Raw genomic sequence first — 142281 nt, 5'->3', positions numbered from 1 at the left:
AGAGGGGCTGCTTTGCTGGACTGTGCCCTGCCCTGCACCAGTGAGTCACACAGGACTGGGAGAGGCAGGGATGAGCCTTCTGGGATGCTGGGATGGCTCTTCTGGACTCAGGACAAGCCTTCCTAACAGCCTCAGGGCTCACTTTCTTAATCTGCTGTCATATGATTGCAAACTCTAATTTCACTCTCTGCCTGCTTTCCTTCCTAGGTGAAGTCCATTCATTATTTTTAACTGTATCCATAACTCCTCCTTATCTCTGAACCCTGCTGCTCCTCCTGCAAAGCCTGATGACATGACTGCATGTGTTCTCCTCTCCTGGCAGCTTGTCTGAGCACAAACCCTCTTGCTGCTCCCTTTCCCTGTTTCCATCTGCAGCAGCCAGGTGTTCTGAGGAGGCATTTCTGCCCTGGTATTTTGTTCCCCAAGCTGCAGAGGAGTCAGCAGCCTGCCCTACTAACACCCAGACCAAAACATCCTGCTTCCTACAGCAGCATGTGAGACTTGGCCATCTCTCACCTGAATTTCTCCTGCTCTTCCTTGGGAATCCCTTGGCAACTGCAGCCCACAAACAATGGACACCACACCCCAGCCTCCTCTTCAAGCTGTTGCTCCCAGATTCAGCTTCATCTTTACTGGATTTGAAGCCTAAATTCTCATGTGTCAAAGCCAAATTCTGTCTCCAAGTTGCCCAAGCTCCTTGTCAGCTATTTTCTTGAAAGCAGTGATGTTCAGGCAATGGGAGTGCTGCTGCAGATAAATCCTGCTCAAAGGGTTTGGAATGCTCTGCTTGACCCACAGTGTAAAAACCTACTTGAGCAATGCCTCCAAGCAGAAAACTTGTCAGAAAAATCAATCAATTGCCTCCCTATGTGTAATAATCCCTCTGCTGTTAGCAATGCCTTGGGATAGCAGGGATGGAGGGTGGATAATGGGAGACTTCACTGAGCACTCTGAGGCCATCAGCACGTTCTCAGCTTTCCCTGCTGCTCAATTTTCCTAGACTGGAAATGAAGCATGGGTGGCAAAAGAACTGGGAGATCCTTTTAAGTGTTCTTCTGGCCTGCACAAAAGGCTCTGTAATGTGGATGTTGCTGTGTATTGTTCCTCAATAAGCCCCTCAATTAGTTCTGCTGAGCACAACACAGTGGGAGAACTGGTTTTATCTCCCTGCCTCCAGCCTTGGTTTTGGCTCAGCCTAAGAGGGCTGTCCAGTGCTGCTCCAGCACAGGGCTTGGGGAAACACTGCTCCAGAGAGAGCTCCCAGATGAGCAGGGCTGCAGGAGGGGAGGATGGAGCAGATGAGCATGGTCTCAGCTGGCAAACACAGCCCTGTCTCCTCTCACTGGCACTGCAGCTCGCCAGGCTGGAGGAAGCATGCTGGGCTCCTTCCAGAAGAGATGCCACCAGCAGGATCAACAGACTTTGCGCAGGACTTTGTGATGCTTGGGCTAAATCCCAGCCTTGTAGACGCCAGCACAATCCCTTTGCTGTGGCTGTGACTCAGGAGATGCCAGGGCAGGAGCTTGGGGTGCCGCAGGGCAGCACGGCCCCGGGTGGCTGCTGGAAGGTGCTGAGGTTCAGTTTGGTGAGAGCAGAACATGCAGAAAAGCCTCTGCAGGCTGGGCTCTGACACCTGCACACTGAGGTCTGGGGCACAGCTGGAGCATTCTTTGGTGAGGGGGACAAAAGGGTGCTCTGAGGAGAGCTGGGATTGTCCTTGTCTGCCCTCCCACAACCTGTGCTCCCCCTGCCCATCCAGAAAAGTGTTTCTACAAATATCTCTTTGATGGTCTGGACTCCAGGCTGGACTTGAATTTTCTTTTTCAGACCATCTGATTGTCTTTTTCAGACCATCTCACCAACCCTCAGCTGTTTTGGAGAGCAAGCACCCTGTCCATGCATCTTAGCATGTGCCTCTCTGCTTTGTTGTTCTCTGAATTACACACACAAACTAATAATAAAGGCATCTCTTCATCCACTATTGTCTTCCTTTATGAAAAAAAGAGACAAATTCACGGAAAATAAATGGACATATATGAGCAAGGAACAGCTTTAATGAGATTAATATTCAATAATGCACTAATGGCTTCACACTGAGAAGTAGAAAGTATTGTAGGTGTTGGAAAATTATATGACATCAGCGAAGAATGGAAGGAACCAGCTAAACTTAGATCAGTCTGACAAGTGAATATTTGAGCTGGTTTTGGCTAAGTTTTGCAATCAAGGAATTACATTTGCTGATCCCAGTGGGAGATCCATGCAAAAGTGAAGTCAAAAGCAAACAAAAAAGTGCTACCCAGGGGTAGATTTTTACCCCTACTGGGGTAGACTTGTATAAAAGGCTGATGTGCATTCACCCATCACCCAGCTGGCCTCAGAGGAGGATTGCAGGGTGGCAGGCCCTGGCACAGGTGCCCAGAGCAGCTGGGGCTGCCCCTGGATCCCTGGCAGTGCCCAAGGCCAGGCTGGACACTGGGGCTGGGAGCACCTGGGAGGACTGGGGACAGTGGGAGGTGTCCCCCCATGACAGGGGGGGAACTGGGTGGTCTTTAAGGTCCCTTCCCAACCATTCAGTGATTCTGTGAAGACAAAACAGAGGGAGCCAAGGGCAGGTAAGATGGAGAGACAGAGAGTGTCTGATCTGAGACAAGCTTCGAGGTTGTCACGGCATTATGTAGAGACACAAACCCTGAGGGACAGCAGACAGACATCAGAACATGCTGAGGTTCCCTCTTCACTCTTTGTTATCTTCATTCAAGTGCTAGGACACGTGCAGTGGGTTAGACCCTGTGAAAGTGGAGGAGAACCTGGATGATGCAAATGCAGCAATCCCATGGATTCTGAGCACGCTGTACATTCATGTGCAGAAGAAATCTCCAGCCACAAAGCTTCAGAGGATGAATTTAAGGCTTGGAGGCATTATCCAACACTCATTTTCAAGTGCAAAGCAGGCACTTGGGGAATTTGTTCGATTTGATTTGTTTGATTTTCCCCTGGAAGCTTTCTATCATGTGCAAAGCCACCAGTGCAGCACTTTCTGCTGTGGGCAGGGTCCAGAGCTGAGCCCCCAAGGAGCCCTCAGTAGATCATAAAGCTGACAAGCACTTGGAAAAGCTGATGGAACAATATGCCTGTGATTTAGGGGTGAGGGACAGTGAAATTGGGGGATTTGGGATACAGCTTAAACTCAGAGGAGCACAGGGCGTGTGGCTGTGCACGAAGTCACTCTGGGTGGAATTTGTTTGCCATTACTGGTGGCACTCAGTGGCTTTGCTGCCCATCCCCAGGAGAGGCAGGACACCCATCTTCTGGTGCTGTTACTAGAAGCTGGATTATCCTTGGAATATTTTGAAGCTGTGGCTGTTTTCATGGTTTGGCAGGTCAGGAGGAACATCGCTTGTCTTGACAACTCTGACTTCATCTTTTATTAGTTGTTCTACTAAGTTTTCCTTAGGAAACTTATACTTGCAAAGAGCCCCTGATTAACCCAGAATCCCAGTGCTGGAGCCCACAACTCAGATTAATCAGAGTCAGCAGTGGGTTCTTGGGTTCCTTCACCCAGAACCCAGAACAATTCAGGTTAATCAGAGTCAGCAGTGGGTTCTTGGGTTCCTTCACCCAGAACAATTCAGGTTAATCAGAGTCAGCAGTGGGTTCCTGGGTTCCTTCACCCAGAACCAGGGTATGGGTGTGTTTGCTCTCCTGGCATTGCACTCACCCCGGGGGATGGCTTGTCCAGTCTCCATTGTCCCACCCAGATGTCCTGAGGTTTGTTCTCCCAGGAAGAGGTGGAATCCCTGGGCTCTGAGGTGTTGGAGCCTGGAAGCTTTCTATCATGTGCAAAGCCACCAGTGCAGCACTTTCTGCTGTGGGCAGGGTCCAGAGCTGAGCCCCCAAGGAGCCCTCAGTAGATCATAAAGCTGACAAGCACTTGGAAAAGCTGATGTAACAATATGCCTGTGATTTAGGGGTGAGGGACAGTGAAATTGGGGGATTTGGGATACAGCTTAAACTCAGGAACACGGGGCGTGTGGCTGTGCACAAAGTCACTCTGGGTGGAATTTGTTTGCCATTACTGGTGGCACTCAGTGGCTTTGCTGCCCATCCCCAGGAGAGGCAGGACACCCATCTTCTGGTGCTGTTACTAGAAGCTGGATTATCCTTGGAATATTTTGAAGCTGTGGCTGTTTTCATGGTTTGGCAGGTCAGGAGGAACATCGCTTGTCTTGACAACTCTGACTTCATCCTTTATTAGTTGTTCTACTAAGTTTTCCTTAGGAAACTTCTACTTGCAAAGAGCCCTGGGGTCCCTGATTTACCCAGAATCCCAGTGTTGGAGCCCACAATTCAGATTAATCAGAGTCAGCAGTGGGTTCCTGGGTTCCTTCACCCAGAACCCAGAACAATTCAGATTAATCAGAGTCAGCAGTGGGTTCTTGGGTTCCTTCACCCAGAACAATTCAGGTTAATCAGAGTCAGCAGTGGGTTCTTGGGTTCCTTCACCCAGAACCAGGGTATGGGTGTGTTTGCTCTCCTGGCATTGCACTCACCCGAGGGGATGCCTTGTCCAGTCTCCATTGTCCCACCCAGATGTCCTGAGGTTTGTTCTCCCAGGAAGAGGTGGAATCCCTGGGCTCTGAGGTGTTGGAGCCTGACCAGAGCCCAGGAGAATGTCTGTGCTGGGTACAGCTCCAGCCCTGTCTCTTCAGGGCACTCTTGACACTTTCAGTCCACGGCCAGAGCAGAGCATGAAGGTAAACACAACACCCTAGCAGCAAGGGAGAATCCAACTCCAAATCAGCAGAGAAGGAGGGCATCCATCCTGCCACACGAGAGGTGGCTCCACAGAGTACAGGAGGTCCTGCCAAGAGCTTTTCTTGGCTCTTCAGTCAAAACTTCCCTTTGCCTAAATTTCCATTGCTCCTGGGCACAGTGTGTGCCTTCTTGGAGCACCCCAAATAACCCTCGCTCGCTACCATCAAGTTATTGTTTCATTTAAATGATATTGGGAGCTCCTCCAGCCCCAGCCAGGGAGAAAGGCTTTCCCTCCTTGCCAGGGGACTATGTAATACCAGTTTTGTGCCAGAACTGCTCCATGGGGGCCAGGAGAGAAGCAGGAGGGACATAATGTGCTTTCCATGAGGGAAGCCCATTCTACCAAGGTCTGCTGGGGCTTGTTCTGCTGCTGGCATGGTTGCCTCTCACAACTCGTGCAGGACTTGATAAAGTCAGACAGCTGGATGAAAGAGCATAAATACCCTAAACTTAAACATGCTATTGAGGAGCTGAAGGCAGGACATAAATAACTGCACTCTCGCTTTCATGTTTATCATACAATTGCAACAGGACCATATTTGGAATAAGTATCCCAATATTTGAATGCAACATGTGATTGGAGTTTATCTGTTGTCATGTTTTGAATAAATATTCAGAAAACTCATTATTTCGGATATCCCCCTCTTCTCACTTTTTCCCAAATGAGCTGGAGCTAGGCAGTTTGGACCCTGCTTGAGCTGTCTTTCATATTTCCAAAAGCTCTAAGCCCTGGAAGTGAGCACAGCTCACTCCTGAGCCATCCAGGAGTCTGAGCCATCCAGAGCATCCCTGGTCACTCTGCCCAGCTCCTCCTCTCTGGAGGCCCTCGCTGGGTGGGTGACAACAGAGAGGCTTTCCTGTGACAGTGACAAGGGACCACGCTGCATCCCAAAGGAGAGGGAGGCAGAGCATCTGTGCTGCACAGACAAACCTCCTCTGCACAGGGTCAATGCCAGTCCTGCGAGCTCTCAGGGACAAGGGGAAGCACTGCCATCATTTTACACTTTGGATTTTAATAACGTCAAGTGCAAGAGGCCCCCAGCACCACCAGCCATGATCAGGTGAAGCATAAAAACTTGTCAAAAAACCTTTGAGAAGGACGTAACAAAACCAGAGGATCAAGTCAACTGCAAAGATCTCTTTGCACCCCGAGCAGTGTTGTTAACTGATTATATTCATTTGTAAGAAACTTGGTCCTGTCACTGTGTGGAGGATGCACAGGCAGGTCTGCACCAGCACTGTGGATGATGTTATCAAGGCAAAAAGCTGCTTAAAGACAGTCTCTGGGTCACAGAGCTTGCACACCCTGCCAAGAGCCAGGTCATGTGTTGATGTAAATCTTTACTGGTGCTGCAGCCAGTGAAGTGGTCCAGGGCTCTGCAAAGCACCTGAGTCAGTGATAGTGCTGCTCCAGGGGTGCTTTACCCAGGTCTGCTGCTGAGGGTTGCTCCAGCCTTACAAACAGCTGATCAGTGCAGTGGCACCTCGTTAGGACAATGTGGATTTGATCAGAGCTTGCACCCAAGGTTATCTTTGCTGGGAAATGCAGTGTTGCAAAGTAGTGTTTCCAGTAACATTCCCTTTATTTTCCCTTTCACTCTCACTCTTACTAGATCAGATTTTGGCAGAGAACGTTTTGCTTAATTCCATTTACTTCTAAAAAACATGAGTTCTGCAATTAATTTCATCTTTCTATTGTCTCAGAATTGTTGGTCAACAGGGAGAATAATTCTGGGCTGGATTTCTGGTGTGCATCAGGGTACAACCCCAAACAGTGCTGCCAGGCACGGGATGCATTAGGGAGGAAATGAAATCTCAGGGCATGGTGTGTGGAAAGGCAGGATGGCTTCGTTTGCACAACGAGCAGCACACATGTGCAGCACTCAGTGCTTTCAGGCAAACATTCACCCCTTCCAGCACGGCTGCAGGGGACAGGGGTGTGCTCAGGGAGCCCCTGGCTCGCTCCCTGTCACAGTCATATTTTCTGAAAAAATCCCTTCGCCCAGGGTTTTTCTCCTGGGAAGCTGCGAAGCCTCAGAGAAAAAGGAAAACAATAATTATCTCATTTGCTTCTCCTGTGTTTTGCTGCTTCGGAATGTGGTTGGAGATTTTGGCCAATCTGTGCCAAGCTGTGTCAGGACTCTGGAGACAGTCACGAGCTTTCATTATTATCTTTTTAGCCTTCTGTGAGTATCCTTTCTGTATTCTTTAGCATAGTATAATTCAGTATTCCTTAATATAGTATCATAAAATAATAAATTAGCCTTCTGAGAACATGGAGTCAGCTTCATCATTCCTTCCTTCATCTGGGAACCCTGCAAATACAATAACACCCAGCTCACACCAGCCCAGCCCCACTACCATGTGCCACTGCTGAGTTTCTTCCTTAATGTTTTGTGTCCCAGGGTGCTCTGAGTCCCTGGGGCTGATGGCAGTGCCGTGTCCCCAGAGCCTGAGCTGTAAATCTTTGTGGAGCCCGCTGCATGCTGAGCTGTAGGAAGCACAAGCTGTGGATGAATAAACTGTTCAGCACCTTCTGTCATGCAGGGAGCCTGCAGGGAGGATGAGGGGCACAGCACAAGGGGGAATGGCAGATTTAGCTTAGGTATTAGGGAAAAAGCTCTGATTGTGAGGCTGGTGAGGCCCTGGCACAGGCTGCCCAGAGGAGCTGTGGCTGCCCCACCCCTGGAAGTGTCCAAGGCCAGGCTGGACAGGCTTGGAGCAGCCTTTTCTAGAGGGAGATGGAAGTGAGTGATCTTTAAAGTCCCTTTCAAACCAGACCTGTCTGTGATGCTGTGGTTCCATGATTTGCCATCCTCCTTTCTGCTGGCTGCATGGCTACACCTCCATTTGCTTTGTGACTGAGAACTGCAGAAATCTGTCACCCCCTTCTCCCAGGTGCCACTGTCCTTTTGCCAGATTCCCTCTTTCCCCCCCTGCAGAGGACACAGCACACAGGACACAGGCCCCCACTTGCCAGAGACACTCAGGCCTGGGCACAGGCTGTGCTTGGTCTCTTGGTTGCTCTGTGTTCAGGCTGGGGGGCATAAGAAGCATTCATCCTCAGGGGTTATAGACCCATTCAAATGCTCCATTTACACAAGTTATTCATATTCATATTCATATTCATATTCATTTAGCTGCCCTTTTCTGCAACTGCACAGAAGGAGCACTGTGAACAGGGAAGCAGCCAGGGTGGACAGAAAGGATTGTGTCCCTGGTCTGTTTCTTTGCAATCTCCACTGGAAAGGTGCTCTGGAACATCTCCTTCGTTTGTGAGGTCCTGCACTGTGACTCAGCCCCTGCAGGTTCCTAAACACGGTGCTCATTTACTCGGAGCAGCTAACGCAGAACAGAGGGTTGAATTTGTTGACACATCTCAGAGAGATCTCACTGATTAATGTGCTGAATCTCAAACACAGGCTAAGACCATGAAATCCCTAACAGGGGTTTAGATCAGAGATAACGTAATAATACACAGAACTCTTGGAAACATTTTCAAACCATGTAATGTCTATATTCTTAGTGTTCCTGACAGTGCTAATGGAACCAGAAAGTTGACAAGATCTCCTCTGTATTCAATTCCCTGATTGCTTTCAAACCCCTTGTCGTGTAGACATGGTTCTTCCAGCGTCACCTAAATCTTCCAGGCCTACAGGATCTGGGATCTCACACCAGGGTCACTTCTCCACTCTCTGTGTCCAGGGATGAGAGGCTGCAAAGGCTGCCCAGAAAGAGATGCCCTTGCTCAGGGCAGAGAGGGATCAGCTTTACTGGTGGAAGGGAAGAAGAAACAGGCCAAGAGGAGGATGTCAGCTTCATTTCTCATCTTTGGTGTCTCCATCCTGCTTGTCTGCAGCGTGGGGAGGGGAATGATGGAACGCTGTTTGAGTGTTCAAGGCAGCTCAGGGAATGCTTATCACGGTGCCTCATCCCACAGGGAAAGGCATATGAGAGCAGGCCATGCAGTGATTCATTAAAAAGCTCTGCTTCCCCCTGTCAGAGCCTTACATGGTGTATAGCTTGCTCCTGCTGCCTTAATCCTTTGAAGATGCTGGGTCAGTTTTTCCTGTTCATCTGGCTTTAGCTGCACGTGCTCTCGGCACACAGAGCGCCAAATTTCCCTGGGCTCTCCAAAGGGGCAAAAGCAAGGCTTTAATTTATCTGTGTTTTGTTCTTTGTTTGGAAAGGGAGCCACAAAAGTGGAAAAGGAGTCCCATCCAGCCCCACACGTGCCCACGCACTCGCGTTTACTCTCTTGAGGATTCCCAGCAGGCAGCTCTGGGATTTCGTGCTGCAGCAGTCAGGAATATTTTCCCTGGGTTTTGAGGCAGTGAGGGGGAAGGTTCCCGAGTCCCCCTCCGAGTTCTGGCACTGGAGCAATTGAATGAGCTGCACAAGGGCCCTCCCCACAGGGGCTGTGCTGTGCTCACACTGGCATGTGCTCTCAGGAAGGGAGAATTCCCTGTCCAAACCCCACACGCAGCTGGCTCCAGCCCTGCTTCACCTCCACCTGAATCACTGCCGGGTCTCCTCTCTCGCTGATTTTATCTGCCTTGCTCCGCTCGCTTCCTGCCCTCGGGCGATGATCGCTTTGCTGATAGGGGAGCTGGGAGCGGGAGGGCTCCGGGAGCGCGGAGGATCGGCAGAACCTCCAGCGGGGGATGATGCCAGCCTGGCTCTGGCAGAGCCTCCAGAGGGGGATGATGCCAGCCTGGCTCCGGTATGAGCCTCCAGAGGGGGATGATGCCAGCCTGGTTGTGGTAGGAGCCTCCAGAGGGGGATGATGCCAGCCTGGCTCTGGCAGGAGCCCCCAGAGGGGGATGATGCCAGCCTGGCTGTGGGAGGAGCCTCCAGAGGGGGATGATGCCAGTCTGGTTGTGGTAGGACCCTCCAGAGGGGGATGATGCCAGCCTGGCTCCGGCAGGAGCCTCCAGAGGGGGATGATGCCAGCCTGGCTCTGTCAGGAGCAGCCTCCCTGAGCAGAGCTCAGTTCCTCTGCTGTGCTGTGGCTTGCTGTGGCATCACGGAGCACAGCGAAGGCATCCAGCAGCATCACATCCAGAGCTGCCCAGGAGGGAGGGGGTGCCAGGATGGAGCCAGCAGCTCCCTGGGCACCCAGCAGCTCCTCAGGGCACCCAGCAGCAGGGGCAGCCACCAGCTCCCCGCACAGCCCTGTGGCACTGAGGGAGGGAATTGTATTTGCAGGGTTCCCAGATGAAGGAAGGAATGATGAATCTGACTCCATGTTCTAGAAGGCTAATTTATTATTTTATGATACTATATTATATTAAAGAATACTATACTAAACTATACTAAAGAGGACAGCAAGGACACTTACAGAAGGCTAGAAAGATAATAATGAAAACTCGTGACTCTCTCCAGAGTCCTGACACAGCTTGGCACAGATTGGCCAAAGAGTCAAAAAATTCACATGAAACCAATGAAACAATCACCTGTGGGTAAACAATCTCCAAACACATTCCAAAGCAGCAAAACTCAGGAGAAGCAAATGAGATAATTATTGTTTTCCTTTTTCTCTGAGGCTTCTCAGCTTCCCAGGAGAAGAAGCCTGGGCAAAGGGTTTTTTTCAGAAAATATGACTGTGACAGGAGGGCACTGCCCCATCCCGGGCTGCAGCAGCACATGCTGCACCTTCCAGAGCCTGCAGGGTCCTGGCAGTGAACTTCCTGGCTTTATTTGGAATAACTTTGGTTTTAAAGGTCCTTTTTCTTCAGGAGCTGCAGACTGAAATGTGCTTGAAATACAAATACAGTGGCATCTGTGCAGTGACAGTGACATAACCAGTGGTGAAACAGGAAAAGGGATCCCAAATTCACCTGGACAGGCTCGAGAAATGCCAGTGGGAATCTCATGTGCTTGCACAAGGCCAAGTGCAAGGGGCTGCAGGCAGACTGAGGCAGCCCAGGTTTGGAATGAGTGCAGCACAGTGGGGCTGGTCTCTCTCAGTGGTGCTGGCTCAGGGAGGCTCTGGCACTGACTTCACCTGTGCTTGCCTTGCTCACCTTGCCAGCCTCAGCCCAGCCTCCCTCCAGCCCCATGGCACTGGTTTTACCTACCTGTGCTTGCCTTGCTCACCTTGCCAGCCTCCCTCCATCCCCACGGGGCCCTGCAGGCTCTCAGGGAGGAGATTGGGAACCTGCTGCCCTTTCCAGGGAGCACCTGGCCCTGCCAGCAGCACTCTCTGTGTCCTGTCCCATCCCGTGCCCAGCAGGTCCAGTCCCCCAGCCTGCCCCAGGACAAGCTCAGCCCTATGCCCCTGAGAGCCTCAGCACCTCATCTCCACCCCAGGAGCACCCAGGGGAAAGGGGAAGGAACAAAACAGAGCAGGAGGTGTGTTCAGGATTCTCAGGGATACCTTAGGAGCAGTCTGCATCTACCTGAAGCAGATAAATAACAGAGTTCTTCTGGGGAAAAAGGAAGAAAACCACTTCTCAAGCTCTGAGGCTGCACTACCTGTAGCCCTCCAGGAGCAGCAATTGGCCTTTCCTGGCTCCCTTTCCCTGCCTGGTTTTCCCACAAGTTCTCTGTCACTTTCTGTGCTAAAGCCTCTGGTTTATGCCAAACCTCATGTGTGCTGCAGTGCATTTGACAGCCAGTGATTGGGGGTTGGACCCCTCAGGTGGTGAGTTCTCTGCATTATTGTCAGAGAACATTGTGGTTTCAATTTTTTTCCAGTCTTGGGAAATTTTGGGGCCTGCAGAGAATGGAAACTAAATTTGCTAGACCAAAAAAATCTGGGTTTTTTTCCCTAGCAGTATAAGGACCATATAAAATACACCAGTGACAGTCTCCCAGCTATGCACTGCATGGGTTCAGCAGCACATCACATTGGGGAGCAGCCTCAGAGCAAGATTTGGACCTCAGCTTCTCCCTGGAGCTCTGAGTACCCTGTAAGACATTACCCCGTGCAGTCAACACAGCAATAATAAACACAATTTACAAAACATGGGGTCCTGGGAGCATTGCTGTGCTGCTGTGGTGATGGTGCTGGCCATGACAGGAGAGACCTTGGCAGAAATAACACGGCTGATTGGATCAATGGGTGGGATCTTAGTTTGAGCTGATCTTGGAGTGCTGGGAATTGGCTGTGACACCCCATGGATCATGCAGCCATGCCCTTGGGAAGGGGGCTTCTGCTCCAGGCTGGGAGTTCAGCAGCTGGGAACCAGGGCAGGACTGGAGAGCATGAGTTTATCACGAGTCTAACCCACTGCAGTCGCAGTGAAAGGAGCAAATGCAATGCCAGGGTGTCCCAGGATGGCTCCTGCATGAATGGCAGGGAGGAAGTGATGGCAGGAGAGACCATGCCTGGAAAAGTGCATGCAGATCCTGCTGCCTGCTTCAAGGGAGACACATTCACTGCTCTCTGGACACAAATCTGGGGTAAATTCCAGGGATTAAGAAGATCTGTTCTCGAATTTTTAAGCTAAAGGTCTTTGCTGGCAGAAGAACAAATGGGTATAAATTGGTTGTTATGAATTCAACCTGAAAATTAGGAAACACAGTCTGAAGGTCAGGAGTGAGATTCAGGAACAGCCTTCCCTGCAGAGAGAGGAGGCCAATCCAATCCCCTCACAGTGGAGACCACGGCCTGGAGAATGAGAGCACCCTGCTGTGTGCAGGGCAGCTCCAGCTCCCTGATCCCTTCTTTGCAGCAGCAGCCCCGTGTCTGGCTCATCTGGGCACAGGGGATTACCAGGAGCTGAGGACAGCTGAAGCAAAGGCTCTGGTTATCAGCCCTTCCTCTGAAATGCTGTGTTTGTTTTGCTCAGTCTCCCAGCACACACTGAAGTGCAGTTTTTTCCAGACCAGGGGTTGCTGGGTGCTGAGGAGAGGCAGCGTGCAGCCAGAGGGACAGACTTTGCTCAGTACTGACATTCTAGCTCATTGACTGTCTCTCACAGTTAATATCTGTAATTTTGCACAATGATCCTTGTCAGGGCACACAGAGTCTGTGTGCCACATGCAGCTCCTGCAGCTGGGCATCCTGGGCATGCCCTGGGCTGTGCACAGCCCAGAGAACCTGAGCTTCACCTCCAGGGTGTGCAGAGGGCTCAGGACAGGCTCAGTAATGGATAGAGGGAGAGACAGGCACATGAGAGCTCAGCAAATCCTCCTTATCACACATCTGGAGCAGAGAAGAGGCAGGAGCCTGCCGAGATGTGAGCAGAGGGAAAGAAGGATGTGCTTGTGACACATCCGTGCAGGGTAGTGACAGCTTCTCTCACGCTGAGGAGCTTTTAACCCCCCTCTCCTGGTGGGACCCAGCAAGTCTCCTCACACAAGCACTTGGCAAGGGGGAGCTCAGAGACCCCAGAGCCAGGAATCAAGCTGCTCCCCCAGAGCTCTGCCAATGTGCCCTCATTCACGAGCAGAGAGCTGCAAGCGCTCTGCCTGCGCTTGGCTGTCTGCTGGCGTTCACATCGTGTGACTGACAGCTCAAACCATTGTTTCTGCTCCCTGACTGGATGGCTTTTAAACAGGACGCCCAAAAATACACTCTGGTTAGGCTTTTTCAGACGAATATTCCACTTGGGGTTGAGTTTGCGTGTTTGTGCCTTGCAAACACTTGTCCCAGCCAGGAGCAGCCGTGCTCGTGCTCGCCAGGAAGCCCAGCACTCCCAGCAATCCCAGCTAGCTGGACACCAACCACGCTGAGCACACATCTTGGCAAAGCTCCTCTCTCCCCCCAGCTCCGGGGGGTGCTGAGCAACTGCTCCGAGCACCGGGGGGTGAAGCAGTCTCCAAAACCTGCCCTGGTTTGTTTATGAGCTTGGTGATCCCTGCTGCACATCTCCCCACGGCGGGAGCATTGCTGTGAGCTTGGGGCTGGAGCTGCTGCCGTGGCAGCTCGTGTCACTGCAGTGTCACCTGTGAGAAACAGCTGCTCACTTGTCATCGTTCTGGAAGGTTTATTAAACCTTATCAAAAATACAATGGAAGATTGAATAAAGAAAAAATGTTACGGCACTAGGAGCAGAAGATTTTCCCTGTCATGTGCTCAGCCACACAATGGAGGTTTTTTTCTTTTTTAACCGTTTAACCCCTGCCAAAGTTCTGTCCATCAACCCCTTCTTCACTGTCCAGTGGTGATCTCTTCTCAAACCCTGACTGGAGGTCAGATGTCACCACAGTGACAGGCTGGCCCTGCCAGGTGTCCCAACCCCAGCTGTCCTTTGATAACCACGTGAGGAGGTACAACACAACTACGAATCTATAAAACTTTTCTTGACCTATATACAGGATATTTGTCCATTAATTGTGAGAGTCAATCATCGCATTACTCATCCATCACACACCCACTGCCCAAGTCCCCTGGCACTGCCTCTACCCCTCTTTCCTCTGGGCTGCCAAGCAGAGGTGGAAATCACGGATTTAGCAAAGCATTCACAGCCATGCCTGTCAGATTTCTGCACGCCCAGAGTGCACAGCACACAGCAGGAACACAACCCACTGGCTGCTGCAGCACCTGCAGAGAGCAGAGTGCCCCACACCATCCCTCTCACTGGCTGGAGGGAGCCAAAAGGGCCTAGAAGGTGAAGCCATGGGGCAGTGACACAGCAAAGTGTGTGCCAGGAGCCCTGCTCCTCTCACCACACAGCATCTTCATTTGGAAATGTTCCAGTCTGTCCCTCCTGAGGCCTTCAGGGAGCAGGAGCTGGTCCCTGCTGCGGCCTCTGGGTCCTGGCAGGGAGAACAGGGAGCCAGACAGCTTTGCATGAGCTCCAGCTGGTGATCAGTCCTGCTTGCCTGCAGTGCTGTGCTGATGCTCCAGGTGTGGCACAGAGCTCCTCTCCAGGCATGGCAAGGGAGCAGAGCACTGCTGACCTTCCAAGGAAGTGCTGTGTGAGTTCCTGGGAATTGCTGTGGAACATCCTCAGGACAGGCTCTGCCCAGAGGCTGCCAGGGAGTGCAGAGACAGGACAGACAGGGGCTGGCTAGGGGACCACAAACACCTCCAACAGCACACCTAGGGACAGGAAACCCATCCCAGCATCTTCCTAGAGCGGGCTGGAGTGCCTGGCCAGCAGTTTCCACTGGTGGATGTCTCCTAATTCAGAATTTGACCTTGAGATGGGTCTGAGCCAGCAAGGTTTTGGGTGAGAAGCGGCGAGTGAGGAGGGAAGGTAGGCACAGAGCCCTTGGCTGCCTGGGCACACCGTGGGTGCAGCTGTGAGGGTCACTGCCCCTGGCAGCTGCTTGTGCATCACTCCTGGTGGCCTGGCAGCAGCAGGTGAAGAATCGTGTTCCCTGGGCTGGGGGGTCCACTCTGGCTAGCTACAGACCCTGGCCCACACGATACTTCATAGATAATGGTAAAAGATTAAAAAGCGCTCTCCTCCACGTGGGAAACGTTGTCCTTTATTCCAGGACACACATCAGGTGGACAAACCCATGGGAGAAAAAAGAGGGCAATCCCTGGCAGTGGGGAGATTTTATACCCCCGGGATGGGGACAGAGGGAGAGTCCACAGCCAGTGGGACACCAGTGAGGAGTGTGAGGGGAGGGGTAACCCAGGGCAGAGACCACCAGGGGGTACCGGGACAGGTGAGGGAAAGACCCTGTGATGGGGAAAGGGGTAACAAAGCTCGTGGTATAACATAAGCTGTACAGCGTAATACAAAACTCTTCTGTGCAAATTCCCACTCACCCAGTGCAGGAGAACAACTGAACTGGTGCACCACAACAGCAGGCACTCACATCTGGGGATCAGCACTGAGGGCTGACTCAGCTGCTGGGGCTCATCCCTGCCCAGCCTGCGTGCCCGTGAAGCTGCCTGCACTCAGGGCACAGCATGTGCAAACCCTGAACCTCCCGGGGCTGCAGGGAGAGAGGAAAGCTGCCCTTCAGCAGGAGCTACAGGAGCAGGTGGGTCTGGGCTGCCTCTGCCAGCCTGGGATGTCCCAGGCAGCTGCTGCACAGAGAGGCTGAAGGAGGGGCTGTGAGTCCCCACTTGAGTCATCGTGTCACCTCCCTTGGCAGCCTGGGCTGGCAGGGCTCCCTCTGCCCATTCCCAGGTGCTCAGGGGATCAGCACCTTGCCAACCCTGCCTGCGTTTGAAATGTGCTGAGGCAGGTTTCACTCGCCAGAAGATTCAGGGCAGATTAGTGCCCTGGGTAATGTCATGAGGAGGTGTTCAGGGAGGTGATTCTGTGCCCCTGACACATCCTCCCTGATCCTGGAGACTCGAGGGCACAGTTTGTAGCAGAGCAGTGCCAGGTCACAGTGGTTGGGTTTTTACTGGAGACGAGGAAAGACCCAGTTCTGGTGTCAAATCACCTCTGAAGGGAATTCAGTCATCCCTTTCCTGAAAGTGTCTCGCTCCCCCTGGTGAGAGGGAAGCTCTCGAGGACTTTTGATGCTCCACAATCAGGGCTGACCCATCCCAGAGCAGGAGAGGGCTCACAGCCAGGAGCCTGGAGCAGGGCTGACTTTGAGGGACAGGGACAAGACCCCATCCCTTGCCACAGCCTTTCCTGCTGCTGATGAGTGCCAGTGAGGAGGATGAGGTTCAGATGGATGGGCTAAAGATGAGTTTTACATCATGGGACTCCCAATCTGGTGCAAATCCTCCAAGAGCTTCTGCTTCTCCACCTAGTGACCTCCCTGACATGGCATCATGAGCAGATGGCAGCTGAGAATGTGACAAGAGTCTCAGAAAATCAGGGCAACGCAAATATTTGTGGTATTAGAAATAGCTGCAAAAATACAGAGCAAAAGAAGACACGGTTAGAATTTTAATAAGAAATGCATTCCAGAGCTGCCACGGTGCCTTAGCTTGCTTGGGAAGTTGGCATCTTGGCCTCTTTCAGAGAAAAAGGAGGGACAGAGTGAAACATCTGAGGAACTGTGCCCATCTCCATCTGAACATCCCTTCCTGATTTCTTCTCCCTTGTAAAGGGCTCCCTTTGAAGAGAAAACCTGAGGCAGAGACCTCCCAGCAGGTCTCAGTGGGCCAAGGGCATCTTGTTTGCAAAGTCTGCTGATTTCCACTTGTCTCACATTGAACTTCCTGGCTTTAATTGAAATAATTTGGGTTTTAAAGGTCCTTTTTCTTCATGGGATGCTCATGAAGAAAAGGGAAGCTTGGTACCTCTGTTTCAAAGCTCTGGAACCCTCCTGGCCCCATCACAGGGCTGCAGACTGAAATGTGCTTGAAATACAAATACAGTGGCATCTGTGCAGTGACAGTGACATAACCAGTGGTGAAACAGGAAAAGGGATCCCAAATTCACCTGGACAGGCTCGAGAAATGCCAGTGGGAATCTCATGTGCTTGCACAAGGCCAAGTGCAAGGGGCTGCAGGCAGATTGAGGCAGCCCAGGTTTGGGATGAGCAGATGGAGCAGCCCTGGGAGAAGGGCCTGGGGGTGCTGTGGGTGACACCTGGGACCCAGAAGCTCCCCCTGCCCTGCCCTGAGCCCCAGCGTGGGCAGCGGGGAGGGGAGGGGGATTCTGCCCCTGTGCTCAGGTGAGACCCCACCTGCAGAGCTGCCCCAGCACAGGGAGGAGCTGGAGCTGCTGCAGAGAGCCCAGAGGAGGCTCCAGGATGAGCAGAGGCATGGAGCAGCTCTGCTGGGAGGAAAGGCTGGGAAAAAAAGAAGTTTCAGGATGAAATTGTGGCTTTACAGTGTCTGAAGGGATCTACAAGAGAGATGGAGACAGACTTTTTACAAGGCTTGGAGTGACAGGACATGGGGGGAATGGCTTTAAGTTGAAAGAAATGAGATTTAGATTGGATATCAGGAAGAAATTCCTCCCTGGGAGGGTGGGCAGGCTCTGGCACAGGGTACCCAGAGCAGCTGGGGCTGCCCCTGGATCCCTGGCTGTGCCCAAGGCCAGGCTGGACAGGGCTGGGAGCAGCCTGGGACAGTGGGAGGTGTCCCTGCCATGGCAGGGGGTGGAATGAGACCATCTTTGAGATGATCTTTGAGGTCCCTTCCAACCCAAACCTTTCCATGAGTGTGTGACATTCACCCCTTCAGGCTGCCACCACACCTGTTCCTGTGGCCTGGGCAGGTGTGCTCCAGCTGTCTGAGTGGGTTGTCACTTTGTCCCTGCTGCTGGCACCAGGAGTTGCTCACAGCACTGTTGGGAACTGACCTGCAGGTGTGCAGTGCTCTGCAAACACATCCCCAACCTTCTCACAGCAGCACAAGGACCATGGGAACAGCTACAAGAACCTTTAACACTAGCTAGATTTTAGCAGAAATTTCATGTCTATGGTTTCTCCTTGGACTTCTAAACATTGTTCCATGTGTCTCTCATTTCTGAACTATTTGCACTGCATTATTCTGTATTTAATTGCTCCGTGTACAATCTGCCATCAAAACACTTTGAATCAATTGTTTTGGGAGGGGAGAGCTCCTTGAATTCCTCTGCACTCCAGCTCATGTCAAGATGCAGACACTGTCACAATCCTACAAAACCAAATCTCTCTCTTTTCTCCCAGGCTTTAGCCCTGATGTTTTTTCTTGGCCATTTGGTGTGCAGCCAAGAAGGGAAGGGAACTGTCCACCACGGCAAGCCAGGGTGGTCATGCACTTCTGTGCTTGCATTCACCAGCAGGCTGAGAATCAAACAGAGTTTGGGGCATTGTCAGGTGGTTTAAAGAGCTTTTCATCAGACCTCGCTGCTGCCTTCCAGTGCCACGGCACTGCCTGCTGCTGGGCACCACCTGCCTGCACAGGCTCTGCAGCGCTCCAGCCTGGCACGCAGGATGGGACCTGCAGGTACCCAGAGCTGGAATTGTGGGGATGGACCAGGATCTGGAGGCAGGAAAGCCAAAGGGATTGGCTGTGCAGGACACGGAGGTGGGACTGAGGCAGCAGCCGGGGAGGGGAGGGGTGGTGGGACATGCCTGACATCTTGTGTTCCTGGAGTTTGCTGCTGCCAGGAGAGCGCGGGCGGCCGCTCCCAGCACGGCTGGTGGCTGTCCCCATGGCCAGCGTGGCGTGGGGAAACACCCAGGAAACCTGCTGACTGTCCCCTGTGCTGAGTGACACCAGCTGACTGTCCCCACTGCTGACTGTCCCCTGTGCTGACTGTCCCCACTGCTGACTGTCCCCTGTGCTGAGTGAGCCCTGTGCTGAGTGACCCCTGTGCTGACTGTCCCCTGTGCTGAGTGACACCTGTTCTGAGTGACACCACTGCTGACTGTCCCCTGTGCTGACTGACCCCACTGCTGACTGACACCAGCTCTGGCTGTCCCCACTGCTGACCAACCCCATCTCTGACCAACCCCACCTTTGACTGACCCCACTGCTGACTGACCCCATTGCTCACTGTCCCCATTTCTGACTGACCCCGCTGCTGACTGTCCCCAACTCTGTCCCCATTGCTCACTGTCCCCATTTCTTATGATCTTTGAGGTTGACTGACCCCACCTTTGACTGACCCCACTCTGTCCCCACTGCTCACTGTCCCCATTTCTGACTGACAGCTCTCTTTCCAAGCTGGAATTCCTTGTCCCCCCGGGCTGTCCATGCTCCCAGCTCAGCTCAGTCACTTCAGGGACCTTAGTGGCTCTAACTGAGGGTCCCTCTCAGCCTGTGGTTTCCCCTGCACCAAACCAGTTCCTTGCTGGGAGCGAGCCCACCGTGCTGCAGAGAGGTGAGGCCAGGCTGAACGTGCCAGCCGAGGCTCCCCTGTGAGCACAGCTCTGTCTGGCACAGAACACCCAGCACTGGCACCCTGCCAGCCCCACTGCCCCTTCTCCTTGCCCCACACACCATCCAGGAGGAGCATGTTTGCTTCTGTCGAGTTTTTCAGCATCCTGTCTCATTTTTCCTCCTCATCATTCTCCCTAGGGACTCACTTAGCACGTTCTTTAAGTGGCATTTTTGTCACTTTCTTGCACCTTTGAGCACACACACACACATACACACACACAAACACACCCTCAAATCAGAGTTAGTAATAAATAAAACTATTCCTTTCAAAACAGAAACTCATTCTTGTCAAGATTCCCATCTATAAATACCTCTGCAAAGGACAAGAAAGTTTAGCTTGGCATGAAAATGTGGGTACCATGAGGAATGCCATTTTTCAGTGCTACCAGAAGGGGCCCTGCAATAGCTGCATGCCATGGACACAAATCTCCTGCCTGGAATACGTGCCTCTCTTGTGCCTGGCTGTGCTCTCTGACCTATACATTGGGCATGCCTGGGAAGAAAAAGTCTGCAGAAAGCTGCAGGGAGCTCCAGGCAGTTTGACTGGACAGGCAACAGTTCACAAATTCCAGAAAAAATGCCTTCTACAATGAGGTAACAAGAATAGGAGTCAGACCATGACAAGGGACACCCCCATGCAGAGGAATTTACTCTCTCAGGAGGAATTTACCATCTCAGGAGATGGAGAGGAAGCAGGCCAAGAAGTGACTTGCTGGGGAGGGACTTCCCTGAGCTGGCGGGTGACAAAGGCAGGTTCCCTGAGCCTCTGTGCCAGCCTCTGCTCTTTCTCCTAAAGCATTCTCCAGAACCCGGTGGCCCTACCCATCTGCAGTGCCACGTGTTGCTCTTGGCTGGTTTTTGTTCTGCCCTCCAGCAGCCCTTGCCTTCTCCACGGGACCTTGCACCTTGGCTGGAATTTCCTGCTCTCCACGCAGGGATTCATCCCTCCCCACAGCACATCCCACCTCTCAGAGCCCTCCCCAGCCCTGCTCCCAAACCCTGCAGGACCAGGCTGGAGGGCTCAACAATGCAGTGCGAATAGTTCGGAAGTGACAGAGATGTGGAACAATGTTTAGAAGTCCAAGGAAAAACCGTAGACGTGAAATTTTAGCTCAAATGGACACGGCTGGCTGCTGTGGCTGTGTTTGTGAAGGGCCAGTGCCTGTCTGGCTGGCTGACACAGCTTCCACAGGCATCCCCAAGCCATGTGTGAACAGCAGGATTTCACCCAGCTTTGCTTCTCCAAAGGACTCACCCTTCCCCAGGTGCCTGCCCTGGTGCCCGTGTGTCTCTGGCACACCTCAGGGGCAGAAAGCAGACACCAAACTGGGGTCTGTGGTAGCAGAACACCCCCTCCTCCCTCTTATCACCTCTAGGGAAAAACCCCATCCGTGGGGGAAGCTGATAGTGAGGTCCTTAGGTCAGGCCATTTCTGAATAAAGCCCCCTATCTCAGCTCAAAATCCTTTCCCATTCTGGGCTCTGAAGCCATGTCTGGAGAGTCTGAGCACTCTGGGCAGGAGACACATTTGGCTAATCTCTGGCTGTGGCTGGCTGCTCAGAGCACAGCTGACACCTGTCAAAGTGATAGCAGAGGTGGCTTCCCAAAGAGGCCTGTCCTCCAAACCCTCCCAGGCTCACGGCAAGTAGGAGCCAGCAGCCCTTAGCCCTTATCTCCCAGCTCTGCTGAGAGGAACCTGAGGTGTGTGAAGGCAGCTTTATCTCCCAAAGTGACAAAATGGCTCCAATAAATAAGCTACCGGGCTGGGGAAGGTCCCAGATGTGTTTCTGGGACGTGTTTTGAGGCAGCACAGCTCAGTGCTGAGCTGGGAGGAGCTGATGGAGGAGAGCAGTGCGCTGCCAGTGCAACCCTTCCTCACTGCCCACAGAGCACCAGGGCACAGAGCCAAAGCAGCCCCTTGGAGGGCAGGGTGGCACAGGCTCATCCAGAGGATGTTGGTCAGGAAGATGAGCCTGGAAGGGTCACCCAGACAACTCTCCCCAATTTTCTTTTTGGTCAATCCCCGTCAAACCCACTGATGCTTGCAGAATCCTCCTGTCCTGAGCATGAGGACCAGCCAGGTGTCCCATCAGAGGGAAAGGCTCCACCACACACCTCTGGACAGGGATGTGGGCTTGCTGAGCTGCTCTCCAGGCCCTGCACTGGGAGGGTGATGAACAGCCCGCAGAGGAATCCAACCACAGAGGACGGGCAGTACCCTACCAGAGCCGTCATCTCCCTCTTTTAGCTCTTCCCAGCTGCTTCCCTCCTTCTCCTGTACGAGGGAAACTGGTGACCAGAGCCCCAGGGTCAGGGCCGTGCTCAGAGGAGCAGGCAGTCCTGCCATGTCCTGATTATGTCATTGGAAGCCAGAAAGAAAACCAGGTTTTTCGCATTTTTTCCCCAAATGTCATTTCCATTAGGTCGTCTGTTTCAGCCAATTTAAGCTCTCAGCAGAATTCCCACCAAATTTTATATCGACTATTTTAGGGTAGGGCTTAAAAAAGTGAAAGAGTTTGACTAATTTTAAACCCAGTGTTCCCGAGGGACACTTAACAAAACACACAATGTCTAAAAACCTTTGGAGTTTCAAGGAGTTCAAAATAACATTCCAGAAGGGATCTTTAGAAAAATGTTCCTGCACCGGTCCTGTTCCCGCCGCTGGGCTGGGCCCACTCCCTTTAATATCCCACATTTGTTTTCCATTTAGCTATCAAACCTACATTAAAATAAAATCTCAGAGTAAATGAAATCGAGCTAACCTGCCTCCTTTCATTTCCAGAATATTTAAGGCATATTAAAGGAGCAGAGCCTGTCTGTTTTCATTGCCAGGGGGGTCAGGTAGCTCACGAGCTGCCCCTCTGAGCCCGTGGGATGGGGCCAGGGCTGAGCACACCTTTGCTTTCCCTCATCCCAAACCCTCATGCTCTGCACCAGCAGCCCTGAAACCACTCCAGGACAGAAGTTCTGGGGCTGTGAGATAGAGGCAGCCCAGCTGCCACTCACAGGGAATCCATAAATCTCATTTTACACTAACCCAAGGACTCTGAGAAGCTCCCTCCGTGCCTTTTGTCTGGAGGAACTGGATGTGTTTAGAGATAGTTTTATTAAAAGAGGCTTGGAAGGAGTTATTTAAATCACCCTGCTTGGCATCCTGACAAAATTACCTGTGCTGAGCCCAAAATAAAAGCACACTGATGCTTGCAGAATCCCATACCTTATATAAATATCAAAAAGCTTCCCTCACTTGACAAAAAAATACGTGTTTCTTTATTACTGCTCCCCTCCCTCACTATTGCCCCTTCCTCACCCCTTTGCCCGGGTCACCCCGTGGCAGGGCTGGTCCCCAGCTCGGTGGCAGGTGGATTGTTTGGGAGTTCACACCTGAAATTCCATGTGGGAATGAGCCTCATCTTTGTACAACATCACCAGCACCCCTCTGGTGGTGGCAGCCCTTTGAAAGTTGTTTTACTTTGTCTGGATCTGTGTGGTGGGGAGTGATAGTGACAATGTGAGATCTTTGGGAAGGAAGGTTTATTTGAGTTTATTCCTAGTTTTATTTTATTTTTCCTACATTTATTTGAGTTTATTCCTAGTTTTATTTTATTTTTCCTAAATTTATTTTAGTTTATTCCTAGTTTTATTTTATTATTCCTGCATTTGTTTTAGTTTATTCCTAGTGTTCATAGTATGGATACCCTTTGACTCAAACATTTAATTTTAACTGCTTTTTTATATATATATAAAAGAAATAAAAATTAAGAATTTGTATGAGTCAACATCTGCCCAGGGAGCATTTGCTAAAATATTAACTGTACAAGTAGCTCAATACAAAGATTTCCCTCTTTCCATGAACAGCAGACAACATTTCTTTTTGTCAGCAAAGATATTGCAGATTTATTGAAGCATAGTAGGATAGTCTGTGTCCCAAACATACAAACAAAACTATAAATAGTTCAGGAAGATAAGAAAAGTGTCTTACGTAAATACTCAGCCTAAAATGAATCCACAATCCAGGAATCCTTCCTTGCTCCCCACTATATTTAACATTTCCAGATGTGTCTGGATGACCAGTTTGGGATTAGGGGCCCACTCCTCAGAGACAATAAATTGGAATAAATGTCTTACATATAAATAAATAAATAAATAAATAAATAAATCTGCTTTTCTGCAGTTGTCCCTGTCCTGAACAAGCATTTGCTATTTCACAACAGAGATGTTTTCAGTGGATTTTGCCTGTCCTGTAGATCATTGCCAGGCAGTTTCCTTTTCTTATTGTGGCTTCCAACTCTTTTATTCTTTGGACCACCTGGTCCTGTGGTCCTCACCCTGAACAGACTCATGTTGCAGTGGACCAAGGGCCTCAGTGATCTTCATATTTTCAGTGATTTTGGTCAGGAAAAAATGTCACACTGTGCAGTCTGTGACACGAGATGACAGCTCAACCCCACGTCTGATTTTTAATCTAATTTTTAGCCCAGTCAGGAAGGATGAATGCAGCTCTCACAGAGCTTACAGCAGAGCAGGGGATAAGAGCATCCCCTGCTTGTTCCACGACTGTCACTCCCACCTGCACGGGGAGGAACCACATCCCACAGCCAGCATGGATTCTGTGCACTCCTCAGAGTCTCTTCCTTCCCAGCCAGAGATGCGAGGCTCTGAAAAATCCCTCAGTACTTTCAAGGAAAATAAAAGGGGGAAAAAATAGCTAATTTCTAAAAAATAAGTTTGTAAGAAACGAGAGATCATAAAACAGGCACATTTGGCTCGTTTTCCCTCAGAACTGCAAGGCTTTTTAGAGCAACATGCAGAATGGTTTTATTTCCAGGAGTTTCCCCTTCATCTGCTTTAGAGTGGCAGGTCTGTGTTTACACAGCACCTCAGAGACCTGCCCAAAGAGCTTCCCTGGTTGTTCCCAAGCCAGCAGCAGGCAGCTCCTGTCCCCAGTGCTGTGATATTTTCTGGTTGCAGAGCTCAACTCACAGCCCGTGTTTGTACTGCTCGGGCTCTAGCAGCACCTCTATTTCTCATCAGTCAGAAAAAAAAAACCCCAAATATAAACATTACAAGGTTATATACAGCACTGATTTCTATTTTTGTCATCTTTAAAATAGTAGGTAAGTCCCGTAGTTCTATCCAAGTTGGCCCAATTCCTCTTTTTGTTTGTTTGGGGTTTAATTATCTTGGAAGAAATGTGCTGGTGATTTTGGGTCTCTGCTGCAGTGCTGTGACCAAGTCTGTGCTCGGGTTATTCATCTCCAAGTCTGTGTTTCGCAAAGTTTGGCACCTCCATGCCCCTCCCCACCAGGGAGAATTTCAAAATCTCTGCTTTTTCTCCTCCTGGAGTAGCACAGCCCGAGGGGAGCTTGGGCAGGCTGCTGGAAGTGGGGCAAAGCATCCGCTCTTCACAGCAGCACTGCTCCTGAGCAGACACTGACTGGTGGAGGGAGACAGTGAAAAAAAAAAGGCTTGTGAGGGGAATTTTGGCAGCAAAAGGCCAGTGCCCTGTGGAGAACTGCAGGGGGGAATGGGTCCTGGGGAAGCTGGCAGCTCCCGGGCTGGAAAGGCAGATGCTGAACAGAGCCCTGTGTGAGCGGAGCATGCAGCGAGCCAAGGTGCAGGACAGTAGCAGCCTGGAACTTGATAAATAAACAGCCCATGCAGATGGCAACAAGCAGATTCCTGTTCCTGCCCCAGGTCTGCGTGGCTGTGCAGGATGAGATGATTCCCCAAGGCTGCTGTGTGCTGTAAGCTCTGCTGGGTGCCCTCACCACAGCTCGCCGTGCTCCTGAGCAGGCAGAGCCCTGCAGAAGTGCAGATTCTCTCTTTTTCAGCATTCTGTGATGTCAGGGGTTTGGGCTGGAGCAGGTCTGTGTGTGACAGGGAGTGGCTCCTGTTCTGCCCCAAAGCACCATGGCCATGCTCGTGTATTCTGCCAGAGCTGGGCTGAGGGGACACTGAGGAACAGCAGTGAAAGGGTCAGATATAAGGGCTAAACAGGGGAAGGGCAGGGCACTTAAAGATCAGTGATAGGACCAACATCTCCATGAGAACAGGGCCCAGGGTGACCAGAAGAAAGCCCTGTCCTGAGAGCAGCAGGTGGGATCTGTGCATCCCCGTGCCTGAGGCACTCAGCTGAGTCCAGAGGTCACCTGGCTGGGGAGGGCTGGCAGTGCTGCATGCACAGCCCTCCAGGAATCTGACAGTTTGAGTGAAATTTGGGATCCATCTGCACCCTCTTCCATGGCCAAGGCAGGCAAGCAATGGCACAAGATTCAGCGAAATAATGCATCTAATCCGCCTGAGTAATGCTAATGCAAGCCTCTTGATTAGTGTTTAGAAACCAGGCAAACAATTGATTTAAAATAATTGGTAAATTATGATTAAATAAAAACATTTATACAAAAGAGTTTGTCATTGATATGGTTAAATAAATATTTGTAGAAGTAACTTATACTTGGCCCTGTGCCTGGGCGATGAGCTCTCTTGGGCTGGCTGTGGTTTCATTTTAATAAAGACCAGAAGGCATTCCAGGAATACATAATGCTCCCAGCCCATCCGATGTATATCTGGGGCTTTAGCTCTGCTCGCCACTAACCCAGGCCCAGCTTTGCTTTGTATCCCTCAGCAGTGCTTGTCCCTCCCCAAAACACTCTCCTTGTTTGGGGCTGAGCCACCAAAGCTGTGGCTGTGCCCAGGTGGGGATGCAGGTGGGAACATCAGCGTGCTGGGAGCAGAGGTGGGGCTGTGCAGGCTGCTCTGTGGGCAAGCCTGGAGATCTGGAGCTGCTGCAGGGCTCAGAGCAACACAGCTCTTATCAGGCCCTGCTCTGTGGGAGATTTCCAAGGGCTTTACAGAGGGGTTAGCCTCATTATGGCCAGATGGAGATAAGGAGGACGAAGAGAGACGTGACTCGCCCAAAGTCCTGCTGGGGAGGGAACAGAAGCCAGGTCAGCCCTGGCTGGGCCCTGTGGAGCCTCCTTGGCTCTTGGGGTGCTGCAGACTCGTCCCACTCAGCTCCACAGCCTGGCAGTGTCTGCACTGCCCGGCATCCAGCTGCTCCATGGACCAAAGGGATCTGTGCAGCACTGCTCTGCCAGGGAGCTCTGGAAACACTCACAGAGTGAAGGGTGAGGGGGCACAGGTCAGAAAAATGGGTTTTCTGGGGCCTGGGGGTGGCACTGGCACTGCCACGGCTTCTTTCCCTCATTTCCAGGCAGCCACGGAGTCACCAGTGCTTGGAGGAGCCAGGCCAGGCACAAAACCCTTCCTGCCTGCACTGGCCACCCAGAAAGCAGCCAAGGGCTCATCACTGCTACAAAACACACCAGGCTCGGCCTCACGCGCTCCTCATTGCCCTCAGCACTGGTCATGCAGCTGCTCTCACCAGTCCAGCTGGCTGGGGAGTCCTGCTCCAAGGGACATCACCCCTGCCCCAGCCTCACCCTCCTTGTGCTCTGGCAGAGGCTCCTGAGCCTGGGGATGGGGCACATTTGGCTGGCAGTAAAGGCAGGAGAGCCACTGGACAGCACTCAGAGGCATCCAGCAGCACAGCCTGGGGGTGGGAAGGCGTACTTGGACCTTTGCTGGGGTGAGCAGCAGGGCTGGCTACAAGAGGAAGGACACAGGCAGCTCTAGGTTTGGTTTGCACCGTGCACGAGGCTCTGGTGAGGTGGAGGGAGGAAGATCCTGCTTTGCTGGGCTGCAGCATTTGAGGCTTGCCCCAGGCACCCCTGGAAGGGGAGCTCAGCACCTGGGAGCATCCTGCTGGTGGTCCAAGACATCAGAACAGCCGTGGGTGTGAGAAGTCCCTTGAAGGGAGTAAGTCACCAGCTCTGTTGGGAAACCATCATCTCCAGTGGATTAAAATAGAAATTTGCCTGCCCCAGCTGTGAGACACAGAAATTCACAGTCCCACTCACTGTACACCCCCCTCAGTTGAGCCCACAGGGAATTCACAGAGTCTTTACCCTGTTCTCCTCCCCACAGGGACAGGGACCAGACTGCACTGCCTGTGAGCCCACACCAGGGCCACGCTCAGGGCACGCAGTGCTGCTGTGCTGGACCTCCCAGCGAGGCCAGAGCCCTGACCTTGCTGTCCCACCAGAGTCATGAGTCAGGAGGCAGCTACTGGGATCTCCCACCCCACATGCCATGCCTCTGGACAGCACGGGCTGTGTCTGGCCCTTCCCTCTGCTCTGCATGGGACAGAGGAGGTCCCTGAGTGCCTTGAGCTCCTGCCAGCACAGCCCACTTGACCTGAGCACTGTGCTGCAGCCCCACGGAGAGCATCACCCCTCCCTCTGACCTCCCTCAAACCAGCCTCAGAGCCTGAGCCTTTAACTCTTCCTTCACCTGCTCTGATCCCCTCTGCCCTCTGTCCTGAGGCTCCTGGAGCTGATGGAGCGGCTGCGGCCACGGCAGCTGAAGGAGTGGCAGGAGGGACAATCTGCCCAGAGCCAGGCAGTCAGGGACAAATGCCAGTGCAGGCAGGGTCCCTGCAGCCTGGAGCACACGGGGAGGAGCAGGCAGGGCCGTGGGACACAGGACATGGGACATGGGACATGGGATGTGGGCAGCCTCCAGCGCTGTGCCCGGCTGCGGCAGCTCTGCACACTCACTGCACATCCCTGCTCAGTAAACACAACAGCCAGAGTTTCACAATCAAATATTTATGCTAGTAAAAAACATTTTACATAATCTTTAAACAGCTATGTCATCTCCCTATATTCATTCTCTGATCTTTCTGTTTTCAGTCGGGATTGGAGAATTTAGTGTATTTACAAAGAAATAAATATTATGGTGAAAACATCAGGCAGCTTAATAGTAGCTTTAGCAAAGTGCAGAAGTATTTTTGTGTTCATGTTGTCAATTGCATAATATCTTCTGGACCTTCATAACTTGAGGAACCTTGCTTGGATGCTTGCAGCACTGTGATAAATAGTTCACAGCTCCAATTCAAGCAAGGCTGGCTGCTGTCAGAACGGGAAGGGCTCATGACATCTCTGCCATAAACTCCAGCCCTGAAGCTCTGTGGGGAGATAGGGAGGGGACAGACCACTTAAAAGCCTGGCAGACAGTGGCAAATTCAGGATATTTCAGGATATTTCAGGGTATTTCAGGATATTCAGCATTCAGTGGATTGCTGCTGTGATGGTGCTTAGCAGGTGGGACTGGACCATCCCTGCTCCCAGCTCCCTGACCATGCTCTGGGCATGTCCTGGGCTAGGACACAGCCAGGATCTTTCTGAGCTAGTCCCTAGAGGCCAGCTCTGCTTTTCTGAGACACTGCTGCCTCACCAGCTCCAGCTCAGAAAGCCTCTGTTTGTCCCAGGTCATGGAGAGGAATATCCTGACTGTTTGCCATGTGAAAGCCCCAGCTCTTTTCTGCGCAATTCACCCCCAGGTGAGACCCCCCCAGGTCTCAGGCATGCAAAAAGAAGATAATTTCTCTCCAGGTTCCTGAAGGCCATGAGGAGCTGGAGCTTTGCTGGTGCAGTCTCAGAGCAGGGGGTTCATATCTGCCCTGAACTCAGACCCACTAATGGCCAGTTCAGTGAAAATTCTTTCTCAGGGAAAGATTTCTTCTTCCATTACCACAATGATGACATCCTGGCTGCAGGCCTCTTCAGAGGATTGAGTTCCTTGTGAGCCTTGGCTACTGGTTTCCCTGTGCCCTTGGCTACTGCTCCATACTCTGTACTGGGTATGAATGGAGGAATGCACTCCTCCTCAGCAACATATTTGTAAAATCAACTCTTTTTCCAGCCTTCCCACCCCTTCGGGGTTCAGAGTTATGCCAGCCTGGGGACATTCAGCACGGAGATGTGTGCCAGTACAGCTGCCCATCCCCAGGGGACCTTGGACACCAACAGTTGCACAAGCACACAGCAAATTATCACTGCTCTGCACAGGGGATGGGGGAGTCAGGGCTGGGGGTTCAGACCATCAGATCTGTCTTTCCAAAACATGCTGGGAAGATTCAAGAAATAAGGCCATGGCAGGAGGGGTCTTTTCCCAGTGGAGCTGCCAGGTGCTAGAGAAAAGAAATCAAAGACAAAGCAGACTCATTCCCACAGGAGAGGACAATCTGAGCAGACATGGCTGGCAGAACACCAGCTTTGGGGAAACTCCCCTTCTTTGGCACTGACATGTCACACACTGACCCCTCCAAGTCCCCACAGGGCTTTCACTGGAACTTCAGCTCAATTTGTTCTTTTTCCCATAGTGGCAAATCTACACACAAACAAATAATCTGCTTTAAAATAAATCAGTCCCATAAACAATAGGGTGTGTTGGAAGATTAGAAGGGATGGCTTCCTGGGATCTGGTGAGCAGCTCAGAGCTGATATCCTTATGACTCTGGGGTGTGACTTCTCAGTTCAAAGGAATTCCCTGCCCTGACTAATTTATTCTGGCATTTAAGGCTCACTTCCACTCAGTGCAGTCAAGATGACCTCGTTTTCAATGGAACAGGGAATGGGAAGCAGCTGAGGTCTCTGCAGGGACCTGTGTGCCTGTGTCACCTTCCAGAGAAAGGTGGTGGTGCAGCTGGTGCTGAGCCCTTTTCAGAGCTGAACAGTAGTGCAGACACAGCCAAGACACCAGGGCTGGGCAATGTCAGCTCTGGAAACTCATGAGTGTGTGGGAGGATAAATATTTCTGGGCTACCTAAAGCAGGCAGCAGCCAGGCAAATGGCTCAGTGTCTGTGGTGACACCTCAGTCCTGTCCTGGCCTCTGAGGTTTATGAGAGACAGCTTTCCTGCTTCCTGAGGACACCAAGAGAGTGGCAGGGCTGATTCTCACATAAGGACCACCACGGGGAAACACAGGCTCAGGACTGTGAGTTCAGCAGCTGAGCAATTCTCTGAGATGAGTCAACAAATTAGAGCTGGTTAGAGGTTGTGTCACCTCCTAAGAAAGATGTATCTGCATACCCCACTGGCATCCCAAGGAAAGGAAAAGGAAAATAAGGAAAAGGAAAAGGAAAAGGAAAAGGGAGCAGGGATACCTGAGTGGAGCTTTGGCCAGCAAGGAGCAGTAAATCAAACAGGAGTTTGCAAAGCAAAAAGGCACAAATCCCTGCAGTTTGAGACAAAGGCTGTCAGTGAGCCCTGCCTTGTCCTTGAGCTGTTCATGGCATGGTTCTGCTGAGAGCTGGAGTTTGTTTGTTGTTGTGATTGTGATGTTAACTTCATTAGAATTACATTTCAAGTACAGTGGATTAAACATTGGGAAAAATTAGTAAGGAACATGACTCTGGCCACCTTGCTAGACAATACAGTAGAACTCTGTTTACCAGCTCAGCTCAATGCTTGGAGAGCAATTTATTTAAATAATTTCTCCCTTGCCAGTGATTAAGGAAAATCCGTTCCATCAGCTGTAGCTTGAGCAGGAAATCACATCCAGCCCATGGAAAGCAGGGAGCTCAGCTCAGGACAGCCTCATAACCTCAGCTGCCAGGTAACAAGCAGTAGGCCAAGAGGAAATGGTCTGGAATTGTGCCAGGATTTAGGAAAAATTTCTTCCATGGAAGGGTGTTCAGGCATTGGAACAGGCCATCCAGTAGTGGTGGAATGACCATCCCTGGAAATGTTCAATAAATGTGTGGGTTAGCTGCTGAGAGACATGGGCAGTGCTGGGTTGGCAGCTGGACTTGGTGATCTTAGAGGGCTTTTCCAACCTAAATGATTCTGTGCTTCTATCCCATGGACTACATGAGGGTGAGACACCCCAGGATTTCTGCTGTGTTGGGATTCTGATGAATCAGAGCCTCTGGGGAGGGGCTTTTCCAACCTAAATGATTCTGTGCTTCTATCCCATGGACTACATGAGGGTGAGACACCCCAGGATTTCTCTGCTGTGTTGGGACTCTGATGAATCAGAGCCTCTGGGGAAATGAGTGTAGAAGCCCTGAAATTCCTATCCCCAACCCAAACTGTTCAGAGTACTTCCCAGAAACCATGGGATTAAAATAAATTAAAACTAAATAAAAGAAACAACAACCAAAAAAACAATCCCAACAAAACTTCAAACCTGAAGTATTTTTATGACCTAGAGGGAATTTAGGCAGCTTCCTAGGTGAGACCCACAGGTCAGGGAAGCTGAGATCTGTCCTTGACTTAGCTTGTGCTACTTGCATTACACAGTAAAAGGTGCCAGCAGATCACCCACCCAAGTGAACCAGATGTGGGCTCGGGGAAGGGGAGCCTCAAAGTGTCTGTGTCTCTTTATTTTGCGTGTTTGCAGTCAGCTCCTCTCCTCTGAGAGCGTGTTTGCCAGGTGGGGAGGGATCCTCCACCACAACATCATCCTCAGCCTCCTTGGGACCGCTGGCACAGGGAACCTGGAGCCAAGGCTCAGCCCTGCCTTGCATGTCCCTGTGTCCATGTGCCACAGCTCTGCCCTGCCTCACAGATCCTGCATCCCTGTGCCCAGGCTCAGCTTTGTCTGACAAATCCCGTGTCCCTGTGCCCAGGCTCAGCCCTGTCTCACAAATCCTGTATCCCTGTGCCACGGCTCAGCCCTGCCTCACAAATCCCGTGTCCCTGTGCCCAGGCTCAGCCCTGCCTCACAAATACTGTCTCTGTGTGCTCTGTGTGCCCATGTCCCGTGTCCCTGTGCCAAGGCTCAGCCCTGCCTCACAAATCCCGTGTCCCTGTGCCCAGGCTCAGCCCTTTCTCACAAATCCCGTGTCCCTGTGCCCAGGCTCAGCCCTTTCTCACAAATGCCATGTCTGTGTGCCCAGGCTCAGCCCAGTCTCACAAATCCCGTATCCCTGTGCCACAGCTCAGCCCTGCCTCGCAAATCCTGTATCCCTATGCCCAGGCTCAGCCCTGCCTCGCCTATCCCGTGTCCCTGTGCCCAGGCTCAGCCCTGTCTCACAAATCCCGTATCCCTGTGCCACAGCTCAGCCCTGCCTCGCCTATCCCCTGTCCCTCTGCCCAGGCTCAGCCCTTTCTCACAAATCCCATGCCTGTGTGCCCAGGCTCAGCCCTGTCTCACAAATCCTGTATCCCTGTGCCCAGGCTCAGCCCTGCCTCACAAATCCCGTGTCCCTGTGCCCAGGCTCAGCCCTGCCTTACCTATCTCGTATCCCTATGCCCAGGCTCAGCCCTGCCTCGCCTATCCCGTATCCCTGTGCCACAGCACGGAGGGCACCACCCGGGTGCCTGCAGCACATGGGAGCATCTCAGGTGGGTAATCCCTCGGGAAAGGAGCTCCCAGAGCAGCACGGCTCTGGGCACACCTGTGCGGCAGCAGGGACACCCAGGTGACACCTGAGCAGCCCCGTGCCCACCCCTGACCCGAGCGGACAGTCCTGTGCGCCCTGGCCGGGAGCGCATCCAAGGCAGCGCTCAGGTGGGACGACCTTCCCAAAGCCATCCTCTGGCCCCAGCCCCTCCCTCACCTTTGGGAACTGAGCCCCCCAGCCCCAGAGAGGTGCGGGACCCGTGTCCCACCACGCTGCAAAGAGTTAAGCCCTGGCTCTGTTGATATTTCCAGCGGCTCCCAAAGTCGGCGGAGACGGGGAGCGCCCGGATTGGCTGCGTACGGCCGGTAGTAATTAGGATCAGATATCAAACTTCTGTCTTTGCTAAGACCCTTTCCGATAGTCGCTGCTCCCCGCTAGACGATGACATCAGCCAGGACACCCAGCTGCTGGTAGTAAACTCCGGGCGGGAGGAGGCTCCCGCTGGCTCCACGTTAATTAGTTCAACACAGCACAGGGGGAGCAGTCGGTGTCTGTGCAGGGTCACTGCTGGATGGGACCAAATCTTACAAAGCCACTTGCTGCTCCTTGCCAGCCGGCTGTAAAAGCACCCCGAGAGTCCAGGAGAGCTGGATGAATCCTGAGCACCAGGCACGGTTTGGTCGGCTTTTCCCTGTGGAGGAAGTTAATGGTTTAAGTGAGGGGCGTCTGGATCTGGTCCCCGAGTCACCATGACTCTCCTGGGGTCTGAGCACTCCTTGCTGATTCGGAGCAAGTTCAGATCAGGTAGGGAAAACCTTGAGATTTCTCTTAAAACTTCTCTCTCTGTCAAGACGTAGGCACAGACTGTTTTGCATTAAATGTTCGGAAGCAGCGTGTGAGCAAAAGACTCGAGGGGTTGTGGAGCTGTCATGGCTTTGCTCTTACAGAGGCTGTTCCACAATTGGAGAGACTCATCTTCCTTCTTCTCTCTTGCTTCTTTTCCTCCTGGTTTTTCACTGTCTTTGATTTATGTCTGTGGTTGATTTCGGTAAAACTGCAGCTCCCGCTTCTCCTGCCCTGGCCCTGCTGCGAAGGATTTGGGCAGGAAGCCAAAAGGGCATCTGGGATAAACAAGGTGCCTAATGCTGTCTGTATATTCCAGGTGCTCTTGTGGGTCTGGGTGGGATAAGCACGGAGAGGATGGGCCTGACACCCTCTCTGACAGGCAGGCAGCCGAGCCTGTTCCGTTAACTTGTGACTAATTGGAGAAAAATGAATTTGAAGAAATGCGTCATTTTTAGAAGTAAAAATAACAAATGGAACATGAAAAGTATTTAAAGTGACATCATCAGAGAAATAAAACCAGAGGCGCACAATTGATTGCCGCTCGCGGAGGGCTCGCAGTAAAACATGCCTCCAGCTCGTGAGGCAGGGGAAGCACCAGGCAGGGGCTTCTCCAGGGACAGTCACTGAGTGAAGGTGAGTGAAGGTGAACTATGGGACAGTCGCTTCTAGAGCAGCCCCTCTGCTGGATGTTCATGCCTTTAGTCACTGGCTGCATCTATAGTAAGTATGCTCTCCTTGGGACCGGGTGTCTTGCCTTGTTGTTTGTACATTTCAACAGTAACGCCAAAAAAAAAAAAATTGTTCTCAAGGTGCTTTCTCTGACCTTCCCGGAGGTGAAGTTCTGCCTGGGAATATTATCTGTGAGGATGTGCAGATAAATCAGCTGCATGTGCTGTACGGGATGCTTTAAATGCAGGCAGGGCAGTCACGTTGGAGCATGCACCCGCTCTGGCATGTCACCCACGCCGTGTGTGTTTTTGCCTCCTTACTCATTGTAGATAATGAAATGGGAGATTTATGGTACTGATGGGAGACATGAGTGCTGTTATCAGGATCTCTTAGATAGCTGGGTGGTCAACTTAAACTTTGTTTTCTCAGCAAATACGAAGTTGGCAATTGGTTGAAAACCCCAGAGTGTGTGTGCAAACACAAGTGTCCTAGTCTGGCTGAATTATACAAAGCCTTGGTCCAGGTCTTTGGTGTGGTTTCCATATCGCTCTGATCTTACATTTCATTAGATTAAGTCATTCCTTAAATTTTGTTGGTATATTATGGTGCACTGCTGTTCATTTGAAAAAAATCTCAGTCTGTAACAATTCCTCCAGCATGTACAAAGCAACACTGCCACCTCCCTGAGGAGCGGAGGACGGGCTGTGCATTGTCCCTGCATTCTTTTCAAATGAACCAGGATTGTTTTTAAGGCTCATTTCTGGTTTATTTGTAAGCTGGCTTTATTATGGAACCAACAGCGGGCTCTCTAAACATATTTTTCAAATGATTCTCCAGGAAAAGTAAACTTTGTGGGTCTTTGCATCCATAAATTCTCGTGCCTTTCAGCATTTCTAGGACAGTTAATTTGTGGGGCATTCTTTGGTTCATGATTTATTCCCACAACTGCTATCCCTTGCTATGGCCTGCTGAAAGGCAGCCTTCCCATTTGACAAGATTTCTCTGCCTGTTGATTTTGTTGGAGCTGGGCTCACCAGCATCCCAAATGAGTGTCTGCACCTCGCTGCCCCCAAGGCTGTGACCGCTGGTATCGTGGGACATGGCCACAGCACAGCCCTGGTTGTCACAGTGTGAGGAGGGAGGAGATCAGGATGCTGAGAAACCCAAACAAGTCAATAAAGCAGCTTTCAGTCTGCGCTGGATTTTTAATAACACGAGGAACAGAGAAGAAAAAGCTAGTATTTAATGGAATATCTTTTATTTGCAAAGCCTCTGTGGCAGTTTCCCGTGGTGTCCCTGCTCTGTGTGCAGGCTTTGTCAGCTGTGAAGCCCCACAGGGATGGCAGGAGGTGCAGAGCTCTGATTTACCATCCTCCACTCGCTTGGAAGAGGGCTCAACGCCTCAAACAGCCCATGGGCTGTGCCCCGCACTGTCTTGCATGGCTCAAGGGCTGTGACAGAGGACAGCAGCAGTTCCAGAGCTGTGTAGCCTGCACAGAGGCAGGAGGGATCAGCCCCAAAAATGCCAAGCCCCAAAGAGCCCCGCTGAGCCGTGCTCCATCGCTTTGGGGACGCTCCTTGGCCAGCAGGTGTGAGGCTCTGTTTGCTCCCCAGGTTTGGGAAGGATTAGCTGTGCTCCATGACTCATGAGGAGTCTGAATCCCTTTTGAAGGATTCCAGGCCAATATTAAAGAAGGCTGAAGTAAATCTTAATAACTAAACTTTTGCTGTCTCTCGCTGGCCTGCGCACGCTGAGCAGCTGAAGGAGTTATGTGTGTTTAGAGGAGCTGGAGATACATCACTTGTTGTTTCCTCCTCCCAGAATCCCTTTGATCTCTGTGTTATGCAGAAAGTGGAGCAAGGAGGTGGCAGCTAGAAGATGGTGGCAGTGGTGTGGCTCCAGGGTCAGCTTCCTGTCCCTCACTTCTATCCGATAGCATCAGCAGCAAGCAGAAGTGTGTTTATGCAGGAAAGGCTGCTGTGGTGGTGGCTGTGGCTTTTCTCAGCATCCCTTGAGTGCCACAGTGTTTTCTGCTGTTCTTGTCTCCCCAGTGGTCCCAGTGAAGGACCAGCACAGCTGTGCCATGAGGAGGGACAGTGGCTATCCCAGTGCCAGGCATTGAACTGCCCCAGAGGAGAGAGAAAATCACCACCACGCTGCAGTCCTGCAGGGTCCTGCTTCCCTTCCTCAAGGAGCTGTGTGCCTCTTTATTTTGTCTATTTGGCCAAAGATAAATATTCTGATCCGAGGTCATCCTGACAAATTTTGCAGGAATTTGCAGGATGATTCTTCAAGTCTGCCATGCTGTCCCATACGATCCAACTATCAATGGGATTGCACTAAATCAACAGGACATGGAAGTGCTGTTCCAGAAACACATTTAACTCTTCCCAGAGATGATCATTTATGGGATCTCTTGCTCTCAGTACAAACCAGTTGTCCTCCAGCAGTGGAGAAGCTTTGGCATCAGACAAAGCAAACAAAGCTGACAAATGCAGATCCAACCTTAGTCCTGACCTTTTTTTTTGTAGCTACATGGAAAGAGCTTACAAGGCCAATATCTGCCTAACTTCAGTGGTAATTCAGATAATTGGTGAGAAGTGAAAGTTTAACATTATAAATAAGGCTCTGCATGGCTTGGCATGGGGTACCAAGACCTAATTGTGTACACATGGGTGTGGGTTTGCAGAGAAGACTTGCCTGGCTCCATGGAGGTAAGAATTCCAGCTTACACATAGGGCCTGAATGAAACTGAGATGGGAGAGGAATTTATTCTGTCTGCCTCCGGTGGCCAGAGCGATTTGGACCAAAATCAGCAGGTCAATAAAGGCAGAAGAGAATAGGTCTTGGTAGGGTGTTTGGCCAGGCGTTTTGGCAGAGCCTTTATTTTGATTTTCCTGGTGTCCAAAGATAAAGCATGCGCCTGTTTCCTCTCAGATCATGAACTCATACAGGTCACAGTCAGTGTGTGTGTGTGTGTGTTCAAATCATGGCCTTGCTGCAGCTGGTGAGACAGTTTTGTGAAGTTTTTGTAAAACACTGACTTGATGTAGATCAGTGTGTGCTTGGTTTCATTTTTCTGGCATCTTATCCCTCAGTGTTTTAATGGGCAGTCAGGTTTCTTTGTCAGTCAACCATGTTGTAGCACAGATCAAAGGAAAAGGATGGCAAAGGATGACCAGGGCTCTCCTGGCTGAGCAGTGCCATTTCCAGCTTCATCTCTGCTCACACAGATCCTACAGAGGTTATGTTAAGGATAGCACGGGCCTGGAGACACGATGTTACAGAGAAATCTCCTTGTGGCTCATGGCTATGGGCAGAGCAGACGGGCTGAGATCCATGGAGGGGCTCAAGACAAAGTCTGGTCAAGGTGGTTTTGCAAAACAGCAGCTCCAGAAAAGTCCTGTGAGACCCTGCTGTGGCAGCACCAAGGGGGCTGGCTGGCTTGTCACCCACTCAGAACCACTCCAGGCTGGAGTTTGATGCCAGTCTGCTGCTGGGCTGGGAAGGAGCCCTTGCTCAGGTCCTGCTTTGAGAGCTGACTCCTGCTCCTGGTGCAGAGGAGCAGGCACAGCCCTGAAGGACCATTGATTGAACCTGCCAGAGTGCCAGCCCTAATCCTGCCCTGCTGGACCTTGGGACACTGAAAGGACCCCATGGGGCAGCTGCTTTTCCCCAGCAGGCTCACACAATAGCTCAGACTTTAAATTGAAAGCCAATTTCACAGCCAGCAGCAGTCCTGCCTTTCAGAGGTGGCTGGATCCAAAACAAAGCCAGGAGTTGGACTTGATGATCCCTTCCAGCTCTGGATATTCTCTGATTCCAGGGCCTCTTTCTGCCAGTCAGTGTGTGAGCAGGGGCAGGTCACCAGGTTCCTCTGGTGCACACCATGGTCACCAGGTTCCTCTGGTACACACCATGGTCACCAGGTTCCTCTGGACACACCATGGTCACCATGTTCCTCTGGTACACCCATGGTCACCAGGTTCCTCTGGACACCCCATGGTCACCATGTGTGTGTGGTACACCCATGGTCACCATGTTCCTCTGGACACACCATGGTCACCAGGTTCCTCTGGACACACCATGGTCACCATGTTCCTCTGGTACACCCATGGTCACCATGTTCCTCTGGACACACCATGGTCACCAGGTTCCTCTGGACACACCATCGTCACCAGGTTCCTCTGGTGCACACCATGGCCATGGACAGGCCTGTGTTTCACCTTGCTCAGCTGCTGCCTGGTGGACAACAAAACTGCTGCTGTTGCCAACAGCAGTTCCCCCTCCCCACTCCCGGTTTGTTGCCACCCCAGCAGAGCTGTCCCCATCCTGTGCACCACTGAGGTGCTCACACTCCCCAAACCCCAGCTCTGAGCCACCAGGGCAGGAAGGAGCTGCTGGTGGCAGAAGTGACAGTGACTTGCTGCTGCTTTTTCAGTGGTCTCCTCCTTGGAGACAGAGCAGCCCCAACACGAGGTCAGGTCAGTCGTGGTTTTGCCTGCCTGTCCTAGTCCTGAACACCATGAGGAGGGCACTTCCCCCACCCCATGAGACACATGCCTCGTGCTGCTCAGGCCCCTGGGCTGCTCAGCCAATTCCCCAAGGACAGGATGGTGCTGGAGTGCTCTGGCAATGCCCCAGTGCAGGGATGCTCTGATGGAGGTGATAAAATCCCATCCCATCCTGATTGCCTGCTGAGACTCAAAGTGTCCTCACAGGCTGAAGGAGATGCCAGGTCTGCCTGTTCCTGGGGTGGAGAGAAGTTCTGAACGTGTCTTTTCTGTGCATCACCAGGCCAGGCAAGGCCCAAGCTGTCCTCTGAGCTTCCCACAGCTCTGAGGTCAGCTCCTGGAGAGGAGGATGACTCAGGACTGCAAATCACAGTGCTCAAAGCTTGGGCCACCAGAGGCAGCTGTGACTGATGCCAGGAGGTCTTGTTTGCACCACTGCCGCAGCCCTACTGCGCAGGGCATTTCTGGAAAGCAGTGTCAGTGAATGGAACTTGGTGCTAGCATCGAAGTGAGCAGTATTTCTAACAGAAAAAGTTCAGGAGCAAATTCACTGGGATCGGTCTGCCGTGTCGCTCATCATCCCAGGAGGGTTTCTCATCGTGGGGTAGCCCAGGAGGGAGCAGGATTGCTGGAAGAAAGGTGTCTCTCAGCTGGTGGTGGCACAGGATGAGCAGTGTGCACAGCTGATCCCTGGCTGGCACTTCTCACCATCCAAACTGCTGCAGGCAGGCAACAAGGATGAGGTGAGGGACCAAAATTGTCTCTTCAGTTCTCCAGCCACCACTTTTCATATGATAAGTGTTCCTCTGAAGTGTTAGAAGAGCAGTTCCCTTGAAAAATAAGAATGTTCAAGAAAATTTGATTCCCATACAGCACTCAGAGCTCAGGCCTCCAGAGATGCAGCAAAGGAAGAGGAAAGGAATGAAGCTGGTGTCAGACACAGCTCTGAGGAAAGAAGCAGCTAAATGGGGTTTGGACGGTGCCAGGGGCTCCTCCAGCCCTGGTTTTAGGCACTTTAAGGGAAAGGTGCAAGCCCTAAGCTGGCATCTGCCAAGCTGCAGCACTGCCTCAGAGGCTGCTTCCCTCTTGTGCAGGGATGTTCAGCATTTTTGTCTGACACTGTCCACTACATTTCTTCACATGGTTTGCAACAGGTATTGGAAGTCCACAGAAATATTTGAGAGTCAAGTCATGCATCCTACTGCATGAGGAGATCCAGACTGAGATGAATATTTGGTGGCTGAAGTAACTCTTTCAACTGTTGAGTGTGTGCTGCTCCTGGAAGTGGCTGGTACTTGCATTGGCTTGTCCTTACATTATTTGACAGCATAAAATTTTCCTGCTTGCCCTGTAGCTTAAGGATGGGCCAGACTTGAGGAGATTTGTAAGCTCAGCATGGCCCATGATGAAGTCCCTGGCCAGGGGAGTGACCTGCTCAGCTCTCAGCTCAGCTCTCGCACCAGAGCACTGCGTGCTGACATTGCAGGGTCACAGCCTTCCTACCCCTCAGCACAGAAACCAAACTGGAGACTTTTCTCCTCCTTTATGGAGGGGCTTGACAGCTGGCCTGCAAGCAAAAGTGAGTTAACAGAAGAATAACAATTGATGATTTTCGAGTGTATCCATAGCAAGGAAGAAGACAAGGCCGTCAGCATGGAAACAGATTAGAAAAGATACATGAACATTTTTGTAAGCTAGGCTACGTGCATAAGTAGATGTGTATTCATGCCTTACTAAAAACTTTTGCCAATTATACTGACGCTAATTGCTTTGCACCAATGAATATAATGTTGTGATGTAGTTAATGACTTAAAATCATGCTTTGTTAAGAGTATATAAGCTGGAGAACACACACAATAAAAACTTTTTTCTTCTTAGACCCTAATCATGTGCGTGTATGTCACGTCCAACCTAACAGTAACACTCCTCACACAAAATTATCATTCCATAGTCGCAGACCCCTCTGTGGCAGTGTCTCACCAGGGCAGGAGGAAGAGGATGGGCTGTGATGTGGAGAATGGACCAGCTGCAGTGGGGGGACACCCCAGCCTGTGCCCTGCTCCCTGGCAGGCAGTGAGATCTGGGATTCTGGAGGATCTGGGTGCCCAAGTGCTGCTCCTGCAGTGGGAGATATGGCAGCGAGACCCACAGGTTTTCATCACTCCTTGCAGCAGGGCAGATGATGAATCCTACACCCACCGCACGGGAAATCATCATCGCCTTCCCAGCTATGCTCCAAGGGGATTTGTACCCTCTCCTTTTTCTCCTCACCAGCCTGGCTGGCAGCTGGCTGCTCCAGGGGGCTGCTGAATTGTTTGTTTGCTAGGAAGGGCTGTGAAACAAGCAGGAGCAGCAGGGAATGTGGGCCCTGAATGCACAGACTGTTGGAATCCCCTTGCCTGTGTGGATGTGGCACAGCACTCGGCCTGGCTGTGTCGGAAGTTGGAGTGAAATGGTGCAAATAATTTGGCACCCGTGGGAGCTGTGAAGGGAAGTGATGGAGGATCCTCACTTGGGATATTTTACAGCCTGCTGGGGCACTGCTTTGTCCTTGGCAGGGTGGTGTGTGTGACTGGAGAAGGCTTTGCTGTCTCTGGTTCCTGTTCATAATTGCTGTTTTGTGTAAATTGCCTCAGCTGAAGGCAGGTTGCTCTAATGCCTGGGACACTGGAGCAGGACTAGGAGAGTAGAGAACCATTCTTGGGTGAGTGGCAAATTGCTTTTGTTCTTGGACAGTTTCTGACCTCCCTTAGCTCACCTATTCCATAAAGATCCATCTCCCTCAGGGAAAGTGCCAAGCTCTGCACAGTACTGTGAGCAGTGACAGAGAAGGTACTGTGCAGAGAAACTGGGGTACAGCTCACCCTGGGTGAGACCCCAGCCAGAAGCTGGTCACCTTTAACCTGCCTGCACGGCCCAGAAGGAAACACAGACATTCCCAGAGCAGGGACTGTCCCATTTGGTTTTGAGGGTCCCTCAGGGGATGACTTCTGCAGATAATTGGGTGCAGTGTAGGTACCTGAGAGTGAGGGTCTAAATCCATGTCCACAGGCAGAACCAGCACCTACTGAGGGTGGTGCCATGGGGCAGAGGAGGGTTACAAACCCCCCTGGCAGCAAGGTTTGCCAGTGACTTCAGCCACCAGCTTCAGCCTGGGTTCAGAAGAGCAGCACACACACAGACTTTACCACATACTGAAGGCTACATTTTTCCCTCACAGCAAGAATCTATCTTTGGTGTCCAAAGAAGTGCTGGAATTTGGCAGGAGATCATTGTCCCATAGGAAGCCTTCACTAAACATTTGCTCTGAATGTGAAACATGGCTTGTACAGAGGACATGGAAAAGTCACAAGCAATGGCATCTCAGGGAGCCCCATGCTTTGGGGACTGCTCTGGGAGGGATTATTTTTCAGCTCCATCCCACATCCCAGGAAAGCTGTGTTGTAGACATGAGCTGTTGGCAGAGCAGGTTGCTCCCAAGGACAAAAATGCTGTTCTTGCCTTTCTTTTCCTTCCAACCCCAGCTCATTCCGGGCAGCTGAGGAGAAGCAGCCTCGGCTGTGCTTGTGGGCAGGGAAGTGTGTGCTTATGTTGTGACTGAGGTGTCTGTCGTCGTGGCAAGCTGTACTGAGCTTCCAGCAGGAAAGCAGGGAACTGAGCTTTGTGTTTTACCTTGTGATACAGGTGTCCTCTCAAAGACAAATTTGCAAAACCAAAGGTGTAGAATATGACCCTAACTCAAGGGCATGGTTCCCAGGGCGATGGGATGAGCTGAATTGTTCACAAGGCTGGTCCAGCAGCAGCAGGGATCAGTGCCAGACCTGTGTGCCACACACAAACCCTGCACATTTGTCCCTGTACAATCCTGCCCCTGTCCCTGACACTCTCTCTCTCTCTCACAGTTTTACAGCTCCGGCTCCAGCAGAGAAGGACCCGTGAGCAGCTGGCAGACCAAGGCATCATGCCACGTGAGTATCTTTTCTGCCTTCTTCATCCTGGTTCAGAGGGCTGTGCTCATCCTGGGCACTGCTGGGGCACTGTGTGGCACCAGCTGCCTGCTCAGACCCCACAGCTCAGAGCTTCCAGGGGCACTGCAGAAATGTGATGGTCCCTGGTGCTGCACGGTGCATTTATCACACAGACTGTAATGGCCCTGCTCAAACTGAAGTCAGGAGAGATGCTTACCATCCAAAATTTCAGCTGCAGAGCTCCCCGTCCCAGAGGTGTAACAGGACAAGCACATCCAGCTCCAGCAGAGGACTCACAAAGCTGTTCACAAGGCAAGCACAGAAAATCTCCTGTCCTGTAAAGGCCAGGAACCTCTGTGACAGGACAAGGAGGAGGATGAGGGGGCTCATTCCAGGAGGCTGGGGAGGAAGGCAGCTCTGGGAACTGCCCAGGCAACCCCTGGAGGACTGGGACATACCCAGATCTGTGCCAGGCAGGGCCCCACAGGGCAGAGCTGTCAGTGCCCACCTGAGGCCATGGGGGCTGCTTGCTGCAGAGTGACAGATGTGCTCCCCTCTGACCCCACCCTCCCCTGCTCACCTGGCATTCCAGCTGAAGGACAAACCCCAGGACAGCGTTCTCATGAAATCATTCTGCACCAGAAAGTCAGTTGCTAGAGCCCAAAGAGCCAGTGAATGAAAACCATCCCCTTCTGCACCTGCAGGTGCATCATGAAAGCTGTAGCAGCACTGGAGAAAGGATGTTGGGAGCTCAGCCCTGCTCAGTGGAATACTCCATCCTGACCTAGCTCAGGCTCCATGTGCAAATCTGGGCTTACCTGGGACCCAGGTAGAGGATTATCCTTTCTGTCTCATCAAGGACCCCTTGGGTTCACTGCTGAGATCACAATTTTCCAGAGGCTGTGTCACTTCTGTCTCTTCTGGTTGCCCTTGCAGACTGTGATGGAGCTCCTGCCTGAGCAGCAGAACGTCACCTCTCTAAGAGCATGGCTCTGGCACTGCTTGCTGCACCCTGTCCCTCCCCTGTCCCTCCTGGAGGACTGTGCTGAACAACAGACTCCTTCTCAGGACATTCTTGTCAGCACCAAGAACCAGGAAAACTTGAGCAGGATGACAAAAATCATGTCAATGATTTTAAGACTGATAAACGCATACTTTCATTTCTTCACCTGCTTCTTTCTTTAAGCATCCAGATTTTATGCTGCCTGCCACGAAAGGGCAGGCCCTTTGATCACAAGACTCCAGGAGCTGAAGCTTTAGACAAAATGCTGTGATATTTGTTAGAATAATGCAAAAGCATGGGGCAGCAGTGCCCCCTGAGAGGTTTGTACACCTGGGGCTGCTCTGCAAGGCTGCACTGTCACACGTGGCACCCGACACCTCCAACCTTACACATTGCAAAGTGTTCAGCCAAATATATTTGATGGCAACTGAAGGGTATTTTCCTCTTACTTACAGCTTCTTTGCACTCCCAACTTCTAGGCTGACATTTTGCAGTCTGGTTTCTGTCCAAGAAGACCATTTTGGGAAACTTGAGCACGGTTCACTCACTGAAAGTAATAGAAGAAAAGGCACTTATGCCATTATAAAAACAAACACGCAGAATTTAACTGCTGAATTTGACATCAAGAGGAAGTGTCAGATGTTAGCATTTAATACATGGGAGCCCCAGCCAGTTTCCCCACGGCTTGGGCATGTGCAGACATTCCTTAGGAAAAACAAGTCTTTATTAACCGTATCTTCCCATGCCATGTTGGTTCTGAGGACCAGCAGGTGAGTCCCCCTGGCTGTGATGGACTGCAAAAATAGCTGTGCTTGAAGGCCCTCCTGCTGTACACAGCCACCACCTCATCCTCACTGAAGCCTTGAAACAGCTGTCCCCAGGTGATCAACACCACACACAGCACCCCTGCCCCGTGCCCCCAGCCCCTCACCCATTTCATGCTGAAATCTCATCCCCTGACAAGTTCTCTGAACTGCTATTGCTAGCAATGTCTTTATTTGTTCTGCAGACTGGCACAAGCTGCAGCACCCCCAATAATGCCTCCAAAAATCTTGGTAAATTACTAAACTCTGCAGCACTTGGTCAGTGCCTGTAGCACACTGCCAACACCAGTACCTCACGTCAGCAGGGCTGGGAAAGTCATCTCTCTTGCTAACTCCATTTTCTCATGTGCACTGTTTCATTTTGCTTCTGATTAAAGCAGCTGTCACCAATGCTGGTGGCTGCTCACTGGAGCGTGGCACAGCAACACCAGCTTGTCTGTCTGTCTGTCTGTCTGTCTGCTTTCCAACTGGCAGGAGTAGGAATGTGCCTTCTGTGGTTTGCTGTCATTCACTGGGTGTTCCAGGGGCTGCCTGGGTGTTGACTATCAAAAGTCAATTCAGAGGGCCCCTAAAGCTTTCCTGTTTCTCCCCAGTCTTCTTTTCATCCTCCCCTAGACTGATGGAGGATAACAAGGCCTGCATGAAAATAATTTCTGTCTTTATTGGATCCCATTCAGAAGATGGAAAGAGAATTTCTGTTGCCAGACAGAGTTGCAGCAGATTATTTCTGTGGGTCAGGACACCTTCCCCTTCCTTGTCCCAATGGGAACAGTTAGTTTTGTCTGCTTACACAGACAGAAAATAATTTTTGTAGGATGTGAGCAGTATTAACCCCTTAACCATGCAAATTCTGCCTCAGTTTCTACTGCACCAGAGTAAAAAGGGAAATGTGCAAGATTCTCCATGACTGCAGTACAGGCTGCTCCATGGGACTGGTGTTCACTGGTCCCAGAGCTACCAGGGATTATTTGCCTATTTTTGGGAGCACCACTGGGCTAATCCTCCTTGAAATCAGAAGATGCTGAGGACATGGAGGTCCCATGTGACACAGCTGCTTCTGAGCAGGGGACAGGACAAATGTCAGTCATGGTCAGTGACAGGAGAGGGACAAAGGGCCACCTGGCAGTGCCTCACTGGAGGCTGCACCAGACCCAAGAGCTGAGGCACGTATTAATTCTCCTGCTGACCTCAAGCCTCAGTCACCTGCAGGTTTTACTTTCAGCCGAGGTCCCTCACAGGTGTTTGCTCCTCCCAGATCTGTCTTCTGGAGCTCTGGTGCCTTCCACCACCTGCAGGGAACATGACAGGGAAAAGATTTCTCTGCTCTCTGACGTGTCCCACAGAGCACTGTGTTTCAAAGCCTGCACCCCTCCCTGCCCACGTGCCTCCTGCTCTCCCCATGCTCTCCATCCCCCTTGCTCTCCTGCCATGGACTGGCTGAGAGCATGGGATTTCCCAGAGCTTTCCTGAGTTATTTTTAGTCATCACAATAAAGAGAACAGCTAGTTTGTGTTGCTATTTTTATGGCACTCATTAAAATGCTGTTGCTGAATATCCTGGTAGCTGCTTGCTTCCGCTCCTGTGCTGACTGCTCCTCTTTCTTTCCTGTTGCAGCACTGAAAAGCCCATCTGCATTCCATGAACAGCGAAAAAGTCTGGAGAGAGCCAAGGTAACTCCTGCAGCCGTCCCAAAGAGGAACACATGGGCTTGCTTTGCATGAGGCACGGGGTTTGGAAGCACCTTCCACCACTGTCCCCTCCTCTGGCACCCTCCACGCTGGCCCAGTGGCCAAGGATGAGGGGCAGGGCACCTCCTCTGCTTCCAGAAATGCTGCCAGGCTCACCAATGCTCTGGAGCACCCTTCTCTGAGCAGGGATGGTTTTAAAAAAGGGCAAATGGGGCATCTGTGCGCTGAGCTGTGGGGTTTTACAGCAGGCTGTGGGCAGGGCAGGGTTCAGCATGGCTTTGTCAGTCCTTGGAGCTGCTGCTTCCCCCCCGGGTCACATCCACAGCCTGCTCCTCCTGTGCTGGCTGCTCTGCACCCCTGGCAGCGAGGTGAGAGCAGGGAACAGGTCAGACAGTGTGCAGGGGGAATGCAGAGGCCACCTGCAGCCAGTCCCCAGGGAGCTCACACTTGTCACCAGGCAGGAGCTGTGGCTTTCGGCTCTGCAGTGCAGCTTGGCCATTAGGACACAACATCCAAGGGGGAAAAGGGGCAGGCTCCCACCCACCCCAGGCTTCCCTAAACACTGCCAAAGGCAGCAGCCAATTCCAGAACACTTTGAAATTCTGTGATCTGATCACTTTTTGGGAAATCACATTGGTTTTCCAATCACCAACAATGCAGCCGTGATCACGCTGGAGGGATGATCCCAGAAAGGGAAGCAATTCATCATGCAGGTTTTGCTTGAACACAAGAATTTGTTCCATTAATCTGCAAAATGTGCTTGCAGTCACATAGGAAAGGGCTTTGCAAGGAAGAATGATTGTGAAATACAGGGAAGTGCTCTTCTGAACTTAAACACACTCCAAATCACTTGCCCCAAGTCTCCCGTGGTAATAAATGGCGAGCCTAAGAAATACAGTATGACTCTGAAAGATTAGTATGCTTAAAAAATTTCAAGCAATCCAAAGTATCCTTGAAGTGTCATATATTTTACAGTTAAAGTATACATTTGTGTCTCTTTGTCTTTCTCTTCAAAAGCTTTCACTGGCTAGTTGCCTGGAGAAAGGGGAAGGATGGTCTAGTCTATCCCAAACCACAGGCATGTTTAGAAAGTGCTAATGAAGACACTGAGCACAGCCCATAATAAACATTATTCCCTTGCAAAGCTGCCCTGCTTACACCTGGGAAGGGGAAGATCAGCAGCTGTTTCCAGACAGTTACTCCAAGACATTTGTTGTTTAGCTGATATTCCCCCAAGCTGATGTTGTGCAAACAGAAAGCAGATAACTGTTCATGTGTTGTGAAAGCTCCTCTGCTTCAGCTGATGTTAAAAAAGCTCACATCTGAAGGGTTCATCATTTGCACCCCAGAGGCACAAATGCAGCTTATTAACAGCCAGGGTCCAAAGGAACTGCAGTCACAGCAGGAACACAGCTGTGGGACAGCAGCTGGAGCTGAGCCCAAGTCAGGACCTGATCTAAGGATTAGCTGGAAATGCATTATGTGAGTTTAAATGCACTCAGGTGCAGACACCAGCTTGCTCTGACCTGGCACAGGGACCAGGCAAACCCACACATGGTCCAAGCACGGGATTGTGTTGGTGGAAATAAGCTGTGAAAAATATGGGGGAAGGGTAAGGCGTTGTAAAGACTTTAGTAAATAAAATGTCTATTATTTGTTTAAACATGTCACTGGCTATGTTAGAGGCTGGCAGCAGGCCAGCACAGCAGACTTTGATGTCCTATAATAGATTCCTGGGGTGGAGGACAGAGAGCAGGCTGGCTTTCCTGGGGCTGTCTGGCTCAGCACACAGGGGCTGCAGGGTGGCTGTCGTGGCTCTGCCCCAGAGCAGAACAGCCCCACTGGGCAGGTCACAGAATTCACAGGATCACAGAATTCACAGGGTCACAGAATCACTGGGTTGGAAGAGACCTTCAAGATCATCGAATCCAACCCAGCCCCAACAGCTCAACTAAACCCTGGCCCCCAGTGCCACATCCAGGCTTTGTTAAACACCCCCAGGGATGGTGACTGCACCCCCTCCCCGGGCAGCCATTCCAGAACTTTACCACCCTTTCTGTAAATAACTTTTTCCTAATATCCAACCTATATTTTCCTTGGTGCAGCTTGAGACTGTGTCCTCTGGTTCTGTCAGTGCTGCCTGGAGAAAGAGCACCTGAGCACAGGCACCTTTCAGGGAGCTGTAGAGAGTGACAAGGTCCTGGCTAATGAGCACTGACAGACACCCAGTGCCAGTGACCTGCTCTGGTGCTCTCTGAGGTGTGCAGTGAGCTCTTGGCCCCTGATTCCCAGCCCCAGCTGTTCTGCTGAGGTTCGAGCACAGTACTGTGTGTATATTCAGAGCTGTGTCTCTTTTTTCGTGCAGCACTTTTAAAAGCTGTTTTGCATGCTGTGCCCCAATAGCCATCTCACCTCTGGGCTGACCCACCTCCCCTCCCCTCAGCCCCCTCACTGGTCTCATCTCTGACTCAGGGGTGATGTCTGCAGCTGCTGCTCAGGCCCTTCCATGGGCCCTTTCGCTGCAGGGCACAGAACAGGGCTGAGCTGACAGCCTGTGCTGTCTCCCCTGCTGGTTTGGGGTTGTGGGTCAGCTGCTGACCACTGCATTCTCCAGAGCCTTTTATACTTTTCCAATGCATGGAGTAAATAATTTCTGCTTAAGGCCCTGTCCAGTGACCACTGCAGGAGCATTTCTGGGGCGTTAAGTTTTTATCCACTGCAGTGCTTAATCTGCTGGTTTAGCTGCAGCTGTGACCTGACCACAGCCCTTCCCAAATGTCCTTCTTGAAACTGTAGCACGTGTATTTCAGATCACCAGTTGTGCCAAACCATGGTGCACTGTAATCAGTTAGCCTTGAATGATTCAGAACGAGGGAGTGTGTCTTCTATCATTCAAGGCATTAACTAATATATTGACTAGCAGGGAAAATTGCTTTGTAACAGGATTTGATTTATTCTTCTGTTTAGACTCTGAGCCATTTCCAATTCCTCTGGTGATCCAAAGCTATGTTCCTTTTTTATATTAGTCTTATCCAGACCAAATTTCTCTGGCTTGCATGTGAGAAAGCCATGGGAGATAATGTCAAAACATGCTTTGAATCAAGCTGCATGATATTCATTGTTTGTTGCTGTACCAGAAAACTGTCATTTCTCCATAGAAGGAATTTTGGTTGGTGTGATGTGATTTGTTCTTGATAAATCCATCCTGGCTGTTGCTCACCTCCATGCTATCTTCAAAATTCATTTATATAGATTGCTTGATTACTGGGTCCAATATCTTGCTGTCTGCTTTACAGTTCCCTGATTTCTTCTTCCCATCTCCTTTAAAGCTAGCAATCACTCTCCTTTGCCCAGTTTCCCAGAGAACCATAGATAGCTGCTATTAATCCAGCCTTGTGTGTCTCAAAATTGTTTGGGAACATTTAACTCCTCTGAGTACCCTCTAACCTGTTCTCCAACCTGACAACTGGGGTTTCTTCTCTTTTCTTGCTGAAGGCTCTTGGCTGAGCCACCTGTTTGATAAAGAGCCATTTGTCTTTTTAGTGAGGATGGTTTTTAAAAGGCATTAAATCCTGTAGCCATCTCAGCAGTATGCTGAGAATTATTTCTCCTGTTTATGGAACACAGACAGCACTTTCCATTGCCTGATCCTGGCTGCAGAAGTCCTTATAAGATCTTTTTCTTATGATCCTGTACATTTTGTACTATGGATTTCCAATTTTGCTCCAGCTGCTTGTGTTATTCTTTTATATTTATCCTTAATATTTTAGTCTCTTTGAACTATGTACAATTTCTGTGCTATTTCTTCTTGCAGCTCAGCTTTGCTAAGAGCTTGTCTAAGTTGAGCTCTAGCTTTTCTTCACCAGGGGATAAGCTTATATTTATATTTGTATTTATATTTGTATTCTTGAGGTCATCTGCCCTCAAGGCTGACTTTCTTGGCCCTTATGGATGGTGTTCCTGTAGCTCTGTGTGCCTCTCTGTTCCTAAAGCCATGAGGGAGTTGGCACAAGGCTCCAGGACCTTGTGTCCATCACAAGCCCAGCTGCAGTGACTGCAAAGCAGATTTTCCCAACCCCATATCACAGCTTGGGTGGGGAACCACAGAGCACAGGGGCTCAAGGCTGCAGGAAGGTTAAGCCTCGTGGCTGAGCAGGGTTCAGAGTCTGAGTGACTTCATGACTTGTTCTGCCTGATATCTCGCTCCGGAGTGCTGGGTTTCCCAAAAAACCACTGCTGCCAGGGCATTCTGGAGCATCTCTCAGAGGTGACGTGGTGGGCAGGCCCACCACTCCCAGGGAATAGGTGTCACCCATCCTATGAGCCCTCAACATTTCAGGCATCAGAAGCCCAGTAGTGATGACAAAGGGCACAGAGTGGGTGCAGTGAACAGCCAGCAGCCACGTGCACGTTGTTCCCTTTCCAAGGAGCTTCTGCCCAAGAACAAGCCAGCATTTCAGTGATGAAAAATGTCATTTAGGAGCTCACTCAGCTTGTAATAAATCCAAAAGAATCATGGGATGGCACAGGGGCAGGTGCTCTCAGTACCTTAGTGCTGCTGCAGGCAGGTAACTTTGCGTTTGTGTTCTGCAGACTGAAGATTATCTCAAGCACAAGATCAGAAGCAGGCCTGAGAGGTCAGACCTGGTCAATATGCACATTCTGCAAGGTAAGAGCTTCTCCCACATACTCCTTGTGTCTCCTGCCCTGGGACTTGTGCTCCTCCTACCCTTCTTGTGTTCCTGCAGGAATCTCATCACTCTTACTTTGTTCCAGCTGCTCATGGAGGGCAGAATCAAATGGGACAAGTCTTATGGAATTGTGTCCATGCTCCTCCTACCCTTCTTGTGTTCCTGCAGGAATCTCATCACCCTTACTTTTTTCCAGCTGCTCAAATGGGACAAGTCGTATGGAATTGTGTCCAGTGCTGGTGTTAGGAAGCAGGACACACTTTTATTCCCTGACAGACACAGTCCCAAGGCCATCCAGTCTTTCTCCCATCCCTGGCAGTGTAAGATGCTCTAGGGAACAGCTGTGAGAGAGAACTCTGTTGCACACTGGTGCCAATATCTGATCATGAAGAGCAAACCCAGGGAATTTGTTGTCCAGGGCACTGAAATTCCTAGAGCAGGTCATTGTAACACCTTCCCAAGGCTGGGCATCTTTTGTGCTGCTGTAATTCTGGATATTCTGTGTGACAGCCCATGCAATCAATGACCCAAGCAGAGCTGTATGAAAAGCCCTGCTATCAGTCTGAGCCACAGCAGCTCTCTCCTCTCCCATCCTGGTGTTCCCTCTCAGGCAGAGAGCTGGCAGGGCTGGATCCCATCACAGACAGCAGAACACCACAGTGTCCCTCGTTATCTCCAGAGATAACAAGATCCTTAGAGACAGAGAGGATGTGCAGCCTCCCTCCCTCCTTGAGTCCTGTCACTTGCCTGGAAGAAGCAGATCACTCCCTGGCAGCTGTGAATGCTGCCCTCTGCTCTCTCAGCATGGATGCAATCTGTATTTCTTTCTTCCTCTGGCAGGCAGGAGGTCCAGTGCTGGATCAGTGTTGCTGCCTTGCTTTTCCCCTGGGTTTCCATCCCAAAAACAAGCTAGCACCATTGCTTGTTGAAGAGATGGAGATGGTAGAGAAAGGCTCGTGTTTGGGAATGGAAAAGCTGGGCCTGAGAAGGACCCATGTCCCAAATCACAGCAGCCCCACCCTGTCTGGCAGAGCAGATCTGCTATGCTGAGCCACACTCAGGTGTTGGCCACAGCCCCCAGAGGCTGTGCTGAAGGACACCACATTGTCACCGAGTGCTGTGCCCACAGGAGCCCCTGGTCCTGATGCTTCTGTTTGGCCTTTCAGACTCAGCTGCAGAGGGGTCCATTCAGTCCACCCAAATGAAGCTGAAAAGAGCCCGACTGGCAGATGACCTCAACGAGAAGATCGCGCTCAGGCCGGGGCCTTTGGAGCTGGTGGAGAAGAATATTATTCCTGTGGACTCAGCTGTGAAAGAGGCCATAAAAGGTAGTGACAGTGAATATGAGTGTGTGTGTGTGTGCATGGAGTGAGGCAGGGGCTGCCACAGTGACTGCAGGAAGTGACCCACCTGGATGTAAGAGCTGCTTTTATTGCTTAAATTTAATTATTTTCACAGTAACCATCCCAGTCCAGCACAGCCTGTGAGCACAGAGCTCTCATCTTAGAGCAGTGACACAAACACGCACCAGTGCTCAGCCACATTCCCCCAGAAAGAACCTCCCTTCTTACACCCCTTCCCTCCCCTAGGCTTTGAGCACAGAAGTGATGCTGTTGGAGAGAGAACACTCCTTCCTTCAGCATGGGAGAGAGCCTGAGTGCACAGGGGTTGGTGGTGAGACCAGCCCAGACTCTCCTACTCGTGCTGTACCAAGCTCCCACATCCCAATAAATGGGGGTGGAGTAGCCCCAGTTCAGGAAGGTTGAGGGTTCTCTTTTATTTTTTACCACTGGTGCTGGTGGCATGCAGGACCCAGCAGAGCAGGATGCTGCATCCCTGGGGTGTGGAGCATCCTTGGGGTGCTAAATTGCTGGAGAATATGAGCAGGGATCTGCAGCCCCAAACAGGGCACACTCCTACCAACCAGACCCAGCACTTGTCTCATACTTCAGCTTGGTTTTCCTCCATCACCTCCTCCCACCAGTGGAGGGAGGAAGAATCATCCACAATTACTTCTCCCACGCTGCTGCAGGGAAGCTGGTGTGGGAGCCAACACAGAGCAGCAAGGTGACTCAAATTTCACCAGGGCTCTGTGCCAGGACAGGGAGATCCAAAAGCAGAGAAAGGAGCAGGAAAGCCAGCAGGGTCCTGCAGTGACAGGGCAGCAACCTGTATTTTTGAAGTCTGGGGCAGTGTTCACATGTCCAAACGGGCACTCAGGTCTCCAGTGAGGCACTGAGAGCTGCTCAGTTCTGTTGCTCTTGTTCTGTTGCTCACAGTTCCTCAATTAATGGGATCATTTCCCATAATTAATGGATCATTGCCAGTTCCTCAATTAATGGGATCATTTCCATTGGCATAATCCCATTTGAAGGGTCTGTTCTGGAGCTCAGAGAGGCTGGGGACAATGGCAGGGTTTTGTGGAAGAAAGGGTCTTGAAGTGACAGGAGAGATGCCAAAAAAAGAGAGTTGAAACAGGAAGCTTTGATTTTTATTTCATCTCAGAAACCATCTTAAATGACATGAAATATTCCAGGCTCAGACACTGCTCTGTTCTGCCCCACAACTATTCCTGCTCTTGGTTTGGGGGCTGTGAAGTGCAGGCTGTGTATGTGCAGCAGTTTCTCCAGCCTGGCCCCGGAGCTGCTCCATTCCCAGTGTGTTGCAGCTCTCCTCTTTGAAGGTGAAATGTTCCAGGACTCTGCCTGAAGAGGAATTTTTAAGGAGAGTTCAAGTAAAATCTCCCCAGCCACTTACTAAAGGAGAGAACAGTGGAAAAAAAAAAAAAGGTTCAAAAAGTCCCCCCCTTTATAAACATTTGAGGCAGTGTGAGCATGACTTTATCCCCTGGAGCTGAGGTTTGGAGACTGAGCAAATGAGTTGAGTCTTGAATAGAGCATCTCTCCAGCTGCCTTGTCAGGACCTGGTGGTAAACAGAGATTTACGGGACCAAACTGTTAAAAACAAAAAGTTTGGCTTAAAAATTATTTGTTCACTTTTAAATTTCTCCCTTTTACAATGCTTTTCTATCACATTGCTGGGGAAAACGTGTCCTTGTAAGCCAGTTTCATCCCATTTAGGGTCAAACACGCAGGACATTAGGGTCCAACATGAAGTTGCTTGGTACCACAGGGTGCCATGAAAAGAAGGTGGTGCAGCTGCACCAAGAACACCATCCCAGCCCTCAGGTTTCTGCAGAAGAAAGCCCCAAGCTGAAGGATCCTCAAGCTCATTTTTGGAGTCAGAGGCACCTTGTGGTACTCGCAGTTTGGGGCAAAGGGCCGAACACAGCGCGGAGATGAGTACTGGCACTTCTGAACGTTAAGCCTTTTGTTTTTGCAATACCAGAAAGATGACAGGGTTTAAAATCATTTTACTTTAACCTTGGAATCTCAACTGTTTATACAGTGGAAAGTTCAGCTGACGTGTTCCTCTAATCACCTCCGGCAGGGTGAGCAGAAATTGCCAGACCCCAACCGAAAGCCCAAACGTCCCAGTGACAGGAGGCCGCCAGTGCCCTGCATAGCTGAGCAGTGATACAAGGAACTTTTTTTACCAGGTCCTTGTCATCACTTTGTCCAATTCGCTCAAGAGGACAATACCCAGTGCATTAGAAACAGCCCGGAGCAAACACCATCCTGCCTGAGATTACAGCAGGGACACGGGACTGAGAAACAATACGCTCAGGCAGGGCTGGGTGAGAGCAGGACAGATAAGGGAAGCATTCCCCATTGGCACAGCCCTGCGGTATCAAGCAGCAGGATGCAGCACATTCCTGTCGTGCTCTGGGCTGTCACTGTGTCCTGAAGGTCCCTTGTGCTCCCAGCTTTGGCACCACTTCCCAACACACGCTCGCCTGCCAGCGCAGCAGGAGCCCTGCAGATCCACAAGTGTCCCTTGCTTGGAGTCATTTTTTCCAAGAGAGGATGTCCACACTGGCCTGCAGGCATGGGCAGCAGCTCCTGTGCAGCCCAGGTGGCCCATGCAATGCTGCAGCTCCTCAGGGACCTGTTTGGGTGCTGCCTCTGATGGAGAGGATGGAGATGACACAGACCCTCTTTCCAGGGACAGCAAGTTGAACAGAGCTGATCTCATTTCCCCAGCCCATGTCTGGGCAGCAGCTCAGGCAGGGAGCCAGGGCTCTGTCCTCGCCCACCCTGGCACCAGCAGCCACAGGGAGTGGAGATAACCTTTATCTCTCAGATAGGGGCAGGGGTCAGAGCAGGAGGTGCGTGTCGCTGAGAAGGTGCACATTGCTAGGCCAGCAGCAGGGACAGGTGGAAGCTTGTCCCCAGGCCCTTCCTATTTCCCCATTTGTCACCTCACTATCAGCGTGCCAAGCTGCCTGACAAATGCCAGACATGAGCACGAGGAGATTACGAGTGTGGCCACGCTGCTCCTTCCTCTACCCCCACCTGCAGCTCTCCCGAGGCTCACATGAGACCCTTTTTTTCTCAGCACTATATTTATCATCAAACCTCGGGGTCAAGAGCCCTTGCCCATCTGACTAGCAGATAACAGTGCAGGAGCTGTGCAGGCAGGGCAGCCTGGGGCTGTTGGGCAGGCAGCAGAAGTGGTTTGAACCGTGTCCTGTGGGTGAAACCTGTGCACAGAGACAGGATGGAGAGCCTCTGTGCACCTGCAGCCACATCCTCTCTTGTTGGCTCTTGTGCTGTGAGCAGATGGATCACATTCCGAGCTGATTTCAACCTCACTCCTTCTGCTGAGAACAGAGTCCATGCGTGGGATGGGTGCTCAGCTCAGGGAGGGCGATTCGTGCCCCTCTTCCATCCCAGCCCAGCAGAGGAGCAGGATGGCAGAGCCCCTCCTGCACTGTCCCACCTGTCTGCACCGGCCCTGCTGTGCTGGAGGGATGGGCTCCTGCATCCCCTCCTCTCTCTCTCTCAAGGAACAAGGGTCATGGTCCCAGCTCCTCCATCTCCTCCTCTCTCCCTCTCCCAAGGATCAAGGGCCATGATCCCATCTCCTTCATCTCCTCCTCTCCCCCAGTCTCAAGGAACAAGGACCATGGTCCCAGCTTCGCCATCCCCTCCTCTCTCCCTGTCCCAAGGACAAGGGCCATGGTCCTGGCTCCTCAGATCCCCGTTCTCTCCCACAGGACACAATCCATGGTCCTGGTTCCTCAGATCCCTCCTCTCTCTTGGTCCTGAGGAACAAGGGCCATGGTCCTGGTTCCTCCAACCCCTCCTCTCTCCCTGTCCCAAGCCCCCGTGTCCATGGCTGGGCCCCCCTGCTCTCCCTCAGCCGCGGTGCACCCCCGGAGGTGCCCGAGCCCCCCGGGCACCCGTGTGCCCCTCACGCAGGGCCGGGAGGGGCGGCGGGCGCGGCCTAGCCCCCCACGAGGCTCACCCCGTGCCCCGCCGCTCCCCGCAGGCTCTGACCGTGGTCCCTTTTCCCCCCGCAGGCACCCAGGGCGGCTTTCCCCGGCAGAGCGACGCCTTCGCCTTCGAGGAGGACAGCAGCAACGACGGGCTGTCCCCGGAGCGGCCCCGCAGCCGCGGCTCCCCGGGCCCCGCCGAGCCGCCCCCCGGCTCCAAGGCGCCGGAGCCGCCCCCCGCCGGCCCTGCAGGGGCTCCTCAGGTAGGGAGAGCCGTCCTGGGACCGGGGACATGCGGGGCGACAGAGCCGTGCGGCGCTGGGGATGGCACAGGGGAGGGAGCACACGAGGGACACACGGGATGCCGGGCCGGGGAGGTGATTCCTGCCCCGTACTCGGCGCTCATATCCCGTGCGGTGTCCAGTTCTGGGACAATTTAGGAAGGATGTGGAGATGCTGGAGCGTGTCCAGAGGAGGCAGCAAGGCTGGTGAGGGGTCTGGAGCACAAGTCCTGTGAGGAGCGGCTGAGGGAGCTGTAGGGGCTCACACTGCAGAAGAGAAGTCTCAGGAGTGTGGGACCTCATCACTCCCTACAGCTGCCTGTAGGAGGGTGAAGCCAGGGGTGATCAGGCTCTTTTCCCAGGGAACAGTGACAGGAGAAGAGGACACGGCCTTAAGCTGCACGAGGGGAGGTTCAGGTTGGATATTAGGAAGAAATTTGTCACTGAAAGAGTGGCTGGGCATTGGAATGGGCTGACCAGGGAGGTGGTGGAGTCACCATCCCTGGAGGTGTTCAAGAAGAGCCTGGATGTGGCACTCAGTGCCATGGTTTAGTTGACAGGGAGGTGCTAGGTGACAGAGTGGACTCGATGATCTCAAGGGTCTTTTTCAGCCGTATTAATTCTGTGATTCTGTGTCATTCTGTGATTCTGGGACATTCTGTCATTCTCGGACCGCGGGGGGACCGCGCTGCGCAGGCCCGGCGCGCCCACTGCCGGCCAGCGCGGGCACTGCAGCCCCGGGGAGCGCCGGGCCGGGGTGGAGAGAGGGACTGGGGGGACTGGGGGATACTGGGGGGAAAGTGGGGGAATGTAGAGGATGGGAGAACGGGGGACTGGGGGAAAATTGGGGAATGTGGAGGCTGGGGTAACGGGGAAACTGGGGGGGAATTGGGGAAATGTAGAGGATGGGGCGACTGAGGGGAAACTGGGGGAATGTGGAAGCTAGGGGGTCTGGGGGGAATGGGGGAGCTGGAGTGGACTGGGGGGGCTGAGATGGATGGGGAGAAAAGGAGGAACTGGGGCAGACTGGGATGGGGGAGGACCAGAAGGATTGTGGCCATCCATGGGTCAGCTGGGAACATTGGGCTGGTCTGGAGGATAATATTGATGAGCCAGCTGTGAGCAGGGATGCGGGGCTCAGATAAAATTGGGAGGGCTGGAAAACCAAGGAGGAGTGTGGAGGCAGAGGACTGGGAAAGGACTGGGATAGCCTGAGGCTGTGGCTGGGATAGACATGAGGGGACTGGGATGCACTGAAGCATCTGTGGGGATTGGGAACAACATGGGGTGAGGAAACGGGGTACCAGGAGCCCCTAGGTCCGGCCCCACAGCCCCTCTCACCTCTCCCTTGCAGGATCGTCCCCCCAGTGCGGATGGGCACGCCCCGGACACTGCCCCGGGGCAGGGCAGCCAGTGCGACAGCCCCAAGCAGCCAGCGGGACAGGAGAGCCCGACGCTGCCGGTGCCCTCTGCCGTGAAGGTAATGCCGGTGCCTCCGGGTGCCCAGGACAGGAACCAGCCCAGAGCATCCAAGCCTGGAGTGCCCATGTGCTCTGCCCCAAATGTGTGGGAGCTCTGGGTGTCTGGTCTTAAAGGCTTTGAATAATTCAGGCAGACAGCCTTGTGTCAAAAACTAATTTAATTGTAATGGTATAAAATAAAACATTACACCTTGCTAGAGGCAGCTGCTTGAGTCCTGCACTGAAAACATCCCTGGGGCTGGGAGCTGGAGGAAATACCAGGACACACTGGAGCACCTTCCAGGCAGGGAGGGTCATTCTCCATCTCATGTGCTCTCCAGCCCAGCTGAGATGGGACACAGTGCCAAGGGAGCACCCCACATCCAGGCTCAGCAGGTCTTGGAGCTGGAGTGTCACAGTGCCAGCAGGAGCTGCCGTTGTTCTGTCCCAGGCCTCTGGGGTCCCATGGGGATGACAGGAGCTCTTCTCACACCTAATTCCTTTCCTTCCTTCCAACAGTCCAAATCAGCCAGTGACAGCAAGAACCGTCACAAAAAGCCCAAGGACACCAAGCCCAAAGTGAAGAAGCTCAAGTACCACCAGTACATCCCTCCAGACCAGAAAGCAGAGAAGTCCCCTCCACCCATGGATTCTGCATATGCCAGACTGCTCCAGCAGCAGCAGCTCTTCCTGCAACTCCAGATCCTGAGCCAGCAGCAGCAGCAGCAGCAGCAGCAGCACTTCAGCTATCCTGGGATGCACCAAGGACAGCTAAAGTGAGTGGCAGCAGCAGGACTTAGTCCTGTTTTTCTCCAGGCTTTCCCCTCTGTATCCATTTGTGCCAAAGCAAGGGGATAGAGGCACACCAATGAAACAGAAAAGCTTGGGAACAGCACAGACTCCTTCCAAACCATTCTGGCTTTGCGTACTGGTGGGGACACCTGTGACCTGCTGGTGGGACACCAGCCATCCCCTACAGCCCAGCCTGGTTTTCCTTGGCCATCCTGAAGTCTCACATAGGAGACAGCAGACCCAAGGGAGCAGAGGGATGGGATGCTGGGCACAAAGACCTTGGGGGAACAGACAAGTTACCCCAAATCTCCTTTGTTATTTCAGGCAATCAAATGAGCAAATGGTAAAAAGCTCAAATCCTTCGTCAACTTCTGGCAACAACACCCCTCTTTCTCCAGTGAAAACCACCTTTTCAGGCCAGACTTGTGTCTCATCTATCAAGCCAGGCCCTCTGCCCTCCAACCTGGATGATCTCAAAGTGAGTGCAAACTTTGTCACTGCAGGAGCAGAATGTCACAGCCTGAATGTGCTGTGCTGCCTCTGAGTGTGTCAGGGGAGTGCCACAGGCTGGGAGGGGCTGTGTTACAGATCAGCACACCTGAAACCCTGTGCTCAGAGCCACCCAGGAGTGCAGCACAGCACCCTGGGGCAGGGCTTGGTCACTGGGGAGGTTCTGAACACGAGGGCTTGCTGCTCTGCAGGTGGAGAGGGGTCAGAGCTTTAAAGCTGGAAGCTGTGATTTGAGACTCCTTGTTAGAAGCACTGGGTTTCTTAAGAGCCAATCTGCCACTGAGACTTGATGGGTTTTCTCTTCGAGCCAGGTCTTATGAGCTGTCAGAGGAACCCATCGCACCTGAGACAGCTCAGCTACCCCAAATGACATAAAATTAGCAGGATGGCTTCTGAGGTAGTGTTGGAAACAGGGAAAGTTTTAATACAAGGAAAAATAACAAAGGTCTTCCTGAGAAAAACCGAGCCAGGGGCAAGAGGTTCTTGCTCCTGCTAAAACACTTCACAAAAGCAATTATTTCCTTTGTTCTCTTCTTTTTCTTGAGAATTCCCTAGGTGGGACCTTTTGGCCTCTGTCCACTTGCGTAGCCCTAGGTGAAGTCCCAAAGGTCCTATGAGGTGTCTTTTTACCAAATTGACGAGAGAAACTTCTGGGCTTTTTTTTCCTTTTTAAGGATACAAAGGATAATTTGGTCACTCTGTCAACAAGGGGGCACATTCCTACAGAGGCTGACCACGAGTGAATTTTCCTTCCAGGTGTCAGAGCTGAGGCAGCAGCTCCGAATCCGAGGCCTGCCCGTGTCGGGCACCAAGACGGCGCTGATGGAGCGGCTGCGGCCCTTCCAGGAGTGCAGCAGCAGCACGGTGCCCAGCTTCAGTGAGATCACCACCGTCACCTTCCCGGTCACTCCAACGAGCACCCTGTCCAGCTACCAGTCACAGTCCTCCACCAGCCTGTTATCAAACGGCTTCTACCACTTTGGCAGCACCAGCTCCACCCCTCCCATCTCGCCCGCCTCCTCTGACCTCTCTGTGAGCGGCTCTCTGCCCGACACCTTCAACGACGGGCCCATGGCTTCTCCACAGTTTGCTCTCCAGCCATCACCAGTTCATGGCAGCGCTGAGGAAAGCCTCATGAGCAGCATGAACGGTGGGAGCATCCAGCTGGAACTGGAAGGAATAGACACAGAGAAAGACAAGATGCTGGTGGAGAAGCAGAAGGTCATCAATGAACTGACGTGGAAGCTGCAGCAGGAGCAGAGGCAGGTGGAAGAGCTGCGGATGCAGCTCCAGAAGCGGAAGAGAAGCAACGGCCTTGAGGAGAAGCAGCAACCTGCTCAGCATTTCTTTGGTGTCCCCATCAAGCAGGAGAACACCGTGTCCAGCTGTCCATTTGCATCCAAACAAATGGCCCTGAAGGGCCAGGCCGGCAGCTCGGACAAGCTGAGTAACTGTGGAGTACCGCAGGTGCCCCACATTGTGAACAGCCACTGCTTGGAGCCCGCAGGGCAGAGCACCATCACCTCCTCGACATTCCTGAGCCCGCAGTGCTCCCCGCAGCACTCTCCCCTGGGGGCTGCAAAGAGCCCCCAGCACATCAGCCTGCCACCGTCCCCCAACAGCCACTACCTGCTCCCGGTGTCCCCCGAGGGCCGCAGCGGGTCCCCCCCGGGCAGCAGCTGCCTCCGCACAGCGCCGGTGAGTGCCAGCCCGGACCCCCACGGGTCACGCCACACGGGGGAGGCCTTGCCTCTGGGCCCGGGGCTGCCTGGAAGGGCAGGAAATTGGGCAACGGGATGGAAGCTGATAGCACTGCAGGGTCCTTTGCAGGGTTTCTTCTGGGGAGCTCTGCCACCGCAGCCAGTTGCCCTGGAGGGGCCACAGCACATCTCTTGTGCCCCATGGAGCCCTGGCACAGCTCCCCTCCTCTCCAGGAGACCCCAGCACTGCTTTTTCTGCCCCTTGGTGAGCACTGGCAAAGCTGTCCATGTCTTGGGAGTGTTCTGGCAGAGCATCCTCTGCCTATGGAGCCCTGGCACAGTTCCCCCTGCCCTGGGGAGCTCTGGCACAGCTCTCTCTGCCCCTGGAAGAGTCCTGGCAAGCTCCCACTTCCCTGGGGGAGCACTGGCACAGCTGCTTCTACCCTAAAAGAGCTCAAACCCAGCTGCCTCTCCCCTCAGGGGGAGTCCTGGCACAGCTTGCTGTGCCCTTGGGGGAGTCCTGGCACAGCTGTGCCCCATGGAGGCCTGGCACAGCTCTGTACACAGCAGGGAGGCACCAGCGTGGATCCCTCAGCTCCTGGGAGAGCCCTGGCACAGTTCCTACACCCCTGGGAGACCCCACTGCAGGGCTGCAGGGCTTCCCAGCATCTTGCCAAGCCATTGTGGCTCCCAGCAGTGTGTGAGGGATTTTCACCACTGAGCTGGAGAAGAGCAGTTGCCCCAGGGAAGCCTTTTCTCAGGAAGCTGGAGCAGGGCTGGCACTTGAGGTCTGCAGTCAGACAGAGCTTGTGCCTCCCCACCAGGCCAGCAGCCCAGCACAGAGCTGTCCTCAGCAGCCACCACTGCTCACTGAGCCCCCTGGACAGGCACAAACACTTGGGGAGTGTTTGTGCCTGTCCAGGCACAAACACTCCCCAAGTGGGGAGGGGGACACACTGCACAAAACAACACAAGCTTCTGATCACAGCCCCAGCACCCTTCCAGGGCTGCCCAGGCAGCAGCAGCAGCACCTTGCAGTGGCCTGTGCCATGTACAGGGGTGCCAGGTGTGCTCACAAGGGTGTGGCAGGGCAGGCTGGGTGTGGGGGACAGCCCACCCACAGTTGCCCCGAGCAGGCATTGGGGGTCAGCCCTGCACAGTGGCACAAAGTGGGGCTCAGGAGGATAGCAAGGTAGGTGCCATGGGCAGCTGGCAAACAGCACAGCCAGTGGGGTGGGAAAGGGCAGCAGTTCAGGGTGAGGAGGGGCAGAGACAGAGCTGCCAGTGCAATGGGCATGGAGGGCAATGGGGGCTGCTGCAGGGGTGGGGAGGGTGATGGCAACACTGGTTTGGGTGAGTGGGGAGCAGAGCAGGGGATGCAGGGGGTGACCCTGGCACTGGGGCTGTGCAGGTGAACTGGGCACTGCAGCAGAGCCCTGGGGACAGTGGGACACAGTGCTGTGAGCTGGCATCCAAGAGACAGCAGGGCTGCTCTGGGCACATGGACAGTGAGGCTCAGGAGGCAGCAGTGACACCACAGGGACATCTCCAGCTGCTCCCTCACTGCCCAAGGGCAGAGGGATGGTCCCATTGTGTCCTGTAGCTCATCCCATCTTCAGCACCACCATCCTGGAAATCCCTCTGCTGCCTGCAAGGGACTGCTGGGGGTGAGGGTTCTTCTTCAGCAAGAACTCTTCCTTTGTGCCCAGCACTGCAGTGCTGTTTCCCATGAGCCAAGGGTGGTGTTCCTTCCAGCTCCCCTCCACAGAAAGGTGGCCAAGATGTGCATGGCCAGAGTGACCCCACTGCTGCCCTGGATTCAACCCACCTGGAGGGACAATCCCCTGGTGCTGGTTTTTGGGGGACAAGGCCATGGCCAGGCAGTGGGGGAGGACACACAAGGGTCTGGAGGTGATGGGGACAGCAGCTGACAGGCACTGTGGTCCAAATGCCATCCATCCTGGAAGGGAAACCTGGCCAAAAGCTGGCAAAGACATGCAGGTGTTTGGCACAGGCAGAGATTTCTAAGTGACCTTCCCTGGCCTGAGCTCTGTGAGATGCCCCCCAGTCAGGTGGTGATGGGAGGGGGCTGGGGAGGTGCCTCATCACTGGCCAAGCACAGCTGACCCCCAGCAGCATCTCTGCCTTCCCTTTGTCCTGCATGTCCCCAGGACACCAGGGTGTCCTGTGCCACCGTGTCTGTGCCGTGACAAGGGGCCAGCCTGGCCCTGGCTCTCAGAGCTAGGTCAGGGAGCTGGTTTACCTGCCTCTATCCTGCTCAGAGCCAGGCATTTTGAGTTGGTTTGACCCACAAAATTGTCATTTTCCCCGGCATCACACCAACCTCAGCAGGGAGGAGAGAGCTGTGCATTGACTCCATTTCCCTGTATCTCCCCATGCAGATGGCTGCGCAGTCAGGCCAAAAGTTTTCTATTTCATCCCCAAGTTTTTGTAAGTCAAGCCCAGCCCTGTCAGAGGTAAAGCAGCCTCCACCCTATGAGGATGCAGTGAAGCAGGTAACTGCATGGTTTTTGTTTTCTCCAGGGCTAGGGCTGCCCGTGCCATCTCTTTGCACTCAGTGGGACTCAGGTGCAGGAGTTCCAGCCCGTTCTGGGTCTCTGGGCAGGACAGACCTGTTTCCATGAGGAATGGGCTTTTCTGAAGGGTGGCTAGCTGCCACAAAGGAGTCAGACACCCTGCTGGGCTGGGTAGTGTCCCCTGTGCACCCAGGGGTCCTGACACCCCCCACGTCCCCTGGGGTGCCAGGGTACTCTCTTTGGGTGCTCAGTGCTGTGTCAGAGACAGACCTTTGAGCATTCCCAGGTCACCAGGAAAGCTCATCCTGCTCATCCATCTGCCCCCTGAGCTGTACCCAGTGTCATAGGTTGATAAGGAAGTGATGTTTTTGGGAGGTTGTGGTCAAACCAACCAGTGCTCAGATTTGAATATGTAGGAGCGCTGTTCCTGCAGGGAGGACTGGCCATCACCCAGGAACACCTTCCTTCCCATCAGTCTGGGAGCAGCCTGAGTGCTGCTGGTGCCTTTGGGAAAGTGGAGTGATGCTGTTGGCAGGGTGAAAATGGGTTTATGCCAGCGTGCAGGCGATCTTCCAGGTTCTGGTCAGGGAGAGGAGGGAGCCTGGGCAGTGCAGGGAGCAGGGAGGGCAGGCAGGCACGTGCCAGTGTGAGGTGCTGGGGCTAAAATGTTGTGTCCTGAGGGCCCTGGGACAGGGCAGGCTGTGGTGGCCACAGAGCAGAGGGTTGGCAGCAGGGAAGGGTGCTTTGCTCCCTGGATCCACCGTGACTGTGCCACGTCCCTGCAGTGCCCTGAACACTGCTGCCAGCCCCGTGTTGGTATGGTCTCTCTTCTCTGTGGGAGGAAGCCATTTGTGGTGTCTAGAGCTATCCTTTTTGGGGTCTAGAGCCATCTTTTGGGGGTCTAAAGCCATCTACCTGGCTTGTGGCTGGAGGGACTGTCCTCCTAATGGCCTCTACTCTCCTCTTTGTCGTTTGCTGCAGCAGATGACGCGAAGTCAGCAGATGGACGAGCTCCTGGACGTGCTGATTGAGAGTGGAGGTATGCTCTGCTTCCCTCTTCCCCTCTGGGGCTTCCCCTGCAGCCAGCCTCGGTGTGTGGGGCTCAGTGCACCCCAGCAGAGCTGCCTGAGTGGAGTACAGCTTTCCCCTGCCCTTCCTGTGCCAGCAGCCCCTGAGATTGAACCCAAAAGCACATTGGTCCTCTTGGAGCCTGCTCCTGTGTGTGCCAATCTCATGGGGTGGTCTGGGCTCGGCTGTCACCTGTGCAGAGAGAAGGGACAGCAGGGCAGGAGCCCTGTGCACAGCACTGCCAGCCCCCTGCCCACACAGAGCCCCCAGTGTCCCCCCCATTCCCAGGGCTGCCAGTGCCATCTCCCACACAGAGCACTTCTGCTGCCCTCCCCTGTGCAAAGTGCTGCCTGTGCCCTTCCCCAGCCCCTTGGGGACAGCTGCCAGTGCTTGTGCCTTAAGGACTGTATCCAAACCTGGGGGATCACGGTCAGAAAGCAGGAATGTGTGAGGCTTCCCCCAGAGAGGGTGGGCAAGCAGTGCCAGTGGGATTGAGCAGGTCTCCAAAGGGATGCCCCAGAGGTCAGCTGGAGGGCTGTGATGGTGGGCACTGCCAAGGCACCTCAGATCCCTCTCCTTTGTTGACAGAAATTCCAGCCAATGCCAAGGAAGATCGGTCCTGCCTGCAGAAAGTCCCTCAGATAATGGTGTCACCGGGCAGCTCGGGTGGCCCTGTCCCCAAGGGCTCTGCCCCGTTCGAGCCGGTGTCCTCGGCCCCGCTGCCCTTCGAGCACTGCCCGGGCAGCAGCGACGCTCACCTGGAGGTGCTGCTCAACGCCCACAGCCCCCTGGGCAGGGTCAGCGAGATGGCCCTGCTGAAGCTGGGGGGAGAGGAGCCCCACTTCGAGGGGATGATGGAGGGCTTCTCCGGCAAAGCCGCGGATGAACTGCTCAACTCCCAGGAGATTTTACAGACTCCCCTGTCGCCCATGGACACCCAGCTGTCCCCTTCCCCTGCTGAAAGCTCTGCTTTACAAATGAGTTTCACCGAGTCTCCGTGGGAAACAATGGAGTGGCTGGACCTCACCCCCCCCAGCTCGGCCACCGGCTTCAGCTCGCTCACCCCCGCGGGCCCCAGCATCTTCAACATCGATTTCCTGGATGTTGCTGACCTCAACCTGAACACCAGCATGGACCTGCACCTGCAGCAGTGGTGAGGGGACGTGCTGGGGCAGGGTGCTGTGAGCCTGCAGCAGGCAGCACGGTGCTCCTGTCGTGTAGCAGAACATGCAGGGCTAACGTGCCTCATCCAGGGGAAACTGGAGTCATTTTCCCAGCATATAGACTTGTTTGAATTTCCAGTCACTGAAAATTGACAGCACAACTCTGGTACTTTGGTTTTCCTCCATTGACACAACCTCACAGAGGACACCAGTGCCTGAAACAACACTCCCTTTGATTGACAAGAACTTCCATTTTCTTTCTTTAATCTTTCCCCCCCAGTTTTAGCAGTCACTCTTGTGAGAACTGGAGCAGCTCATGACAAGACTGTGTGGTGAGGTGACCTCACCTGGGTGGCAACAGGAAATCATGGAGAGGGAAACCCACTGTTACCCTCTCCTCTCCTCTCCTCTCCTCTCCTCTCCTCTCCTCTCCTCTCCTCTCCCAGTCCTTCAGGCAGACCTGTTGGGCTCATCTTGGCCGTGCCCATGCCAGGGTGAAGAGCAGGGGGCTGTGCCCAGCCAGGTGCCAAGCACCCTTCTGTGGACAGCCGGGCTCTTGCTTCCCCCCTGCCCAAAGCTGCAGTGCCCCATCCCCGCAGAGCTCTGCTCCAGGTGGGTGAGAGATGGAGATCACCTAGTTCACGGTGGCACCTTGGCATGTCCTGAGGGGCTGAAAGCCCAGGAGCTGTCCTGGCTGCATTCTGAGCTGAATCAGGCTGCAGCCCGTGACCTTGGAGCAGGGAGCTCTGGACATTGGAGGCAGATGTTGAGGATGCAGGCGCAGGAATGAGGGGATGTGGCACCCCAGTGGAGCAGCCGTGTCCCCGGCGCACACAAAGAGATGAGTGATGTGTTTTGGCCAAGGTAGGAGCAAGTGGTGTGAAAGGACCAGCCAGGCTTTGGAGGGGCTGTTCTGTGCACAGCCAGGTCAGGGTGATCTCCAGCCCTTGATGATCCGGGAGCAGGGGGAGCCGGGCAGGGACACTCCGTGATCGCTCCTGGGGCAGAGCCCTCGTGTGGCCGAGGCTTTGTGTGAGTGCCTGCTCCTGCCATCCTCCCCTCCATCCTTCTGCCCGTCCCTCCTCCATCCCCAGCAGTCTTCCCCTCCTCCCTGAGTTTATCCAGCGTCACTGCTCCCTCAGCCCAGAGCAAGGCTACCGGAGAACAGCTGTGAATCACCGAGCCTGGAGGAGCCCGTTCTCCCGCAGCCGGCAGAGAAGGAAGCTCTCCCGCAGTGATGCTCCCGTTTGGAATCACCAGCATTTCTCCTAAGAGTCTCTGTGCAATATTCTTCCTCAGGCTCTAGCAAGAAGGAGCCTTTGCTTCACTTCTTGGCTTCCACCAAAGAACTTGCTGCAGACTTCGTGATGGACGCGTCCGTTCATCGCAACTCTGGTTTTGCCAAAGTAAATATTGTTGCTGACAAAGATTGTTAAACTATTTACAGACTGAGTGTATTTAATATTTGTGTTACTGGAAGGACAGCACACGGAGATGAAGCTGCTGGGAGGAGGTCCAGCCTGGCTCCCGTGGCGCTTCCCCAGGGATGCTGGAGCTGTGGGAGGCAGCTCTGCAGCCCGGGCAGTGTCCCCAGTCCCTGGCCTTGTTGTTGCATGCTGTATAAAGCACGTGGCAGTAGCTTTCAAGTCACTATTTAAAGCACCATTTTTCTATTGTACAAATGTCACAGGGCACTGCTAGGGTAGACAATCACAGGTTGCATTTTTTTAAAAGAATTTCTTTTTCTAAGTGAGAGATTTTTTTGAAGCCAGTCTGTGGAGAATATTCAGAGCACTTGAAGCAGAGTAGTGTTAGCTGCTCCACTGAGGCCTTGTACAGAGTTTTCCAGGTAACTTTCTCCTCTCAGCAATTGTATTTCCTTATTTAAAGGGATGCTGTCAGCTTCAAACCTGTAAGCAAGCACATTTCCTTACCTATGTTACCAGCAACACCTTCATTATTAAAACCCTTGTCTTGCCACTCTGTCTGCCCATGGTTTGCTGTTTGACTTCACCACTGGGACAGCCACAGCTGCCACCCCCTGGTACCAGCTCCATGCCCTGGGACAGCTACAGTTCTTCAAGGCCAGATGAATTTCATTCATGGCAGCAGTTTCTCCTGGAAGATTTCTGCAGTCACCAGCTAGAGCCTCCTGTCTTTTTCTTCTGTTGGCTCTGGCTTTGCTCTGTTTTCCTGCAGACCCCACTCCTTGTGTCCCCTTTAAAGGCAGAGCTGACCCCCTGCCCAGGCCCCTGGGTGTTTTTTTCAGCACAGGGCTGGTGGCGGCAGGGAGCTGGGTACAGGCAGAGCTCTGCCAGAGCCAAACCTCCCACTGCCCACAGGCACAGCAGGCTGGGACCCTGGGGGACCTTGGATCCTTCTCCACAGCAGCCCTGAGTGTCTGTTTACAGATTTGTCCCATCTTTCATTTGATAAGAAAGTTTCCCAGGTATTTGCCCACCTGTGTGCAAAGAGGGACTGCCCAGGTGGGCTAAAGGTGAAATGGTCCCGAGACATGGCTCAAGTGCATCTGAAAAGATGTAGATGAGCAAATAAATGAACATCTTTTCATGTCTAAGCCACTCCCTGCAGCCAGGTGTGCTGTGATGAACAGCCTGGGCTGAGCCAGGTCGTGGTTACTCAGAGAATGAGGAGACAAGCCTCAGCCTAGGATTATTTCAGGAATAACCGTGGAGTGGAGCATTTCCCTGCTGAGAGGAGCCTGCCCGTGCTGCTCCCCCTGCAGCAGAGCACCCGGGGGGGCTGAGTCCAGCCCAGGGTCCTGCTGCTGGCAGAGAAAGGGATCAGAGGGGAAGGGGATCCTGAGTCTCCTCCCGGGCCCCAAAGGACGCCCACAGCAGATTTTCTGCTGCATGGAGAAGTCAGCCCAGCTCTGCCTGGGCCCGTGGTCCTCCAGCCCAACCGGAGCAGCCTCCTGGGAAAGCAGAGGGAGTGCCACTGGGATGGGACCCCTCCCCTCCACTGCCTTGAGTCAGTCCTCACTCAGTCTTCCATGTGTAGGTGATCTTCCCACACAGCCTGTCCCAAGGAGTTTGGGGTTCTGGGATTTTCCTTTCTCTCAACACCAAGCTGAAGGATCCCAGTGATGTCCCACTCAGAGGTGATACAAAACAAACAAACAAACAATGTTCTGAGTCAAATTAACATTTTTTTCACCATGCAGTGCTTCCCCCACCCACGGAGGGAGAAAAGGAAGGAAGGAAGGAAGGAAGGAAGGAAGGAAGGAAGGAAGGAAGGAAGGAAGGAAGGAAGGAAGGAAGGGCACACCTGCACCCAGCTCTTCTCAGGAGTTTCCTGCTTGGCCACAACACATTGTCCTGATGGGAGCCATGGGATTTATGCCAAGACAAAGGTTTTCTGGCAGATGTCCCCCGGAACAGCCCACAGACTGCCCTGCTGTTCCATTTCCAGCAGAAAGTGCCGTGTGTCTCCAGGAGAGGGAGTTTGTGCTTCATCTGGCTCTCCAAGCACTTGCACAGCTGTTAACATAAAGGCAAAATACAGCTTTTTCCTTTCCTCGTTCCTCAGAGCAGTCACTCCATCTTTCCCTGGGCCCCTTACCATGCTCAAAGCAATGGCCCCGTGTGATTAGTGTCAGGAGTTGAAGGAAAATGGGGTTGTTTTAAAAAGCAGCACCTATGCGTTAACAGAATCATGGAGTCACTGAGGTTGGAAAAGCCCTCCCAGACCACTGAGTCCACCCTGATCCCCACCCTGTCCCCAGCCCAGAGCACTCAGTGCCACCTCCAGGAATTCCCTGGGCACCTCCAGGGATGGGCACTCCAACCCTCCCTGGGCAGTTCCAAGGCCTGAGCCCCCTTTCCATGGGGAAATTCCTGCTGTGCCCACCCTGATCCCCCCTGGCCCAGCCTGAGGCCGTTCCCTCTGCTCCTGTCCCTGTTCCCTGGAGCACAGCCCGACCCCCCGGCTGTCCCCTCCTGGCAGGAGCTGTGCAGAGCCAGAATTTCCCCCTGAGCCTCCTTTTCTCCAGGCTGAGCCCCTTCCCAGCTCCCTCAGCTGCTCCAGCCCCTTCCCAGCTCTGTTCCCTTCCCTGGACACGCTCCAGCCCCTCAGTGTCCTTCCTGTCCTGAGTGTCCCAGAGCTGTCCCCAGCACTGGAGGTGCCCCAGCAGTGCCAGCGCAGGGGGAACCCCCAGCTCACAACCCTGAGCCCTTCATTTATACTCACCTGGCCCCAAAGGAGAGACAGGGCTGGGATGAAGGCCAGGGGAAATCATGCCAGAGCATTCATGGAAACACTCAACTCAACGTGCTCCTGACAGAGCAGGTGATGATGCACATCTGCATTCTACCTGCTTGGGTCCAGGCGGGGATGGGTCTGAGCTCATCCAAACATCAAAGCTGCTCTTGGAGCTCCCCAGACACAAAATAACCACAACAGAGCACAGTGGGATTTTCTGATGCTGCCTGATGCTTGAAGATGCAAGAAGCACCAGTGGGTACAAAGGTGAGAGGCACTGGTGTGAGGTGCCAGTCTGGACCACTGAGCACAGACAGTGGCCAGGGGCTCTGGGTCTTCTGGGAGGCTGGTCCAGACATTGGCTCCTGAGCCTTGGCACTGAGCACAGACACCAGGGCAGCCCCAGAGCTGGCACAGAGGCAGAGCCACAGCTGAGCTGTGCAGACCTGGCCGTGATGCCCAAAGGAAAATTCCCAGCCTGGAGAAAGCCACCACACTCCAAGGAGTGTTGGAATTGTCCAAGGGCTGTCAGGAGCAGTAGCAGAGGCCCTGTGCAGGAATGGATCCTGTTGGAGACACCAGCATCATCTGGGACCAGGGTGGATTTTTTCTGTGCTGCCTCATGAGTGACAGAGGGATCCTTGGTGAGGGCAGTGAAGTGCAGGCAGGAGAGAGTCCAGAGGGAGAATGGAGCATGAGTTCAACAAGGAGCACTTGAGAGGGACTGAAATGTCTATAAATACATTCCCTCCCAAGGAAAGAAGGACTGTCCCTGGTGTGTGCTCAGATTTTGTCTTCTTCCTTCTCCAAATGAGGGATCTTGGATTCTGACTGAAGAGTGAGGATAGCAGGTGACCCAAAAATCTCCAAAGTATTGTGCTGGCAGTAAAAAGCTCCAGAAAAAGCCTTGGTGTGGTGGGAACACAGAATTCAGGCAAACTGACAAGACTTGAGCTACGTGAACCTTTCACACTGTGCATCTCTGCACAGCAAGACCTTCAGCTCTGTTTCTCTTCCTGCCTTCCCTTCTCTGGGCACAACTGTCACCCTCCAAGTGTGAGACCCTGCAAGAGCTGGTGTCAGATGATCCACCCATTCCCAACTATTCCTGCTCCTGGTTAATCCTGCCCTGCAGGGTGCTCTGCTCTCCCCGGTCTGGGCTGGGCACTCCTGGATTGTCCCATCCAGCCCAGTGGAGCAGGACAGGCACTGGTGACCAGGCCCTCTCCCCAGCACTCCTCCTTCCCAGTGGGGCTGCTGGGGTCCAGTTGTGCCTACTTGACTGGGCAGATTCCAAGCCCTCCACAGCTTCCAGGCAGAAGAGACCTCCCGAGAGCAGGACTTACCCAGGACTCTGAGACCATCTGGGTTCTGCAGACTTTGCAACCATCGGAGCTGGGAGCTCCAGCTGCCCTTTCCCTGGAGGGTGGGCACAGCCACCTGCCCTCCTGACAGGGACAAGGTGTCCTGAGCCACCAGGACCTCCCTGTGCTGCAGACTGCTCACCTGAGAGGTGCCCAAACACAGAGTCTTCCAGAAAATACATCCAGAGCTCCCTTCACCTCTTTCACTTGGCACAAGCAGATCTGAAGGTTGCTTTCCTCTTCCACCTGGAGGCCAGGCCTGGAAGGTATTCCAGAGCTCTGAGTGAACCTTCCCCTTCACGTCTGACCTTACAAAATGAAAATAACAAGCTCACAGTCGCATCTTAGTTTTATTACAACTGACCTGCAGGCAAAAGGATAGAACTATTACATAAACACTCTGATCCATGTATAACAGCTTAAATAGAGGAGGAAGTCAAACCAGGAGACCGGATAAAATATTCCGAAGCTCTTTGAAGCAGTTATGTTCCTGAGCTTCATTTTACAGACAATAAGGCAACATCCCTGCACATCAGCTTTTTGATATTTTTATACATTTTTTTCCTATGGTACAAGAAAAAAAAATAATAACCAGAATTCACAATGTACAGTTCTTACACTATTTTCACAGCTTCTGAACACTATACACCTTTTTTTTCTTTTTTTTTTTTCTTTAATAGATACATTGCAATAAATGGTGCACCCATAGTAATTTATAATAATCTATGTTGAATAGGCTAAACCTGTCCTGTACAGCCACCCAGGCAGCAGCCCCTCACTCCTGTCACTGGCAGCTCAAAGCTTTTCATTTCCATTCCCAGCAAACTGGTCCTGGGCTGGAGATGGGATGGCACCAGAGCACAGACCCAGCCATCCCAACAGGGCAGAGCAAGGTGGTCCCATGTGTTTTGGGAGGTTCCATCTCAGTGCTGGCCCTCTGAGAGGTTTTGGGTTCCCTGTAGCTGGGAGGAGTGAGTCAGACACCAAAGGGAGGGTGAAGCCCCACCTGTGGCTGCCCTTCCTGGGTCTGGTCTCTCCAGCCCCCACAGCCTGCAGCCCTCGGGACCTGGAGCAGCTGCAATCCCACTCCAGGGGCTGAAGGCTGGAGAGAGGAACCACAGCTCCACAGGGATTTGCCTGGGAAAGGCTCTGGGGGTGGGGGCAGAATGGCTGCTTCAGACACGCGTGGTCTGACTGATCTTTACACAGGAGGCACCAGAGCTGTCCGGGAGGAGCAGAAACCTCTGCCCTGCCTGAGGAGCAGCCCAAGAGGAACACAATGCAGGAAGGCAGGACCAAGGAGCCAGCAGGAGCCCCTGGACATGTCACCTCCGTGGCAGACAGACACAGCTGTGTCCAGGCACGGCCTCAGCTCTCCTTCCCAGCTGGGATGTGCTGCTTGGTCTTCGTCAGCGCTCTGCCCCGGGCTGCTGTGCACACGTTGGTGTTGGGTGGACGTGGGGAGCCCTTCCTTGGGGATCCTGCCAGCACCACGGTGTTTTCATTCCCTGTGTCCAGGCTTGCTGCTGAGCTCTGATGGGAGGCTGCTCTAACACTGATGAAGTCCTACCAAGCACCTCAATCAGCTCAGAACGGAAAGCAGAGACCCTGCAGCCTCCATTTTATCCCTGGTGTGCTACTAAACACCTGAAAACTGCAATATTTGAGGGGAGAAAAAAAAAAGGTTTTGGGAAAAAAAAATCAATCTTTGAAAAATATGTCAATTAAACAAAGAGAAAAGCCTGATGTGCTGTTTTGCTTAGGAATGGACCAGAAGACAACAGCTTGCCTGGCCTTGCTGGGCCAGCTGAGAGGAGTTGGATGCTCCTTCACCTCCACCTCATCTCCTTCTGCATCCCCCAATCTCAGAGAGGTTTGCTCGGGGTGCAGCACCAGGAGCTGTGGAGTCACGGAGGAGGCTCAGTCTCCAGGTGCTGCTGAAGTGTCTGCAGCAAGCTCAGCAGGGTGTGGTGGGCACAGGGCCCCCCCTCCATCCTGCCTGCAGCAGGAGAAGGAAGAGCTCCGGTTTGGAGTGGGACTCAGGAGCTCAGGACACGGGGCTGGGCCGTGCCACAGGAGCAAGCAGCAGGGCTGGGACAGCAGGAACAGGAGAAACACTGGCCAGGACTCACAGCCATCAGCTGGTGGCCCACTCAAGCAGCTGCAGCCTCTGTGGATGGCACTGGGTGAAGGCAAAGCAAAGCCAGTGGGTGGTGAGCACTGTGCACTATAAACCAGGTCAACAAGCAGGTTAAATTCAATCAAGTAGTTTAATAATTCTTCAGGTCAAAGGTCTTATCTTACCAGGTAACAATTTACAGGACACCTAGTTAAGAGTGAAGAGTGGCTGGCTTGGTAAAAGGAGGAAGAATACATTATGTCCCATCTCAATAGTTTAATGTTAGCCTCTTTCAACGCAACATATTTTTGGTAAAGACATATTCACTATATTTAACATGATCTCTCTTTAACAGGAAGTTCAGCTGAGCACACTGTCCCCAGAAAGTACACTGCGACTGTAAAGCAACAGAATTTCATAGCAGTAAATCTATTGCACTTTGTGAAGAATAAAATTCTCCTTTGCCTTTCCAGCTCCAGAAGGCAAAGCATCTCGTTGGTTAAGCAAGTTCTTCTCCCTCCAGGCAAAGTCTCTTAATGTTCAGACAGACAACGCCTAACTTTTGTTTGTTTGCTTTTTATTATTACTTGAAACAACAATCGGAAGAGTTTGAGAGAAAAATCTTTCCAGTAGCTGCTGAGGAGTCTCCAAGTTTTGAGTCTAGAAATGAATTTTAGGTGCTATCCAATCACAGTCAACAAATATATGTACTTATTTCCACATTTCATGAATATGTCCACAAAAGAGCAAGATGAGGTCTCTCTGTGACCAACACTAACACTGTGTGATCAGGTATTACAGGGATGCACTTTATATGTGACAACAGTATACAGACAGGATGGAAATAACACCAATATTATTGCACATGGTGTCTGGGCGAGCATTAAAAACACTGCAATATGTGATGAAAATTCTTTACAGCTTGTTTTCTCTCAGCCCTTTTTCTAGAGTTTGATGTAGCAGCAGTATCAATCCACGTACATTGGAGAGCTGGGAGTTGCTGGCATTTGATCCAGGATTTTACAAACATAGCATGCAACATCCACTGTGCGTTCCTCATACATCAGGATGAAGGGATGTTTCTGGAAGCAGATAAAAAAAAATAAAAAGTTATGGTCACCCTCCTGGCATGTGCCCCTCAGATAAAAACTGAGCAGAGGAATTTGTCTGGTGCAAGAAAATGCTTTGTGCTGGCTGTAGGGCACCAGGACACAGCCTGGTCCATGGCTTTTCCATATTGGGAATCCATGTCTTTAATGTGGGAGGTTACTGAGGCAGGACAGGACTCCAGAGTGTCAGGAGCTGCCAGGCAGCAGGCAGGGAGGGTGCAGGATCAGCAGCTCCTCTGCAGCACTGACATTTCCTGAAATCCTTTCAGGAGAGGTTTCATCAGCATTGTCACAGTGGGGAGAGTGACAGGGAGTGCCTTGCACAGGTCAAACCCAAGCTCTGCTCTGCCCAGCAGGCAGCACTGGCCAGAGCCAGGTCAGAGCAGCTGGGACACAACATCAGGGAGGTTCTGGGCCAGGACCTCAGGCAAACCCCTTTGACATCAGCTGATGTGAAACCCCAGGGCTGACTGTGGAACCACAGCCTCTAAGAGGTGCCCTCCAGGTGCCCAGAGCTTCTTAAAGTTGCCTCATGTCACTGATCCAAGCCAAAAGCATTGCTGCTCTCTCTCCTTTAGCACCCCCACCACACACAGGCTGCTGCCCAGCTCCAGGGCTCTACTGCTTCAGATCTCACTTCTGCCTGAGCCCAGCCCCCTGTGAGCTGTGTGTTGGAAGCATTGAAAGAGGCAGCACTGAGAACTCACCAGAAGCTCTTTGTACTTTGGCCTTTTGGACTCGTCCTTTGTAAGGCTAAAGAAAACATAAAGATAATGAGGAGAATGTGGGATCAAGCAAAATGTTACAGACATCAAATACAAGCTTTTACAGGACATGATGCTGTCACAGCGGACACACCACCTTTGGTTTTCTGGAAAACCCAGCCTTGCACTGTGAGTGACCACAGGAGTAACCCCCATCCCTCCCTTGCAGCCATCCCAGCTGTGCAGGCAGGGGCTGGGGCTGTGTCTGACACAAACTTCCTGCCATGGAAACTTCCCTCCTTACCACATCTCCTCTCTCTAGCACAGCCTCTCTGAGGTGTTCTCCTAATTCTTTTCCAGAAGAGCAGTTTCCAGGCTCTGCCCTTCAGTCCCAACCCACACAAATCCCCCATCACCTCCAAACCACTAAAATGTGAGAGGTCCTCCCTTGTGCTGGTGCAGGAATGTGAAAAGAAGCCAGGAAGGGCTGGACACATAACCCTTGCCAAATAGCAGCCAACAAAAGGAGCCAACCCCCAGTGCTTTCAGCAGCACACACTTACCACAAGTTGACGAAGTTGATGAAACTTGGGGAAAACTCCCTTTCCTCTGAGTTACTCAGCTGTGGTGGGTCTCCTTTCACTACTTGTGTCAACTGGTCAAACACACTGTTCCACTTGGGGTAGGGGAATCGCCCCGTGGCCAGCTCGTACTGCAGGGAGACAGCAACAGCACCAGGCAGGTTTACAGCAGGGAAAAAAAATGCCTGCAACAAACTTGGACCCTCCCAGAAGGAAGACTGAGATGAGATTCTTCATCCTATTCCCTGTATGATTCTAAGCAGAGGGAAGGTTTTAGCCAGCAGTAAGTTCTGCTGCCTGTGTGAGGGGCATGGCCAGATTTACCCTGACCAGGCTTCTGTGCTGGCCATGTCTGCTCCTCCACTGACTATAAACCAAACCAGTGTGGGAGAGTAAAATCCTCCAGTCCCTCCCCAAGCATCCTAGATATGTTGGGCACCACATTGGGCTCCAAAATATTAGAATATACCAATATTGCTGAAGGGGACATGCCCTGGCTTGTCTGGCCCCTGCTGCTGAACCAAATAGCAGTGACTGTGATGTTTCACCCCAGAGACACCTTTGGCTAGCTGTGGGTCACAGCTGGGCACGCTGGAGCAAGCCCAGGCATGCCGGAGCTCCAGTGAAGTTGGGATGAGCTTCCTTTTGTAGAGGGTTGCTCCCCAGGCTTCCCTGTGCTGGAGAAGCTTTAAGATGATGGTGAAGGAAGGAGTCAGTTCTGATGGAGGGTTTTAACCCAGGATTTTATTCTGGCCCACAGGCACCTGAATCTAGCAACAGCTCCAAGAGAACTCCCAACGCGTGGTCTGCTCGCCCTTTTACCCGGGGGAGAAGGGGGCAGGGAGTGAATACAGGGACCACCAACCAGGTATGGGGGAGGAGGTCTCCAGGGAAAAGGACACATAGATGATCCAAAGCCTCCACAAGGGTGGGGGGCATCTTGTGAATCTGCCCAATCACTCAACGCTCTCCCGGAATTCCAGGGTTGATAGACAGTACTCGCAGAGGTCAGGGTGGGGGAAAGGAGAGGTGATTGACACACCTGGGGAAGGAATCTTCAGGGAGAAACCCGGGGTAAGTGAGGCAAACCACGAGATCACACGGCAACAACTCACCAATGTGATGCCCAAGCTCCAGACGTCGGAGCGCACGTCGTAGCCTTGCCGCGAGGCGCTGGGATCTATCCGCTCCGGCTGAAACGGCAACAAGGAGCAGTCAGGCTCTGTGCCAGGCAGGAAGCATCTGCAAAGCTGGAGAGAACCCTCAGCCTGGCACAGCGCCAGGCAAAACCTGTGGCCAGGGCAGCCATCCAACCCCAGCAGAGAAACATGTCAAGGAATCGCTTGAAACACTGATTTTATGGAGGTGTCGTGTAAAAGGTGATCAGAAATGGCAACTTATCCCAGTCCAATGCTTCGGGGTTTTTTTCCTTTTGCACAAACACCTTGAATAATTGTGACTGTCTTATTTAGTTAGTTTTGTTCAACTTTGGGATGTCTTTAGCACAAAGTCTCACTTTCTCTGTTTGACACCCAAGGGATCATAAGAACTGGAGTCAACATCTCACCCCCACCCTGGGGACTGAGGCTTAGCAGCCTCTACCAGAACTCTTCTCCACAACCAGCTAGTAAGTCACTATTAAAAACAATGTGCTTTAGGAAAAGCTCCTCTGAACAAGGTTGCAGTCATCCCTTGAAGGCAACTATGATGTTACAAGGCTTTAAGAGATCCAAAATGTCCTTCACAGAAAGCAATATTGAGCCAGACATAGGTGATTCACACCTAAGAGTAGGTTATCCAGAGAGCTGAGCCAGCAAAAAATGTCTTTATGCCTTGCATGTCATCTTTATAAGAAACCCCAGTCTGTCTTCTTTAGTTAAAAATATAATAATTAACATGTCAAAAGAAACAGGTTCTCATTCAGTTTTGACTACAACAATAATAAAGATACCTGCATAGCAATAAATTTTAAATTACGGGGTATAGGAAATACTCTGAAAGCCTTGGTTGCTTTGTAGGCTACATTTGAATACAATTTCATAGCAAACACAGCTGAGAAGTGCAGCAGCAGGTGGCCCAGCCCTGAACCCTACTGGGGACACACCACGATGTCTGGAAGCTGCCACCAGGGATGGACCAGCTCAGAACACATCAAATTCTGGGGATGCTGGCCTGGCCAGTGCTGTGCCCCACAGGGATGTGCCACAGCAGAGCAAGCTGCCAGGCTGCAGATGAAGGAGGGGGCTGCATGGGAGCAGCCAAACTGCCCAGAGGGACTGGTGGGATGGGTGGCACTGCTGAGACACAGCTGCTTGTGTGTGGGGCACCCTGCTCCTGTGAGCAAACAGAACAACAGGGGTTTGGCCTTAGACCATGGTGGGACAGTTAAAGGGAAACAGGACGGACCAAAATAAATCCTATCTAAATAGAGAGCAGGAAGAATGCTGAGAATTTTCCATGTAGATCACATGGGAGCAATTAACACCAAGGAAGGAAGAGTCAACATGTCACACTCTGGGGACCTGGAGTGAGGGCTGCAGACAAAGCCTGGCTCAGGCCAGGTGTCCTTCTGATGCAAGCAGGAAAGGAAATGGCTGAGGTGGAGACCCATCTCTGGATGTGCTGATGGGGTGAAGGAACAGGGGATGGATGCATCAGAGAAGGGTACAGGCTGCCATGGGGCTTCTCCAGTTAAGTGCTCCCCTGAGCACCAGCATCTTGACTGAAAAATGAGCAGTGGGCAACACAGATCCTCCCTTTCTTCCAAACCCCAGCTACACAAACAGCCACACATGGCTCAATTTCTGCCTGAACTACCTGATGACAAGCTGGCCCTGACAGCAATGCCAGCACCAACTGTCCATCTTCTTCATGGAGAAGTGAGAAGTCACAGTTTGCAGCCAGAGGCTCCAAGCTGGCCTGGGAAAAGGACCTGAGTGACCAAGAATGGAGGTGACACCATCCTGGAAGGAGCAGGGCAGGGCATCCATCCTCACGATGGCTGGGTCTGCCCCTCCACCCCTGCCTGAACCAAGCCCTTCCAGTGTCACCCTTCCTCTCTGACTGGGTTCACTGGGGCATTCAGAAGGCAAAAAGCAGTAATGACACAAAGGCCAGCAGCTCCAGCGTGGCACACAGAGCCCACTCCCAGCAGCATCCCCACAGTCAGGGGCAAGGCAGGGAGCACAGGCAGCAGCACTCAGGGAGGATGCAGGGCTGGCCAGGAGTTCACTGCTGGGTGAAAGCTGTGGAACCTCACTGGAGCAAACCCCCAGCACTGGCACCAGCACGGGGCAGGGCTCAGGAGGGCTCAGAACAGCCCAGGCTGCTCCAGGGACCAGCAGCTCCCTGGGAACCCAGTCCTGCCTTTCTTTCCTCCAGAGAACACGAGGCACCAACACTTAGAGGCCTTTGCTCACTGTAACAACTGCAGGGGAACTGAAAGCCAAAAACAAAAAAACCTCTCAGCACCGCAGCCCAAGGCTGAGGCGCCGCTCGCTCTGACAGCTCCAACAATTTTGGTTCAAGCCCACAGCACTTGCTTGGCAGCTGGACATGGCTCCTGCTGCCTCCTCAGAGCACTCACAGCCAGACTGGCTGACATCCAGTGTCATTGTCACCAACAGCCCTGTGGGGACCAGGCTCCTTCAGGGGTGAGTGCCATGGGGTTGGTGAGCCTTGCAAAATGAGACAATATCATCAGGGAGAAGCACCCAGCAGCCCTAAGGAGAGACTCCTGGCTGAACAGAGCTACTACTCTTGGCCTATTTTACACTAAAAAACAACTATTTTCCTTTTGAAAGGAGTGTGTAGCCTGACTCCTTCCCAGGTACATCCAATTTGATCGCAGCATCCCCTCAGACATCAGCCTCTGCTGGCTTGGAGAAATATCTGGCAGACTTGCCTGCACAATGGGGACATCTCCCCTTTTCCCAGGCTCCCTGGTACGTGGAAATGCTCATGTACTTGGAAAGGAGTCACTGAGGCTGCAGAGCAGCAGGGAAGAGGCCAATCGTCTCCCACATCACTTGCCAGCTGCTGGCTGCCCCACAAAACCTGTGCCCTGCCAAGGCTCTGAAAAACACAAACTGAACTGCAACACTTTTGCTCACTTAAAAGTCCACCCGAGACTGGAGCTGCACAAATCACAGAGTGCATGTAGACAGACAGACAGGAACACCAAAGGGCTATGGAAGCACTGACCCACCCCATCCCAGGGGAAAGGGAGCACTGCAGCTATTCACAGACATCTCAGGAACTGTCATGGCATAACTACACCAACAGCCTGAGCAGAACTGAACACCCACCCTTGGCTCAAAGAAAGATCAGTCAGGGCACACAGGTTTTGCCTTGGACACCACAGTCAGAGAAAAGCCAACTGAGAGCCATGGCCTGAGCCAGGTGGGAGCCATGCCTTGGAAGAGAGAGATTTTCCTTTTTTGTACTCGGTGGTAGATAAAAAGAGTTCAGAAAACAGTGTTTTTCAGCATACAGAGCCATAAATATGTAACAAAAATTAAAGACAGGCACTAAAATTAAAGTTAAATGAACAGCAGCAGGCACACAGCTCCGTGCACAAGCTACCCTTGGCTCATGTGAGAACAGAGATGCATTTTCAAAGCACCCTGAACCACTGAAGTGTTTAAAACCCTCAGACAGCTTCCAAAGTCACCACTACAGCTTTTCTCTCTGGAAGGGGGAGGGAAGCAAACAAGCAGGACAGACTCCCAGGAGCCACAACTCAGCCCCAGCAATTTCCACACAGCTGCTCTGCTACTGCTGCTCTCCAGAATCACATTCTCCTGGAATGAAGTTCTGGCACACTTTGGAATTAAAGTGGTTTACAAAAATCACTGTAATTCTGCTCTGCAATAACTCCTGTGACATAATCTTACCAGAGCAAATGGATTTCTTGCAGACCAAGACAAACCCACACTCTGACAGCCCTGCTCCCCTGGGCAATGGTGTTTTGGAGCTGCTGGAAGGCACAGAGCTCCTCTCCACTCCAACACCACAGCCCTGGCAGCAGCAGAGGAACCCAGCAAAAACCCAGGAACTGGGACACTTTGCCACAGCAGAACTTGATCCAGAGCTCAGTTTCATCCAGGAAAGGGGTGTTCATTGTCACAGTCACATTTTCAGAAAAATTCCCTTGCTCAGGATTTTTCTCCTGGGAAGCTGAGAAGCCTCAGAGAAAAAAAGGAAAACAATATTATCTCATTTGCTTCTCCTGGGTTTTGCTGCTTTGCAATGTGTTTGGAGATTGTTTCATTGGTTTCTGCTGTGAGTTGTTTTGACTCATTGGCCAATCAGTGCCAAGCTGTGTCAGGGCTCTGGAAAGTGTCACAAGTTTTCATTATTCTCTTTTTAGCCTTCTGTAAGTATCCTTTCTGTATTCTTCAGTATAGTTTAGAATAGTATTCTTTAATATAATATAATATAGTATCATAAAATAATAAATTAGCCTTCTGAGAACATGGAGTCAGATTGATCATTCCTCTCTGCCACAAGGGCACCCCATAAATACAACAGTTCATCCCACAGGAACAGGCTGATCCCAGGGAGGGTGAGATCCCACAGGAACAGGCTGATCCCAAGGAGGGTGAGATCCCACAGGAACAGGCTGATCCCCGGGAGGGTGAGATACCCCAGAGCCCAGCCCACAGGAAGAGGCTGATCCCAGGGAGGGTGAGATCCCCCACAGCCCGTCCCACTCACCGCCATGTACGGCCGGCACCCCGCATCCCGCGTTTTGGCAATGGAGTCCACGAGCTGTCCGCTAATGCCAAAGTCACAGAGTTTAATATTCCCATTTCTGTCCAGAAGAATATTGGAAGGTTTGATGTCTGCAGGGGGAAGAAATGTAAAGCAGTAAGTCATGGCTGGAGGTTTCAATTTCAAGCGGAGCAGCTGCAGAGGATGGAGGCCGGCAGTGCCGCGCCGTCGCCGTCACCCTTGGCGCTGGATCCTGCATGGGAGCACGAGGGGATGGAGCCAGCCCCGGAGATGCCACGTGCCCAGAGGCAGCAGCAGATGCCCAGCCACCCTGAAAACACACTTACATGGAAAAAGCACAGGCTGAAGGGGCAACAGAACAGGCACTGGGACACTTGTTCAAAACCTGCACTCAGATTCACGGCGGTACAGGTGCTGTGTTTACACTTGGAGTGAAACAAAGGCCACTAACAGTTCTTGCAATTATTTTAACAGACAAGAAGAAAAGACATGATGTTAAAAAAATACACGAAGAACTCACCTCTGTGAATGATTTTCAAGTTTTCTTTTAAGTGGTTTAGTGCTTTCACAGTCTAGGAAAGAAAAATAGATTAAAAATAAGAAGATGTCGTAAGAGTCCTGTGATTATTAAATTTTTGGAACTCCAAGAACAGGGGAAAAAAGCATTTAATATATTGAGATATCAATGCTGTAATATGCCATGTAACAAAACATTTTTCTCTGAACCTTTTCTGCAAACAAAAGGTGATATAAGAGAGGGTATGGCCAAAGTGAACACACATCCCCTGTGACCTGCAAAGATCCCACTCTGGGAGAGGGGAGCAAGGGGTGAAGCCAGAACAATCTCTGATGTTAATTATCCTCAGCAATAAATTATTTCAAGCCCTATGCTGTATTTTTTCAGCAGGTCACAATTGTTTCAATTATCTGACTTTTCATTAGTCCAGAACTTCCAGGTTATATCAAGAAAACATCAGCCAGGTTCTCCAGTGCTTTTGGGAGCCTTTGTAGAAGACTGCCAGAAGCCTCTCTGGTCTGGAGTGGTGTCTGTGCTGCTGGTGCTCACATTCAAGCAGACAGAGCAGGAAGATGGTCCTGGGGTCTGTTTATGAACTGATGACTGACCCCAGGAGCTCTGTTTACAACATGCAACATACTGTGGAAAAGTCACGAGCACCCTGAAGAACCATTCCCAGTGTGGTGCAAACAGCAGCAGCAGTTCTGCTCCACAGACCAACCAGCTTTTCACATGGACTGTGCTTGAACAAGGATCTGAGCTTTTCAATTATCTTCAACAAAAAGTTTTAACAAAATACTCACAGCTAAAGTGATTTTGCCTAAGATTTCTTCTGGAATAACATCATCTAATACACTATATACATATTTGTAAAACTTATCAAACGAGGTAGACATGAGCTCCATACAGATCCAACAGTCACCCTGGAAAGAGAAAAGAATGTGTGTTACTTGTTGATATAAAAATGAGAAATACAAATCCAGAGAGCATACAGAGATCCACTGAATCCTATTAAATACATAAACAGCAACATCCATTCTATAGAAAAGATGGAATTCAGCTTGATTAGTTTTAGCAATGAAAGACTTGATCCCATTCACAGCAGAGGCATTTACCTGCCCAGCTCACACCTGGCATTACAGTTTAGACACTTGAACCCAGACAAATCCAAGCCTCACACTATTTTGCTCTCCAGAAGGCTGCAGGCACAGTGGAACACCCAGAAGAGGGGAGCTGCTTTCCCAGGAAGGGCTGTGTGGCTGGGGAAGAAGACTTTGGTTTACAGCCATGGCAGCTCCAGCTTACACTGCTCATTTGGCATCAGGCTTTCTACATCAGCTCAAGGCACAGCAGGAGCTGAGGTCATCTACTCAAGGGCTGCTACAAGCCTGAGCCCAGAAAACTCTCACTGCACCCAAAAAAAGCAGTGGATGGAATAAGTGTTGTGACAGACATGAAAGCAGGGACATCACAGTGAGAGGCCAGAGCAGCACAGCAGGATGAGGGCATGACCAGCACACCTCAGGGAACCTGGAAAAAGGTGAACCTGGGCTGCTACAGACCACAGGTTGGCTAGGGAGGAAGTTGGCTAAGGAACTGTTCAGATTTAAACTTCAGAAATAAAACTGGGCAATACATGTAGAAAATGTCTCTTTTCTGCATTAGCAACAATGTCAAAGTGCAGATGAAGCACTTGTATACGATGGAGAGTGGCTCAGGGCAGGCAGTGTGGCTCCAGTGGCAGTGATGTGCATAAATCAAGTGAGATTGGAAGCCCAGCAGAGCTTTATGAGCTGTCTGTAGTGAGAGCATCCTCTCTCTCATGGACTGGTTCTACTGGCCACGGGATCATCCAAAAACTGCTTCTGTTTTGATCAGATTTATAAAAAAATGGGGACAGGGCTATATTCCTGGGCTACCGTACTGAGTCTGTGGGGGACTAGAGTTTTTCCAGAGAGCCAGAATACCACTGACCACCTGCAGCCCTGTATTTATGTCCAGCTGCACCAGTACTGGGAGTGGCTTCCATTATCACAACCAAGGTTTCACATCCACTCAGCATCATAGGTTGGGATGTGTATGGTACTGAAACCTCAAATAAGCACAACAAATTTCTATCCAATGGCTAATTTTAAGCATAAAAAAAAACCCTTTTATGATCAAAAGAACTCAAGGAAAGACCTGGTTTACTAATGTCCTGAAGTAGATGCCATACAGAACTCCTGAATGAGGGCATTTATTGATCTGGTAATATAAAAACCTACCTGCCCTACATCAATTTATGTCAGCAACATCAATAGAAAAAGATAACAGACGTTTTCCACTGTGCAGCATCCTTAAGGTTGGTGGCAAGACCCAAAACTCTACAGGCTAATTCTTCCTGGGACTTGGAAGAGCCTTATCTGTTGGTAAACTGGTGAATTTTAACAGGAAGAAAAAGGAAGACTGGCTGGGGACTCAGCTGCCTTCCTGACCAAATACCAAGAAGTGCTGATGGATGTACATGGGCAAGCCCTGCTCCATGGTGAACTGTGAGGACAAAACCACCCTAATGGGAGTTTCATTTTACATTTTGCCTCTTAAGTCAGGTTGATTTCTGATCATAAAATGACAAAAGAAGAACTTTAATTTTCTCTTTTTGTTCAAGCTATACTCCCAAAGAATGTATTTTAGTCCTTAGTGGGTATTAGATTACCAGATGCTAATGCACACCTTGTAGACATTCCAAAACATGTCCAGGAACACCCTGTGCATTTAATTCAAAATATCCCTGTCCAGGACAAATACAGAAGCTGCTTCACAAGCAATGGAGCTGCTTCAGCTTCTCAATGCAGAGAATTCCCATTGACAAGGGAGCAGGTGCCACAAGGATGTCACCCACCTGGAGAGCAGCTCACCAGGAAAGGACCTGTGGCTCCAGGTGGACATTAAACTGAACATGAGCCAACAATGCATCTTTGCTGGGCTGAAGGATCACAGCAAGAGGCAAAGCATCACCAGCAGGTGGAGGGAGGTGATCCTTCCCCTCCATGCAGCAATGGTGAGGCACACCTGGAGTGCTGTGACCAGTGCTGGGCTCCCCAGTGCAAGAGAGACTCCAGCAAAGGGCAGCTAAGATGACTGAGGAACAGGAGCATCCATCCCAAGAGAAGGGCTGATAAAGAGAGGACTGCTCAGCCTGGAGAAGGTTCAGGGGAACCTCATCAGCCTAAGGGGAAGCTGCACAGGGGATGGAGCCAGGTTTGCTCAGTGGTGCTGAGCAACATGAGCGGGACACACAGGAGGTGCCCTCTGAGCACGAGGAAACACTTTTTGTGAGGGGGATTAATCACTGGCACAGGTTGCCCCAGGAGACTGTGGAGACTCTATCCATGGAGAGATTCAAAAGCTATTTGGACACAATCCTGGTCAAGTGGCCTCACTTGATCATGGGGGTTGCAAAAGGTGACCTCAGAGGTCCTTGCTATCACCCACCACTCTGTGATGCAAACACTGAAGGTTTACCACATCTGCTCACTGCAGGGGCAGCCAGCTCTTCATGCAAGTTGCAGCTACACCAGTGAGAGAGACTGACAAATGTCACCACCACCATATATTTACATGGCACACAGGACACTTTCCCTACAGACCAGGGACTGATAACAGTGCTGAGGAATGGCAGCACAGTCAAGGATTTCCATAAAAACAGCGTGAGGTGCATCAACAGCAAAGAGATCAAAGTGAGCAAGGCTGTGTCAGCAATTCACACCAGCCCAGCACTGTGCTACCAACACATCCATCCCAGCTCTTCTCTCCTGCCAGCAGAAGTTCCCATAGGCTGATTTACCCAGCTGCCTTCCAGGTTCTGCAACTTGCAATGAATTTTTCATTGAATAATTTTATCAAGTATTGAACTTATTGGTTTAAACTTGGCTCAACTACACTCCACTGTGTAGGAGTCACTCCTGAAATTCCAAGTCAGACAACACTTCTTTCCTCTTCCCCTCTTAAAGAGAAACACAATCAGAACAGGTACTTTGAAGAGCCACTAGTGTGGTCATGGTAACTACCCAAACATTCCCAGCTTTACAGGCACTGTTTCAAACCAGAGCAGCTGTAAAGCTTGCAGCAGACAGGCAAGAAAAGAATAATTTTTTTTTTTATTCTCAGACCTAAAAACCTCTCAAAAGAGTAATGCTCAGGGCCAATGTCTTGGGGGTCCCAGGGCAGCCCTGTGGGCTCAGCCCACAGCTCCTCTTTTCTCACAAGGAGAGACTCAAGTGTAATGTTTGCAGAACCCCTGTCAACCAACTTTTTAATTTTTTTCTTCCCCCATCTATCAAATACAGCCTTGAGAGGAAACACATGAGCATGAGATCCTCTTCAATCAGCTCTCTGATGGCTGATGTGGACAGCTCTGTGTGCACTAACAGGACTCTGGGCTCTCCTGGGTGCAGTATGGAAAAACCTGCTGTGCTCCTGGGGCCAGAGGGAACGCCACGAAGTTCAGTGAGTGTAAAATCCTGCACTTGGGTCAGGACACTCACCAGTACAATGATGATGGGATTTAGAGCAGCCCTGAGGAGAAGGGCTGGGAGGTGGATGAAAAATTGGACATGAGCTGGTGAAATGTGCTTGCAGCCCAAAAAGCCAACCATGGTGCACTGAAGCCCCTGATTCCATGCATAGACTGAAACACTGTCTTTTATTTTTCCAGCTTTGCTCTTGTTTCACTGACCAAGCAATTGAATCTCATCTAGTGGGTGCCAATGAGCTGAAGCAAAGTCCTGCAACTGGCAATCAACCTGTGCTTGTTGCACTATTACACCTTCCATCAGAGGCACAGACATAAAGTGACAGAAATGTCCCTCCTGACTGAAGAACAGGCAGCAAATGATGAAGGTTCAGGTGCTGCCTGCTGAGGGACAAGCAGGACCCAGAGAAGACTCTCCCTGTCACAAAATGTAGAACAAGCAAGAGAAAATACAACTACAGAATTTTTTTGTGTAGTATTTTCTGCTTTTCCAAATGAAACTGCTGGTATTCACAGAAGCTGCCACAGGAACTTGTGTTCACAGCTACTTCCCTGACTGCAAGCTGGGATGCTTGTCTGGCTACAAAGTAAGACTTTGCATAATTTCATCCAATTTTTGGTTTAGTATTCCCAAACTGTCAGGATCCCAGAGCTTAGCTCTGCCTCTCCACATCAAACACTCCCTGTTGTGGAAGGCTGCCTGCCTTCCCTTTGTGCCAGCTGCCCTGCTGCTTCTCCTGGAGCTGCCTGGATCCTGCCAACCCTCTGGCTGCACAAGCTGCCTGCTCAGCCTGGTAAACTCCTGTAAAGAGGCTCACATGGAGTCTTTCACCTTTAAGGAGCAAACAAAGAAGACTTCTCACTGGTTGCTCCATCCATAGCCAGAGAATCTGAATGCCAGCTCAGAGCAGGGAATCCCAAAAGGATTTCCTTATTTTTCACCTTGAAATGCTGGAACAAAGAGCTTTGTTTTATATAGTTTGCTGCAGATTTCCTGAGAGAGTTTTGGTCTTTACCAATGTCCCACGAGCTCTTACACCTCAGGGGATGGTGCAGCAGTGACCTGGATCTTTCACAGTTATTTGAGAACAGATCTGACAAACAGATTGGGGGATCAGACAGATCCAAACATCCTGATGAAATTCCTTTTTTCCCTTCCTGTGCTTCTCTGGTGCCATACTTTGCTATATTTAAAATATTAAGATTCTACTTAATAATATTGGAACAAGTAATTAATAGGACAAGACAGAAAACATTATGGAAGCCTCCCAGCTCACCCTGTGTACCCCTGAGGAACATGACTTGGAGCATCCCTAGGCAGTGAGGGACCAAGGAGAGGAGGAGGCTGCTTTCATCTCTGAAGCAAACACCACTTATCCTGAAGGAGAAAAAGGGGAGTTCACTCCAACCAGAGCAATGCCAATGAAACCTTTCCCAGACAGAGCATACAAGGAGCCCTGGGAGCCCTGCCTGGCTGCAGGATGATGAGATTTTGAACAAAGAGTGCAGTCGAGCTGACATCTGGGTGCTGATTAAACTAAGTTTTTATATTGTTTATGTATTTACATTTACACCCTGGGATGTGTCCGGAGCTGAAGGGAGGTGAGAGGCTTGCACAGCTCTGAGCATGTTGCTCATTAGCATCTGCTAAAACACTGTTTTGTCCACAGACCTTTCCTCACACCAGCTGACAGCCCTGCCACCTTTATCTCAGCAAAGCTGGAAATTTCCAGCCAAGCTGAGGCTCCACACACAGTAGGAGCTTGTACTGTGTGAACATGGACAATGCCTGCTGGCCCAAAATGGCTCTGTGTTCAAAAAGATCAGAAAAAGCAGAGCATGGGAAAAGCAAGGATTATTGTGCTGAGTTTAGAGAATGAGATTTAAAGCCAGAGGAGTGACCTGGCAAAATTACAGAGGCAGACTCTCTAGAAGCAAGAATTAAATATTCAGACACAGTTTCAGGTTTTACTTACAACACTGACCCCTCTCTAAATGTTTTCCAGTAAAACCCCACAAGATTCTGCACAGGTTGCTATGCCTGATAATCCCCAAAGACCACCTGCAACCCTTAGGTCTCTATTTTCCTCCTTCCCTTAAGCAGAGGTACTGGATTTGTGCTGAAGTAATGGAAAACAGGTGAGGGCTCCATGTCTGTCCCCCTACACTGTGGCAGTTTCAACAACAGAGCAATTACAGGAGCAGGGATAATCCAACCCTGCAGAGGAGACACAGGAGGAAGGAGAAGCAGCAGTCAGATTTCAATATTCATCTTCTCCAAAACTCCTGTTGAAAAGGGACCAAAGTCTTGCTCAGAAGTACCCAGACACCTGGATCTCCTGGCTAAACACCCTTCAGTAAAAGTGGAGAACCAAGAAACCTAACTAAAATCAATTGTCTCCTCCTTAGCACGAGTTTGAAATGACAAAGGGGAAAAAACAAGGTAAAACCCAAAGTCTGCTACAAGTGAAGCAAGTTTGGGGTGCCCACCTCTCTGAAGAGTGCGCCATAAAACTGAACAATGTACGGGCAGTCACTGCTTCTCATCACTACATCAAGGTCCATCAGAAGCTGCTTCTGCTCCTTCTCATCCACTGTCGACCGAATTCTCTGAAAGAGGAAGAGTGGCAGAGACTTCATCACTTCCATGCCATTACTGCATCCTCAGCCCTGCTGGTGGAGACAAGCGACCAGAAGCCCAAACCCAAACATGCTCAAAAACACTCTGGAGAATCAAGCAGTGCTCTCAAATAAGAAATGTAACTGAACACTTCTAAAGCTGTTTAATCAGGTTATAAAGCCCTCAGTCCTCACAGAAGTATCAACACTTTCACATGAAATGTCAGGAAGAAATTAAAGAGCTGAAATTTTATTGAAAACTACAGCAAAATACCAAATCCAGGCTTTCATTTCAAAACAAATTCCCACACAGTTCTTAGCCATGTTGGAAGGGGCTTGAAGACTGGATTGAAATTTAACCAAGGAACATAATGTTTAAAATTTCTAAGAAGCCAAAAAAGCTCCTTCCACAGGCTCCACCACAGCTGGGGAGAAGGGACTGCCACATAACCCAGGGAACACATTTCTCTGGTAATGTTAATGAAGGGCAGCAGTCCTGTAAGTTCTCATAAAACTAACAATCCTTTACCTAGTACTGGCTGAGGGAACATCAACACTGTATAAAAGATAGTTTATATAGACACATACCCCATGTGTATATAGAGATATATATGTATACACACACTATACTTCATATATACACTATATATTATGGAAAGTTTCATTTGGGCTTGAAAGAACAATGCACATTTGAAAACAGAAAACTGTCCATTTTCAAACATGAAACTGGTTAAATGAAGGATGGAAATGACCATACAGTTTTTCATGTGATTTTACAGATATATTTAACATCTTGCACTAATTAATACATTCTCTGAATCACAAGTGAGGAAATCGTGATCCTGAAGCTGTGACTCATGTTGAAAAACCATTAAAAAAACCAAGAAAAAATATCTGGCAAGAAGTCCAAAGCAACAGAGGTAGCCAGGACCATCCTCAGGAACAAAAACTACACGGCTACCCAAGAAAGAAAAATTATTCAAGCCTGTGGAAAAAATCTGCAAGATACTAGCACCCATTTCACCAATACTATGGCCCTGTGGGCAACTGCTGGTGGCATCAGGACCACACACATCAGCCAGCCCAGGCCAGGTGAATGAAGGCACTTTCAAGGCTGGCCATTCATATAGCACCACAATGCACCATTATGTACTTTAGGACTTATTTTGTGATCCATACAAAACAAGGACAGTATCAACACTGTAATTTTCCTTACCTGTAGTGTATCCTGGTATTTTGGTTATTTAACCACTTGTTCTTAATGTTCTAGCACCTCTAGTTTGGTCTAGACCAGTAAATAATATGTTTATATTGCCCTTTTCCCACCCTGTGAATCCTAGAGTTCTTGGGGACCTGTCAGGAGACTTTCCAGCACCCACAGTCCATAATATCCATGATGTGCTGAGCACGTGGGGTTCTGTGCCACCAACAGAGCAAGAAGCAGCTCCACGGGCCAGGAATGGAACTAAAACACTTCACCTCCAGGTCACTGGTTCAGGTCTGTGTCACAAGCTCAGACAGCCACCGGCTGATTCCTGCTCTTGTGCCCTCTCTGTACAAAGCTCTGCAATTCCCCGAGGGGCTGAAGGCCGAGCAGAGTGAATGCCTCCCTCCCAGTGACACACCAGCAGCACTGTGTGAAATGGAAACGCCGCTGCTCTCACCTCCACAGAGGGTGAGGGATGCCAAAGCCACCACGGTGAGACCTATGACCAATAGCTCAGCCTCTCACTGAGACACGACCCACACTGAAAAGATCACCTCTGGTGAGGAACCAGAAGGAACTTTTCTCCATATGGTAACTTGCGTTCTCTTCCTGTGCCCACTCCATGTCTGTCTCCAAAAAGCCTCTTTCCTGGTCCTCTGAGAGTTGTCCCAGCCCTGCTCTGCACTCCCCTTGCACCTGCACAATCCTGTCCAGCCAACCCCACAGCATCCTCCTCAAAGTCAACCTCTTCTCCTCAAAGCACTCCTCCCACCTCTGACATTCCTCCTGTGCTACTACTTCTCCAGCACTGGAAACCATGTGAAATACACACTGTGTGGTGGAGGTGATTCTAATGGCACTCCAGAACAACACTGAACCCAAACACTCCTCAAAACACGAGCTCCCAGCAAGAAGGGGCTGGCAGAGCACCCAGAGCACAGACAGGGGTTCAGCTACAGGCCAGAGGACAGCTTGAGAAGCCAGCGTGGACACTACAACAAATACTGCTGCAGGGAGTGAAAGGAATGCTGTGATACAAGACTGGGAGGTCTCACACAACACTGCTGGAAAAAGTCAAGAGAAAGGGAGAACTCTGAGGAGCAGCATGCAGCACAGCACACAGACAGGGCCAGCCCAGGCTGCACAAGGTGGCTCTGCTCAGCTGCAGTGTGCCAGGGAGCCTGCTGCAGCCCAGTACTCCCAGTTCAGCAGCAGAACAGGGAAGAGAGGAGAGCCAACAGCAGTCAGTACCCAAACAGCACCTGAGCCATGATACAGCCTCTTTCCTAAGCCCAAGGCATGGTGCAAAGCACTGCAGCAGATCCCACAGACACGCTCCCCAAGAACTTGGGACATGGCAGGGAAGGAAGACACAAGGTGAGGCAGCTGCTTGAAGGCAGCAGTTCAGACAGGGATGCACAGGGGCTGACTGCACTTCAGGCCTTACAGATCTCAGCCCAGCCACCTTCCTGGGAGCCACTGACAAGTCACTGCTAAGTGACCCCACAGCCAAACAAGCCACAGACAGAAAAAGGGGGATTTGTAGTAGAAGCTTATGGAGTCTTCTTCTTAACAATTCCTTGTTGGCCTCCAATTTAAACTGTATCAAAGCCTCTTAGGAGAAATTCTCCAGCCCTTTTTATTCAAACACAGGTTAGGACAAAGCCTTCTAACATCAGGAAGAAGAGCTCTGAAGCCATGCTCTGAGCAGCATCAACAGCAAAAGCACAGTCTGTGCTGTGGATTGTGCCACCCTGAAACCTGAAACCAGGCAGATTCCAGAAACTTGATCCAAAACAGAAGAGACATCATCCAGCCCAATATGCACACAGAAAGGTTCAGGTGCAGCATGAAGTGACTGGTTGAAAAAAAAATCTAAAAAAAAAAAAGGAAAAAAAAAAAAGCTGTAAACACTAAAATGAAACTCAACTCCTTGAGCTGTGAGACAATCCAGAACTGCCCTGAGAATGGGGCTCACCTGTGTCCTCAGCTGAAAGCTCAGCACAGCAGTGCCTGGCAGTGCCATGGGAGAAGTGAGCCTTCCATGGGATGGCAGGGATTTGGGACAACAAACCAGTAGCAAAGAGAGGGTTTGCCCAGTCACTGCTGAAGATGGGAATATCTATCTCCCCATGTGAAACACATTTAATGCTGACTGAAGTAGATCTCAACTAGCTTCCCACCTCCTGTGATGAGGCTCTAACTCTCTCACCATTCCTTTCCAGCTCTTACTCATCCACTCCCTCCCCAGCTGCCCTACCAGCAGGACTGGGAACACTGGTTTCCCCAGCTCTCAGCAAGCAGACCTAAACAAATGACTGAGACAGAAAATTCTGAAGGTGTCACTCAATTTTGTGAAGAATTACAATGAGGGTTTGGCAATAAAACCCCAAGACTTCCTCTTGGAAGTCATAGGGACACGGAAAGGAAGAGAAATTTTGCCTCTGGACAGAGCTAAATATACTAATGTATCATTCTGATGGTCTTTATGGGTTATCAGGCACCTAGGAAAGGATGGAGGGACCAGGGAGGTATAAATAAATGTTACATTTCTGCTCTCGGGGGAATTTGATACATAGCAACCTCCTTAAGCTGTGAGACTACCATCGAGAAACCTGAAAAAGTCAGACAGGAACTTCTGGTTTGAAGCTGTGGATGAGAGAACAAGCCCTGACTACCAAAATGATGTACAAGAGATACTGTGCTCAGAACAAGGAACAGCTCCAGGGCTTATTGGTCTCCCCAGGAACAACAGGGATCTTTTATGGGCCCATGGGTTTGACACTTCCAATTACCCAACTAATCTTGAAAATGCTTCTGATTTCATTAGGAAAAGTTTAGAGAAGAAGTAAAGCACATCAAAAATACTGTTAAACTAAAGAGAAAACACTGACTGTAGAGGACATTGTGAGTGTCCACTGCAAGTGGAGGCTGGACTAGGCAATGTTGCAGTGGGACTAAGTCACCCAGGCTGAGGATATCAGAAGACACAGAAAATTCTGGCCTACAGGTGAAAATCACTTTTTTTTTGAGGTGGAAGAAAATTGAACACTGTGGACAAAACCACCCTTTTCCCCAGCTGGGTTACTCTCCCAGCTGTAACCATCCCTGATAGAAAAATAATTCAATCAAAAAGAAATGCAAGATGCTTCCATGGGGCAGTGATAAGAAGCCTGAAGGCCAAGCAAAGCACAAACCACTCCATTCGTCTCTTGGTGATGTATTTCTCAGCCAGCTGAACTGGTTGAAACAAAACTGGGAGAATCTGCTGCTGGTGAACCCCAGATGATGTCTGAGGTGTTCCCTGCTGCAGGGCAGAAGAGGTGAGGAGCAGGTGAAGATCTCCCTTAGCCTGAGGCTCAGACATCACTGCCAGGAACACCACTGCTGTGTTTAGGCTCCTGACCTGTACAAGAGCCACTCAACACATCAAAGGCTGACTGTTTTAAATATGTTCTTATTTATTTTATGAACTTTTCAAATAAGCAGCTTTCCAGAGGCACTGTGAAGTACTCTGGCTAATAGAACCCACACCCTGTACAGCATTTAAGTGCAAAGCAGAGCATCCTGCTCTAACTGGAAGAATGCTCCTCAGCTTTCACTACAGTTTGGGCTATTTTTTTTTAATTCATATTCGAAGGATCTTTTAAAGCATTCTTTTTGTGTGAACTATCACCAGGGCCAGAAGGAAACCTCAGGCCAGAAATTACAACCCCCAGCAGCTGGGTGAGTTTCCCAAGGAAACATTTCCTCCAAATAAATGGGGCTTCTCTATGTGCCTCTAGTTTGTGGTACCCTCACAGAACAAGAGGAACAGTCCCTGGAGCAGATGGGACACCACCACACTGGAGGGCAAATACAAAAAGGGCTGGAGAATTGCATCTACTGTGGAGCCTTTCAGACAAAAGCAGGACAGCATTGGAGCAGATCCTGAGGAGGAACCAGGGCTCTCTGCACAGTGGGAAGTCCAGGACAATGGTCACAAGTCACTTATGGACTGCCACAGAGTGGGAAAAACCAGACTAACACAAAAACAAGAAACCAGAAGCAAAAATCAAAGGATAGTGGGTAGAACTGGAAGCCTGACCAGGCATGATCACAAAGAGCTGGTGCAGCAGACACACATCAGCCAGGAAAAGAGATTTCTCCCAGGAACAGAGACCTGACAAGGTGAGGATTCAACATATAAATTGGCCTTGCATTTATTGGTTTGCATAGCAAGATCTGGCACTGGACAAAATTGGGCTGTTCTCTTTCCCACCTGGAAAAGTCTTGACCTCATATGCCAAAAAAATCCTTAAGAAAATGAAAAGTTATTTTCAGTGACAGGAAGACTGTGATGGCAGTTGACCCAGAGTAAAAAGGTGCAACTCCAGGAAGATCTGAAAGGAAACGACCTAAAGAATGAAAGGATTGGTTTTTATTCAGAAATAAAAATTTAGATGATTAGGAAAACATAATGCAATATTTTCTAGGGGCAAACATGAGAAAGTTTGATTGTAAATCCTCTTGATTTGGATCCCTCTTTCCTTCATCCTCTCCCCCTCCTCCTGAGAGCTCTCCCTGCAGCTCTTTATGCAGAAAGCATAAGGGGTGCACAAACAACTGCAGGTGGCAGCAATAGGAGGACCAGGTCCCTGTTCCTGCAGCTCACTCCAGCCTCCAACCTGCTCCCAAAGAGGTACAGAATGTCTTTTTGTCACTGAAACCAGTATTCACAGAGAATGACCAAGGCTAAAGGAGAGGGAGGAGCAGGACAGGGCACAAGAGCTCATCATCCCAGCCATGCTCCACCTGCTGAAGCTTTGCTGTAGTCCTTTTAGCCAGAGACACAATGAGGCTCATTTCAGGATCATTTTCCTCCTCTTCTACTGATTCTGGAGCACAGATGGAAAGCCTGACTCACCCAGGGCCTGGCAGCCCTGCCCATTCCAGGAGACTCATTAAAGGATTGCATCTGCCAGGACAGAAATTACAACCATCAGCATGGGCTGATAGTCCAAAATGAGTTACAAGGGAAAATGAAAGAAAACAGCGTCTCCACCTGCAGATCTCAAGTTATTTTGGTGACATTTCAGCCCTCAGGAATTCTTTTCCTTCAGTGGTAAGAAAAACTAGATATCCAGCTAAAAAAGGCTGTGCTAGGGGCACAGGAGCCCGTGTGCCCTGCAACACTGAACTTTCCCAAGCAGGGGAAAGCTTGGGAAGCTTCAAGGAAATGTTCCTTGGGCAAAGGCAGGACAGGCTACAAAAAGCAAGAGAAAGGAGCTGGGAACAGGGTTTGAAGATATGCCCTGGCAGCCATACCCTTTGAGGGGAGCAGGATGAGTGACCAGAGGTGCCCAGCTGGCCTGGCACAGCAGGAGCTGCCTTCAGCCAGAGGAAGACTCCAGCAAGGGGAAATGAGCAATGTTTCAAGCTGCACACTTGCAGAACAAGGAGGATTTGAATCTCCCTGTGGTAGAATGGGGTGAGAAGCCTGGTCATGGTAGCAGCAAGCAGGACACAGCCCTTCCAGAAGTGGGGTAGGAATTTCCTGACCGCACTGGGAATTTGCAGCCAACAGTAGTGGAAATGTGGGGAGTGGTGGAGAAGGATGGAGGAGCAGTTGGGACAGGCCCCTGTACCAATTCTCTGCATCTAGTGAGCAGTACAGAAGAGCTAACTTTTGTCTTGCAGCTTCCATAAAGCTGTTTCCTTGTGCTGAATGTCCTTCCAAGGATGCCTGGCCTGCTGCACTGGTGCTGCTCTTGGGGAAGCACATGAACAACAGCAGCTCAAGCAAATAACCAGACACTGGCTCCACTGTAAGGGATCCTGTCACCTGCCCTCAGCATGGTGCCACACCTCAGAGCTGCAGGTGCCACAGAGATCATTGCCAAGACCTCACTAAACTGACAAATTTTCATAAAGCGAAATTTCCCTTCTCAACCTTCTCTTAGAGAAGAGCTTCATACTGAAGGAGAACACAGGACTGAAGGCAAAAGTTCCACAGTGAAGAGACCACAAAGCTTGAGAGAAGGAGAGAGCAGGAGGGGAACAGTCCCCTCCTGGACTGTTAAGACATGGACAGATCAAGACAGAGAAGGAGCAGAAGATTAATGCACAGCCAGAGCTGCCCCAAAAGCATCAGGAGGCTGAGAAAGGAAAATCTGAGGAGTGTGGGATGAGCTAGTCACTAGGCCAAGCTTAGCCTCATCCTGAAACTTCATCTCAAAGAACTGCACCATCCAGTCTGGGGAATTGCTGCTGCTGCCTTGGAGGCCTCACTGACTGTTCCACCCACAGGTCTTCCTTTGCTCAATTTTGTGTTTTCTCCCCACTGGGACAAACAGAACAGTTGCTTACCACTACTGTTTTAGAAATGATGTTGTTGCCCAAACCCTCCAACCTTTCTTTCCCAGTCACGTCCACCCAAAAGAAATAGGGTCAGAGAAAAGAAGGTGGCACCAGCCCAGCCCACAGCTTTAGCTTTACTCACTATAAACAAAGCAGATTTACTTGTTTAAAAGTGAGCCCCCAAGCCCAGAACCCCCGAGGCTCAGAACACATCTCATCCCTCAGGAAAGCCAGCTCAACACGCTGCACTGTGCCATCTGCAGCCATGTGCTTCAAGGACACAAGTGGTGCCTTCTGCCTCCCACATGGCTGTACCTCCACCACGGGCCCTCAACAGTGACAAGGCTCACCTAGGGTGCTGAAAAGCCCTCGTGCAAACAGTGTGGGACAAGAGAAGCCCTGTGCCATCAGACACCTTCTCCATGACACAAGGTAATCCAGCAAAGTCCTTCTCCACACGGCTGTAGCCACTGCAGAGCTCCAGGAAACAGCCACTCAGCTCTGGGGATGTGCCCCTTTCACACCCTCAGCAAAACTACAGCTACCGAGGTCACAGACCCAGAATCTGAGAAGATGGAGCTGTCCAGGAATCACTTCACTACACCAATGTTTTTCTACCTGTCACCTGCAAACTACACCCGTGAGTTCTGCCAAAGGCAACTGAAAGAAACCAGCCTTTAGCTACAGGCAACCTCTAGCTCCACTGGAGACTTTCAGGGATTCAAACCCAGCTTGAAACAGCACTGCATGGTGATCAAGACCACTCAAGAGACCTAGCCAGTGATCCCAGCACTGTGAGGAAGTCAGTATTTACTGGAGAAGATCAAAGGATGAGGGTTACTCCAGTAACCTGACACACCAGAGACAGGTAGGAATTACATTCAGAGCAGCTGGGGCTGAGATACGTCTGCTTGGCGTGCGAGACCAGCAGGGGCAAATTTCTCCAGATTCCAGAGAACATTCTGAAGAAGGCTGAAAGAAACCAGCCTTTAGCTACAGGCAACCTCTAGCTCCACTGGAGACTTTCAGGGATTCAAACCCAGCTTGAAACAGCACTGCATGGTGATCAAGACCACTCAAGAGACCTAGCCAGTGATCCCAGCACTGTGAGGAAGTCAGTATTTACTGGAGAAGATCAAAGGATGAGGGTTACTCCAGTAACCTGACACACCAGAGACAGGTAGGAATTACATTCAGAGCAGCTGGGGCTGAGATACATCTGCTTGGTGTGCGAGACCAGCAGGGGCAAATGTCTCCAGATTCTAGAGAATATTCTGAAGAAGGCAGAGAGTTGGAAAAGACAGCAACACTGACTCCTATGCAGCTCACTTCTGCTTTCTCCTTGGAGCCATAAGAGCATTTGCAGTTGATATCATCGACAGAGTTAAAGAAAGATGTCATCAGCAACCTGCAGTGAGCAAAGGAAAGGACCAGAGAGACAGAGAACAGCTGCTGCCCACCTCCACGGACAAGCAGCTCCTCAAAGATGCCCAGTGAGCACCACTGCTCTGGCAAGACAGGCTATTACTGCCCAGCTGGGAGAGGAGGCTGTTCCTGGTTCTAAAGTGAGTTTTGGGGTAGCATAAAGTAGAAAATGGACAGTCAAGAAACCTGCTAGACTTTCCACCTCCAGGACAGTCTGACATGGTGAGCACAAAGCACACACTCCATCACACAGCAGCAAGAGCACAACATTCCCTAGAGGACATCCACTCCATTCCAGCTCCTCCTGGTGAGGCCACACCACGGCACATGCTGACATAAACAGCTAATTTTAAGCCATTACCTTATTTCACAAAAGACACCAAGAAGCTACAAGATGTCAAGCCGTGCCTACCACCAGCCTAGGCTGTACCTGAACCAGTGACCCAGAGGTGAAAGGCCCGTGCCCCATCATCAGTCTCCAGAGACGTGTGATCCCCTCAGAACAGCAGGCTCCTGATAGACATTTTGAAAAGGGCACAGCAATTATGAGAACTTCACAAATCACCTGAAAACATGCCCATTATACACTGTATTTTCAGCAAACAGCAGCCTTTACACCAGAAATAAATAGAACAGAGCAGTAGATGGGTGCTAGATGGAAGAAACTTAATTCTCCATCACACTGCATCCCAAAGGACTAAAGTACAAATGTAAGGATGGGCATCACCTACTTTAACTGCCATAATTTGCCCACTTGGTTTGTGGACCATTTTGTTGACAGAACCATAAGCGCCTCGTCCAATTTCTCCAAGGTCTTTCAAGTCCTCTGCTGTAAAATCCCAATGTTGCTCAGGGGAAATCTTCAATTTTCCTGATGATTCAATGCTGTGTGTTCTCAGTCTCTCTCTGTCAAAAATATTGGGAAGCAATTTTTCCACATTTTAAATAGTCTTTAAATGTCTCTTTTCAGCACTTGATTAAACATTAGAAGAGAGGGGTTCACAAAGCTACAGAAACAATCTGACTCCACGAAGGATTTTGGTTGGGGTGGGGGTGGAGGGGTGAGGGAAAATGTTAAATCAAAAATGACATACATTTGCCCACAGCTTCAATTAAGGATAAGTTTCTCCAGCTGCAGCATAAAATTCAATATGTCTCATAGAGTCACTCTAAGCACTCATTTACACAGTTCTTTCTACTTTGCACAAAATTCATCAGGGTGTGAGCAGGATCTGGTAACATGCAGCACCAAGAGCCTGTAGAGCACTCCCAGCCCCATTTCCCCAAAGCTCCTGCTGCTCTACACCACCACATCCCAGCACCTGCCTCCCCTCCAGCTGCAATTCTAGCAATACAGGCAAAGCTCTTCTGGGTCAACCAGCGAGACTTTAGGAAAAGTTTGCCTTTATAAAAAAGAAAATAACCCAAAAACTCCAAAATCCAATACATTTCGATAATCATTTAATTTATCCAAAACCAAATAAAGCGCCAATAATTTATAAAAACCAAAACAAGTTCGTTGTGACATATGAAAACAAAATCTGCCTGTTCAGGTGTGTCTTCACCAAGCACCTAAATTAACTTTCTCAGGCAAACCCTGTCCCTACTGAAGCCACCAGGATTTGCCCAGCTAAGGAGCAGACGAATGTCCAAAATGTGTGAACACAGGAGTTCAAAGGTGTCCCCCACTGGCTCATTCACATGCAGCAATGCTACCATTGAATTAGCAGGAAATGCACAAGTATTTGCAACACTTTTCATCTTAAAATGCCATGCAAAATTTCAGGTTTTCATTAGTTCATTAGCTGATTCACACTTTTTGAGTCATGAAGTAAGCCAAAAGCTCATATTTTCCACTTTCAAGATGCATTAAGAGCAATGCAGACAGTTCCCACTGCAGGGCACACTCATCTCACACATTTTGAAGCACACAAGTCCTTGTGACCCCCCCCGTCATAGGAGAGATCTATCAAACCCAGTGGATATTTGATCCAGCCCCCACTTTCCTGGTCAGGGTCTGGCCCAAGGAGCAGAACACACATGGAGGATTCCACCAAACACATGGAGCTTACTGAGTTTATCAGCCGAGGAATAAACAGGTCACGGCTGATTCCACGCTGATAAATCCCACACTGGTCACCAGCAGCTGCAAACACCACCCAGCTGGGGACCCAACCATGACAGGGTTTTATTGGGATCCCAGGTTTTCAGAGGGCAAAAGGCCAATTGACTGGAGCAGCTACAGTTCAAGTGGCTTCCTCTGCTGCACTTTGGGTTAGCAGCTGCACGTCCTGAACCCTCGACCTGTCTGATGAAAGTATTTGGGAGCAGCTCCTCTCCCCACTGCTGGGCTGTGTCTGCCACGGTGTTTCCTGCTCTCTAACCTGCCCAGCTCAAGATTTTGATCTGCTGTTCCCTACAGTGTCTACACTGCACTTAGAAATGATTTGGGAAAGCACCTGCTAGTGCTACAAGACAGCACGGGTGGGATGGATGCAATCTCAGAGCTTCTGTGCATAACAAACCCTGCATTCCATGGGGTTCTCCCAGGAAACTGCTTACTAAAAAGCAAGGAATGAAAAAAAGCAGCAAAATGACAAAAAAAAAAGAGAAAAGAACAGAGGAAAAAAGAAATGGAAAAAAAAAAATTAGAGGAAACCTGATCTCCACATGTGCCAAGTGTCTCAGTGACAGCTTCTGCTGGGAGCTCCTGAACTGGTTTTTGTCTAACAGCTCCACCATCCTGTTTTGTCAGTGCCATAAAAATAGTTCTTGTTGAGGGAGGAAGGGAGGTGAGAAGCACCATGCCAAGGAAGCACAGACAAATGGGCATTTCCTGCCTCACCTCCTGCCAGCTGGTGGGCATGAAGAAGCATGACCTTTGAGAGGTAAATCCTCTTCAAAAAAGCAGAGGAAAAACAGCAGAGAGGTGAAATACTGAGTTTTCACAGACTGAGCTCCCTTTTCAGCCCTTGCTTGAAAATAACATTTCCTAGCAAAGTTCTCATGGAGTTAAAAAATTTAAACATTGAGGCAATTTATTCAAATAAGCAATTAAACCCTTCTCCTCTATTCCCTCTGTTTTTCAGAGTAGGAAACTTTGCTTTTCTGACCTTACACCAGAAGATAAAGGGAATTAGAATTCATTATTTCCCTGTCACACAAGCAGCCTGTGTGTCCCCAGCTGTGGTGTGAAAGCAGATCTGGGTCATTGTTCCACAGCTGCAGGATGCAGCCTCGAGCTGCTGGGAAGAAGGTGGGAGCTGGGGAACATCCCCTCCTCCCCAGGGCTGCACCGAGGGCTCTGCTGCTCTCCAGGGCTTTGGATCCAGACAGGCCATGACCATCCTCCCCCAAAGCCTCCCCTCCTGGAGCTTGGCTTCATTTCCATTATGTATTTATGATGCCATCTGCCTTGTCTCGCAAGCACAGCTCCTGCTTAGCTCTTCTCAAATACCCAGGGAAATGGTCAAATAACCAAATTACCAGTTCGACAGAGTGACAGATACCTGAATAGAGGTTTTGCTCATTTAGCTGATTTGCCATATGCAAACAGGGCAGTTTTCCTTTAAGCAGCATGGCCCACCTCAAGAGTCATAACTGGAATGCAATAATTGCTTTTAATGCCAAAAAACCACACTTATAAGAAATTTTTCGGTGTAAATCAAAATCCCAAAGGATTACCATGCAAAAAATGCAAATCTAGAACACAGACTCTCTGCATTTATATAAACTGGAAAATTTTGAGTGAGGCAATAAAAACTAAATTGCTAGTGCAGGACGTCTATCTGTATGTTTGTAGTGCTGCAGGTGTATGAGGACATAAATCCATAGGGTGGACGTGCCTCCAAATGCAAAAAAGCCTGCCTAAACCCTGCACTACATCCTGGTGCTCGGGATACTACAGCAGCCTGCTTCAGAGAATAGCAGGACAACCACTCAGCCCAGGCTCTAGTGAAGGTAAAAAGTAGTTAGTGCTCTGGGATTAGTGCACATCAGAGTCTGCACAGAAATCAGCAGACACATGCCTTCTCCTACCAGTTTGTTTTTAACTGTGAAATCTAACCTTCTCTAAGGCTGGGAATGTTGGGCAAAATTGGACATATATTCTCCAAATGCCCAGGATGTGCAAAATGGACTTGTGGGACTTCATATATGATTTTAAAAAATCATATAAATAGCTGAAGTGTGCTAGATACTCTTCAGTTAAAAGTAGCATTTCCAAAAGTCACCTTAGAATGACTACAACTCCTGACAACTCATCCAGGGCTTCAGCTTCCAGCTCCTCATTTTGCTTTTGAAAATCTTTGAAAAGCCACGAAAAAAGGGGCCGAGGAGGTGGCTGGGATCCTTGCACTTGAAAGGCACCAATGTGTCAGCCTCACTGCAGATGGTTACTATGCTTGTCACAGCAGTTATTCCAGGGATTAGGAGCACCAAGCAAGACAACAAGTCCTCCAAACAGTTGTCCTTTGTCAGAGCTGTGTCCAGCTTGGCAGGAGGCGGGCGGGCGCTGGCGCCAGGCACCGCCGGGCCGGGCACGGCCACGAGGCTGCTCGCCACAAACTGCACAGCTGGACACACGTGGGAAGGTCTGCGATGGCCACAGCACCCCAAAATCTCCTATGGAGACCCACAGACACCTTGGGAAGCTCCCAGACAGGCTGTGAAAGTTTCCCGAGCCCTGCTGTTAATAACCAGCTGCAGGGAGGCCACAACTTTTAAAAACAAGCATTTCCTTGGCACGAAAAAGAAGGACTGCTGAACGAAGCAGAGAAAAGGTGGTGGGGTTTTTTAAGCAAAATTGAAAGTCAACAGACATGAAGCAAGGCCAAAAAGATGTAGGTAGCTGCCTATCTCCTCTGTTTCACTTTGCTGAGAGCTCTGCAGGACTCAAAGGAGCCCAAAAGCTGACATATTCGATGGTACAGCTGACATGAATAAAATCTGCAGAAGCAGAAAGATCCAAGCAAACCAGCTGTGCTTCCCAAGCCTGCCTGGTGCTGGACTCTGCTCTGAAGTCTCTCACTAAAGCTCCTATTTTCACTAGGGTTAATGAGAATATATTCTATTTCTCCACATGCTTGGTAAAAAGGCTGACATTAAAAAAAACTGATTTGTGGTCCCTCAGCCAAAGTTAAAATGTAAATCCAAACAAAAAAACTTCCAGGCAAACTGCAGGGTTCAAATGACACTGTGAAACTTCAGAGCACAAACACGGTTTAGGACTGTGGCTGTTCTAGCAAGACTCTCAGACAGCCTGGAGAGATTTTGGAGAACTTTGTTTCTTCTGTCTCAGAGTCTGTGTCATTTCTAAAACCACTTTCAGACCCTGAAGGCCAATGCTAAAACCGTATCAACCCTAGTTTGAATTTCACTAGCAAAGGTCTCCAAAAGAAATGTTCCTTCTTTTTGCTAGGCAGGGTGGAAATGTTGGTGCTGTCACAAAGTTTTTGGATTCTCAGAAGAACAAATTATTGCTTTTCATAACCAAACAGCATCCTTGCAAGAGGGGCAGAACTAATTTGGGTTTGCTCTGATCCATGTAAGCTGTCCTGAGGCTTCATTATATTCAGGAATAGATTCCTAGACATGAAGAAGAGATACAGAAAATGTGGCAAAGGAAGGAAATAGTTTTGCACCTGTGGCCTACCCAGATTAAAGCAAAGCACATTTGCTCCCTTTCCTTGTGACCACGAGGTTGAAATTATCCCTAGCACTGCTCTGGCTTTTTAAGCTCCTCCAAAATGTTAAGATAAAGATAACAACAAAAAGTGGAAGATGGCACAACCCTTCCAGAGTTCCCAAGTCTCAGCCCAGCACGTGCTCAGAGTCTCTCTGGCTTCAATGGGGCTTGGCTGAGGCTTTTAAAATGTCAATATTTTGTATTAAGCTCCACTGGTAAAGTACTGAGTTATAATGGATTTTGATTAACCCTGCCCTTACATGAAGGAAACCTCTCCAGCCACAGTGGTGAAGACTGAGCTGAATTTAACTGAGCACATTGATCTCAAACTTATTTTGATTCAGCCATGAGCCAGACTGCAGCACATTCACTGAACCCACCATTGCTGGGATTTCAAAGCTTAAACTGGATTCAAGAACTTCAGGATAATACTGGAAAACTCTGAGCTAATTAATTTAAATAACCCTTCTGAGAATGCTGATTCTTTTTATTTCCTCTCCTGGGTCATGGGCAGCTCCCTGAGAGAGAACAGCAAACAGAGACAAGAGTACAGCCATAAGAATCGACAGAATAACCTCAGGACAGACCATAAACAGTTTGCAAAATCATTATTACACAGCAATCACCCAATGGAATGACATTATTTCGGAGACAAATTCATTACTTTCAGAGATGCCATTTTTGGGGGATGGAGTAGATTTGACAATGGCTAACAGACAGGAAAGCTTACTGTAGCCTGCTGGAAAGTTTCTGGATGAGGTCCGCTTCTCTCCTTTTGAAACTGAACGGGACAATGTGATTACTACCCGGGGTTGCTTGTGTGTCACTTCAGCCAGGAAAAGTTGTGGAAATGACAGGAAAACATGGTGCTGTTATCACATGACACAATTAACGTACAACACAATACTCAGCTAGTCACACTGCCCACTGAGCACTCAGCAGCACAAATCACAGCCAGGTCTTTTTCTTCCAATTTCCACCTAAGCTACCTCCCCTCCTTGGGGGCAAAGCAGCACCCGATGATCTGAATGTGTTTTAACATATTAAGTCATAAGCAATTTGTTTTCTTACAGCAATGAGAATTATTATTTTCAACTGTATTATTACTACAATTAGAAACATGCATTATTCACTTATTAGCCAAATACCTGTATGTTAGTGACATGCTACTTCCCTCGAGGCACATTGACCATCCCTGCTCTGCTTTTCTTGTGCTAAGACAAATCTTACCAACAACTTTTTTTCCCTTAAAAAAAATTAAAATCGAGCTTCCATCCTGAATCCACCAATCTAGGACTGGTGGTCTTGCCATTCATCAGATCCCCTCTTCCAAATAATTCTGAAGGAATTGAACAACTACATCCTTACTTATTCCCTCCAGAGCCCTACAACTGACAAGAGTTAATCACCACTCTGCACTACGAGACTTCCCTAGGAACAAAAGTTGTATTCTGGATTTCTGGACAGTCCCTCAAGCTGTCCAGCTCTAGAAATCTTTCTCAGCATGAGGACCTGTTATCTTGGAGCAGTTGGGGGAGCTTGGGTGAGATGGGCTTCTGCTAAGCACTGTGTGGAGAACAAGCCCTGGATCCTTGCACCACTGACACTGCAGCCATGGACACATGGCCAGCAAAGGAACCAGGGGCTCTGCTCAGCTCCTGGTGGGAACCACCTGAGAGGGGCAGATAATGAGCACTGCTAATTCAACTATAAGAAATGGTTTAGTTTCATACTCTAAAGAAGTGATTTTTCTAATTTAAACTGCTGTAGGACAAACAATTACAACCCATATGTGGAAAAGTTCAACTTCTCGTTTGGAATTTAGAGGAAATACAACCGAACAATATCTCACAAACTTTGGGCAGCATCACAGCCTGAAATAACCTGAAATTCACTGCCAAGAATGCACCTGATTATGTATTTCTTTCTGTGGCAGACAAGGACAGATGAGAGACACAGAAAGCACCTGACTGCAAGACAGAGACTGCTTATTCAGAGATGCAGCTACTTCAGTGTGGTGACCAAAAGAGCTCGTAACAAGACCAAGGAGACGAAATTTGACTTGTATTTAAAACGTCCCTTTTCTAAACCAAAAGATTTGTGCAGACCAGGTGAAGATTCCCAGGCTCCAGTAGCGTGGTGAGATTTTCCATGCTGGGCTCCTCCGTGATGGCTGCTGGGGCACGCTGCTCTCACTGAGCCTTCAGAGCCAAGAGCTGGTTTGCTCTAAGTTCTGCAAAGATGCTAACAGAAAACTAAGGGTGCTGTAAGGAGCTAAGCCAGTGTTCCTAGACAACCACATTTCCCCTTTTCACTGGTGTGAAACACCCGGCTACAATATCAGAGAAAAAAGAACAGAAGCTTTGTTATAGCAAAGCCCCTGTGCTCCTCAGAGAGGACAACCACCTTCACACTGCTGGAGCAAGAGATACTAGAAACAATCAATTCCAACTGATCCACACTTGTCTCTGCAGAGGCACCACTTATGCCAGGCATGAAGGACCACTTGGATTTATTCCAAGCTCATCATAGGAAAGGAAGGAATTAACAGAGGCTCAACAAAGAAGATTGTTCAGCGTTACCATAATCCACTGGAGACTGGCTTGGCCATTGAGATTTAGGTTGGATATTGGGAAAAGGTTCTTCTCCCAGAGGGTGGAGGTGCACTGAAAAGGCTCCCCAGGGAATGATCACAGCCCCAAGGCTGCCAGAGCTCAAGGAACGTTTGGACAGCACTCCCAAGCAGAGGGCAGGATTTTTGCAGGATACAGAGCCAGTAGACTTAATGATCCTTTTGGGTCCTTTCCAACTCAGTTTATTCTATGATTTTATTATCTGCTCTCTTTTTACTGAAGTTTCCCAAAATGGAAAGGTGTTTGTGGTACGAGGCAAGAACATCCACCTGATATCAAGGATGTCTGTAGTTTTCACAGACACAATACCCAGCAAACCCAGATAATTTAAGTTCCTTTCAGGAGCTTGTTCCCCAAACAAGCAGAACAGCAAAACCAGTTCAGTCCCCCAGGCCGACCCCCACCTCCATCACATCCATCCTGTCCACCACAAGATACTTTCCATGAACACTCTGTTCAACAGCTGATTTTCCTGTGTGCATCCTGTCTGTTCAGACCCAAGCTCCTCCATGGCACACGCTGGAAGTCACTCATTTGTGCAAAGAATGAGGACAGAAGTTGCCAACCAAGACCCGTGGGGTCAATGCAGTCTTTGAATGTGAAGACTCTTCTCTCTATTCTCCATTCCTCAGTGTGTACAGAAGGCAAAAGCAATGACTGATTCCTTCAGTTTGAGCCCACAAAGCAGAGGAGTTGACTCACTTTTCCACAGCCAGGGGAAAACGAAAGACATTTTACTACGAAGTGGTGATTAAAGTCTGAAGAGATAAAGGATGTGCCCATCCTGCTCTGATGAAATGTGGGATCCCAAGTACAGAGTAGCAATGAGCAGAGTTTATTCTGAGAGCTGGTTTATAGGGGCATCCTGCAGGAACATGGTTTTCCACTTGGAGTCAAAGGATTGAAGTCCAATCACGTACAAACTGTGGTGGTCCATGCCTGACCCTCTCAGATTGACAGTGACACTGGCAGCCCCTCAGGGTCAGAGCCCAGCTCCACCAGCTGCTCAGCACAGCAGAGACACACAGGCACCAAGCTCAGCCCAATGCATAAGCCATGTTCTACTTTGCTACTTGTAAATAATTATTGAACAAGATATTTATTTAAAAAACGGCTGGAGACCAAACCTGTGTGTACACACAAATATATTTACACACATGTATTCCGAGATGTTACAGATAACATTCTGCTTGATCCCATTTTCCTCTCCAAACACCAGCACCTCCTGCATAGGAAGCCAGCATGTATGCAGCTGTCCTTGAGGGGTGGATGCAGCACCTCAAAATAAAGGGAAGAAGGGGGGAAAATTTTGCTTGTGGTAACACAACAGCATGAAGGGAAGAGCTGATACCAACTCTGAAACTCCTGCTTCCCTGCTTTGAAATAAGCCACTGGGATGAAGGGGAGGCAACACAGCTCACCAAAAGCCAAGCATGAGAAGGAAAGTCTATAGGAAACTCCTACCCAAGGGAGACAGCCCCAGCTTTGCTCTTCTGTCCAGACACTATGTCCCAGCAGGCCAGACTGATGGAGGTTTCATGTTCAATGAAGCCAAGTTCAGTTTGAAAATTAACATTTCCTGCTCATTGCTCTACCTTTCTCATTCCCACTGACCCAGAATACTTCATCCCGCTCCACACCACTCAACTCAGCAGAAAAAAATCTGGTAGTCAACTCAAAACCACTACTCTTGAGTGACTTAGCCCAGACACCATCTTAGTGTCCCTGGAAAAGTGAGGACAACACTTAAAAATACCTTTACAGGTAACTCAGCCCTGCCACTACCCCATCCCACCTTCTTTTGCTCAACATGCCATGGAAAACAGCCCTGAGGAGGCAGCCCAAGCTTCAGCCATCGCACCTTGAATTAGGAACTGCAGGACGTTCATGCCTCGGTGTGTGAGACATCTGTGTCCCAGCTCAGTGGCCAAGGATGGCTGTGCTGCCATGAGGGCCCACAGGGACAGGCACAGATGCCTCCAAGCTCTCCCACCTTGGATAACCCAACACCTCTGCCACCATGGCTCCTCTGCCACTCCAGTACCCAGCTGCTGTGCCTGTCTGGGCAGGACAGGCCAGGTCTCAGTGCTTTGGAAGGTGACTTGCCACCATCACCATCCTCCCACCCATCACTGCTCTTCCCACCTTGGAGGGGACAGGCCAATGCCCAGCCCTGGGTGGGGGTCCTGTTATGCATCACACCAAGAGGGTGGAGGCTGCATGGTCCAAATTCTGCCCCGAAATGAGCAGCTCTGACCATGGCTATGTGCTCCCAACCACGCCCAGATGAGACAGGTAACACAGAGCTACCTGTGGATCACAGACCAGAGATCCTTGATGAACTCTCTGCCTAACCTCTGCCTCTTCCAAAAGACAGCACGTCCCAGCTTCCCATCCACAGGAGGGAGAATGCAGAGATTTGTGCAATAATTTATAATTGCACAGCTCAATCACTCAGCACCCGTGAAGCACTTGGAACCCATGGGAGTCAGGTCATTCCATAACATCAGGCTGGATTTGATTTAGACACCCAAAGGTGGCTCACCAGTTTCCAGAAGTTCTGAAGAGCCCAGGTCCCTGCAGTGTGGCAGGAAGGCAGATTCTCAGCACCCTTGAAAAATTCATGTGAATTGGCTTAATGGAGATACACATGGTGCAAATTTTGGTTCCAGACACAGAAGGACTAAAGTCAGAAGCAGAGTGCTGGGATAGCAAACCTTTACAGAAAGAAGAGAACAGTTCTACCAGGACAATGAAGCTCCAAGGGATGTGGAAGCTGCTAGAGAAGTTTAATTTGGAAGCTGCAGACAGCAAAAAGCTCCTTTGCAGAGAGGATCTACACTTAAGAAATACCAAAAACTTAGAAAGTTAAAAAAAACAACAACAAAAAAAAAATAAAACAGACCTTAAAGCAGCACATTCAGTGAAAATCTCACACTGACTGGCAGCACCTTCTCTGAAGCAGTGACCTACTCAAAGCCAGAGACACTTGAGTGTGTTACAGACCACATAACCTCTGTCATGCAGAGATCACTGGCCAAATGAACTCATAAACTCTTGGAAGGAAGAGGAAGGTTAGATACAAAGCAAAATTCATCAATTTGCAAAAAATGCTCCTGAAAAAATTACAGAAGAAACATTGTTCCAGCACTGAACCAACAGTGATGTTTGTATGAGAAGTGAAAGCCTGGTTACCACAGGCTCCCTCAGACACTGAGATGTCTCTGCTGAGGCCTTGGAGGTTGCATTTTACTTGTGCTGACTTGAAAATACAACTGATTACATCCAGATTCTGCAACTTTCAGGAAACGAGACAGAATCAATCACAGAAAAAAAATTCAAATTCTTGGTACCTTTGACTCTGAATTCTGCCTCCAAGGCTTCCAGGCAGCATTCCTGCCACAGGAAGGTATCACACAGCAGAAAGGTAACAGAAATCAGTAATAATAAAGATGTGAAGTGACAATTACAGAAATGAGGAAGAGACAGAAATATTTACAGGAAAATTCACAGCAGTAGTAGGAAGCATGCCAGTTGAGGATATTCCCTTTTGGGGTTTAGGTTGTGGGGTTTTTTTCAAAAATGGTAGGAACTCTCACAGGTTACTTCCTAAAAACTCCACCAGTCTGCAGGCTATGCAGCCACAGAGCATGACCCCCACATGCCAGAAGGGTATGGGAAAGCCTAAGAGGAGATTAAAAGAGAAACAGACACCTCAGAGAGGCTTTGCAACAGCCAGAAAAAAAACCCTTCCAGGAATAACAGTCCCTGCACTATACAGAAAAAAAGGAAGCAGCACAGTATGATGTGCAATTGGACCTCCTTTGGCTTTTGAAGACTCCAGTAGAACATCCAACACACTCTTGGGGCAGCTCTCTGGAAACTGTGTGATTCTCCCAGGTGTCACAAAGAGAAGCTCCACGCAGGGCAGCTCTGGAAAGCTTAAATCCCAATAAATCCATGAAGATACTCACAAGCTATAGGGAAACTGTGGAGCTCAACTGGACACCAGACACTTCAAACATCAAATTTGTACAGTAAGAGAGATTAGTTCATTTTGTCACCTTTCCAGGTGAAGCTGCAGTGCTCTGGTAATCAGGTTCTCAAGAGGTGGCAGCTCTGAGAGTCAAGAGACTTCCCAGCCAGCAGACAGAACACTCAAGAAGCAGCATGCTGTCAACCAAGTGCCAAACAACACTCTCTGTGCTCGCCCATTCCTAGCAGGTCGATCTAAATCCTGCAAGTCAACATCCAGGTATCACTGCACAAGAATACAAAGCTTTCCAGAAAACCAAAAATCCCATCTACAGCAAATGGTTTCCATCTTGGTTTCAAGAGCAATGGGCAGCACAGCCCAGTCAGAAATCCTGCCATGCACAGCCACAGTCACACCTCACCACATCACCCCTGTTAGTGTGATCTGAATTTCCTTTTAGCAAAGGCAACCAGCTGCAAGCAGCTCTGTAAAGCTTCCACATAGATAAGGGAGTAATCTAATTTTGTTTGTGACCTAAATCCTACTTGGACACAGGACAGATGAGGTAAAAGGTGGGATGCTTTCCAGTTGGTATAATGGGTTGGAATTTGAAGAGCTCACCCTAACCATGGCTTGTGTCCTCCAGCCTCTGCAACGTCTGCTGCAGGGAAAACAAAGTTAGCAGCTGTTAATCTGGTCTAAGTGACAAAGTCAGCCTGAACTCACAGGAGCTGTGGACTAACCTGGCAGGTCTCCACAGCCTCGACTGCTCCCAAGCCTGCACAGTAATCACACAGCCTCACTGACTGACCAGGCATCAGCCATCAGTAAAACTCTCACCTCTTCTCTAGACTCCATCCTTGCACCAGTGAAACTCTTACCTCTTCTCTAGACTCCATCTTTGCACCAGTCAAACTCTCACCTCTTCTCTAGACTGCATCCTTCCACCAGAAGAACTCTTACCTCTTCTCTAGACTCCATCCTTTCAAGTATGAATTACATTCTCCAACTACTACCTGTAATGGAGACTCTATTCTGCCTTACCCTGTACAAGTCACATGTAAAATTATGTTTACAGCTGTGCTGGATGCCCTACAGACAGGCAGGAAACATATGCCTAGATGAAAATCTCTTTGCACTTCTCGAGAAGATTTGCTGGCAGCAGTTCCAGCTGAACCAAACAAGACACACCTCCTCCATCACGTGCAATCACAGAATTGGACCTTCCTTCCAAACCCCTGCCTCACTTTCTGCTGCTCAACACACCATCTGAGGCAGAAGCAACAGGACACCCCTGAATTGGTGGATCAAAACTGCAGAACCCCAAATTTCATGTGAGAAATGAACCTCTCTGTATCTTCAGATCCACCCATCTGGACCAAAAGGGCCTGTCCAGGACAACCCCCAGCAGTGTGGAGCCAGTGCTCATTTAGGGAGGACACCCAGGCTGAGAAGTGGCTTGGTGAACAGAAACACACTGCATCAGGAACTCGTCTGGGTAAGGAGGTCTGAAATATCCAGCTCAAATCCAAAGTCTAGGAAAGGCTTCTAGCCTACTGAGGAAAAAGTCATTCCAGCATCTCAGGGAAGAAGGCAGGAGACGGAGATACATCAGCTGCCACACAAACACTTGACAGAAGCGTGCAGTGAGAAGATGTCAACACTCCTTTTGAGGAACAGCATCTGCTAGGGACACACAAAGGACACAAGGACAATTTGCTGCATCAAGCTCAGCCAACCTCACCACAGAGAAAGCAACCAAGCCAACAGCATCCATCTCTTTGAAACAGAATTGGCCATTACAGCTTGCAGCCTCCCAAGAAAGCTTTAGCACAGACATGTCACCATCAATTGTGGCACTGGAACAGCAATCACATCCAACCCAGAACATCTGCAAGCCCTCAGACCATTAACCAGCCCAGGATCCAATCCCTGCCAACAACTGCAACTCCCACTGAGAAAGAGCAGCACCTGTCTTGCACAGTGTTGACAATCACTTGCACAAACATGAAACTTAAGATGTCACAGACTAACAATGAAAGCTCTTCTGTGCTAGACTGGAGACACTGTGGCTTCCAGTGAATCCAAGAAAGAAATCAGCTCAGGTAAGCACAGAAAATTCAAATCCCTACAGATGGCTGATGGTGGGGACTCACTAGCTGAGACTAAGTCCTTTATTTAATGGACTAACAAGGTCAGAGAGATGAAGTAGCCCCAGAAGGGGTTTTGCAGAAAATCTTAACAAGAGTTTGATGATGTGATGAGACAGAAAAAGTAAATGTGAGGTCTATAACCAATAAAAATACTCTATTTCAGAGAGGAGAGAGAAGGAAAGAGGAGGACTTACTGGACAGGTCATCAAGATTTTCAGAATAATCTAAAGTACTCCATAAAATTTATCTATATTGTAATTACCATCATCAGAAACATGTTCCTAACTTGATAAAAGCTCATTTGAAAATCCCCAAAGCTCCCAGGGACAGAGCCCAGCAGGTATGTCCTGGGGAAGCAGACAGCACTGAGCTCCAGGAGAGAGGCAGTGACATGCAGAGCCAAGCAGGAGCAGCCTGTGACAGGGACACTCCAGAGAGCCCAGGCAGCAGGGAGGCTGCAGGTGCAGATTCTGAGACTTGACACTGACAAAACTCCTGAGACCTTCGAGAAGAAAAATGCGGGACATGTTTTGCATGCTTGCTGCATCTGCCACAGGGACCAGCTGCAGAGCAGCACTGTCCAGCTAGATTGGTGGATCTGAGGATACAAAGCTGATCTTTTTGGTGCTGATGTACCCTGGTATTTACTAGAGTCAGGAACAGCTCTGTGCCACACTTGATCTCAGACTTTGGACAGGGATATCCTGGGGCTAAACTGGCTAGAATACTCACTGAGACTTAATCTCTGCATAACTCCCCTAACATCTCCCTGTTGCTAAAATGATAATCCTCAACCTTTGTTTGTTTTAGTGCTGAAAACAATTCTATCACAACAGTTTTGACTTTCACAAGTAACACAGAAACAAGAAATTCTAACAAAAAGTAATAAGCTGAATAAATATATAGGAAAACAACAGTGAATCAGTCTAGACATTAATTACAGGTGTATCTAGCATTATCAGCTACAATACTCAATTCAATCAATTCTGGAAGGCATTAACTCCAGTGTAAACCAAGAAGATCCCAATTTAACCTTTTTTTTAATTCTGGGAAAAAGTATTTTACAGTGACTCAAAACTGAGAGATTTAAACAAACTGACAAATAACTGGACTCATCAAATTGCATTTAACTAACACTGGGTGTTGGCTAATTCATTTCAAAGCTGTTCCACTAGTTGTGCCGTTGGCTTTATACTCACATGTGTGGATTTTGGAAAGGAACTCCAGAAGTATTTAGAGTAAATCTTGCTGTGGACTTGAAAGGTGGATTTGCAAAATTTAACTTCAGCGCTTTGCGTTTACCTGGGAGACAATGAACATAAAGTGAACTTTTTGTCAGCACAAAATATTGAGAACATCTGGAAATAAACAGAAAAAAAAATAACATCTTATAAGAAAAGGATTTTACATTTTACAACATTAGCAAATCACAGCTTGTGTTAGGACATGGGGATGGTGACACAGAGTCAGCTCTCACACCAAAGCCTTCCCCAGCTCATTCCAAGGCAGTTGCCAAAGCAAGGCACCCACAGCCCCTCCTGTGACAGCTGGAACACCTGGATCACCTGCCAGGGCTCCAGCAACCACCACCTCCAACCCCAGGGCTGAGCATCCTCCATGTACACCCATGGGCACAGCCTGGGGGATGGCTCTGAGGAGGGAAGGGCACCTTGGGATGTCTTTTATATGAACCCCAAGCACAGGATGGCTGTTGACCAACCCCAGGGCTGAGCATCCTCCATGTACACCCATGGGCACAGCCTGGGGGATGGCTCTGAGGAGGGAAAGGGCACCTTGAGATGTCTTTTATATGAATCCCAAGCACAGGATGGCTGTTGGGGTCCAGGGATTCCTTCTATTATCCACTGAGAATGTTTTGTTCACACGCCTGAAACCCCAGCCTCTGTCCAGGGCAGTTACACTGTGTTGGAAGATTTTCCCTTTCTCACAGCAATGTTTATACAGCTCAGGAGAACATGGGAATTGACATGGTCCAAGATTAAAACTGATACAATTAACTACACACCCTCATCAGACAATCTCTTCACAGCCTGCTCCTATTCTCATTATTTGTAAACTTTATGCACCAAGTTCTTCCTGTTTTTACTCAGGGACAGAACACTTTGTAGCATAGTTAAATATTGGTCTGTTGATTTCAACCTCAGTAGGTTTCTAAGCATAGTTTCAATTATGTCAATCCACCATCTGAAGCTGGATTTTCTGCAAATCCAACAAATACAGAAGCTTAGGCTGCCCCTGGGAAGCAAACAGAATGGTTTGTTTCTGCTCAGCTGATGAACAAGGAATGTGACCGGGAAAAACGAACATCCTGAGAAATGCCAGGAATTTCCATCCAGCACAGGTCACATGGAAATGTACTGTAAGTGAAACAACAGACTCAAATGAAGCAAAGTCTGAGGAGAGCCAAAGCAAACTGTGCTTCCCAGCAGCCTTCCACAGCTTCAGCTGGGGACTCCAAACCTTGAGTTTCATCCTGGAAAAGACTTTTGACTCCATGTTTCTATTCCTTGCAGACACATCATTCTAACTGGAGGCAGAAGAGCCCCTTTAGATGCAGTCTAGCTGTGATTTTGCTACACACAGGTTTTTACAGACCAGCCTGCCTCACTACAACAAAGAGGAGTGGGGGTTATGGTGCTTCTGGAATTCACTAATGTCCATCACCATCAAAGTTGTGTCACCAAAACTGCCAAAAGACATGCTGCTGAAATATCCATCCTATATAAATTGTCTTTTAAAGGTTCTGCTAACTTAACACATAATTCCAATCATCGACCATTATAACACCTACTTCTCTGAGAACTTTTACAGTAAAGATTACGTTAGAGGGAATTATTCAGAAGAAACCAAAACTAACTCAGGAATAGATAACTTTTTCACAAATTAGGGTAATCCTTAACACCAGACCTGAAATTATGAAGTTTTTTGACTTATGGTCTTCCCAATTATGACCACGGGGTTTGTTCAGCTGCATGTTAATGGTTATACCAAATCCAGACCATATTTGAAAGCAGGATGGCCCAGATTTTGGCTGAGCAGAAGTAGCAAGTGCTACCTTACGTTTTGAGGAAATCTAAACAGGATTATATCCTATGTTAGGCTGCTCTCCAAGAACAAAAGAGACAGCCAAAAATAGCTTTCTGGTTCTAAATAAATTAATCTACACATAAGGATAGCAATCTTATTGCAAATCATCCCAGCTTTAAGATGGTAATGGTGGTGGTGTCTTTAAAAGAATGTCATCATTCCACCACCAACAATTCCTATGCATGGAAGTGAGGTCCAGGAGTGATGCCTTGTGTCTCAAAATGCACAGCCCCTGGCATTCCATAGATGACAGCTGAAATGGACATTGGGAAAAGCACCTACACAGCAGCCCCAGAAAAATTTGGGCTCACAGCAGCCCTTGTTCCTTGCTGCACTGGTGAATGGTGCGAGGCCAAGGACAGAATTATTTATGTGCTGCTATCCATCACCAGATTTAATCCAAGCACTTGGCTCTGCAGTTAAGTTCTCATCACTGTGAGGCCCCTTCAGCTCCACCACAGCCAACCAGCCTTCACAAAACAAGAAACAGCTGTCTAGCAGGTCACATGCAGGCCAAAAGTATTCGTCCAGAGTTAGATTGTGTACCACTATTTTTACTTCACCTAGGACTTCTATGATTTACAGAATCACAAAATCATTAAGGTTGGAAAGACCTCTAAGATCACAGAGTCCAACCATCACTCCAGCACCACCACCTTGTTCAACATCAAACCATGGCCTAAAGCACCACATCCACATGTTTTCACACTTCCAGGGATGGTACTCCAACACGTCACTGGGCAGCCCCTTCCAATGCTGAAGAAATTATCCCTATTATCCTAATATCTCCTGGCACACTGGAGGCTGTTCCCACTCCTCCTGTCCATGTTCCTTGGCAGCAGAGCCCGATCTCCCCCTCCTGTCAGGAGTTGTGCAGAGCCACCAAGTCCCCCCTGAGCCTCCTTTTCTCCAGGATGAGCCCCATTCCCAACTCCCTCAGCTGCTCCTGCAGCTCCAGACCCTTCCCAGCTCCATGCCCTTCCCTAGGCATGCTCCAGCCCCTCAAAGTTTGTCTTGTCATGTTGGATTCAAGGTGCCTCAGCAGTGCCCAGCACAGAGGGACTGTCTCTCCTGGTCTTGCTGGACACACTGTGGCTGGTACAGGATACCCCTGGCCATTTCTCCAAGCGTCGAGTCCCCTCCTGTTGGAGAAAGCAATTCCAGCTTCTTCCTAGAATTTCCTCACCACCATTCCTGCATGCCACACCTCAAGAGCACTGCTTCCCATGTTCAGGTTACACAGAACAAAATGCTCCCTTTTCAAGCAGTAATATTTTCAAAACAGCAGTAGTTTAATGGATTTTCCCAAGGTTTCTATCCTGCAAGGGTACAAACTGATCCCTGTAAAAATATTTTCCACTCGGTTCAGCTCTGTAGGATCAACCTCTTGATTGAGCAAGGTCAAGGGACAGGTCACAGTGTTCAAGTGAGTCACAGTGCACAGGTAAATATTCTCTCTGGTCAGATGCTGAAGTCACTCTCTGCTTGTGGAGTGATGATACACAAGGAATCAAACCTGCACTCTCTTTCCTTACTGTAACCAGGAAAAAAGAGATACAACCACAGGAACACAAGCTGTGACAGCAAACAGCAGGAAGGAAAGTCAATGGATCTGCAATGAACCGTGCAATCTTTCTACCTCTCCCTTGTAATATTAAAACACATCAACAAAAAGAGAGAGGAAATGGGGAAAAAATTGATTATTTATGTCCATTTGGATATCAAGCTCAATGCTTGAGGTAATTTTCTTAATAAAAAACTATCAGCTCTGATTTCTTCCAAGGTAATTCCAAGCAAAGCTAGTGCAAACTCTAAGGTGAGACATGAGAAAAAAAACAAAACCAACACAGATATCTGCTCTTCCAACAGCTTCAGAAAACTGAACTGCTGTATCTTGTCTGCTAACAAAATGCCTGCTTTGATGTAGAGACAGCAAAGAACATTTACCTGCGTTCAGAGCTGCATCCCCACAGTTGCTGACATCCTGAAAGCTCCCAGGATTTCCAGCTGGTTATTCCTGCTGCTGTTAGCACAGCTCTGCCTGCCCACAGACCCTTCCAACCTACCATCCTGCACTTCTATTTCCTTCCTTTCCAGTCTTGCTCATGGATCTACTCCAATACCAGCACAACTAATTTTAGACTAAAGGAGGTTTCCAGTATTACAATCAAGATAAACTATTTTTCAAGAAAATTTAGTCAAATTTTGGAACAAAACATGAAGAACTTCAACACATCATGCAGCTCTATTTGAGGAGTCTGGATTAAAAAAGAGGCCTAGGGTTTGACTTATGAGTTTTGAGAGCTGCAACTATAGAAATTCACTTTAAAGGGTACAAATATTTCCAGTGCATCTGTCTGTTACTGACATTTATAGCCGTTCAATGAAACCTTCAATTTCGTATGATCCTAGAGTCAGCATTCAAATCTGAAATCATGATTTTGCACTGCAGGAATAAGCTAAGTATGCTCATTTTTTAGGAGTCACCTCACTAGAAAGAGGATTTAGCCATAATTCACCCACAGCCACAAGTGTGCTTCCAACTAGGGAGTACAAATACCCAAGCCTAGAGCAGCCAGGACTCTGGAAGGATTACTGGCCACTGTAATGAACACACTCCAAGGCAAAACAATCATACTAGACAATATTTCAATGAGACATCTGCATGATTTGGGGCTGGGAGGTGGCTCACAGCTGCACCAGCAGACACCCACCTCTGTGACTGGCAATGCAGGATAAGGCTACATCCAAGAGCACTAACAGCATCTATAAATACCTCCACCACAATGCCTGGTAAAGTAGGTTAAGCTTAGAGGGCAAGAAATTGCAATCGGATTAAGATTAGTTCCCTCAGACTGGAAAGTCCCAGAAGCAAAACCTGAGAATGAAGTCTCTGGACTCTCCAAAACCCACTGGTAACCTTTAATACTACCCCTGATGCATGGAAACACCATTTGTATCAATAGGGTTGAAGCTCCCTGCCCAGAGGAGGGTGCAGCACTAGGATGAAACAGCAGCTCCCAGCCCAAGCTGGGGTTCAGGCAATTTCCAGCTGGAGAGCAGCATTTAACACATGGCTCACAGTCACAGTCCAGCACCAAGCCTGGTGAAACACTGCTGGAGAGAACCTGCAGGGCTCAACTGTCCACACAGGAGGTGCTGCCAGACCAGGAGTCTGTGTCTGTTCTCACAGGAGCACTTTGCTTCACCCAAAATATTCCTGCAACCTGTGCCGAGGCAGCCACAGCATAACCCTGCAGAGCTGAGCCTGTCATGGAGCAGCTGTCAGGAACAAAGGGTGACACTGCCCTGGGAAATTTATTGTGCAGCACCTGGAACCTCTCCTGGTGAACAACAATAATAAATTATGCAAAGGGCCATGCCCAGTACTTTTCCAATATGAAACAGCACAGCAACAGTTATAAAATATACCACAGGAAGGAGGACTGGGGAGGGGGGTTTGGTTGATTTCATTACTTTTTAATTTTAGGAGCCTATACTCAGACTAAAAGCAAGGAAGAAAATCTACCCTTGAGGCATTTGCTTAAGGTCAATGGAAAGGATTTCACTTCTTCAGATAAAGCAACAAGCATGTTTCCATCATCCCTCCAGATACCTTAGGCCAGCAAATTGGCAATTCCAATCACAGCCTGCATCCCACTGGCTCCAATAAACACCTTGGATCCAGACTGAATCCTACAGTGACACAAGCACAGAATCATAAATCCTCCAGAGGCAGGGCCTCCACCACAATGCCTGGTAAAGTAGGTTAAGCTTAGAGGGCAAGAAATTGCAATCGGATTAAGATTAGTTCCCTCAGACTGGAAAGTCCCAGAAGCAAAACCTGAGAATGAAGTCTCTGGACTCTCCAAAACCCACTGGTAACCTTTAATATTACCCCTGATGCATGGAAACACCATTTGTATCAATAGGGTTGAAGCTCCCTGCCCAGAGGAGGGTGCAGCACTAGGATGAAACAGCAGCTTCCAGCCCAAGCTGGGGTTCAGGCAATTTCCAGCTGGAGAGCAGCATTTAACACATGGCTCACAGTCACAGTCCAGCACCAAGCCTGGTGAAACACTGCTGGAGAGAACCTGCAGGGCTCAACTGTCCACACAGGAGGTGCTGCCAGACCAGGAGTCTGTGTCTGCTCTCACAGGAGCACTTTGCTTCACCCAAAATATTCCTGCAACCTGTGCTGAGGCAGCCACAGCATAACCCTGCAGAGCTGAGCCTGTCATGGAGCAGCTGTCAGGAACAAAGGGTGACACTGCCCTGGGAAATTTATTGTGCAGCACCTGGAACCTCTCCTGGTGAACAACAATAATAAATTATGCAAAGGGCCATGCCCAGTACTTTTCCAATATGAAACAGCACAGCAACAGTTATAAAATATACCACAGGAAGGAGGACTGGGGAAGGGGTTTGGTTGATTTTATTACTTTTCTTTTTAATTTTAGGAGCCTATACTCAGACTAAAAGCAAGGAAGAAAATCTACCCTTGAGGCATTTGCTTAAGGTCAATGGAAAGGATTTCACTTCTTCAGAAAAAGCAACAAGCATGTTTCCATCATCCCTCCAGATACCTTAGGCCAGCAAATTGGCAATTCCAATCACAGCCTGCATCCCACTGGCTCCAATAAACACCTTGGATCCAGACTGAATCCTACAGTGACACAAGCACAGAATCATAAATCCTCCAGAGGCAGGGGAATGAGAATAGTTACATATTGCCTGTCACCAACTAGTTAAATAATTAGAAAGAATAAGCAGAGAAAGTGTGTGTGTGAAAATGCTCAAGCTGCATTAACACGTATAAATAAAATTTTGGAAACAACCTGTACTATAGTGAGGAGATTCATACTGGAGTGTGTTTTTAACAGGCTTCACACTCTCCCTGGGAGGGACAATGCTCTGACTCCAGCACTGGGCAGCTTTTCCACCTGACCACTATTTCCACAAGAGATAATCCTTTGCACAATGCAAGCCCAGCAGATCTTCATGTCTGGATCCAAAACTTCATAATATATGGGGTTTTTTTTCCAAATACTACCAGCCTGACATCTATGCATAACTAAAAACGCACCAAGCCAATTTTTCAAGTTTGCATCTGCAACACATGAACTGGTCTCTTGCTTGTGAGTGCCCACATGTGCTGTTCTCCTGAACATCTGATCAGTATCTTCACAGCCTTAGAGAGGAATTGAGCTCTTCTGAAAACCTGGTCTCAGCTGCAAGGTTCTTTCTGCACTGTTTCACTGGGAAAGATTTTGATCTGGATTTTAAGAGCACCTTGGAACACATGGTCCCAATGGGCATTTTTGCTTAGTTTTGCTGAATTATAGTGGAAGTGTGTAGAGTTGCTTAAGCAAGAAATTAAATTGCAAATCTAGAGAGTATATAAAGCTTTTAGATGTCTTTGAAAGCACTCAACTGGAGAACTTATAGACACAAAATCCATGGTAATTTTGTGCTAAGCTTTAGAAGTGTTATCTGTAGATAGATCTATCTGATCTATTTTTGTACTTCTCCAATATGGATTTTTGAAAAAGATGTTCTAATTCCAGAGGTAAGGGCTAGATCCAAAGACAAAGAGCCTAAGAAAAGCTGCAGTGGTCCACCTAGCACATCACCTTGCCCTCCACCACAGCACAAGATATCAGTGAAAAGAGTGATAAGCAAAGCCAAAACATCCTTCCTTTATTCTTTCATCTTCCAACCACTTCCAGCTCAAGGCCCTCCTCAGTCAGCCATGGTATCTCTGTATTTAATGACTATTATTCACTTCCCCAGTCCTATCCCATCCTCTCATTGCCTTGTGAGTGCCAGACCCTCAAGAGTTCACCCAACTCTTGACTGAAGCCCTCAGACTCGAAATCAAGTTCAACAACATAAACACAACCCAGCAGCTCAGAATGAGCTGCTGCTCTGCTGCTGTGCTGGAAGGAGTGAAGGCAGCAGGTACCAAAGCAGGGCTCCACTGAAGGCTGGAGTCAGCCAGGGATTTGGGCACAGGAGTGCCCAATCTGCCTTCAGGAGCTTGGCAGATGGACAGAGCTGCCTCCAACAGCTGGCTGCTCTCAACAGTGCTGTGGATATTTACTCAGGTGGCAGAAATCTTCACTTTCTTGCTAGTGAAGATAATACTGAAGTGTGACAACAATGAAACTTCTTCCTGAAGGAAGAATTGCACAGATGGACACCACAGCTCTGACTCCAAACCAACAGCCATGGGATCTGCAGCAAGACACTTCTGCAGCAATGAACAGACTGGCTCTGGAACATCAGCTGAGGCAACTCTAGACAAACGCCTTGCATCCTGTCAGTGAAGAGAGAGCAGATCTAAAAAAACCAAATATTTTAAATACAGGCATTAATACAGCCATTCCTATCGCAGGCAAACACTGCAGAAAGTGAAAGTAGAGAAATGAGGAGCTGCAATCACGTTACCTGCAGAGCAGGAAGCTGAGGGTTTTGTGGTTTTCCTTTTCTGTGTGGTTCCAGATGAGTAAAACCCCAGTGTTCCCAGCCAGGACAAACCCAAGCCTCTGCAGAGCTTGGCTCCAGCACATGGATCACAGTCAGGAGCTGAAACTGCTGTAGAGAGCTCTGCTCTCCTTCCACCACCCAGCTCAAAGGGTTCTGCTCCCCCAAAGGACACACAAACCCTTTATTTCCACAGCAGGGGAACTCCTGCTGCCTTTTTATTGCTACAGTTTTTATAACTGAAAAAAGAGAGCTTTTTATACTTTGTGTTTATCTTGCAGCACTATTAACAGGCCCTGACCATAGGACTGGGGGTCTTGCTGCAAAATTAAATGTAATTACATTGGGAAGGGATCTTCACATCAAAGTCTGGGAAATAAATTTCAAAGAGTTTTGAGGTTTGCAACTCTGACAGAAACAGAAAAAAAGAGAAGAGTCCCTGACCCTTCCATTTTCTTTACACAGACTTGTCAGCAAAACACAAATGGGAAGGAACTACCCCTGGGAACAGCCCTTCCCACAGACAAGGCAGAGCTGGGCACAGGCAGGAGCCCAACACATGGAAAAGAGAATGGTTTGGGCTGCTGTCTGGGCAAGGAATGCCACGGGACAGGGATCTGAGCCACGGGAAGGTCAGCACTGCATCCTGCTGCCCTGCAGAGCTGCATCCCAGTGCACAGCAGAAGCTGCAAGCTAAAAGCTGCTCCCTTTAGGCCAGCAGCAAGTCAGTTCCACTGCATATTTCCCCCCTCATTTCACCATTTATTAATACCCTGACTGCTTACTGTCAGGGTCTCTCAAATCTAGGTCAGCAGAACATCAACACACTTCGTGCTTCACCTGACAGTTATGCCAAATTATTCACTAAGGCAAAGCTGCCATCCTGAACTGAGACTTGCTGCTGTTTTCCCATGAAAGGGCTGTAGAGCACTGGGGATCAAATCCTGCCACTTCTCAATGGCTTACAAGAGAAATTCAGACACCTGTGTTACATTCCTTTCATTCACAACAAGCAGAGGATGTGCAAAGCATCTCTCTCCAGTAAAAACCTTTGATCTTCCAGCACAGAGAACAGCAACTGCCTTTTCTTTCTCAGCACAAAATAACCCCCACCTTCCAATTAAAGATGTTCTTCTTGAGGAAAAGAAGTGAAAGCACAGCAGAGGCCATCACTTAACAGGTATGTGCCAGCCTGTGCCAGGTCCAGGCCAGACCCCTCCTGGCCTCTGTAAGTGCCACCAGTTTCATCATCAACAATTACTGAGCACTGACTGAGTACTTGACAAAATAAATTAATACCCAATTCCTGCCACAGAGCTCTATCTTGCAAAAGAAGTTTGAAATTCCAGCTTCAAACATCAAGTTTACTAAATATCTGTATATCCTGAGCTAATAGAAAGCTATTAAAAATAAATAGATGCTTTCCAACCCTGTCCTAGGGGAGTAATTTTGACACACAGGCTCACTCTGTGCTGGAACGCTGAAGCATGGCTCCTTCTCAGCTCTTCCAAGACAGAAAAACACCAGTTTGTGAAAAGTAATGGATAACAAAAGATTTTCTATATACAGTATCTCAGAAGCAATGTCTCTGAACAGCAATCACAAAATATACTGAGATAAAACCCAAAAACACCAACTGTTTACAAAACATTAACAATTATCTCTTCAGATATTAGAATTGCTGCACCAAATTTGCATATGGAGTAAAAAAATCATCACATAAATTGAAAGAAATGCAAAGGCAAAGGATTTCTACAATTGAGATTTAGATTTAAAAAACAAAAAAACAAATAAACCAAAAAGTGAAATAAACTGTGCAACCCTTATGTCACAGGCAAAGCAGAAAGCACAGATCTACCTCAACAATTGGTGACCTTTTAAGAAGTGTTAATTAAGTTTTTGCTGCACCAGCATTGTGAGAAACAGTGGCTCTCTCAGGAGCAGGAATGGTATACCTGGTTAGTTGCAAGAAAAAGCAAATTCTCAGTACCAATATTGATAAAAAAGCAAGGATAATGCTAAAAAAAAAGGCATAGCTTTCTCTCTTTTTGCTTTTGCACAGAAGCTTCTATGAAAGCCTAAAGTAAAAGACCATTTCTCATCCATTCACTCAAAGGAGAGCACCAGCATTAAAAATCTTTTATATTTCAATATTTACTCTAAAATCATAAATAAAGTGGGTTTTTTTTCTATCAAACTTTAAGCTGCACAGAGCAGTCCCATCATGAGGATCCAGGGGACAAACACTGGCATCTGGGAGGAAAGGAGTGGACCAGATCACTGTATGAAGTAACAAACTTTAAGACTGAAGAGACTGTTTTGTTCCCAGAAAGCTGGAAGTTTGCAGCAAATCTGCCCACATTAAACAATATTTTAAAACAGATGGTCCAGCTGCTCGTGCCCAGGCGATTTCCCAGAGAAGCCCAGCTCTCCAGCACTGCCACCCCAGCAAAACACCAGACCTGGTCGAGCACAGTGTTCCACACTTTCATCAGAGATACCTGCTACGAGGAATTTTGAGAAATCCTCCCAGAGGTGCTGCTAATGACAGTTCACCTGTACAACAGCAACCTGGGCCAGCAGCACTGCCTGCAGCCCCCTCTTCACCCTCACCAGCAGCCAAACCAGACTCACAGAATGCCAGAACAGTTTGGGTGAGAAGACTTTGAAGACCATCTCTTTCCATCTCCTGCCATGGCAGGGACATCTCCCACTATCCCAGGTTGTTCCAAGCTCTATCCAGCCTGGCCTTGGACACTTCCAGGGATCCAGGGGCAGCCACAGCTGCTCTAGGCAGCATGTGCCAGGGCCTCACTGCTCTCACAGGGAATAATTTTTTCCCAAGCAAAGAATTTCTTCCCAATCACACAGAGATCACACCAGATAACCACACTACAGACCTGGGTACAGATCCACTGCTTGATGTAAGGGGCAGAGCATGGCAAAGCTCCCAGTCCGAGCAGTGACAAGGACCTGAGCCACCAGCACTTGGAAGAGGCAGGTGTGATCCAGCAGGCTCTGGGATGCAGGCACTACAGCAATGTGCAGGAGGAATTTAGCACCACTGCACTCTCAGCAAGCAGCAACCTTGCTGTTTACCCTTTTACTAGGGTAAATAACTAGGGGCAAACACAAAATTTCGCTGCTAATGAAATAAGCGCTGTAAAATCTCTCCATAAAAATTCCCCAAGCGCAGTGGATTTTGAAAGTCTGTGTAAAAAAGCTCCACTGGTGTGCAGAGGGCAGGCGGGCCCTGAGTCCGGAAGGAGCCTGAGAGTCTGCCCAGCTAATCCCCGCTCTCACGCTGGGTAACAGAAGACTGTTGCAAAAATATCAGCCAGTAGCCCCAACTCAGATCCAGCTATCTTCTTCCCTTGCCCTTGTCCCCATTAACTCCTTCTCCCTCCAAGCTTCCAGGAGAAGGAATGCATGCACCAGCCCTGCAGACAAACTGACCATCCCACACAGCAGCACCAGGAGTTCCCTCCTGGCTCCTGCAAGGTGTGTCTGCACCACAGAGAAGTTTTCCACCTTTGCAGCCACCCGTGGGTGGCCTGTGACCAGAGCCAGCCCTGCTGCCCCATGCCCACCACACAGCAAACTGACCCTCAATGGTTTATGATGCTCAACTTCTGCACTACAGCAGGGCTCCCAAGCTTTTGCTGAGAAGGTGGGAGCTGCATGACATTGTGTCATCTCTGCTCGTGGCTCCAGCACAGCTTCACTCTGCTCCTCACACTGCTGCCCTCAGAGGCATCTCAGAAGAGGGGAAGCTGAAATATATCAACCTGGCCTTGCTGCCCGTGGTTTCTGCTCCATACAAGACCATCAACAACCCCCAGAGACCATATGAACTCCAAAGATACCACAAATAACATCCCATCAGTGGGAACAGAGCATCCACATGCTGGAAAGGGGAGAGGAGGCTGGTTCCTTGCCTAGCCCAAGGCACACCAGGGCAGGAATAGCATCACACCCTAAAACACCTCCAAGACAGGCATTACAGAGGGAGCAGCATGTGCATGTTGAAGATGCCAGATCAACAGCTACACAGGTGCCATGAAATCACCAAGGTGTGGTAACAGAAAGAATATTATCAGCTAATGACTGAAATAGTCTACTGAAAGCTAACTGTTTTTAAGGAGGAGTCTGATATGCTTATGCATGAGGTAGAAAGGGGTAACTAGTGGAGACAAAATATTAAACTTGTCATAGGAATCCCTGAGGACCCAGCTTGCCAATTCCCTTCGCAGGGGATAAAGGGCATTAGCTGGGCTCTGGCTGGTCCCAGCAGAATGTGTGCACACACAGTGCAGACACAATTCTTCCACTGTGTTGCTATATGTCATTATTTTTCTCTTTCCAAAGAGATTTCCAAAGGTTTTTGCATTTCTTTGAGTCCTAACATGGACCAGATCATATCAAACCCACAGTCATCTAAAACAACTGCAATACTTGGGACTGAATCATCAAGGTTGGAAGAGCAGACAATTTCCTCCTGGCACGAGTCAATGCTCCTGCTGGACAGTAAAGCAGCAGCAACTCCTGACAGCTTGGATGAAGATGACCCAAACTTCCCCTTCACCAGCTCAGCTGCCATGGAGCGACCTGTGCTGGCTGCTAAACCCAAAACTTTTGAACACAATGCCTGAAGGGACAGGAAGATGATGACCCCAGTCTTACTACACCCTCCATTTCTGCATTACTCAACAACAAGGACAACAAGCTGTTGAAGAATGCTGTCACAGGGCACTATCTGTGTTTGGTTTGGGTCTCAAGGAGTCAGGACATGCCAGGATCCAGTCAGGATTATTCTGAGAACACTGGGCAGTCAGAGCTCTGCTGCTGAAGTCAGACTATCACTCAGCTCTGGAGGGAAACCCTACACAAACCTTCCCAGAAAGCTGTTATTTACTACGTGGAAACAACACTGTGGACAAGTGGCTCCTGGACTGTGTCCCAGGTGCTGCGAGAGCAGCACAGTGCCCTGGTATGGGGCAGGGTGCCACTCAGACTTTTGGCAGCTGATGGTGAGGCAGCGTTCCTGCTGCCAGTTCAGTTCCAGGCTCTCATTCAAGTCAGCCCTTACTAAGGCCTGTCTATATTAAAGCAAATTACCAGACCTAGAAACATTGCAGGGCTTCATTGAAATTAACCGTGCATTCGCACATTCTTCATTTCCCGTATTTTTGTAGGGCATCAAAAAAGCAGCCACACTGACAAATCAGACTGGGAATTTCTTCAACTCACAGAAGATTCCAAATGATGGCTCCGATGGAGAAGCCAGCTAAGCCCTCCCACACCACCCTCCAGACAGGCACACATGGGTCTCGGACACCAGCTCCCACCACTCCTGTCTCAATCTTTGCCACTTCCACACTTGCTGACAAGATCCTTCTCCCATCTGCTCAGCTGCAGTCCTCATCAGCAGGATCAGCAGGGATGAAACCAGAGAAACAGCCCAGAGAGTAAATTTTTGTTCTTAGCCCCATGTACACCTAGCACTGGTACAGAGTGGCAAAACTTAACCCATAAAAAGTCTATCCGGCTATTTATGACTCTGGCATAACCAGCTAGGCAGATAAACTCCAGGCTATTACTCCAGTTTTTCTCAAAAATAAATACATTAATTAGAAATATATTTTTAAATAGACTTTGCATTTCAGGAGAATGCTGGCAGGCTTGTTCAGATATTCCACAACATGTGGCTCCAGTGCAGAAAGAACTCAATTGCCAAGCTGCTGCCTAAAACAGCACATATCTAAACCTTTACATCCAACCCTTTCTTCTTCTAACAGAAGTCTGAGCTCATTCACAACTTCTTTGTGTAAACTTGTATACTAACTTACACCTTAGTGTCACACTTTCTAGCGACAACAGCTGGGCTATATCAGACCAGAAACCTGACCTCTTCCTCAAATCACAAAGGAAACCAGCTCTAAAAGCTGACATGCAAATAGCCCACTTTCCACACACTGATTGTTGCAGCTACCCCAAGGCAACAAGGACCTTGAAGAACATCTCCTCAGCTCCTGGCCAGCATTGCACAAAGCCGTTCTGACCATCCTCCCCCTTTCTACTTTCTGCCATACAGGTTTCTTAGTGGGACAAGGGAAAAGAAGAGGACAGCAAAGGTAGGATGAGGTTTCTAGAGTCTGGCATGAGGCCAAGTCCTGAAGTGAGTGTTCAGGAGAGGAACTGGTCTCTACAGGAAAACTCGGACATGGTCCCACTGCTCCCCAGAAGAGATTTCCAAACGCACTGCTTTCATCTTAGTCCACAACCCCTCCCAGGTCAAACAACACAGCCATATGTTTTTAAAGGAAACTGTTTTATCTCTGTCCACAAACCTCTTCAAAGTACAAACACTTTGCTTTCTGGTCCAAAAGCAAAGTGATAGCTAATTCACTTCAGAGAACCACTTCCAGAGAATTAGGTCCAAAGCAAACCACACAACCCTTCTGGTCCACAGATAAAAAAATAAGCCTAGACAAAAACAGATAAAGGATAAACTCCCATTCAGCTCAGCTGTCTGCTCCCAACAGCTGTCCTCCTTACACCACAGGGCATCTCCCGAAGCACCTCAGAAAGATCAGATCAATTATTCAAAACACACACTAATTCCTGGCGCTTGGACTCTTTGTTTGCTCCAGGACCAGCAGAGCTGTCTGCTTCCTGGATGGCTCGTCCTGCCTCCAGTAAAGGGCAAACACCCAGGCTTTGATTTGCAGAAGAGGAACTCAATTTAGCAGCTAATAAATACACAATTTGTTCAGTACACATACTCCCATCTCCCTTGATGCTCATACCCACTAAATGCTGTCACTGTACCACCCATGTGCACGGCAGGTGAGCTCACCTGAGAGGAGAAACGGGAGGGAGATGGGCAGTGATACTTGGCAACACTGTGCTGTGTCGTGTTTCCTCACCAACAGCAGAGATCTCACCACCGAGGGTGCAGCCTGAGGTGTCAAGGTCACACATTTTGGAAGATGCTCTGCAGCATCACATGATACTCCTGATGCAAATCCAGGCCAATGATACCTCACATGCCCCGCAGAGGATCTGTGCAGGCATGGAGCAGGCATCCAAAAGGGCTGCAGAGAGCTCCACTGGGACTGTGCTTAAACAAACCTATGACATCTGATAAAAATCATGTTTGCACCTTTCCACCTAACCACGAGGAGACACAGGCATGTTACACCTGCACGAACTGCAGGACTCATCTTGAAGAAATAGCCACCTAAGCAGACCAGCACATGCACATCATGGGGAGCTTCAAAATCTAAAGCTTCCCCTCAAACAAAAGCAAACCCAGTAAGATTGCAGATGACCGTAAGAACCAGACTAATGTAACATAAAATAAAAGTGGAATGAGAAGTTTAGAACCAAAGTCAGCACCACAGACTATCCAGAACATCATCTCCAAAACACAAATATTCAGGCTGACAAAGCTTCACTGCTGAGTCAGAGCAAGTTTTCAACTCTCCTTTCCCTCCTTATTATTTCCAAATGTAAACTTTGGCTACCAAAGTTTATCAGTCATCTTTTACATACTTTGGTTTAAAACACATCCCTGCTGTCCTCTGGGTGCTCCTAGTTTACTGTATTAAATCACAGGAATTAGTTCAAGTCTCTCCTACTGCAAATCTCCCTGCAGTCTATCCTTCCCTTCAGCTTCAGGGTCTCAGGAAAAAGGCCAATTCACTCAGACACAATTCCAAAGAGGGTAAACAGGTCCTGAGCTGGGACCACTCAAGAGGCAAGGGGACAAACATGGTCCAACATGGGAAATGCCCACAAGGTGAACAAACAGATGGGCTGTGTATGTTAAAGGTACATGTATATAAAAGGTCCAGCTCTTGCAGTCAGCTCAATGCTGGCAGCACAGGAGCACCCCTTTGACAGGCTGCCACACGAGGTGTCACCTGCAGTGGCAATTTGCCAAGCATCTCATATACAGTTTACATAAATCCACCTAGCAAACCTCAGCAGGAGACCTGTAACTGAGATAACTTGTGCAACAACTCAGCAGCAGTACAAAGAGGCGGGTGGGGGTAGAAAACAGGGTGCAGAGTCACAGCAAAAATTATTTTGTCTTGTTCAAACAACATAACCACAAGTAAAAACCAAAGCTCCAAGGCTGCACAAATCCTTCCTGCAATCCTGTCCCAGGAGAACGAGATGAAACCCACTCTCCCTGCATTTCACACTTTATGAACAATGGCTTAACCCCTCAGCACCTTCAGGATAACTCTGAGCACTTTCCTTCTCACTGATTTTGATAATCAAGTATTTCAATATTTTGACAGCCAAGTCAGTGCCAACTGCAAGGGATCAGCCTCAACTCATGTTGCAGACATCCTCCAAACCAGAGGGACAAGGAACATGCAATAGCTGTTCCATTCTCAGCCTAGCAGAGACACAGTATTCAAGTTATCTATGAGCTGAACTGAAGAAACACAGATGAAGGGCCTCTCTCCAGGGATTTACCATGAGTAACTCCTGCACATTTAGTAAACCAGCTACAGTAACACACCTTTTTGAAAGACATTTTTCCGTGCTCAACAAGCACTGCACTGTCATTTACCCATAGCTCACACATCCCTTCTGCAATCAAACAAATCCACAGCATGAAAAGAAACCTGAGTACCCAGAAGACAGACAAAAGCACTTTGCAGGGAACACCAGCAGCCTGGAATAACACAGTGGAAGATTCACATTACTGAAGGCATTGGCCAAGGGAGCAGCAGCAGAACTGCACAGGGAGAACCAAAAACCAGAAATCAGCCAAACTGGTATCAAAACAGTTTAAAATGCAATAACTCCTATGCAAATAGACTTAAAGTCAAAGATTCTTTTGAATGAGCGTCATTGGAGGGACTCAGTTTCTCATTGCAGAAGAGATGCTACAGCCCAGCCACCATAAATGACCAGGATCAACAAAGGAATCCCAAAAACATTTGTTCATCTCTCCAAAGCCAGTAGACAACACTGTACAATAATAAAAATAGTCCATATTTACCAGAATATCCATGAAGAAGCCCATATCCCAAGGTGACACCTCTCAAACTACAGTGAAAAGGCTCAACTGCCAGTATCAAGCAGATTTTCCTCAGCCTGCTGCTGCAGCATAGCAATCCCCACCTTCCTGAGTGGATGCTGCTGTCTGAGCACAAGGCAGAAGAGCAAGACATACATGCACATGTAAGGAGGCATTTAAATGCAATGAAGCCCATTTTAAATAAGGTACATGAGAGCAGGGAACATCAGCAGCACCTCTCCAACGCTGCCCAGATCAGTGCCTTCCAGCCTTTGAGAGGATGCCAGAAGCATCACATCCATGCAGAGATTTTTATACCTTCTTTATAAACATCACTTCAGTGGAGCCTGGAGATGGATACTTGCTGCCAGTTCCTACCCACAGGGCAGAGCACTACACAAACACCCTGCACAGCTTCTTCCCCTCACACAGTTTTCCTTTCTAGTCTCCAAAGGCTACAACAGGTAGCCTGCTTCCTCCACCAGGAAGAAGACCTCCACATTTTCTTTCACATAAAATCTTACCAAACCTAAATCCAACAGAAGACATCCAACTTCAAAGCTGCATGATGCTAAAAAGCTGTTTACGTGTGTTTGATACACGCAAAGCTTGATATGGTTACACAAGATTCCTGTAATCAGTGCTTCACTGCATACATACAAATTTAATTTCGGGAACACCCCAACAACATGATGTTTGGAAAGCACACATTTTGGATTTTTCTGCTTCCTCACAAAACTCATCTTTTTCTTGCAGGACAACTCTCATTTTGATGGACAACAGTGTGACTTCCACACCTCCTGGCTTCCTCAAATCAGCATAAAATAACTGAAAAGGCCTTCCAGCATGGGAGGAGACTAACTAGTATTTTTGGGCTGCCCCTTTACCAGGAAAACAGACATATCAAAACCATCAGTTGATTAAAAGTGAAACAAAATAGAAAGACAAAATGCAAGACCATATGCCCACATACCAATACAACCCTACACACACAAGCTTACGCCAAGACTCAAACACAAAGCAGACGTGGCCATAAGGTCCATACAGGAATAAACTGGGGGCAGAAATTAATTAAAATACACTGATTTGCTCACCACGCAACTTTTATTGCTCTTAACAAATGCAAATATGTCCAAGTAGACATACACCCATCAATCTGCCAGAGTCAGCCTGCATCAGTGCTGTCTGCTAACACACATGGTTTGATAATTCCACAGAGGGCAAGGGTGGGGAGGGGAGCAGCTCCAGTCACCCCATGCACTCATTAAAGCAGCAAGCAGCAGAGGAGGACACGGGAACCATGGCATCTCTTACAGAATTCCCACACTGAGGATCAGTCCTGTTGCAGCGAGCCCACAAATGGTTTCAAGCCAGTGCTGTGTGCAGGAGCCATGATTACTCCACTGACACAGTGTGCAACACACACCCACACCAAATTCACCTGACCGCAGTGACTGACAAAGTCCATCACAAACATGAACAATTCCTGACCTCAAAAAGCCTCCCAGCAGCTCTTTTCTGCCAGAAAGGTACAGGACAGAATTGCCTTGCAAATAGGAACTGATCACCCAACTTCAGTAAGCCACTGATGTCATGAATGGCATCCAAGGGTAAGAGAGGGACTCTAGCTCACCTCCTCATGCACTCAGACACCTCTTAACAACCTCCCTGCCTCATACCCACAAAGGTATGAGGTCTGTCTCTGGTCTCTCACCAGAGACAGACCTCCTCTCATTTTCTGCTAAAATGGTTGGAGTTGGGTGAAGAGGGCAAAGACATCAATGAGGGAGCAAACAGAACCACACATGAAGGGAAATGAGAACCCCAAATTCTGGCTGAACAGGTCAGGAATTCCCACCCAACACATCTGAGCCGTGATGTACACTCTGAGAAGACACACGCAGTAGCTCTGCTTTGCTTTTTAAAGACACCAGAGCACACCAGGCAGTGAGTATTTGGAGAAGTCCCAGTTGCCTCCAAGTCTTCCTGAGTGCCCAATGCAGCTGAGCTGATTCCATAACCATCAGTTACAAGTGCTTCCAGTTCCTCTTTGGCACTGTAGTTAGGATGAGTGACTCCACAGGTTTTAATTAGAATCAAAATTCTCCCTATGCCTTGGCATAAACTACATTTCTAGATTTCATACCACCTTTCTTCAAATTATCATTTTCTGAGTAATGTTAGCAGTAATGACTATTACTAATTTTGGCAATGAGAGAAACACAAAATTGCTCCAATTACAGTTTGGGTGCTGGTTTTTCCTTAAAGCACTGTCAAAGGCATCCTACTCCCCACAGAATCTGTTTCCCCCACAAAACATCCAGGACACTAAATATTCAGGACTGTTCCTGAACTTTAACATGAGTAAGAATGACAACTCTTCACATCACCAGTTGCCAGCATCTGGACAGACTTCATTTAATGTGCACACAACAGACATTTAAAAAAATTACTGAATAGGATCTATTTTAATACCCAGAATTCCAGCCCTCCTTTGTCTCCAAGCTGTGCCTTGAACACAGCACCATGAACTGCACTGGCCAGGAGACTCTTTGGGAAGAAACGAAGCTCCAGCTCCTTAGGCATGGGCAGCTGATCCAGGTAGCCAAGAGAAGACCTGAGAGTGAAGCTGGGGCATGCAGAATAAGGGTGAATAATAATAAGACCTGAAGCAACCCCTTGCTTGATCACCAGGCTTGAGAGCCATGGCTGCACAGTGAGACCAGCACAAGGACAGGGCAGTGTCCCTTCACTTCTGCACTGTCACCTGGAGGACTTTAGCCTGTGTGCATCAAAAATGGTGTAGGATACAGAATTAAAACCAAAACTGGGTGGCCTGCAGAGACCTTCTGGATCTGCTGCCCTTGCCCTGGACATCAATGTGATGGGCACCAATTTCTCTGAAGGCTTCTCCCCTGTACCACCATCCTCACAACTCTTCCCTACCCCCAGGCCCTGATGAATGCCCTGACAGATGACACTCAAGACTGCCAGCCTTGACACCAAAACAGAAACCTCCTGCAAGGGACTCCCACCTCAGGAAAGCTTGCCCAAGCACATGGCCTCTGGGCAGGGTCTCCAAAAGCAACAGACTGCTGTCCAGGGGAGCACTGTCACAGTCCTTTGGCACAGGAGTTCCACCCTCTCCCCCTCCCACCTCCTTCGCAGAAGCAGTTGCACAAGCCAGGTCAGAATGTTTGTGGCTGAAAATTAACTGAGCAAAACTTTTTTTTTTTTTAAATATAATTACTTGTTTCCAGCTTAATGACTTTCCTGCTCCACCTTGTCATGCTGTTTAAGCCAATTAAATTGAGACTGATGCAGTCCTACCTACTCTCCTCCCCACCCACCAATGCATTCCTGCACCTCCCTTGCTCCAGTGCCTGCCCAGGAGCACAGGCTGGGCTTCCCAACTGCAGAAAACCCGACACTTTTGTGGGGTTTTCTTTGTGCAGCCCAGCTTGCCTTGGCATTAGCAGGAATTCATGTTGAGGGCAAGGGCACTGTGCATCTTGGAGAGCAGCCAGAGCTGCCCCAGCAGCCTGCACAGCACCTGCAGCCACGTCCAGCCCCTTCCCATCCCACCCAGGTGCTGTGGCAGCACAGCTCCTCCTGGGACAGTTTCTTGCATGTTCCAGGAACCATCACAGTCCAGCAACCTGCTGCTCCTCCAGAGCCCAGCCAGGATCCCACACACAACTCCTCCTGGGACACCTGTACCTTAGGGAAAGCCACCAGCACTTGGGCACCATCACACAGGCCCATGGCCCTCGATCCACATTTAAACAGCCACCTTAACCAGCCAGAGCAGAACCAAGTGCCCTTCCTCCACTGGAGACAGCGTGCAGATGCTGCATCACCACAAGCTCACAGGGCATCGCAGGTGCCAGGGTGCAAAACCAGCTCTCAGCCTTGGAACATACAGGTGATTCAGAGGAACGACTCAAATACGAGAAATGGGTCAGGTGGAAATACAATGGGCAACACTGAGGGTTTTAACTTGACTACAAGAACAAGGCTTGCTCTTATTAAATCACAACTGTTTTGGCATATCGTGGTAAAGTTTTTAATCCATGCATTTAATGCACAAAGTGGGGGATGCTGGTTTTTGAAAGACAGATAATACCACCTTCACAAGGCCCAAAAGGAACCAAATCCTTCATGCAGGGGAAGCTACAAGGAGCCAAAATTCATCTTTTTCCTCTAAATATACCAAGCTCTTCAGTTTAACCATCAGTTCTCTGCCCAAACAAGTCCTCACCAGTCTCAGCACAGTCCACACCAGGACCAACAAAGAATATGGCAAATAACAGTGACAAACATTATTTCACAACAGCACCCGCACTTTTGTCACAGAGAGAGCAACCTTTCCTTTTTCCTGGTCCCAAAACAGGGTAAACGACTTCTTTAATATTACCATCCCTGCATTTAATTTAGAAAAACAAACAAACTAGCACTGTGCCACCTCAGCCTAATAAGGCCTAAAATCTTTTTCAAGCAGAGAGTGCATTTCAGTGCTCTAACTTTAAATAAGAAACGCAAAGGGTTTGCTGAGGCCTTTCTGAAAAACAAATATCCACCGTTTTTGCAAGGCTGCTCAACCATCAACAAGTGCCGGTGGAAATCAACACGACCCGCTGCAGCACTGTAAATTTCCATCGGAACGGAACGAAACTGAATGAAACTGAACGGCAACTTCGCGCTGAACTGATTTTACTTAAACGTTCGTCTCGAGAAAAGCACACAGCGGAGGCGGAGGGCCGGGGCAGCGCCGTCGTGCCGCAGCCCCGGCCCGGCCGCACCGCGGGGCTCCCGCGGGCACGGGCCGGCCCCCCCAGGGATGCTGCTGCAGCCGCGGCCTGCAGCGGTCACCCGGAGCGGCCGCAGAACCGTTCTCCGCCTGGAGAGGCCGGAGCCGCGTCCAGCCCGGCCTTTGTCCCGGCGGCCGGGGCCGAGCTCCGGGCAGGCCCTGCGCTCCGGCAGCCCCGGCGAGCAGGGCCAGGGCCGCGCTTCCTCCCGCCGAGCGCGCCGCTGCGGCGGCTCCGGCCCGGCACGGCCCGGCGCTGCCCGGCCCGGCGGTGCTTACCCTGCATGCTGCTGCTGCTGCTGCTGCTGCCGGCGGCGCCCGGCCCGGGCCCGCTCCCGCTCCCCCCGGAGCCGCCGCTGGGGCTGGGAGTCGCCATTGTGCGCGGAGCGGGAGCAGCGGCGGCGGCGCTGCGCAGGGCCCTCCCCGGCAGGGCAGGACACACGGCCCCGCCGCCCGTCCGCCCCCGGCTGGGGCCGCGAAACCCCTCCCCGCCGGGGCCCCGCGCCTGCGGCACCGCTGCGGCGGGGCGGAGGCGGCGCTGCCTCCCGCGGGGGAACCGGGCATCCCCGGGCGGTCCTGCGGATCCGCTCCTGCTCCCCCGGGCCGGGGGGCACCGCCCGCAGGGGACCCCGCACCGCGCTCGGCCCCGCCAGCCCCTCAGCCGGCGGCGCCCGGACATCTGCTGTCCTGTCCACGTCCCCTCGGGGGCCCGCAGTCGGCCCGAGCAGCATTATAGCATTTCTCATCTTCACCCTAGGGTTAGGGCTTCTCCCACACGGGCAGCCCCTCGCAAACTGCTCCCGTCTCCCTCGGGACCACAGGGCACAACTCCTTGCTGTGGTTTCCCTGACGCCCAGCCTCTTCCTGCCACCATCAGTCTCCCCCTCATTCTCTTTCTTCTCTTGGTCGCTGCTGTTCATGCCAGCACATGGTTTCTGACCATTCCTCTTAAGTCCGGCAAACCCACACTCCTAGTCATAGGGACAGCACATGCTGTGAATTAGAGCAGTGAAATTGTTGCCCCAATTTCACTGTGGTCCCTCTCCAGCCTGCTGAATGACCTAGGGGAGTCCCTTCACCTACAGGAGGCCTCGTGTACTCATCTTTGTAGTACAAACGATATTGACGCTTTTTCTGAATGGAGATGGGCTGAGGAAAGAGCTGGACATCCCATATACTAGAAGTACGAGGACTCTCCCTGCTGCTCCATTGCCCAGGTTACCATGGAGGTGATAATACAGCCCTGAACACACACTGGAAGTGCCTCCAGGAACTGCAAACCATCACCCTTTGTGCTGAGTCCTGACACAAAAAACATTCCCTTCCCTAGTTCCCTATCCTTCCTTTCTCTTCCCTGTTTTGCTTAAGCCTTCTCTTCTGCATTAACCCCTGAGGGCAGGGCCAGGGTTGGCACCTTGCAGGCTTTGATGCAGAAACCTAGTGCCTACTGGCAAACACTGACTTCCACTTCTGCTGTGTGCCACCTACATGTGTTTGCTTACAATTAGCTAAAGTCATACTTTTCCCTCACTGCAAATCTAGGAGGATCAACAATACCTGTTCTGACATGTTTGTGAAATCTTTCCTTAAAGACCTCCAGTGATGGGGATTGTGCCATTCCCTAGCAATCTGTTCTGGCACACATCCTAACATGATCCAAAAGCCTAACTTCAGGGGTTTCTTAAAATTTCAAATCCTTTATATCCTGCCCTGTTCACTATGGCCATAGCCTTGTTCAAAATGACCCCCTGGGCACTTGATGTGCAATGATGAGCTGCAATGTTTCCCTTCTTGTCCTTGCCTCAGCTTTCTCTTCTACACATTACAGCAATTCATTTCCTTCAGCCTTTCTCCATGTTTCCTATGCCTCCCAGCACCCTCACTGACCTCCTTTGATTTTTTTTTCTCTGTCCATCTGCATTTTTTGAAGCGCAGCATCCTTAGCTAGGCATACTATGCCAGCTTGCCTTTGAGGCTACAGCTCACATGCTCCAGGATGATGTTTGCCTTTTCCATTGCTGGTGTTCAGTTTGCTCTCCATTACACTGTAGACTTTTTTTTTTTTTTTTTGGGGGGGGGGGTGTTTTTTGGGTTACTGAGGGTTTTTTTTTTTGAAAACTGCATCCACCCAGTTCCCTCACCTGAACGTGTGTTGCTCGCTGCTCATAAAAGTAATGCTGGAAGTTGTACCTGTTGAATTGCAGGCCATTTCTCCATCTAGTGCTGAATCCCATTGTCTTTGCTGTCCTCAACAGTCTGGAGTAATTAGCAGTTTTAATAAGGCAGTCATGGGTGTTAACCATCCAGGCTGTTAACTGAAGTAATTAAAAAGATCTGGCATCAGAACGGACCCTTGCAAAAATCCTCTGAATATGTTCTTCCATTTTGACAAACACTGATAATTAGCACTTGTGGTACAATGATCTCACCAGTTTTACATTCACCATGCCCTTATATCTTCTTAAGAAGGGGTCAGGACAGCCAATGTTAAAAGCCTTCCTAAAGTCAACATATGTGACATCTGTTACTTATCACTTTATTCCTAAAACATTGTGCCACACCAGGACGTGAGAGTGGTTTGTCTGCATTTTTTCCTGATGTGCCCTTCTCTCTGCAAGCAGGACATCATCCACCCCTTATTCTGTACCGTTTACATCATGCCCAGATCTTATACTTCCCAACTATGTTATATACATATATATTCATATAACTCTACACAAGCACAGCTATTATTTCAGTAGTCACTGGCCATCCTCACCAAGATGAATCTGTTGAGTTCAGTTACTCCATGGCTGGTGTATCTGGAGCAGTCCATACTCACTGTTCAGGGCAGCTATGACATTGTTGTCATTCAACAACCAATATGACATATGAAACTCAACATTACAGACTGTTCTCACCCAGAAATCAAATCTCCTTGAGGTACATATCATGTTTCCCTGTCCTGCATTACTCACCTGGTGCACCCATGTCCTTGAGCAAAAACAATCCCAGGGACGGGTTTGCCTTTGTCTCAGAAATGTGTTGTCTGAAGCTGGTCAATCAGGGAACACAGAGCTGCTCCCATTCTCAGGAAGGTGGGCCCCATCCTTTCCTGCTCCTGGCACCTGACCCACCAGTTTAGGCAACAGAGCCCTTCTGGCAATATCAACTGTGCAGCCATGCATTTATCTCCAGATGTCCCCATTGGAATTGCAGTCAGGATTCTGCAGCCAGGAACACACCAAAGGCCCTGAACCCTTCACCTGCCCACCCAGAGCCTTTTAATCACCTTCGATCCAATCTAAACCAATCTGTGACCATTCAGGACACAAGGATGAAGGCCATTATGAAATGGATCACTGTGATGGGTGACTATGGCTGTGGTATAGTAAAATCTCTGGTACAGGGAAACATCCTGACTCTCAATATCACAGCTTGGCTGCAGGGCCCATCCCTGCTGCCTCTGTTCTTTACAGGTGGAGCTGCCACAGCGAAGACAAGCTCGGACTGCTGTGGGATGAGCAGCAGATCCAGAGAGGCATAAAGAGGGAAGATGTTTTGCCTATTCTCGAGGAACAAGTAGCTCAAGTTCCACTCAAGGATACTAAAGGTTCTTGGCCTCCCTCTCATGGGAGAAGTCAGTATTGCCTTCTGCCGACAAAGTCTGCTGTGTCCTGCCGCGGGTGCCTGGAGGAGTGCTCAGGATAGTTGGTAAAGCTTTAAAATGAACAGCCCCGACCTTTTCTTTGCAGTAAGCACACCCAGCACTGAAAGACGTTTTTATTTCTAAGGCATGTTACAGCCTAATTGCTTTTGAATTCCATTTAGCTCAATTGGCCAGAGCATGATGCTACCATGAAGGTTGTGGGTGTGATCCCTGTATGGGCCATCTGCTCGAGCTGGACTTGGTGATCCTTGTGGGTTCCTTCCAGCTCAGAATATTCCGTGATTCTGAATTAGAGCAGTAAAGAATGCCACAGTTGCTAAACCAATCCCTCCTTCCGACCGTGTCCTCAGGAGAGACAGAGGGGCCCTTTGCCTTCCCTTGCTCTTGTGTCACTGAACTTTGGTCACTCACAGGATTGCCAAACCTTCCATGCCATGCCTCCCAAGTGCCCATTAGGAGCTTCTTTCTGCCAGCCCAGCCTTCCCTTTCCCTCAGCAGAGTCCTGTCCCACACCACGCAGGGCCCTGGATGTCTCTGCCCAGCTGTTTCTCTGCTTCCTTCCCAGTGTCTATCAGTTTCTCCCATCTGTTCCCTCTCCCCTCCTGACTATGCAGCCCATGAGATGTCAAGGAGCAGCCCAGCCATGACAGAAACTAGGTGGGCTGTGCAAATTTACACAATAGCTTGTGATCAGACAAATTAAAGATCCAAAGACTTCATCACAGATTAATTTTCATATTGAAGATCAGCTAGTATGGTTGGAAAAAATGGGCAGTGACTCATAATTTTGTTTCCCACACAAAGAACTGGTGTGTCTGAAAAGCTTGGCTGCTTTTATTTTCCTATCATATTATGTTAATAATTATTATGCTAATGAAAGACATGCTCTTACATTCTTCTTACACTTTTATCACCACTGTTGGTTTTTAATCCTTGACATTTTCATTTTCTAGCCCAAAATTACTTCCCCTCTGTTAGAAAATACATTCAAGAGCATATCCTTGCTCTGGAAACAAGGCATGAAGGTGATTTATTACTAGAGCTTTGCTTCTTTTGAGGTGAGGGGTAGGAATTCTCACAAAGACAATTCTTACTTCCTTGTGGCTTTATTTGCAGTAATTTCATCTCTTGTAACCTGCTCAAGACTCAGTTAAAAATGAGAATGAATCCTCTCCACAAATGTGGACACATTTAAACGTCCTCCACATAACAATTCAGCAAGACCAGATTCTGTTGGGTGCTGGGGGAACTGTACGATTCTGAAACTGAAATTGGAAGACATGATCTCACAGAGGCTCGGTTTTGGTAAATATCACATTCCTAAAGGACCCACTTTCAATTTGGCACTCATTATCACTTTTTATCATAAATGATCAGCGAACAATGGGCACGATGCTATTCTTCTGAGGAACATCCTTTTTGGTTCTCCAGACTCCACAAAATGACCGAATCTCTTAAACACAAAACTATTTCTGAACCATTACAAAAATCACAGAATGGTTTGGGTTGGAAGCGGCCCTAAAACTCATCTCATTTAGCCCCCTGCCACGGCAGGGACACCTCCCACTGTCCCAGGCTGCTCCAAGCCCTGTCCAGCCTGGCCTTGGGCACTGCCAGGGATCCAGGGGCAGCCACAGCTGCTCTGGGCACCTGTGCCAGGGCCTGCCCAGCCTCGAAGTATCGCCGTGCTGCCCGGGATCGGGGCTGGGATCGGGGATCGGGGATCGGGATCGGGGCCGGGATCGGGATCGGGATCTGGATCAGGTTCAGGGATCGGGGCCGGGATCGGGATGAGGATCGGGGCCGGGATCAGGGCCAGGATGAGGGACCGGGGATCGGGATCGGGGCCAGGATCGGGGATCAGGATCAGGGATCGGGAATCGAGATGGGGATCGGGATCGGGGCCGGGATCGGGATCGGGATCTGGGTCAGGTTCAGGGATCGGGGCCGGGATCGGGATGAGGATCGGGGCCGGGATCAGGGCCAGGATGAGGGACCGGGGATCGGGATCGGGGCCAGGATCGGGGATCAGGATCAGGGATCGGGAATCGAGATGGGGATCGGGATCGGGGCCGGGATCGGGGATCGGGATCGGGATCAGGGCCAGGATCAGGGACCGGGGATCGGGGATCAGGATCAGGGCCAGGATCAGGGACCGGGGATCGGGGATCAGGATCAGGGCCAGGATCAGGGATCGGGAATTGAGATGGGGATCGGGATCAGGGATCGGGGCCGGGATCGGGGATCGGGAATCGAGATGGGGATCGGGATCGGGGATCGGGATCAGGGCCAGGATCGGGGATCAGGATCAGGGCCAGGTCCCGCCCTCTGTCCGTCCCCTCTGTCCGGCCCCTCTGTCCCGCCCCGGCCATGGCGGCGCTGCTGTGGCGGCTCTGCAACCTCCTCATGGCCGCCTTCTTCGGGCTGGCGGCCGCCGTGCAGGTGAGGCCGGGGCTCCCCTCCCGTCCCCTCCGCTCCCCTCCCGCGGAGCGCGGCCCCGGCCGGGCCGGTGTCTCAGTGCGCGCCT

At 50.0% G+C, this 142281-nt stretch overlaps 3 protein-coding genes across 14 annotated transcripts in view; 2 read left to right on the top strand and 1 right to left on the bottom strand.

The window, feature by feature from the left end:
* The first annotated feature begins 33091 nt into the window (after positions 1-33091).
* Positions 33092-67739, top strand: MYOCD (myocardin). Of its 10 annotated transcripts, none has more exons than XM_041427366.1 (14): positions 33440-33510; positions 42639-42704; positions 43409-43533; positions 46146-46201; positions 50813-50888; positions 52077-52238; positions 56336-56511; positions 57884-58009; positions 58509-58765; positions 59106-59259; positions 60048-60989; positions 63394-63507; positions 64510-64567; positions 65185-67739. In XM_041427366.1, exons 3-14 carry the CDS (start codon positions 43503-43505, stop codon positions 65751-65753), a joined length of 2721 nt encoding a protein of 906 aa, XP_041283300.1. In that variant the 5' UTR covers positions 33440-33510; positions 42639-42704; positions 43409-43502; the 3' UTR covers positions 65754-67739. The 10 variants fall into 10 exon arrangements, with proteins under 10 accessions (XP_041283298.1, XP_041283303.1, XP_041283300.1 ...); XM_041427371.1 differs by lacking the exons at positions 33440-33510; positions 43409-43533 and adding exons at positions 33559-34185; positions 44187-44477; XM_041427365.1 differs by lacking the exon at positions 33440-33510 and adding an exon at positions 33559-34185.
* A 3936-nt stretch (positions 67740-71675) lies between these two features.
* On the bottom strand, positions 71676-136593 carry MAP2K4 (mitogen-activated protein kinase kinase 4). Its single transcript, XM_041427377.1, has 11 exons — positions 136385-136593; positions 113861-113963; positions 98945-99119; positions 89114-89233; positions 82914-83033; positions 82114-82165; positions 81576-81703; positions 76973-77050; positions 75840-75988; positions 75280-75325; positions 71676-74545 (listed from the first exon to the last, which is right to left on the bottom strand). Exons 1-11 carry the CDS (start codon positions 136479-136481, stop codon positions 74432-74434), a joined length of 1182 nt encoding a protein of 393 aa, XP_041283311.1. The 5' UTR covers positions 136482-136593; the 3' UTR covers positions 71676-74431.
* A 5518-nt stretch (positions 136594-142111) lies between these two features.
* TMEM220 (transmembrane protein 220) overlaps positions 142112-142281 on the top strand; it is a 4944-nt gene continuing 4774 nt past the window's right edge. For all 3 annotated transcript variants that reach the window (XM_041427362.1, XM_041427360.1, XM_041427359.1), the window contains exon 1: positions 142112-142196. In XM_041427362.1, the coding sequence (XP_041283296.1) occupies positions 142125-142196 (72 nt within the window). In that variant the 5' untranslated portion in view covers positions 142112-142124. The remainder of the gene's footprint in view (positions 142197-142281) is intronic.

This window comes from Onychostruthus taczanowskii, unplaced genomic scaffold (assembly GCF_017590055.1).
Source record: "Onychostruthus taczanowskii isolate IOZ18803 unplaced genomic scaffold, ASM1759005v1 scaffold99, whole genome shotgun sequence".
NCBI classification, from domain to species: Eukaryota; Metazoa; Chordata; class Aves; order Passeriformes; family Passeridae; genus Onychostruthus; species Onychostruthus taczanowskii.
The sequence above is the reverse complement of the archived record's forward strand: the minus strand, read 5'-3'. Positions and strand labels throughout refer to the sequence as shown.

Bases quoted from the DNA above. Each gene is read 5' to 3' on its own strand.
- MYOCD (XM_041427363.1), top strand. From the start codon at position 34,203: ATGGGACAGTCGCTTCTAGAGCAGCCCCTCTGCTGGATGTTCATGCCT. The intron at 58,766-59,105 runs GTGAGTGGCAGC...TTGTTATTTCAG, and splicing joins ATGCACCAAGGACAGCTAAA to GCAATCAAATGAGCAAATGG. The intron at 64,568-65,184 runs GTATGCTCTGCT...CTTTGTTGACAG, and splicing joins CGTGCTGATTGAGAGTGGAG to AAATTCCAGCCAATGCCAAG.
- MAP2K4 (XM_041427377.1), bottom strand. From the start codon at position 136,481: ATGGCGACTCCCAGCCCCAGCGGCGGCTCCGGGGGGAGCGGGAGCGGG. The intron at 75,326-75,839 runs GTAAGTGTGTGC...TGTTTTCTTTAG, and splicing joins ATCAACTTCGTCAACTTGTG to CCTTACAAAGGACGAGTCCA. The intron at 74,546-75,279 runs GTGAGTTCTCAG...ATCTGCTTCCAG, and splicing joins CAAAGTACAAAGAGCTTCTG to AAACATCCCTTCATCCTGAT.